Source organism: Dromiciops gliroides, chromosome 3, assembly GCF_019393635.1.
Source record: "Dromiciops gliroides isolate mDroGli1 chromosome 3, mDroGli1.pri, whole genome shotgun sequence".
NCBI classification, from domain to species: Eukaryota; Metazoa; Chordata; class Mammalia; order Microbiotheria; family Microbiotheriidae; genus Dromiciops; species Dromiciops gliroides.
Window position 1 is genome coordinate 192230567 of NC_057863.1, and position 144179 is coordinate 192374745.

A 144179-nucleotide genomic window follows, 5' to 3' on the forward strand; every position below is an offset into this window, starting at 1 on the left:
TCCTGTATATAATTTCCTTTGTATATATTTGTTCACAAGTTGTCTTCCCTATTAGATTGTAAGTTCCTTGATGGCAGAGACTGTCTTTGCCTCTTTTTGTAACCCCAGCACTTGGCACAGTGCCTAACACATAGTAGGCATTTAATAAGTAGTAAATAATTGACTATCTTTTATTACTGCACTAATTTTGATAACTATTCCCACCATCTCCTTCCCCTTCGCAAGTCAAGCACTATATTTCACCTCCATCTGTACTTTACTAAAATGCCCTTGCTTCTTTGAGTTATTCCTTAGTTTCAGCAAGAAAGCAAGATGTAATTCAGATTTTTTTAAAGTGAGAATGCTTTCATTCTTCTTTTAAAAATTTACATGTACACCTTTCAGAGTCTATTCCTCTTATTTAAGACTATTGATTTAGTTCTTTGTCTCTGTTCTCCGTCCTATGTTACCCTAGCTTTACTTTATGCCTGTGTAACAAAGGATGGTCAGCTGTGAACCAAACTCAGACAATGACAGTCTATCCTATTGTTCTCAGCCTCATCATACAGGTTTGTTTGTTTACTTCATTTGAAATGGCCACAAGGGATGTGGGTATTAGCCCACCTGCCATTGCAGGTCTAAACCTTCAACTTCATTTCCCAGTGCTGACATGAAAAGTCAAAATATGCAAATCCTACTGTAGATACTAGAAGAAGTCATGCTGGTTCCCACAATGCAGTGTGAGCAATTTTAAATATTCTTGTCAGGTTGCCTTTTACACAACGGATATATTGAGACATTTATAAGATGAGTCTAATGGAGCTGATGTGTGGGAATTAAAAACAGGAACATTTGCATGTGGAATTACCCTTAGCAAGCCCAAGAATATAAAGAAATAATTAATAACTCAGTCAGTCATCTATGGAGATCCTTAAAAGGAAGATCAGACAATTAAGTGAAAAAATAATTTTGTTTTCTGGTGGCTGTCCTGTTAAAAATGTGGAGCATAACCACAGGAGTATTTATGTGTTCCTTTTCAATATCTGTTTGGTTTGCATGTCTACTTGTCACTGGATAAAAACTATGAAAAAAACCTCAGAATTGGAAGTTGTGTGTGTGTGTGTGTGTGTGTGTGTGTTCAGTCATACTCACACATCCTACAATTCTCATGCTATATCTTTTCCAGATGTGATTATCTCAGACTAGCTCTCCCATTTGCAGTGGTTAAAAAGGTTTTTGGGATATAACATAGAAATTTGCCTTTTATGGCCCTTCTAGAATTGAAAATGGAAGGTGGTCCATGTGACATTGAGTATAGGTGAGTCACATGCTGAGCTTTGAAAAGAGAACACAGGTTGTGAATAGGAGATCTGAGGTCCCCTTTGAACCTAAGCAATATCCTGTGATGAAAACTTCCATATAAATTCAATGGTGCTTTGTTCACAGAAACAGCAGGTGTTGTTAAAAGGGTCTGTTCTCATGTCTAACACTGTTGCAGCACAATCCTGTTATTCCAACAAAGGGTATGTCCCAAACAAAAGTAATTAATTGTCTCAGATTTTCCAATGCTGTTGTGATTAACAGTGGCTTAAGATCATGAGATTTAATGGTTTAATCTGGTCAGGACAAGGGGTGTGTGTGTGTGTGTGTGTGTGTGTGTGTGTGTGTGTGTGTGTGTGTGTGTGTTTGTAACCCTTGGTATCTCTCTTTTCCAAAGAGAAACATACACTGGGGAATGAAGTCCTGCTGTCAGAAACAGAATCCTCAGGTTTGACAAGACCAGAGGTGAAGTGCAACAATGAATTCTAAAAGTACAATGATAATTTTCCCTCCTGGAGATGGAGGATACACCTAGTGGGAAGATATGACCATGGAGACTTAGAGGTCATATCTTTTTTAATTGAAGAGGTAAAGCAGCACAGAAGTTCATGTGTTGTATAATCTTAAAATTTGGTCAGGATCTAAAGGGATCTCTGTCAGTTACCAGGCTCACTGCTGATATTACAATAACCTCAGTGAATTGTTTCAGGTATGCCTGGGTTTAAGAGGAGATATTATAACTGTTTATTTTTGCTGAGACTGATGATGGTGTTTTCCTTCAACCCCTCCATTAACCTTTCCTTTCTCTCATCCCTTCACCCCCAGGGAAGACATATTTTGCTTCCAAAATTGTTCTTCCCTTTAGAATTTTGCTACACTTCATTCTCCACATTGCTCCTAACTCTTCCAAGTTTATTGATTCATTTGTTTCAAGGGGGAGATACAGAGAAGAGAAGTGGCTGGAAGAATATAAGAGAAAGATAAAAAGACAGTCTGTCTAAATGTCTAAGTGGAAGAAGTTATTCCTCTCCCTCTGAATAGGACATCAAAAGCCAAATGGAAGAAGATATTATTAATATCAATTTCCTCTTATTATTAAACTTCCCAAATAAGGCAAAATTGTAGTCTGGGTCTTCTCTCCTATATGCTAAGACTAACTATTATTGATCTGTAAAGAAACTATTGAATTATGCTATTCCCTTCATTGTTTCTGGAAATTAAATTAAATTACCAGGTTCACCTGGTAGAAGTAGTTGGATAAAGCTATACTCATATTTCAAAGCCCACCTAAAAGAAGTAGCTAGTTTCATTATAATCAACCAAAAAAAACCCCTTTCATTTTAATTTAATTTTTAATTTTTCTCAATTACATGTAAAGATATTTTTGAGTTCCAAATTTTTCTCCCCCCACAAGACCAGCAAGCAAATTGATACATCATACCTGTTAAACATATTTCCACATTAATCAGAACAAATGGGGAAAAAAGAAGACAGAGTAAACAAGAAGAATAACAAAAAAGAAACTAAAAAAGTGAAAATAATATGCCTCAATCTGCATTCAGACTCCATAGCTTTGCTGAATGTGGAGAACATTTTCCACCATAGGACTTTTAGCATTGTCTTGGATCATTGTATTGCTGAGAAGAGCTAAGTCTATCACAGTTGATCAATACACAATGTTGTTAATACTATGTACAGTGTTTTCCTGGTTCTGATCATCTCACTCAGCATCAGTTTATGCAAGTCTTTCCAGGTTTTTTTCTGAAATTCATCTGCTTATCATTTCATAATGCACAATAGTATTCTATTATATTCATATACCACAACTTGTTTAGACATTCCCTAATTGATGGGCATCCTCCCAGTTTCCAATCCTTTGCTACCACAAAAAAGAGCAGCTATAAATATTTTTGTACTTATGGGTCCTTTTCCCTTTTTTATAATCTCTTTGGGATATAGACCTAGCAGTGTTATTGTTGGGGTATGTGCAATTTTAAAGCCTTTTGAGCATGGTTCCAAATTGCTCTCCAGGATGGATGGATCAGTTCACAGCTCCATCAACAGTATTCCAATTTTCCCACATCTTCTCCCACATTTATCATTTTCCTTTTTTGTCATATTAGTCAATTGGATAGGTGTGAAGAGGTACCACATAGTAGTTTTAATTTACATTTCTCTAATCAGTAGTCATTGAGAACATTTTCAATATGGCTGTAGATAGTTTTAATTTCATCACCTGAAAACTTCCTGTTCATATCCTTTGACCATTTCTCAATTGGGGAATGGCATGTATTCTTAGATATTTGATTCAGTTCTCTATGTATCTTAGATATGAGGCCTTTATCAGAAACACAGTCTGTAAAACTTATTTCCCAGCTTTCTGAATTCCTTCTAATCATGTTTGCATTGGTTTTGTTTGTGAAATAAACTTTTTAAATTTAATGTAGTCAAAATGATCCACTCTGCATTTCATAATGCTCTGTATCTTATCTTTGGTCATAAATTATTCCTCTCTCCATGGTTCTGACAAGTAAACTATTCCTTCCTTTTCTAATTTGCCTATGGTATCACTCTTTATGTCTAGATCTTGTACCCATTTTTATTTTACTTTGAAAATGTATGGTATAAGATGTTTGTCTATGTCTAGTTTCTGTCACACAACCAAAAAACTTCCAAAACCTCAAAGTCATCTAATTTTATAGATGTATAGAAAAGTAATACTGTATACATACATGCATGTACACATACATACAAATTTATGCATATATACATGTCGGAGAGGCAGTATGGAATAGTGGAAAAAGAACAAGTCTCAGAATCATGAACTGTATTTGAAATACAGTTCTCACTTTATGCAATTGGACCATACCACAAATCACTACATAAACTTAATTTGCAGCTAGGTAGTGAAGTGGATAGAATTCTGGGCCTAAAGTGAACCCATCTTCATGGGTTCAAATACAGCCTCATATACTTAATAACTGTGTGACTCTGGGTAAATAACTAAAAAACTAACAAAGAATAAAATGAATAATGAACCTTAACTCAAGACTATTAAAAAGAAGAAAAAAAACAGAAAGAGAAAAATACTTATTGGCTTAAATAATGGCAACAAGAGCAATAAAGGGATTATCAAGAGATTTATTTGTTAAAGCATATCACTCCTGATATACTTTATATAATGATGAAAAGATAATTTAAAGAAAAAGAAGTGATAAGGAGGTCTAAAACAACATAGACTAATAAATCTCCTATAAGCTTCTCTCCCTCAAGATGAATCAATGTATTTTGTGTGATTTAATTGCAGACTAAGAAGATATACATGCCTATATACACCCTAAGGAATTCCATGGATGAACAATGAAGGGAAGTTAACTCCTGTAGTGCCTCAGAAAAAGAGAGACTATAGGAGAATTAGAGCAAAGGAAAAGGATTAGGAATTGGAATAGGATGGAAAGATAAATATCTAAAAACAGTATATGGAGGGGGACCCAGGGAAGAGTACTCCCATGAGGGAAGAAGGTGTCTTCTATAAAGACAAATGGGAATTAATTATACACACAAGTCTAATGAGTTGTTATGCAGGATGATCAATTCTTCTTAGAGATTGTTTTGCTTCCATGAACAACATTCTACTTCATGATAAGAGAAATTATAGAACGTGGTTCACCTAACATCCAGAAGGCTTAGAGGAAATAGACACAGAGGAGAAACTGAAAGGCAAATGGTCAAGGAAATGGTCATGAGGTCATCAGATCTATAGATATGTAATGGTTAAGTGGGGACACAGGGAAATTTCTAACATTGGCAATGTGTTTCTCTCCATTACTTCCCTCATGAAATAATACTTCTAAGAATGATGCACAACAGAAAAGAGTGACAAGGAAACAAGTTATACAAAGACATAATTTTAATTTCAAATAGTTGCCTAGAGAAGAGTACTGAAACTTGGAGTTCCAGAAGTTTTCATTTCACAGGAATCAAAAACAGAATAAAGAAGAATAAATACATAGACTATGAAGCAAAGAATAAAAGTTTATGATAGACAGAAAAATAAGGAAATTAGTTAAGTAAAATGATCTTTTTTTAAAAGAAAATGGTATAGAAAAAATTCTAACAAATAAGATTTGGAAAGGAGGATATATGGGGAGATTTTGAATTAATCAATTAATTGAGATATGACTAGCAAAGGGGGTAAAAGATGGAAAGAATTAGGTAAGTAGATAAATTAAACAAGAAAAATATCAAATCAAATTCCAGTACCAGGGGAAAGGCTGACAAATGGGATAGAGATATTGAAGATGGAGTGAAGAAAGTCTTTTGTAATTGGGCTATTTTAATGTAAATTTTAAAAAAACTAGTTGTCAGAATGAAGTACTGAAATAAAAGAAGAGAAGAAAATTCTAAAATAGAGAAAAAGACTAGCAACAAAAATGAATAGCATAAATATAATGACAACAAATTAAATTTGAATTTGTTATACATTTTCATTAAACAAGTGACAGGTTGAAAAAGAAAACAAAATCCTAAAATATATTCCTCTAAAAAGTACATATAATGAGCATAGATAGAATGAAAAATAAGAGGTTAAAGAAAAATATGATCATGCTATAAAAGTTAAATTTATACATTTGAGACAAATATGGTCCAACTTTAATCCAAGAATCATTTTAATCATAATAAAATATAAAAATGCACAGGTATCTTATTAACTGCAGAAAAATCATTTTAGAAGTAAAACATTTCTGTTTTTTAAAAACCCTATAAATATAATTTAAAAGTATCATTCTATCTAAAACGAAAGGGTTGGACCTCAAGGAACTCTGCATAGGTCCTTTATTTAAAGTAGGGGTCCTTGGCAGCCACAGCATTATGTGGTTGAAAGACTTCATCATGCCTTCATACTGGATACCCTCCCTCTTCTCTCTTTTTATGTGTTGTCTTCTCCTTTGATTGGGAGCTTCTTGAGGGCAGGAATTGTTTTCTGCCTTTCTTTGTATACCCAGCACTTAGCACAGTGTTGGGTACAAAGTATGCACTTAATAAATGGTTATTGACTAACTGATTGAAAAGTAAACATCATTTATAATAGGACCACATCACATAATTAATTTTCTTAATAAAGATAAAAATAAATCATTTTCCAACTATTACAATTCAAAAAAAGCTAGCAATAGCCACAAAAGGAGGAAAAAATGAGGACATAATGATAGTGAAGAAAAAAAACACCTACTTCTGATGAAAGAAGAAAATCCTATGGAATCAGCAAAGAAACTATTTGGTAAAATTAATAGTATCAGTAAAATTGTATACTAAAAAATATACCCATAAAAATCAACAGCAGTTCTACATAACAATAACAAACTGCAAAAGGCAATAATGGAAAATGAAATCACTGTTGGAACTACAAAAAGCCTAAAGATATATGAGGATTGATCTCCCAAAGTACACTCAGTTCTTATATTGCATCAATGTCTCTTAAAAAAAATTACAATTTAAGAGTTGAAGGAACATTCAATATTATATTTCTCAAGCTAGATGAATTAATAAATACACATTTAAAAAGACATAGAATGGCAAAGAAAATAATGAAAAGGATAATAATGAATAGGGAATAGCATATGCAGATGTCAAATTATAATATGAAGTAGTAATTATCTAAACAATTTATTTAATATTAGTGAACAATAGAAAGTTGATCACTAGAAATGAATAAGGGAGGATCAAATGATGGGACTCAATAGTTCAATGTTTTATGAACCCCAAAACATAAATTACTTGGGATAGAATTTCTTCTTTGGTAAGTTCATCTAGGAAAATATGAAATGTCTCTGGCAGAAATTATGCACAGACCAATTAATTCCACCATATTCCAAAATGAATTCAAAATGGAAATGTAACCTGTGCATTAACTATAATCTCAATAAATAAAGGAAGAAAGAAGGGAAGCAGATCATATACCTTTTCCAACTATGGATAGAAAATGAATTATTTTTATGATAATAAACATTTTTTTTTAGTGAGGCAATTGGGATTAAGTGACTTGCCCAGGGTCACACAGCTAGTAAGTGTCAAGTGTCCGAGGCCAGATTTGAACTCAAGTACTCCTGACTCCAGGGCCAGTGCTCTATCCACTGTACCACCTAGCTGCCCCAGTAATAAACATTTTTAATTAAAGTTTTGAGTTCAAAATTTTATCCCTCTTTCACTCCCTCCTCTCCTCCTTCCTCAAGGGAAGTAATCAAATATAGATTATACATGTGCAATTATGAAAAACATTATTATATTAGTCATTTTGTGCAAGAAAACTTGAATAACAAAAAAATCAAAGAATGTGAAGCATAGCATGCTTCAGTCTGTGTTCAATCAATATCAGTTCTGTCTTTGGAGGTGGATAGTCTGTTTCATCATTGGTCCTTTGGGATTGTGTTGGATCATTGCATTGCTGAGAATAGTTAAGTCATTCACAGTTCTTCAAAAAATATTGCTGTTACTGTGCACAATATTCTCCTGGTTGAGCTCACTTCATTATATATCAGTTTATACAAATCTTTCCAGGCCTTTCTAAAATCATCCTACTTGTCATTTCTTGTAGCACAATAACATTCTATCACTATCATGTATGACATCTTGTTAAGACATTCCCCAATTGATGAGCATTCCTTTGATTTCCAGTTCTTAGCCACTACAAAAATAACTGCTATAAATATTTTTTTGTACAAATGGGTTTTTTTTCTCTTTTTGGGGATGTTTTTGGGATATAAACCTAGCAGTGGTATTGCTGGGTCAAAGGGTGTGCACAGTTCTATATCCCCTTTGGCATAGTTCCAAATTGCTCTCCTGGAATGGTTGGATCTTTTCACAACTCAACCAACAGTGGTTTAGCATTCCAGCATTCCCACATCCTTTCCAATATGAAATATTTTCCTTTTTTGTTATATTTGCCAATCTTATAGGTGTGAGGTGATACTTCAGAGTTGTTTTGATTTGCATTTCTCTGATCAATAGTGACCTAGAGAATTTTTTGTATGATTATGGATACCTTTTATTTTGTCTGAAAAAAAATGATGAGCAGGATACTATCAGAAAGACCTGGGGGGACCTACATGAGCTGATGCAAAGTGAAATCTACTGCATACAAAACAACAGTATTATCGTGAGATGATCTGCTGTGAATTACTTGGTTATTTTCAACAATGCAATGATCCAAGAAAATTCCAAAGGTCTTATGAAAAATTCAATCCATCTACAGAAAGAGAACTGATGGTATTTGAATACAGAATGAAACATAATTCTTCTTTGTTAGTTACTTCATAGGAAACAAAAAAATAATATGATGAACAGTATGCTATCAGAAAAACCTGGAAAGACCGACATGAACTGAAGTAGAGTGAAGTGTACTATATACGAAATAACAGCAATAGTGTAAGATGATCTTCTGTGGGGGACTTGGTTATTTTCAGCAATGCAATGATCCAATAAAACTCTGAAGGACTTATGAAAATTTCAATCCATCTACAGAGAAAGAATTGATGGTATCTGAAAACGGATTGAAGCATAATTTTTTTTTGATAGCTTCTTAATATGAAGTTTTGATTTTGTCTGTTTTCTTTCACAACCTGGCTAATGTGGAGATGTTTTGAATGACTAATCATGTATAACCTATATTGAATTGCTTGAATTCTTGGGGTGGGGGTGGGGATGGAGGGAGGAGGAGAAGTTGGAACACAAAGTTTAAAAAATTAATGTCAAAATTTGTTTTTATATATAATTTGGAAAATAAAATTCCAAATAAAAAAGAAAAATGCTTTTATGGTTAAAAAAAAGAATTACACCATTTATGGCTAAAAAAAGAATTATACCCTCTCACACACAAATCCATTTAGAATAAAATACTCTTTTATTTATGTGCTAGAGACAGGAGACCAAAAGAGAAGTCAAGGACTTCTCTCCAGGGGAGATGGTTCAGAGACAATTCTCTGAAATACCTAACAGGAAAAAGGCAAAAGCTCTTATAGATGGTAGATGAGGTGATCACCTGAGCCCTTATTGGGGGTGGGTTGGGAGAAGTGGGTGAAGGGTGGTTGTTTTGATTTCTTGAGTTATCTCTGTCCCCTGGTGCTGACCACACAGCAGCCTAATTTTTCAAGGTGTGTCTGTCCTGCAGTGTAGCTTCTCAAGAAAACTTATCCCAGACCCATGTCCTTTAGCTGGACAGTTTAAATTTTAAGAGTCCCACATTCCTTGATATGCCCCAACCCCATAACCCTTCTATACAAATGAATTTAATTCATCTAAGAAAAAAGTGGTCAATTAAAAGAATCGTTTATTATGAAATATCTCTGATAATTCCCACTATGGGAAGAGAAAAGGGGAAGCATACAGGGAAAAAATCTAGATGATGTAAAAGTTAAGTAGCACCTAGAGTCAAAAGGCCTAGCTAGATTCAAATCTCACATCTGCTATAAAGTATCAACTTGACCCTGGAAAATTCATTTAATCACTCTCACCCCCTAGTAGGACAAGAGCTAATCTTCCCCATAAAGATAGTTTTCTTCCTTACTAAAAGTTACCTATACCAAAGGAAAGTGAGGGAGAGAAGGAAGAGAGGTTTTGTTTGTTTGTTTGTTTTTTAATATATGAGAAAGCAAAAGTTTAAGAAGGCTAAAGTAACTACTTCAAAGTAACACAGCTAATTTACACAAGTAGGATCATATCTACTTCTCCACTTCATTTTGTGTTCTCACTACATCTCCAATAAAGCACCTACATCTGTCCAGTCTACAACATATTCACAGACCAAAAATATAGAGGAACAAACAAAAGAAAATATTCTGTACGTGAACAGAATATTTCCTCAGCATGTGATTAGCATAATAACATGGAAATATGTAAATTTAGAATTTCCACAAAAGTTTCCCTTCCTAATTCTTTTTCGCATACAAAAAAAATTGACTTTTTTCATTTAAAATCTTTATTAAAAAAAAAACCAGCTTGGAATGCTGAAGTTTATTTTATTCCTTAAAATTCTTAAAAGTATAAAGAAATTAAGCTCTTTACTTAAGAAAACTGTTTCTATAACATCAAAAAGATAAACTCACAAAAGGGAAAAAATAACCATGGAAGACAGATTGTCATAGCAACCAGATACGAACAAATTTGGCATAGAAAGTAACCTGATTATTTCTCCCTTTTTAAAAATCAAAATTATATATCATCAAGTTCAGTAACAGAACAATTGGAAATAGAGTAAGATGGTTCCTGTTGAATTTAAAATAAATTGCATTCACTTTAAAGTACCTTAACACTTTCACTGCCAAACACAACTACAAATTACTTAGTCAAAATATATTTTGTTTGTTTTTCTGCAAGAATTTTTGACACTATTCTCCAGGGTTCTGCTGAAATTTTATTCCAGGATACTAAAATTTATAGGTCATCAAAAAAAAAAGTTTCACTCCTTCAGTCATGTCAAATTCACTATAATAATAAATCCTCCCTATAACTCAAATGAATTTGTATTAACTATTTATGGTATTATTTTCATATCATGAATTGATTTGAGAGGGGTTTTTGGTGCTATTTTGCTGAGTGCCAAAATTACTAGTTATGGATAGGGGACCTTCATTCCCTAAGTAATCAAGAAAGAACAAATATCTCCCAGATTCTCTACTTTCTCTTCATTCCTAGTAGTCAGTCAGTCCTAATTTGGTTATTACCACTATCTATATTGTTTTAGTAGTCATTTAATTGTCTTTTGTGTATTGATTCTCTTAGGTCTAATACAGTAAGAAGTATCTTTCTCCAGAAATTTTCTACTCAAAGACATAAACAGTGGAGGGAAAATGGGTTTGGGTACATGTCACCAGTATCTGAATGGGGGTATCCTTCTTCCCCAAGCTTTTTCCCTATTTCAACCTCCATTTTCATGCCTCATTTCATGACCTTCTATGGACCACCCCAGTGCCATTCCCCTCTAGTATTCCATTGTTCAGGCAAGAGTCTTTCTGACTTCTCTCCCAATGTGATTTCATTCATTGTCAGAATGTTCTCTGCCCTAGTCCAACCTGCAACATTTTCTGTCCTAGGTAAAAATATTCCTCATCATAAATCTTTCTATTCAAATCAGTTGCCTTATAAAACATTGCAGATGTCATAATTGTTAAAATAGCAATTTACCAAAATGTAGTTAACTGTTGCTGTTTGCTTCCTATGTTTGTAAAGGAAAGGAAATGTCAAAACCCTCTGAAAGTTGCTGTTTCGGATTTTAACCCCTTGGTAACAAGAACCAAGTTCCCCATTGCATTAGCACCTAACTGTCAAGGGGTTAAAGTAACCAGCACAATGATTGTAACCAGAACTTTTGATTGTAGCATTTGGCAGAACTGAAAGGAAAGGAAGGAGTACTACATGTTGAAGGGCCTGCGGGTAACAGAAGCAGATACTGGGGAGAAGATGAAATGTCATATGAAGTCTTCAAAGTCTTGAGAATATCCTCCATCACAGCCACCATTGTTTGCAAGATCATCTTTCATTGTAGCCTTTAATCCCCCTCCAGGAAGCACACCTTTCTTCTTTTTTGGTGTTGCTTTGCTTTCTTGTTTATGTTTTTCACTGCATAGTACTGTCAATGAATTGGTAATCTTTCAAGTCATCAATTTCTAATGAAATACTAATGCTTCAAAGAAGATGCAATCATATAGAGATTTGTCATACTGTGTAATTTCATCTTTTAGTAACTTGTCAAATTCTGTGACGTCATCTTTTGAAGCGGGATTCATGGCATCTATACCACAGATTGACTTATTAACACCAAAGGTTTCTTTTGCTAATTCAAGGTCGACCTCTTCCTGTAATTTCTTTAGCAATAATTGTTCTTGTGGAAGTTCCTTAGATTCTTCTGGCTCTTCCAACCTTTTCTTAATTTATTACTGTCTTTTTTTTTCTATTGCCATTCTTTCTCCTTGATTTTCTTCTTTTCTGAAACTTTCGTTTCTGGTTTTACCTCTGTCTCCTATTTTTTGTTTCTCTTTATTATCTTTATGCCAGTTTTCTTTGACGTCTTCATCCTCATCTTTGCCCTCCTAGCTGTCTCCGTCAGCCGCACCCCCCTCCACCTTCTGCATCCACAATTCCACTGAGAACGTGTCCATGTCTCGGGAATCCAAACCCCACCCCATCCCCTGTCCTCCCCTGCCCCCGCCCCTCAGCCTCCACCACCTCAGGCCTGTGTGTGTGAGTGCGAAAGGGAGAGAAGGGAGGAGAGCTAGAGAGGGCAATGAAGTCAGTCTAGTCTTTTTTTGGGGGGGGGGGCAATGAGGGTTAAGTGACTTATTCAGGGTCATACAGCTAGTAAGTGTCAAATGTCTGAAGCCGGATTTAAACTCAGGTCCTCCTGAATCTAGGGCCGGTGCTTTATCCACTGTGCCACCTAGCTGCCCCCTAAGCCAGTCTAGTCTTAAAAAATCCTAAGGTGACTTTTTCAAGAATCTTATTTAAGAAAACTCAGTCTATCCCCAAAAGCAAATGTGTCCCATACTGGTTAAGACTGCTTACCATTTCCAGGACAGAAGTCTCCTATTTTTATATCACTATGATATTATAAAGTTTTATTCATCCATCCTGCCTTTACTCAATAAAGAATAACTCCAAAGGTCACGACCTCATTGTCAATTTAATATGATTCCCTCAGTGCTTACTATAGTGTTCTTCACCCTGGGAGTTCTACTTGAATGACTAATTTAAATAAAGAAGGGAAATTTCAAAGTGGAACAACTGTTGTAATCATTTTCTCACTGTCAGATGTTTGTTGCTGGTAGGAGATCACAAGAGAGTCATTAACATGGGACCCTGGGCTCATTTCTACATGGTCATGTATCTAACCAGGAGGAAAGTGTTACATGTGTTTCACACCAAAATTCTCTGAAATTCTAAGTTTCTATAGTCTTCAGTTTCTTTCATTTTTTTCTAATCTAACCCCATGCTTGGGTCAGGCTTTTTATCTTATAAAAATGACATTTTTATACCACTCAGAGAGTTCATTAGTATGATATTCTCTAGATCATGATGAATCTTTTCCTTTCTTCTGCAGAGATTTCATAGGGAGACAGTGGGGTACAGCTGAAAGTATTGGGTAAAATGCCATTTCCCCCAGAAGTTAAAAAGCTAGACAATTTGAAAATGAATATCAATTAATTAAAATAAAAATTTTTAAATAAGTTCTCACAATGGCAGGATTCTTAGCCACCGTCCTAGGAGTATTGGATCCTGTCGTCAAACTACTGAGGCTAAGTTGGAAGAAATTCAGGATTCATCCTAGCTAAGCCAAACCTAAAAACCCTCTAAAGCATACCTGATAAGCCAGCCCACTTGAGACCTCTAGTAGTGAGGAACTTCCTGAGGCATACCATTCTACTTTTGGAGAGCTATAATTATGTAAAAGTACTTTCAAAGCATCTCAGAAAAATTGACCCTCTCCCTAATTTCTCCTGATTTCTTCCTAAAGCCAAGCAGAATACCTTTAACCTCTCCTGTACATTTAATGTGTATGCTCTGATCTCATTCTCTCAGGGAAGGCCATCTACTTTCCCTTTCAGCATGCCAGTCCTGCTACTGGATGTGAACCCTGTAGACTCCCTGTTCCATTTAACACTTAACACTGAGTAGCTTTTTACAAAGTGATATTTACTTCAAAAAATAAAGAGTAACATTTTCCTTCAGTACCTGCAGGGCAGAAGTAGAAGAGATTGAGGAATGCTCATACTGGTAGGAGCAGGGAAAAACAAACAGAAAAGACAGGTAACTAGGAGGAGAAATTGGCAAAATAGTGGTAAATACAGCAATATGTATGAGGACCTAAAAAAAAAAAAAACTCAGTTCTTCCAATAAAAGATTGTTGGTACCTCTGGAGAGACAAATTTTATTAGAGTAATGAGGTCTGAGACCATATTACAAAGGATTCATGAGTGAGAAAATTAAGTGCAGGTAAATAGTGTAGACAACTTTTCCTAGAAGTTTTGTTTGTGGGTTTTTTGTTTGTTTTCTTTTGGTGAGGCTATTGGGGTTAAGTGACTTGCCCGGGGTCAAACAGCTAGTAAGTAAGTGTCAAGTGTCTGTGGCAGGATTTGAACTTAGGTCCTCCTGAATCCAGGGCCTGTGCTCTATCCACTGTGCTACCTAGATACCCCCTAGAAGTTTTAATTAGAAAAAGAAGAAAGATATACGATATTCGTTTAAGGACCTGGTGGGGTGTAGTGAAGGTTTTCTTAAACATGGAGGAGATGATCAATTTTATAGTTTTTAGGGAAAGAATTTGGACAGAAATATAGAGAGAGATTGAAGATTAGTAAAATAGAGGGGAGGACTGAAGAGGCAATCTGCTGGATAAAAGAATCAAAGGCACTGACATGGAGAAAAGGCAACTCATTTTAAGAGACTACAGGAATGAGAGAATGGAGGATGATGACAAGGAACTTGGAGAAGAAAAGAGAGGGAGGAAGTTCATCATGAATGGTTTAATAGTTTTTGTTTTTATTTGCTGTTCTTTTTTTAATAAGAGGTGAATTCCTCAGATAAGAAAGGGGAATATGTGGAGGCTAAGATGAAAAGTCACAATTTGAAAGAGCTTCTGTGGGGAACAGGATAGGGAATCATTTAGGGAGGAATAAAGGACCTAGTTGACATTAGTTGATATAACTTCATAATATACTCACTAACTCAGTTGTCTTAACTACCTCTAGCTCCATCTGCAGAATATGAATGGGAGCAGAGGAAGATTGTAGAATTTTTTCAACAGAAGAACAAAACACAAAGGATTAACTGAGTGACTACCAAGTCACAGTTAAGTTGATGCAGGGGGCAGATAGTGGCACAGTCCATAAAGCACCAGTCCTGGATTCAGTGGGACCTGAGTTCAATCTGGACTCAGGCACTTGACGTAAGTCACTTACCCTCATTGCCCTGAAAAAAAAAATCAAACAAACAAACACAGAAAAGAATTTGATGCAGGGGAGGTAGTATGAGAAAAAAGTACAAGTGCTAGAGTGGATAGCCAGGTAGCAATGTCATGAGGAAACAACAGGTATATGGAAAGAATATGCTAGGAAGCAGTTCAGAATTTAGGAAAGCTTGCCCATTATGGAAGGGATATATGGAAGGCATCGTCAAAGGGGTTTAAGTGGGATATGGAATTTCAGAGGCTGGGGGATGACTGAATAGGAGGGGACAGGTGGAGGCATTTTAATTCTAGGCAGTGAATAATTAGCTAATTCAGGGATGGGGAGAGTTATAGGGAGAAGTTTGCTATCCATAGAAGTGGTAGAAGTATTAGATATTTCTCAGTGAGACTTAAATCTCTCTGATTCATTTTCTCCCCCATCCAGGACTCATGTTTAGCAAAATAAGATGAACAATTAACTTTTATTCAGACCAGAAAAAGTAAATCCACAGAAAATAATTACAGCTCAAATAATCATTCACTTATTTCTTTCCCCATTTTACCAAAGTAATTTGATTCCCAAGCCCATGAAAGACTCAGAACCACAAAAGGAAAACTTTTATTTTAACAAAATAATTTTAGCAAAAAAATAACAAAATAAAAATTTTCTTCTAGTAGTGTTATATTTGCATCCATTTTTGTCCCCCACAGACTCTTCATATCCTTCTTCTATGCACTCCCCATTCTAATTAGGGAGTACACCTGTGTTTCTTAGACACCTAAAAAAATTGACCTCTTGCTCTCATCCAATCCACAACCATGATATATATATATTGTCTTCTCTGGTTACATACACAAATAGGAAAAGAGGAAATTCTATGCTACCTGCTATTCTGTGTTCTCACTCAGATTATCTGCAGGCCCTGCCCATTATATTAGGTATTGGCACAAATCATACAATATCCATTAATTTACACATGTGGGGAGGAAAAAGAACAAGTACTGGACAGCTAGGTGGCACAGTGGATAAAGCACCGGCCTGAATTCAGGAGGACCTGAGTTCAAGTCTGACCCTTGACACTTACTAGCATGTGACCCTGGGCAAGTCACTTAACCCCCATTGCCCTTAAAAAAAAAAAGAACAAGTATTTATTAAGTATCATGTGCCAGACACTGTCCCTAAATGTTTTTACAAATATCAAATCTGATATACATACCAACCCTATGAGGCAGGTGCTGTTATGATTTCACTTTACAGTTGAGGGAATGAATCAAAGAAAGGTTAAATGATTTGCTCAGGTCACGCAGCTAGTAAATATTTCAATATGGATTTGAACTGAGGACTTCCAGACCTTAGGTCCAGTATTCTATACACTGGGCAGGTAGGTAGTGCAGTGGAGAGAGCACTGGGCCTTGAGCAAGGAACATCTTTAGTTAAAATCTAACCTCAGACACTAGTAGATGTGTGACCCCAGGTGAGTCAATTATATCTGTTTGCCTCAGTTTCCTCATCTGTAAATTTGCTAAAGAAGGAAATGGCAAAGCAATCCGTGGTTTTTTGGCCAAAAAAAGAAAAAAAAACAAACAAAAAAAGACAAAACAAAACAAAGGTCACAAAAAGTTTTACATAACTGGAAAATGACTGAATAATCAGTACATCCTCACATTCTAGAAAGAATCAATTTGTAAGGAAGCATTATTTTGAATTATATTTCTTTGAAATTTGTATTACTTGAAGGAATAATGAGGTTTTCTTATATAAATAGTAAATTTATGCTAGATCAAGTATTTTTCTTATTTTTTCACAATTAAAAGATTTGATTATAAACACAATTATTCCTTTAGAAACTCCACTGAGATTTATATTCCTCTCCTGGAATGCTCTCTACAAGTTGCAATGAAGCAGAATGTTTAGATATGCATTTCAAACAGAAAAATAGCATAATTTGGTCCTCATAAAGCATGTTATGCCTTATTTCATTTAAAAAATTTAAGACAGCAAGTTACCCTATGACCAGGAAATCACAAAATAAATGACTACTTAATCAAACCTGAGTTATTGAAATATTTCTTTGTACTGTTTTGCATGAGGGTTCAAATATGAATGTAAGAAATGAAAGCAGTTAGTGATAATTTACTGCAGTCTTTGAAGTGAAGGGAAAGAAATATAGAGAAAGAGAGGGGGAGATGGAAGGAGGAAAGGAAGGTAGGAAAAAGGAAGGAAGGAAGAAAGGGAAAGAAACAAACAAAGAAATGAAGAGAGAAAGTTAAAGAGAGGAAAAGAGAAATAAAGACAGAGGGAGAGGGGCAGCTAGGTAGTGCACCGGCCCTGAATTCAGGAAGGCCTGAGTTCAAATCCAGCCTCAGACACTTGACACTAGCTATGTGACCTTGGGCAAGTCACTTAACTCCTATTGCCCTACCAAAAAAAAAGACAGAGGGAGGGAAAGTAGGAATGATGGAGACAAAAAACAAAAGAGAAAGTGAAAGAAAAAAGGGAGAAATAGGAGAGAGGAAAGGGAGAGGAAAGAAAAAGAGAGAGAAGGAAAAATAAAGAGAAAAAATGAAAGGGAAAGAAGAAAAGAGAGATGAATAAAAGAGATGAGAGGGAGGTAAGAGAATAGAGAGAGAGAGAAGGAGAGGAAAGGGAGAAGAAAGGTAGAAGAGGAGAGGAAGGGAGAAGAGAGGAGGCATTTGTTTCTTCTCACACTTCCCACTCTTACTCACTTCTATCACAGTGCCAGAGCTGTTGTTTGTCCTTCCTTCTTTAAGAAGACCGTGACAGATATCAAGACTTGCAATAAAAAGGATTTAAGTGAGGGAAGGATGTGCAAGGCCACCAACCTCACTATCTCCTCCAGAACCATCTAGGTCTAGTGGCAAGATAGATAGATAGATAGATAGATAGATAGATAGATAGATAGATAGATAGATAGATAGATAGATAGATGGATGGATGGATGGATGGATGGATGGATGGATGGATGGATAGATATAGATATAGATATAGATATAGATATAGATATAGATATAGATATAGATATAGATATAGATATAGATATAGATATAGATATAGATATAGATATAGACATAGACATAGACATAGACATAGACATAGACATAGACATAGACATAGACATAGACATAGACATAGACATAGATATAGATATAGATATAGATATAGATATAGATATAGATATAGATATAGATATAGATATAGATATAGATCAGGATGGCTACAGATGACCCTGGATGTCCAAGGTAATTGGTGTTAATGACTTACCCAGGGTCACACAGCTATGTGTGATGCAGATAGGTGAGATTTAAACTCAGGTCCTTCTGAGTCCAGAGCCAGTGCTTTATTCACTGTGCCACCTAGCTGCCCCTATAATGGCAGAGAAAGGTGAAATAGGAATAAAGAATGCCCTGAAATTTAGTGAATTTTACCAGGCCAGCCTTGCAAATATGACACACACAAAAAAGTTTTTATTTAATGGACCAAAAATAACTTTGCACAGGCTGTTTTCTGTAATTTTCAACATGATTATAAACACTCTCAGGCTTTTCTAAAAAGATATACATTTTCACTGAATATGTTCTCTTGGAGCAAGAACAACATTAGCTTGGGAATGCATTAGTAGGGATCAGAACACCTGATCATAAAAAAAAAGTTTCAATTGGGTGAATTATTATTTTAAGTGAGTAACATTTATATTTCTTTTTGTTTTGTTTGTTTACTTGTAGAAGCAGTGTTCAAGTCCTACAAGCATCAATATTGTCTATAAGCAAGAGATTAAACCTCTCAGCATCATGGACAACTCTTAAAAATTATAAATTGAAAAGGGAATACCAACATGCATTAGTAGAGGCAGTTATCTTACTCAGAATTTCCCATAAGCATCTAGTCCTTCTCCTTGGGATTTCATTGTTATAAGCAACTCCTGAGGAGGAAATCTTCCTCTGCCAAAGCAGATCCACAGGTGTACTTCAGCTTATTCTCTTGGAATGTTTCTTTCACTTCATAAGGTTAAATGCGTTGAAAGCAGGAATTTCTGGAGGGAACTCCAAGGCAGTTAGAAATTCTTAATGAAGTGTTTATCACATCAATTGGTGATTCATTAAGAAGGCCACAAACCTCAAGAGAATCAAATTGGGCAATGAGAGAAATAATGCTTCAGTCTATATTCAGACCCACCCAGTTCTTTTTCTGAAGATGGATTGCATTTTTCCTAAGTCCCTCAGAGTTGTATTGGATCTTTGCATTGCTGAAAACAGCTAAGTCATCTTACAGTGTTGCTGTTATTTAGTATACAGTATATTTCACTTTACATCAGCTCATGTCTTTTCAAATTTTTCTGATAGCATCCTGCTCATCATTTCTTTTCTTTTCTTTTCTTTTTTTTGTCATCATCATCCAACAGATATTTATTTTATTTTTTCCAGTTACATGTAACGGTAGTTTTCAACATTCATTTTAATAAGATTTAAATTTCCAAATTTTTCTCACTCTGTCCCTTTCCTCCCCACATCCACAAGACATCAACCAGTTTATATATGTACAATCACAAGTGCTCTTATTATCACTTCTTTCTATGGGGGTGGATAGTATGCCTTAGTCCCTGGGATTGTCTTGGATCATTGTATTGCTGAAAGTACTTAAGTCATTCACAATGCTCATCAAACAATACTGCTGTCACTATGCACAATGCTCCCAGTTATGCTTACTTCACTAATACATCAGTTCATGAGTCTTTCCAGGTTTTTCTGGAATCATCCTGTTTGTGATTTCCTATAGCACAATACCATTCCACCACAATCATATACCACAGCTTCTTCAGTCATTCCTCAATTGATGGACATTCACTTGATTCCCAATTCTTAGCCACCACAAAGAATTACTATAAATATTTTTTGTACAATTTCCCCCCTTTTCTCTTTTTCAAGATTTCTATTGTTCATTGTTTCTCTCCATTATATTCCCTTCCCCATGTTAGTGACTCTATTATCTATCTTCTTTCACCCTATCCTTCTTCAAAAGGGATTTGCTACTGTCTGGTCCCCCCACCCCCTGAATTTGCACTCCCTTCTTTTGCCTCTCTCTCTTTATCCCCTTACCCTCCTATTTCCTATTTCCCTGCAGGGAATATATATATAAGGAACTGCTTCTATCAAAAGAGGATAAAAAATCCTGAGAGAGGCATGAACTGTTGGTACTTGCTCTTGGCTCTTTGGCTTGTCGATCTTCTGAACTCTCTTGGGTCTCCTTGAGACCATGTACTGTCTCTCTAAGAGAAGAGAAGATAGATAGACATGTGGTCAATATATATATTATAATATAATATAATAAAAATAATAATATGCTTACCCCCCCCATAAAAAGAAAGGTTATGCTCAGTTTTGCTGGATACATGATTCTTGGTTGTAATCCCAATTCCTTTGCCCTCTGGAATATCATATTCCTTGCCCTCCAGTCCTTTAATATAGAAGCTGCTAGATCTTGAGCTATCCTGAGTGGGGCTCCACAGTGCTTGAATTCTTTCTTTTGGGCAGCCTGCAATGTTTTCTCCTTGACATGAGAGCTATGGAATTTGGCTATAATATTCCTGGGAATTTTCCTTTGGGGATCTCTTTCAGGAGGTGATTGGTGGATTCTTTCAATTTCTATTTTACCTTCTGCTTCTAGAAATTCAGGGCAATTTTCCCTGACAATTTCTTGGAATATGATGTCTAAGCTCTTTCCTTGATCATGGTTTGCAGGTAGACCAATAATTTTCAAATTATCTTTCCTGGATCTATTTTCCAGGTCAGCAGTTTTTCCAAGAAGATGTTTCACATTGCCCTCTATTTTTTTAAAATTCATTTGGATTTGCTTTATTGTGCCTTGGTTTCTCATAAAGTCACTAGCTTCCATTTGTTCAATCTTAATTCTTAGGCAATTAGTTTCATCAAAGAGCTTTTATACCTCCTTTTCCATTTGGCCAATTTGGATTTTCAAGTTATTGACTTTTTTCTCATGTCTTTCCTGCATTACCTTCGTTTCTCTTTCCATTTTTTCCTCTACTTCTCTAAGTTTATCTTCAAAGTCCTTTTTGAGCACCTCTATGGCCTGAGACCAATTCATATTTTTCTTGGAAGCTTTAGGCCCTGACATTGACATCTTCCTCTGAGGGTGCACCTTGATCTTCCTTATCACTAATGAAACTTTCTATGGTCCTCAACTTTCTCTGTCTGCTGATCTCACCTTTCTTTTACTTGACTTTTAGCTCCTTAAATTGTGGCACTGTTTCCAGGATGCACTATCCCAAGCTTCAGAAGGTCCCAGGTGGTATGATTTAAGAAGAAGCAGGTTCTTCACTCACCTTGCCTGTTCCCTGGTCCATAGATGATGCCAGACCAACTTGCTAATCAACCAACTTTGTGTATTGTGGTTGTTAGCTCTGAGGAACCTGTGTCCCTCCCCAACCTGGGCCACTGCTACTCAAGCCTACCTCCTGGTTCCCAGCAAGGGTGGAAAAAACCCCAAGTTCTGCCTCAGCACCAGCCGAGACCCCTGTAATCTCCCCCCAACCCCCACCAAGGGCTAAACTCTCTCACCAGACGTGAGCTTAGTTCCAGATGACACTGGCACTGCAGCTGATTCTGAGGCTCTGGGGGGTCTCTTTCTCTTCTGAGGTTTTTCTGGGACTGGATCTGTGTCAGCGTGACTGTGAGGCTTGGGCTCCACTCCTGTCTCAACACAGCAACTCCCTCCATCCTACCTTCCAAACTGTCCTCTGTAGGAGATGATTTCAGCACATTCTTCTGTGGGTTTTGTTGATTCGGTATTGTCCTATGGCATTTATTTGCCTACTATCATTTCATAAAGCACAAAAGTGTTCCATCATAATCTCATCCCCACAAATTGTTCAGCTATTCTCCAATTGATGAGCATCTCCTCTATTTCAAATTCAACTTTATATTTTATCTCTTTTTGTATAGTGACCTAATATTGGTTAGATTGCATGGTTTTACAGCCCTTTGGCCATAGTTACAATTGCTCTACAGAATGTTTGAATCAATTTACAACTTCACCAAGATTGCATTAATGTCTTATTTCCTAAATATTCCTACATTTGTCATTTCCCTCTGCTAACCTAACTTCCTATCAAATAGGCATAAGGCAGTACACAGAATTGTTTTGATCTCCATCTTTCCAATCAATAATGAGTTAGAGCATTTTTTCATAAGGTATAGGTAGCTTTGATAATTTGATTATTTTTTAAAATTCACTCAATTCTCTTTCTGTTTGAGAAATGAGGCCTGTCACACAAACTTGCTTCAATTTTTTTTCACATTTTACTATTGCTCACTGTATTTCTCTTCATTTTATTCCCTCCCTGTGACAATATTCTTTTTTCTATTTTGTTTCACCCATCCCTCCTCAAAAGTATTTCCTTTGATTGCCTCCTCCCCCAATCTGTCCTCCTTCAATACCCCCCATCCTTTCCCCTCTTGTATTCTTGCAGGGTAAGGATAGATTACTATAGCCAATTAAGTGTGTATGTAATTCCCCACCTTGAGCCAATTCTGATGAGAGTAAGGGTCACTCACTCCCCTGCACCTCCCCCATCTTTCCCTCCATTCCACAGGCTTTTTCTTGCTTCTTTTATGTGAGAAACTTTAAAACATTCCAAATGAATGAAAAAATAGAGAGCAATGTGAAATATCTCCTTGGAAAAACAGCTGACCTGAAAAATAGATCCAGGAGACATAATTTGAAAATTATTAGACTACCTGAAAACCATGATAAAAAAAAAGAGCTTTGACATCATTTTCCAAGACATTATCAGGGAAAATTTCCCTGACAGAAGGTAAAATAAAAATTAAAAGAATCCACCAATCACCTCCCAGGAATATTATAGCCAAATCCCAGAGCTCCCAGGTCATGGAGAAAATATTGCAAGCAGCCAGAAAGAAACAATTCAAGTACCATGGAGCCACAGTCAGAATAACAAAAGATCTGGCAGCTTCTATATTAAAGGATCAGTGAACATGGAATATGATATTCTGGAGAGGAAAGGAATTGGGATTACAATCAAAAATGACCTACCAATCAAAACTGAAAGGAAGAGTGTGGGGGAACAGGACTTCAATGAAAAATAGGACTTTCAGGCATTTGTGAAGAAAAGAACTGAACTGAACAGAAAATTATAGTCTCATTTGATCCTCATTTCTCCATCTTTTCTAGAAATAGTCATGAAAGATTTGGCTAGTTGGATGGTTTACTAATTCCCTTGGTCTATATGTCTAATAAGAAAGAAAGAAATGTAGAGTTTATCAAGTCTAACATCAAATAAGGCCATGTGTCATTGATTCCAGCTTCAATGTTCTATGAAAATGAGACAAAATTGCAGTTCTTGTTCTCATTACTTTATTTCTTAGTCAGTAACATATTAAATATCAAATTATTATAAAACTATATTCCCTTTAAAGAAAAATAATATTCAAAGTAGAATTTGTACCTAAATAAATTATAATGCATATATGTTATGCATCCACATGTGTATATATATATGCACACAAATACATACATACATTGTGTTGTTAACTGAAGGCAGAAAGCCAAATAAGATGGTCTTTTAAGATAGGTACTAAATTTTTAGTATTCTAAATGTATATAAAATTTTAGTTATAAACCAGGAGAAAAAATGTATTTCTAAGAAGATGGAATTGTTATACATTAATTTGAAATTTTTAGGAAATATGTCATATGTATAATGAATTAACTGCAATTAGTTTGTTGTATTTTCCAGGAACCAATCAGAAGAGCTAAAATCCTGACAGAAAAATACTTACACCCTAAAGGAACAACTTCATTGGTGACAGTTAAGAAATCTAATTAATTGTGAAATTCATCTTAATCTACTGGTCAAGACAACCAAAAGCCATTAAAATATTGATTGAACTCCTTCTGAAAATAGATGTTAATTAACAGTCTTTAACAAGGGAAGTGTCTTACATAGCTTTATGGAAATCATATAAATATATGTAATTATAATTCAAAAGACAAATTTTCTTTATGTATTAACTACATTCTTTTAACCCTTTTTTCTTCACCATTTCCTATACAATTTGTTCATTCCCTTCTTACTCATACAATTCCACATTTCTAGAATGAACCCATGCTAGATGTGTGAAACTGGATAAATCATTTTATATTAGTGTCACACCTTTCTCATCTATGAAATAGAAATAATAATATCTCCCCTAAAAATAACTCTTCCAGACCTCTTGTAACCAAAGCACTTGATAAACTTTAACATATATATTTGGGATACAATATAATTAGGAACAATTGTAATTATTCCCTGTTGATATTTATCATTTCCTTTAACTTAAGACCCACCTCATTCAGTATTTTTCCATCTCCAATATTCCCCTATCCAATACAACCTATATATCAATAATAGATACTCTTGCTATTGAAGAAGTCTAAAAGCTCAATGAATATCAATTGTACAGACTAGTTGGACCCTAGTAAAAATATTTTAAAATCATGAAAATTTGTCTCATAATGTGCTCCAAGTGCTCTACCTAATTGGATTGTTATTCATTCTCCAAACAGATTCCTTTCTTCTATATTTGGTCTCCTTCTCACATCCTTCATATCCAGAGTATCATACCTCATACCTTGTATCTGCCTTCCATTGCTAGGAAAGGAGAAACTATGGAAAACATGGTAAGGAGTTTTAATGCACTGAGGGAATGTGATGAGGGAATCTAAGACTATCTGGAGAGAAAGTATGGGCAGAGGAAAGAAAAGACTTGTTTTACCTACTTGAATCCTTTCCTCCTAAGCTGATAAATAATCAAAGGATCATAAAATCATATAGTTAGAGTTGGAGGCTCTACTGAGATCATCTATCTCAACTCTTTCCATTACAACTTGAAGAAACTGAGATGAGAAAAGCTAAGTGATTTGCCAAAATCCAAACCTAGGATCTTTCACTTCAAATGCAATGCTCTTACTATGGAAGGAATTATGGGCAAAAAACATCTATCATCTTTATTTACATGAGAGGTATCCTGATCAGAAAAGCATAGAGGAAGGAAGAACTGTTTTAAAGTCTTACTACAGTAAGACTTGCTTTAATACTCCTGGCAAGTTACCAAACTTCTCTAAGGAAGCCAAGAAAACTCTTTAAGTCAATCAGTCAGTCAATTACCAAGTCAGACATTTACCAAGAATTTACTATGTGCCAGGTACTCTGCTAATACAAAGAAAGACAAAACGTGGTATCTTGGAGCCCTTAAGGATCTCACACTTGAAGGGGCCAAATTTTAATTGGGGAATGTTAGCTTGGCAGCTCGCTCAATATTGGGGCAAGGAAGGAAAACAACAGTCTCCCTCAAAAACAGAACAGGGTTTATTAACAAGAATGAACTTAAAAAAACAAGCAAGATCAATAGAATTAAGGGAAAGGGAAAAAACGGGGGAAGGGAAATGATATAACCTGCATAACCCCACCACCCAGGGATCAGCTGAGAACACACAGCTGCATCCTGTTGCTTTCCAGCTTCAAGCTAGAATGGTGAAACTCCTCCCTTCTCCTTCCCAGCAGACCCCAGCCTGACAACACACAGACCCAAGCCAATTAGCTGGTAGCCCTGACTGACAGTCACATGACTGCCCTCACTGGGATTCAAGTCATTATAATTTTGCCAGGCTCATGGTGATGGCTACAACCAGTGGGTGGAGCACAGTGACATTGTAGAGGTGTGGCAACTGAGGATGCCTGAGCCCCAGGCCAAGTTTCTCTAAATTCTATTCTAGATGGGTCATTTAATTAATGGACCCCACAATTAATTCTTTACATTACCCCCCCTTTGTTTCATCAAGAAACATGGGGTGTTTCCTTGATGGAACAATAAATAATAAACAATAAACAATAAATTTTTTAAAATAACAGAATATCATAACCTATGCTCACAAACAATATACTAATAAAAATATAGGAAAGGGAAAATACATATTACAGATGATGTATATAGTAACAGAAGGAAAAACAAAAACCAAAAATGTTCATTTAGAGTCCTTGAAACCTTTTCTTTGTTGAGTGTTAAGATGCCATCAGAGGGACTGGATTCTGGTCCAGATTCTGGATTCTGGTCATCTCTGGATACTTTTACTTCTTTAGTATAGCATTTTCAATGATCAAATTAAACAGCAAGAGTTCTTCAAAATATAACTCACATAGAACAAATTTAAACTGATACATACAGCATATTACATTCCCCCCCTTTGGAGGATACTTATACCCATATATAATACAGAGTTGAGGCATTTATGACATCAATAACACTTTTTACTGCCATATGTCTGGATCAAGGCCAAATTTGGTAATGTGTCCATGATGACACTTGAAAATGTTATTAGAAGGTTACCATAACACATGGTGTGGTTCTGTAGACATCCAATAATTGTGCGAGGCCTCAGGTGGATGGATTCTGACCATGCCACCAGACTGAGTGAAAAAGCCAAGTTAAGTTAAACCAGGTTCATGTGTTATGGCTAATATGACACCAGACCATTTTTGGAGTGATCATAAGCAAACTATGGATTTCCTGAATGTATTTTGCTGTCCTCTTAGCCTCCATCAGGGTATCTTACGTGTACTTGTCTCTCCTAGTGTTGTACATATCTTCCTTCCAGGGCCTGCATTGTGGAGTTGAACCATCTCCATCAAGTTCATTGTAAGAGCAATTAGTCTCTGAAATGATAAGTTTCCATAAATCATAAATCTCATATTAATTTCGCCAAAGATAATATGATGGTAAAAATGCATGCTACACTGCATAACTTAGGATATACTTGAAAAAATATATATATATATATAATATATATTAGACAAGTGACATCAGCCCTGTGGGTTGATGTGTATTAAATATAGACCTTAACTGTGAAATTACTGACTTCAGATTCTGATCAAACCTAAGTATACGTTCCTTCATGCACTCAGATCCTTTGGACTGAAAGGGCTATATGTTTTACTCTGTACTCCTCTGAGTATGGTCTGTAACATCCTTCAGGGGGAACAGTTTTCTGTTGATCTGATCTCTAAAGGCTGTTCTAAATCTGTTTCTGAACTCAGGTCATCTCCAGTAGAGAGAGCTGTTCTGGCATCCCCTCTGAACACGTGGTCTACTTATGTCATATCTGTTCCTCTCTTTACAGCTTTTTTGGGGAAAATGCCACATTACAATCAATGACAAAATGAGAACTAAAAATTATAGCCATTTGAGCTATGATTATACTAGTATAGTAAAGTTCAAATTTAGTTGTAATGCTTCCAGTAATATACATTGGGAAATATAAACTATCCCATACCAATGTTCAAAGATTTTTTTACTGTGTTTGGAAGGAGGAAATCAGTAATGCTATGAATAAGTATTGAGCAAGCTAATAGCTTAAATTGGGACAATATGCTGTCCCAAAATATACCAATTAGAATATACAAGGGGGGAGCCAAATAGTCTATCATGGTGCTGTTTAAAATGGACCAGCTTTTCTCTGATCAGCAAGATAAATGCTAAGGTTTTTTTAAGAGCAAGGGAGATTGACTAAGTGAGGCAGTGGGGGAGAGGTAAGAAGGTCCCCAGTTTTGTTGGCTCATGGCCAAATAAGGGGGGGGTAAAGAAATTCATTATGTTAATCAACTCCTGGCTGGCTCATCACACTCTAATCATATTCTAAAGGGGGAGTAGGTATAAAAATAATTATGTTCAAAAAAGTTCTGCATTATGCACATACTATATGTGTTTACACATAAATAAAATATACATAAGTGTATAATTAAATGGGGTGTAGTCTCAGGGGCAAGACCCTAGCTGTGTGTATTCTGGGAGAGGAACAGATAAGTATGCGCAAAAAGCCTCTTGAAGAAGACAATATTTGCTCTGACTTCTGAATGAATACATGGAAAGTGAGTTAACAGGGTTAAAGTGAGGATGAAGACCAATCTTGGCTTCAGAAATTCAGAAATAGTCTATGAAAAGGCTTCAAGACCAGAGATGGAGTGTAAGGAACAGCAAGAATGTTAATATCTCTGGAACATGGCATGTGTAACAAGACCAGAAAAGCAGGAAGAGACAAGGTTGTGAAGGGCATGACAATCAAAACAGAGAATTTTATATTAAATCTGGCAGGTAGTAAGGAGTCGATTAATTGAGTCAGAGCAGGGGCATTAAATGGTTACACGTGAAATTCAGAAAAAAAATAAATTTGGCCACTGAGTAGAAATTTGACTGAAGTGAGAAAGAACTTAAGGCAAGGAGAATGACCAAAAAGGCTGTTGCTATAATCTAAGCATAATGTGACAAGCACCTGTACTAGGCTGATAGGGCAGCTGGGTGGCTCAGTGGATAGAAGAACAGGCCTGAAGTCAGGAAGACGCCGCTTCCTGAATTCAAATCATCTTCAAATCCTTACTATCTATGTGACACTGGGCAAGACACATTACCCTGTTTGCCTCAGTTTCCTCATCTGTAAGATGAACTGAAGAAGGAATTGGCAAACCACACTAATAGCTCTGCCAAGAAAACCCCAAAGGGTGTCACTAAGAATTAGACATGACTGAAATGACTGAGTGACAACAACCAGGCTGGCATCTGTATGAGTGAAGAGGTGGCATATATGACAAATTTTGTAAAAGTAGAAAACTTGACAACATATAGTATATGTGTGATATGTGCAAGGGAGGAGATTACGGCTATGAGTCTAGGTAACTGGGACAGTTGATGGTATCATTGTCCAGAGAATTTATGGGGATAATTTGGTCTATTTTTTTATCTGTAGATTTTGACAGAGGATATCCAGTTCAAGATGTCTAGTAAAAAGATGTTGATGAGAAACTAGAATTTAGGAGAAAGATTGGGGCTGAATAAATAAATCTTTGAATCATCTTCATAGAGATACTTTCTAGACTCATGGGAACTGAAGAAATCATAGAATGAGAGAGTATAAATTAAAAAGAAAAGAGGACAGAAAAAAGAACCTTCAAGGAAAATCTAAGGGGGACAGCTGGTGGTGCAGTGGATAAAGCACTGGCTCTGGATTCAGGAGGACTGGAGTTCAAATCCGGCCTCAGACACCTGACACTTACTAGCTGTGTGACCCTAAGTAAGTCAATTAATCTTCATTGCCCCACAAAAAAAGGAAGAACTAGGTAAAAAGACTGAACAGTCAAATAGCTAGGAAGAGAACCAAGAGAGAGCAGAAAGCAATCTCATGAAAATTTAGAGAGAAGAGATTATCCAGAACTGGTTGGATAGCAGTGTCAAAGGCTACTCAAGGAAGCTCAAGAAGCATGAAATTCAAGAAGAGGCCAGTAGATCTGGCAATTAAAAGATCATTAAAAGATCACTGGTGGGGCAGCTAGGTGGCGAAGTGGATAGAGCACCGGCCCTGGAGTCAGGAGTACCTGAGTTCAAATCCGGCCTCAGACACTTAACAGTGACTAGCTGTGTGACCCTGGGCAAGTCACTTAACCCCAATTGCCTCACCAAAAAAAAAAAAAAAAAAAAAAAAGATCACTGGTAACTTTGAAGAGAACAGTTTCAAGCTACAGAGTTGCTGACCTGTGGATATACTTTTCCACCACTGTAGGAAGCCCTATAATGAAACAATTAAAATTAAAATTTTATTCCACTTCTTGAATATTTGTTGAATATAATGTCTCTCCAGGTGTTCTATTTAATGAAACTTTATTATGTAAAATATGCAGATCAATTATATCCGAATATTTGACTATAATTTCATGACACAGAAGACCCAAAAACTACTGTTGAATGATTCAATTTAATTAAAATTTAGGCAGCCCTTACATTAGCAGCTTTCTTCAAACCACCAAGAATTTCAGAACTAAACAACAAAATGGGCAACAGAAAAGACATTAATTCACTTGGCAGCTAGATGGTGCAATGAAAAATGTTGGCTCAGAGTCAGCAAGAATTGATTTGAATCCTGCCTCAGACACTAGCTGTGTGACATTGAACAAGTCACTTAAACTCTCTCAGCTCCTCCATCTGTAAAACGTAGGTATCAATTATCCCATAGGCATCTTCTTTGCATTAATGAGATAGCATACATAAAGCACTTTGAAAACCTTAAAGTTTTATAGAAATACTGGAATTATTATCAATTGCTACAGTAGAGCCATGATAAAGGAGCTAGGTGGTGCAACAGAAAGCACTTAAAGCCTAGAGTAAGGAAGACCTGAGTTCAAATCCAACCTCAGACACTTACAAGCTATGTGACCCTGGGCAAGTCACCTTAAACTTGTTTGCTCAGTTTCCTCAACTGTAAAATGATCTGGAGAAGGACAAATCATTTCAGTAATCTTTGCCAAGACAATGCAAATATGTCATGAAGAGTCAGACACGAATGAAATGACTGAACAATATAAGTGCCATGACACAGGCCATAATTACTTCTTGGGTTAGCAGCCATACAGGAAAAAATTCAAGAAAAGAACCCTGCCTAGGTCAGGCTTTTCATTCAGAATGTAAGGAATGTTAGCACTTCCCATTTATGACATGGTTTCCAATACACAAATCACAGGCTTTCAGTTCATGGATGAGTAAACATTTGAGTGGTAATGTATTTTCGATTTGGGCTTTATATTTCTGCATCACTTTTGATGGTCTCTGCTTTATTGTTCTTGATACACTAATATATATCCTTCTTTTAGAGGAAATAAACTATTTTATGGAGTCTGAATGACTTATTAGAAGAAGAAAATTCCAAAGTTAAATGTCCTTCAACAAACATATAATCAGGTATATATTATTAGTATGCATATAGATGCATTATGTATTATGAATTGTGTACTTATGTATTGTGTAGTGCACACAAACACCTATGTGTGTGCATGTGTTGTGCATTAAAATATTATATTAGACCAACATGGTTTTATGTTTTTCTTCAACTAATAGACATCTACTCAGTCCCTTTTTTTTTTTTTGCTAATACAAAGAAGGTGTTATAAATAATTTGTTAAAAAATGGTACTTTCTTTTTTTCCCCTAATCCTTTTGGGGTATATGACTATCAGTCAAATTCCTGCATTAAATAGCATGGTCTTTTAGTCATTTCATTCACTAATCTAAATTACATGAACTTAGAATGATTGGACCTATGCATAGATCCTCCAATAATATTTAGTATCTGAGATTTTCCATAATCTCACAAATGCCTCTTTCTTTTATCTCTTTACCAATTTGTTGGGTGTCACATAAAACTCAGAGTTTTCTAGAATAATATTTATCTTATAAAATAGTAGTTTTATATAAAATTGACTTCTTTGTGTGGGATATTGTGAAAAAATAGACATTAAGTCATTGTTCAACAACTTTGTGTTATTAAACAAATAAGGAATACCATATGGACAGGTTCAAACAAGGTTGTTCAAGCAGCTAGATTGTCACATATCTGAAACAAGAGACTTTTTTGTTCAACTGTTTATAATAAACTTTTTTGGAAAATTTTTCGCCAAAACAAGTTCATCCTCTTAAACAACATCCGGTTAAAATGGGCTTATGAAAGGTAAAAATCAAAGCACATATATTCTTAAATTTATTCTAGCAATAATCTAGAACAAAAGTGATACTGAACAATGACCACAAAATCCCTGAACAAACATCAGTATGCTACTTCTTTTATCCAAGAACTGCACAAAAAGACAACTTGAATCTGCAGGAAAAAGGCAGTAAAAGCTCAGACTTCCTGACACAATTACTCAAAAAAAAAAAAACCCAAACACAGCCAGACAACTCCTGGAGCAGCAGAACCCACAAAAAGATGGCTGAGATTATTTTCCAGCCAAAGACACCTTGGAAGTTCAGCAGAAAGGGGAGCCAGGCTGGGAGTGGAGTCCAGCCCCGCAATCATGCCAACACAGGTGCAAGCCTAGGCAGACTGCACCAGAGAAAATTACTACCGAGCCTTTGAATCAGCTACAGTGCCAGAGTTTTCTGCAACATAAGATCAAGGTCTGATGAGAGGGCCTAAACAAGGCTGGCCGGGTGGGGGGGGGCGAGTCTACAGGGGTGTAGGCAGGAGCTAAGGAAAATTTGGTATGTCCTACCCCGCCTGGGAAAGACCAGGAAGAAACCTTGAAATGGTGGCTCAGATTTGGGGAGGGTGCATGCTCTTCAGAACTAGCAAACACACAGCACATAAAGTTTTGCTGGCAGGTTTATTGGCAAGTTGCCCTGGGGTTATCGATCAACCAAAGTAAGGGCCAAGCAAGTGAAGAAACTGCACTTCATTAGATCATAACACCTGGGACCCCCTGAAGTTTGGGACAGTATATCCTGGAAGCAGGACCCCATGCTAAGAAGGATTTAAAAGTCTAGTGAAAGACTGGCATGATGAGCAGTCAGAGAAAGTTGCTAACCATAGAAAGCTTCTTTAGTGACAAGGAAGATCAAGGTGACCCCTCAGAGTAGGATAGCAACATCGGGGCCCCTATATCTAAAGCTTCCAAGAAAAATACAAATTTGTCTCAGGCCATAGAGGCACTCCAAAAGGACTTTGAAGATAAAATTAGAGAAGTAGAGGAAAAAATGGAAAGATAAATTAGGGTGATGCTGGAAAGACATGAGAAAAAAGTCAACAGCTTAAAAACCCAAATGGAAAAGGAGATACAAAAGCTCTCTGATGAAAATAATTACCTAAGAATTAGGACTGAACAAATGGAAGTTAGTGACTTTATGAGAAACCAAGACTCAGTAAAGCAAGTCAAAATGAAGAAAAAATAGAGGGTAATGTGAAATATCTTCTTGGAAAAACTCCTTACCTGGAAAATAGATCCAGGAGAGATAATGTGAAAATTATTGGACTACCTAAAATCCATGATCAAGGAAAGAGCTTAGACACTATCTTCCAAGAAATAGTCAGGGAAAATTTCCCTGATATTCTAGAAGCAGAAGATAAAATAGAAATTGAAAGAATCCACCAATCACCTCCTGAAAGAGGTCCCAAAAGGAACCCTTCCAGGAATATTATAGCCAAATTCCAGAGCTTCCAGGTCAAGGAGAAAATATTGCAAGCACCCAGAAAGAAGCAATTCAAGTACTGTGGAACTATGGTAAGGATAGCACAGAATCTAGCAACTTCTACATTAAAGTATTATAGGGCATGGAATATGATATTCTGGAGGGCAAAAAAATTGGATTTACAACCAAAAATCACCAATGGAGCAAAAATGTGTATAATCTTTCAGGGGAAAAAATGGAACCTCAATGAAAGAGAGGACTTTCAGGTACTCATAAATGAAAAGACCTAAACTGAATAGAAAATTTGACTTTCAAATGCAAGACCCTAGAGAAGCATAAAAGGTAAAACAACAAAGAAATTATGGTAGGTGTTAAAGGTTAAACTGCTATACCTTCCTACATGGGAATATGACATGTCTAAATCATAAGAGCCTTCTGAATATTAAGGCAGATTATAGAAATAAGTTTAGACATAGGGCACAGGTGGGAATTGATTATGAAGGAATGATACCTGGTAAAGCCATGTATTTTTTGTTTCTTTTTTGGGGGGGGGGGAGGAGGGTAGTGGAGGCAGTCTGGGTTGATGAGTGTCTTGCATACAAGACCGAATTTAGGCTTGGGGACTCGTGGATCCAGAGTGGGTGCTTTGTTCGCTGTGTCCACCTAGCTGCCCCCATGCTTACAGCTTTGGGGGTAAAATTTAAAGGGGTAGAATACACTGGGGGCGGGTATAGAGGAATGGCAGAATAGGGTGAAATCTCACATTAAATAAACAGGAAGGGGAGTATTGGGTTGGGGGAGACATGGGGAAGGTGTGGGGAAATGAGGAAGCCTTATACACATTGAAATTAGCTCAAATATCTTAATCTCATCAGAGTTGGCTCAAGTAGGGAGTAACATACACACCCAATTGAATGGAGTAATCTATCTAACCTGCAAGAAAATAGGAGGGGAAGGGAATAAGGAGGGAAAGGTAAAAGAAGGGATAGCAGAGTGGAGGAGGGGGAAGTTAGAAGCAAAACACTTCTGAGGAGGAATAGGGTAAAAGAAGATAGAAAATAGAGTAAATAAGGAAAGGTAATAGAATGGAGGGAAAGAGTTATGATGATTAATTATAATGGCAAAATTATGGCACTTACTTTGTTGGGCTATTGTAAGAAAATTATTTTCAAGTTTAAGGTACTATATAAAAGTTATGATGAACAGGTTGCAATCAGAAAAATCTGGAAAGACCTACATGACATGAAGCAGAGCTGAAATGTACTGTATCCAAAATAACAGCATAGTGTAAGAATGATCTGCTGTGAAGGGTGTGGGTATTTTCAGAATGCAATGCTCCAATATAACTTGAAGGACTTATGAAAATTGTAATCCACTACAGAGAAAGAACTGATAAATTTTTGATAATTGCTTCACTGAAGTTTTGTTTTTGTCTGTTTTCTTTTACAATCTGGCTAATGTGGATATGTTTTGCATGGCTACTCATGTATAACTTATATCTGGATTGATAGAGGTCTTGGGGTGGGGTTGAGAGGGAGTGAGGAAGAGCAGTTGGAATGTAAATTTTTTTAAATTGTGGAAAAAGTTTTACAAGTAATTTGGAAATTAAAATTCTAAACGGAAAACAAGTATCATTCCATAGCAAATGTATAGTCAACAAAAATGAACAATAAGTGCATATGTTGGGTACCCAACCATCTGAGAATACATTCAATAACAGACGAAGAATAAAAAAGGAAACCAAACCCAATCTGTGTTTCCACTTCATTAGATTGGCAACAATGACAAAAAAAATTTAAAATTAAAATTACAATCATTAAAGGAGAATTGGAAGAACGGGAGCAATATTATATGTTTGGTTGAGCTATGAATTAGTCCAACAATTCTGAGAAGCAATTTGAATCTATAAACAAAAAGTCAATAAACTGTGCATACACTTTGATTCATCTATGTCATTATTGGTCATAATGTAAGAGAGATAAAAGAGAACAGACATATGTGCAAATATATTTATAATAGCACTTTTTATTGTAGCAAAAAATAGATACATAAGGATAACAATGACTTGAGAAATGTCAGAATAAATTGTGGTAAAGGAACATAATGGATTATTGCACTGTAATAAAATATTAGGAAATATCCCCACAGTATTAGAGGCATTAAATGCCTCTGCATATATACACTCTGTTTAGAAGTATTTCCTGTGTGTGTGCCCTGGCTATATGGGACAGATTGTGTAAAACTGCTAAACAATATACTAGATTAGACCCATTAGATTCTAGAGATGCACATTTTAATTCTAATCATTTTGTTCACCAATCCTTGCCAGAAATACAGAAATATTCTGAAAGGCAGTGTCCAGGTTGGAATGCCATGAGTACTGACAGAATTAAATAAATAGCAACATATATGTATGAAGGCAATGAGAGGGAAGAAAGGAACAGACAGAGCATTTTAACTCCATTGCAGGAATCCACAAGGCAGCGAGGTCAGGCAGTTGAGAATCACTATCAACCCCCTTGATTTTGCTATTACTGCAATAGATGGAGACACATGATGTAAGACTATAGGATTTGGAAAAGGGAACTTAGATGATGACTGGTGAATTTAGTACCCCCATCAGGGGGCAGAATCAAAACAGTTATAGATCCTTTCAGAGAGATACAGAGGACTGATGTTGTAGAGGAGGAGAAAGGACAGTGCAATCTGAAGACTTTAGCTTTCCAGACCTTGAGATCTTTAGCCCTCTTGTGCCAGTCCCTTCACCACCCCAGAATAATGAACCTCATGTAACCTTTAGGGTTGGGGACACTTATTATGATTATTTATTAAATACAAGAGCCTCAAGATCAGTCCTAGTGAGCAAACCTGACCCATTACATCTACTGGATCTCTATATGTAATTGGGGTCTCAGGGAAAACTCAAACAGTTGCAAAATTAACTCCTCTCATGATATCTATGGGCCCATTAATAGTAGAATATTCATTTCTATTTATGCCCAAGTCTCCTGCAAATCTCATAGGTTGTTACTTTGTAAACTTAGAGCAACCATATCTTATTCTCCAGATAGTGGTATTTCCCTGGATTTGCCAGAGAACACTGCCCACTTGCTGCCAATTTTGATCTCAGACACTCAGGAAACAGTGAAGAATATATTTGAAAACCTTTGTGATATTCCTGAGTCCCTGTGGGCTTCTTCCTCTTCTGATGTAGGTCTCCTTAAATATGCCATGCCTGTAATGATTAAGACCAAAGGTGGCCCACAATCATACATCCCACAACATGCTTTATCTAAGGAAGCCATTGAGGGAAATGCACCTATAATTGAGGTTTTGAAAAACCAAGGTATTATTGTCCCATGCCATCATTCCCCATGTAAAATTCCAACTGTGCCAGTTAAGAAGCCTAAGCCTGATCCAGAGGGCCAACCTGTTTATCGTTTTTCACAAGATCTGTGAGCAATTAAGTATGTTCTACCTAGACATTGTAAGGTGCTAAAATTCTACCTATTCTGTCTAAAATATCTAATGAGTGGTCTCAAAAAAATTATAAGCTTTAGCAAGAGTTTAGACTTTTAAGGATTTATTAAAGAGAATAAGAATGTGGTGAAGAGAGAGAGAAAGGCCTAGATTCATCTATCTATCTCAGGGAGCTACAGTTCTCCTGCTCCACTCTCCATGAGAGTCCTGGCCAAAGAGAGCCAGCTTCGCCCCTTCTTCCTCCCACAAGCAAACATAGCTTCCTGATGCCAAAGAAAAGCCACATGGCTTGCACTCAGGGGCCTTCTCCTCATGGCGGAGCTTTCTTACATTAGCTCTCCAGCAGGTGGCATCATTCCTATCGTTACAACATCTGATAGTGCCCAATCCTGCTACTATCATTTCCTCAATCCCATGTGAGGCAACATGCTTCACAGTGGTAGATCTCTTTTCTGCTTTCTTTTCAATACCAGTACACCAATACTCTCAATATTTGGACAAATACAAAGTGGATTTGGAGCAGATTCCCACAGGCGTTTGTTGACAGTCCTGTGCTATGCTCTCAAATTTTACAGCAGGATTTAGCCTCCATTACTTTTTAAGGTTCCTCCTTAGTTCAGTATGTAGGTGATTTATTCCTGGCTGCACCCAATGCTGAGATTTGCCAGGAAGACAGCTGCCATGTTTTTTCTCGAACTGCACCAGAGTCCACATGGTTTCCAAGTCAAAGATACAATGGTGCCTACCTCAGGTGGAATATTTGGGTTTTGCTTTTGCTGCTGGCACATGATCCATCTCTTCTAAGAGTGTCTGGACTATTCAACAACTTTATTCTCCCAGTAGCAGCTGGGTATTGCAAAAATGGATACCCTCTTTTGGTGAAATTACTAAGCCTCATATATCTAACCAAAAATTCTGTCCCAGAACTGTTACAACTGGATTCCCAGAATCTTTCAGCTATATCAGAATTAAAACGTGCTTTGTTATCAGCACCTGCACTAGGACTCCTAGAATACAGTAAGTCTTTTACTATTTTTGTACATGAACAGAGAGGAGTAGCTTCTGGGGTCCTGACTCAAAAAATAGGACCTGTCCTGAGTCCAATAGCCTATTATTCTACTCAACTTGACTCTGTAGCTACTGGAGCTCCACCCTGCCTATGGGATATGACTGCCACTGCCCTCCTGGTTGATGAAGTCTCTGATCTGGTCTTAGGTAACCATCTACTTGTACAATGCCTTCATGAATTTGAAGCTCTTTTACTGTGTCACAGGACAGGCTTTTTCAGATCAAAGACTCACTGTGTATTCCTAACCCTGTTAGGAAATGAGAGAATCACCTTAAATCATTGTACAGTCCTTAACCCAGCAACACTGCTTCCTGACTTGCCATTCTCAGGAGAGCCTTTGCATGACTGTATCTCCCTAGTTGACATGGCTGAGAAACCTTGTGATGATCTTTTTGACACACCTATAGAGAACCCTGATTTTATTTTCTATACTGATGGATACTCTTTTATACATAAGAGAACTTGCTATACAGGTGCTGCTGTAGTTTCTGATTATGATACTGTCTGGGCAGCATCTCTGCCCTCCCATCTTAGTGCACAGGCTGCTGAACTTGTGGCTCTCAAACAAGCCTGTCACCTAGCCAGAGGAAAAAGTGCTACTGTTTACACTGATTACAGATATGCATTTAGTGTCTGCCATGCTGTAGGAATGTTATGGCTGCAGAGAGGATTTTTAGCCTCTGCTGGCAAAGTCATTGCTAATGGAGAATTTATTAAGGATCTTCTATCTGCCTTGAAGCTTCCCTCTGCTCTAGCCATTGATAATTGTCCTACCCACACAAGGAAGAATGACCCTCTCTCAAAAGGGAACACATGAGCTGAGGTTGTTGCTAAGCTTGCTGCTTTGGAAGCCCCTGAACATGTATTTAACCTCTCATCTTCTGATGATGTCCCCATTTCTCTTACTTATGATAAGTCTAAAGTAGAGAAGTGTAAAAAGAAATTCAAGGCTAAAGAGGTCATTGGGGTCTGGGTGACTTCGGATGGAAAGCTGCTTCTCCCCTGGAGTTTCTACCACCAGCTATGCCTTTCTATTCATAGGAATGGCCACTTTGGCACACAAGTAATTGTGGACTCAGTTAAAGGGGCTTGGATTGCCCCTGGAGTTACTACTGTAGTCTCTAGGGTGTGTGCTTCTTTCCCCCACTGTCAGAATTATAATCAACATGCCTTCCAGGCTAAAGTTTATGGAGGGTGTCCTTTAGGACATATGCATTTTGAACATTTACAAATTGATTATATTACAATGCATAAGGTGGGACATTATAAGTTTTGTCTTGTTATTGTTGATCAGCTTACTTGGTGGGTGGAGGCATTCCCAACCCATGAGGCACTGCTGCATTTGTTGCCAAAACCCTCCTTAAAGAGATTGTTCCTTGCTTTGGTCCACCCACCCACATTGATTCTGACAAAGGCACACATTGCATTGCTTCTGTTCTATCCCAAATCTACTATTTCCTGGGAGTAACTCCACAGTTCCATACACCCTATCACCCACAAAGCTCAGGTCAGGTGGAACATATGAATAAAGAGCTTAAGAGCATGATTGGCAAATTGTGTGCTGAAACTCATTTGAAGTGGCCTGATGCTCTACCCTTGGCACTGTTCTATCTGTGCAGCAGGCCAAGAGCAGAACTCCATATATCACCTTTTGAGATGCTTTTTGGCCACCCCCTATACAATCAAAACCTTTTTCCCAGTATATACATCATTGGGGTATATACATCTGTTGCTTCCTATATACAGGAGTTACAAGCCAGGCTACATGAACTCCACAAGGCAGAAGCAGCAATACACGCTGGCCCCTTGGACTTCTCCTTACATGATTTGAAACCAGGAAACAGTGTATATATCAAAAATTTTCAGCAGACTAGTAGGACCCAGTCATCTTGGAAAGGTCCTTTCCAGGTATTGCTGACAACTACAAGTGCCATAAAAATTGGAGAGAAGGACCATTAAATCCATTGCTCCCACATAAAACTAGTACCAATACTTGATGAGTAATGCATTCATGGAAATTATGTAATAATGAATAATAATATCAGTCATTTACATTCATCATCTACTATATGTGATTATGATTTTATGGTTGTACCTGAGATCAAATCTGGCCTCAGACACTTGATACTTACTAGCCGTGTGACACTGGGCAAGTCACTTAACCCTCATTGCCATGTCAAAATAAAATTGCAAAAGCTTTTCATATTCATGTAATCAAATTTACTATTGCCATAAACAGGGACATATTTCACAGAAATGAAGAATTAGACAGCAAGATAATAATGAGATTTGGTGATTTTACATATTGAAATAAAAAATGTTCTAGATTCACTCAGAGAAATAATGTCAGTTCAACTATTACCTAAGAGTTTCTTTTTTATGCTATTGCATCTACATTTTGAAATTAATAGTACGGGTTTATTTTCAAAGAGATTTTCATTATTTTAAGAATGTGTTTTAACTGGTATTAAAATATGTTCTGATTTTTCACAAAGGTAATTGTTTACTTAGCTTAAAAACAAACAAACAAAAGCTATTATTTGGAATTACTGTATATTGTATATTATATTCTGATTCAAAGAAAATTCACATTTTTGCTATCATCATTATCCTTAGTTGTTAAATCCATATAAGACTTGGATTATGGGAATTTACCATTTGAGACATAAATTTCCTTTATTCTGAGTTATCAGATCTTGAGCAGCCAAGGTGCCAGCCATCTATGAGAGGAATACATAAAAGAGCAGGCACTGAACTATCACAGGATGGGTGACATGCATGGAGTCCAGGTACTACACTGACTTGGGAAAGGCTGTTGGCAAGAGCTGAGGTTGGATTCTCTTGGTTTAATTACCAGCCCCCCCCCCCCACACACACACACATAGCACTAGGCTATGCCATCTCATTCTATACCTGACTTCAATTTCCCCTCCTATATGCCTGAAGCCTGACTCAGTTTCCCCTCAACATACTGCATTGGATTTCTGCAGAGCCACAATGTTTGGCAATGCTCATTTCTTTTCCTTCTCTGTCCTTTTATGGTAACCCCATAATTAACTCAGATGTCACAATGGATACAATGTTGAATTTAGCCTTGGCATCTGTGACCAGTTATATTAGATTCTTTACTTTCTCATAATGGTATGAGGATAATTAGGCAGATGATGCAAAAAGTGATGAAACAAAGATAAAATTCTTTTCTTAATGTCACAATTGTCTTAGCCCTGTATTAAAGGGTATACCAGCATAACGTATGGACTTTCTTGCAAGTAACTTAAAAAGACATCCACTTTTGTTAGAAGTTATTATAACTGAAATTAATCAAGGCAGCTAGGTGGCTCAGTGGATAAAGCATTGGCCCTGGATTCAGGAGGACCTGAGTTGAAATATGGCTTCAGACATTTAACAATTACTAGCTATGTGACCCTGGGCAAGTCACTTAACCCTCATTGCCTTGCAAAAAAAAAGAAAGAAAGAAAGAAAGAAAGAAAGAAAGAAAGAAAGAAAGAAAGAAAGAAAGAAAGAAAGAAAATTAATCTGTCAACTTTTATATTACATCTTCTCAATTCATTCTCCACAGGGCGGTTTACAGTAATATTAAGTTAAAAAAAGTTTCAATTCTTTTTATTATATCTCTAAGATTCTGAATTTCCTTAGACATATGTTTTGGAGAATTCTCACTGTTTGATTTGGTTATTAGCAAAGCTATTTAAAGTTGTGTTAAGATCAATTCTGTAGGTAACTTTCCATCTGATTATCAGCATCCACACCTGAAAGGCTTTAACTCTACAACTACACAAAGATGACATCCCAAAAATCATCTAAGAAAAGACTTCTAAAGACTTAAATGGAAATTTTCCTGTTTTTCTTTTCCTATTGCATATTTGTAATATTCACCTCCTAAAGGGGACTGACCGCTTTAGTTTCTTTCATTTGTAATATCCACATACTAAAGGGAACTGCCCCCTTTAGTTTTTGCCAATGTGTTCCTCAATTTCTTTTCTCTCCTTTCATTCCATTTACATTTTTAGTCATAAGTATCTGTAATGTTATTGCTTCACTTAAGGAAACTATGTTTCTTAATGAAGCACGGGGGCATCTGTAAGAAAATAATGGTATTTGCAAACCCCCAAAGGCCCTAGATTGATTGGATTGACTGATACTGACTGACCTTGCTGATTAATGTACTTGAAGTTAATTCACTTAAAGTTAATTCATTTGGAACCACACTCTGAAGAGGGTGTGCTCTCAGAGATTGTGAACTCAGCATGGAACCATCCTCAAGTCCAGTGAACCAATATATTTGGGTGATGCTAGCCAATTAGCAAGAAGCAGGGTGGAAGGACCACCTCTCCTTGGGATAGAGAGGAAGCTTGCTCTCTCAGTTCATGGCTTGAACAGGCTCATGGAGGACTTGGGAGAAGCAGGCCAGGCTGAACTCTTAACTCTCCTCTAGAGTAGATAAGCTTTTTCTTTGCTTTCTGTTGCAGGTGTTCTCTTTTTCACTAATAAATTCTTAATTCCCAAAATTGGTGCTAAAGCTTCTAATTTACAAGTAAACCCTAGCTAGTTTCCTCTACACTTGAGATAGGAATAAGGTGACCATACATTAGATTTTGAACATCACAATAGATACATAGATAGATGGATGGATGGATGGATACATAGATTAGTATGGATTCAAATAAATCAATAGAGAATAAAGTGAACAAACCAAGAGAACAATGTATACAATGACAACATTATAAAGACAAACAAATTTGAAAGACTTAAGAATTCTGATGCCCTCCACCATGGATTCTTTGATCCTGCCCCAGGGAGTTAGATGGTCTCTCATCTCTACTGTTGGTTAGAGTCCCCACCAATTATGTTTTACAGGACTAAACACTCCAGTTCCATTTAACCATTTAATAATCATATTAATGTTTAAAAGGGAATATATACTTCAAAAGTATATCCAAAACATGCAAACATGCTCCCACCAATTATGCTGTAATCCCATCTATGCAAACTCAGTATTTATTGAGGAGAGGGGAAGTTATTTTCACAGTTTATCTCAGTCTTTATATAACATTAGTCCCACCAAGTACCAAAGCCAAAGTCAAGATGATTATAAAGATTCTTTTTCCCTTATATATGGAAATGTTCATTTTTATATTTTTCCAAATTTGGAAATATAAAAATCTAAAATTATCTTTAAAATACTCAGATTGGAAATGTCAGCTCTTCAGAACCCTGAGTCCAACAAACCTCTAAGCTTTGTTAAGGGTTAAAATTCTAGCTAAACTGTCTAAAATATCTAATGAGTGGTCGCCAATAAATTATAAGCTTTAGCAAGAGTTAGATTTTTAAGCATTTATTAAGGAGAATAAGAATTTGGTAAAGAGAGAGAGAAAGGCCTAGATTCCTATCTATTAAAGGGAGAGCACATTTCTAGATCCCCTCTCCACCAGAGTCCAAAGGAAAGAGCCCCAGAGTCAGCGCCAGTCTCTTCCTTCCTCCTCCCACTAGTCTGCGTCACTTCCTCCCCGCCAAAGAAAAGACTCCTGGTCTTGCCCTCAAAGACCTTCGCTTCATGGGCAGAACTCTTCTACAGTAAGTATCCAGCAGGTGGCATCATTCCAATTGTTACAGTCCCCCCTGTTGTTCCTCAAGAAACAAAATGTTTCCTTGACGGAACAGTAAAAACAATATAATAACTATTGCTAACTAATAATATGTGAACAACAATATAGAAAAGGAAGAGAGGAAAGTTTTGTCCAGAGGGGCGATTTTTTGTCCTCATGAACCGACGCTTTGACATTAGTCTTGCAAAGGGAGGGCCTCTGCAGAGAATACATGTTACAGATGGTGTATATTATAACAGAAAGAGAAAAAAAACAACAAAAACAACAAATCAAAACTGTTCATTTAAAGTCTCTGAAAGTCTTTTCTCAGATGTCCTCTAGGTGTAGTCGTGGAATGGAAGTCTTTTCAGGGGTTGATGTGTGGATGCTGGTAATCAGCCAGGAAAATTTCCTACAAAATTGAGCTTAACACAACTTTAAAATAGCTTTGTCAATAATCAAATCAAACAATGAAAGTTCTCAAAAACATGTCTAAGGGAATTCAGAATCTTAGTTGTTACACATGAAACATATAATAAAACAAAAATTGAACCATTCTTTAAAATTATAATATTACTATAGTCCTCCCTTATGGAGGGTATTTGAGAAGACAATTGCTGCGATATTAATTTTTAAAAATAATTTTTATCTTTGTTTCATCACTTTTTGCATCGTCTGCCTAATTATCCTCATGCCATTATGAGAAATTAGAAAATCTAATATAATTGGTAACAGGTGTCAAGGCCAAATTCAACACTGTTATTTATCATGACACCTGAGATAATTATGGGGGTTACCATAAAAGAACAGAGAAATGATGGGATATGAGCATTCCCACACTTGAGCAATATGTACTGCCCATACAGTATGCCAGGCTTAAAATAGGTGGATGGAATATATGTCCATGCCACCGAACATATTGGAAGAAACTGAGTCAGACTTAATCAGATGCATGGGATTGAGATGTTCATGGCATCAGGCATATAGGAGGGAGCATAGAAGCCAGGTGTAGGAGTGAGATGGGTGGGATGAATACTTCCAGCCATCTGTACAATATTGTGGGGAAAAATAAAATAAAATATTAAACCAAGAGAATCCAACCTCAACATTTGTCAAAAGCCGTTCCCTCGGCCATACCTTGACTTCATGCATGTCTCCCCTCATGTGACAGTTCAGTGTCTGCTCTTGCATGTATTCCTCTTGTGACTGGATGGCATCTTGGCCAACTGGCATCTGATAACTCAGAATAAAGGCAATTAATGTCTTAAATGATAAGTTCCCATAATCCAAGTCTCATATGGATTTAAAAATTGAGGATAATAAATGATTGCAAAAAATGTGAATACATCTTGACTCAGAACACAATATATAATTATGCAACAATTTCAAATAATACCCCTTTTGTTTTACTTAGTATACAATTACTTTTGTGAAAAATCAGAACATATTTAAATACAAGTCAAAGCATAACAGAATCTCAAAGAAAACTTTTTTTTTGAAAAAAGAAAACTTTTACAAATGTTCCCCTCTTTTTTTTTTTTGAATATGCTTATTAAAAATAATACTTCTTTACACTTGCCATGGCAACCAATTTGCCAGGGAAATGCTTTAAAGAGTTTGATCAAATAATCAGTTGAGAGAAAAAAAAATAACAAAAACAAACAACTCAGAATATGGGAGCACAATACTCCTAGAATTAACATTGTATAATAAAATCAAAACCATCTTGCAATGTTTCAAAATTAGATAGACAAATGAATAGAAGAAAATACACATGGAACAATAAAAGACAATTAAATTCAAACTAAGGAAATCCAAATGAATATGAACTTAATATTAATAAGAGTACTATAAAATATAAACTTGATCACATGACTATAAAGCTTTTACAAATATTCTCCTTGTTTTAGAAACTAAGTATAAGACACAATCTCAAAAGCATGAAAATCTCTATGAAAATAAACCCATACCATTAATTTCAAAATGTATATATAATAGCACAGAAATCCTATGTAACCTCTGAACTGATACTATTACTCTGAGTGAATTCAGAACACTTTTGATTCCGATATCTAAAATCCCCAATACTCATATCAATACCTTGCTGCTTACTTCTACATTTCTGTAAAATATATACCCTTCCATGGCAAAAGAAGCAGAGTCTTGAACTATGTTGATTGTCATTCTTATTCAGCTTAAGTTTTTCTTCTTTAACCCCTCTATATTGTCTGTCAGTCTTTTCACCATACAAATGCTTTATAAGATTACTAATTAAAGACAAAAGCAGGTTAGCAAAATTATGAACAAAACGAGCATATCTGGAATTTAAAGAGTTTTCTAAGATTGTCTCAAAAGCAAAGCCAGGCTGGGGAAGGGCTGAGCCTGAAGCTGCAAATGCAGGTAGAAAAAGTTGAGCATGCGCATCAGATCTCTGGACTTCCCAGGCAGGGGAAGCTATGGGCTTGGCCATAGGAGGAGTAGAGGGTGGGGTCTGGAGAGGAGGGGAGGGACCAGGGCAATTTGAATCAGACTTGATTTTGAACTCAGGCCTGGATTCCTCTTCCCCCACTTGGCCTCCAGGCCCTAGGGGATTAAAAGCTTCTAGAGGGTGGGTCTTTGCCTCCAGGCATGCAAAATTAAAGCAACAATTAGTGTTAGAACTGGGAAAAACTGTAGGAATCTCTTCAGGTTTCTCTGAAAAAGCATGGTTGGGAGAGGGGGAGATATTTCCTTGTGTGAGTAAGTTGCTGGCTCTTTTAACAAAAATAAAAAGAAAAATAGAAAATCCACAAAAACAAAGCATTAACATGATCTTATCTCCCATTTGTCTGGTTAAACAGACTAAAATAAAAAATAGGGTAATTAGGGAGTTTAAAAGGTCCATTTGAAAAAATTTAAAGGGAAACACAGCCAGTAAACCAGTACTTAGCAGTTAAAGGGAGAGGGAGGGGAAATTTCTTACCCAACCAGAAGATCAGAAGAAGACTGAGGGTTAGCTTTCCTCTTCGTGGTCAGCCATCTGTTAAGGGTTAAAATTCTAGCTAAACTGTCTAAAATATCTAATGAGTGGTCGCCAATAAATTATAAGCTTTAGCAAGAGTTAGATTTTTAAGCATTTATTAAGGAGAATAAGAATTTGGTAAAGAGAGAGAGAAAGGCCTAGATTCCTATCTATTAAAGGGAGAGCACATTTCTAGCTCCCCTCTCCACCAGAGTCCAAAGGAAAGAGCCCCAGAGTCAGCGCCAGTCTCTTCCTTCCTCCTCCCACTAGTCTGCGTCACTTCCTCCCCGCCAAAGAAAAGACTCCTGGTCTTGCCCTCAAAGACCTTCGCTTCATGGGCAGAACTCTTCTACAGTAAGTATCCAGCAGGTGGCATCATTCCAATTGTTACAGCTTCTATGGTAGAACCAATTTTAACAGATTGTTATAAAGTATATCTGAGATCATATGGTTTCTCCCTTCCAGTGTATTACTAAGAACTTAATTGAAGAGACAAGATCTTGATTGTCTTAGGGTTGAATCAATTGAAGTTAGTATGAACTCCCACCTAATCTAGGTCCTTTGCCTCTAAGGCCTCATCTAGACCATCCAATCAATAGAGTTATGGATATCAATGCTATCAGGAATTCATAACCCTTTCAGATTTCTGCCTTTAAAACTGTAGTAATATGAAGGAGAATTCAGGTACCTCCAGCTCAATAGAATGGATCAGTCAACTCCTATTTGACCTGATTCAAAATAACCAGAAGAAAAGTAGCTATAAGTGTCCACAAAAAAGATTAATTCCCATGAATTTACAATATTCATTCCCAATAATCTTCCATAGCATCAACTCCACAGAGTCTTGAAATTTTATGCCTCAAGAAATCAATACCAATTGTTCAAGACTATTCCCTAGACCAACCATATGCCAAGGAAATTCTCCTAGACTCCTTGAGGGGAAAACTATACCTGCCTATATATATATATATATATATTATATATATATATATATATATATTATATATATTTATATATATATACATCATCCTGGTTTCAAATGTGGCTCAACACTCAATAGCCATGTGACCCTGGGAAAAGTCACTTAACTTTGCCTCAGTTTCCTCATCTGTAAAATTATCTGTAGAGGGGGGCGGCTAGGTGGCACAGTGATAAAGCACCAGCCATTGATTCAGAAGTAGCTGAATCAAATCTGGCCTCAGACACTTGACACTTACCTAGCTATGTGACCCTGGAAAAATCAATTAACCCTCATTGCCCTGCCAAAAAAAAGAAAAAAGAAAAAGAAAAAAGCTGGAGAAAGAAATGTCATCCACTCCAATATTTTTGCCAAGAAAACCCAAAAGGGAGTCCACATAGAGTCAGATACAACTAAAGAACAAGAACACATGTCTAAATAGTTACAGATATATTATTTGACCACAAAAAATAATAGGAAAGCCACTGAATTTGGCCAAATAAAAGTTACACTAACAATTATTAGAAGCCTCAGATGTGCAGTAAATCATATGAAGTGAAATGCTCATTATATCCAAAGTAAGGATTTCATTCCACACTTTAATTCTGCCAGAGGAGAATGCTATTAACTTTATTTTTAAAATTGTATCCTTGATTTCAAAATTCCAGAAGTAACTATAATCTCACTTTAAGAATTAAAAGCAGTTTGTGTAAGCAGAAAACTTGGTTGTAAACACCCACAATTCAATATACAAACAATTTCCATGTAAATTAAGTATTGAAAAAGGGGGTGGGAAATGAATTAGCAGCATGAATGCCTTGTGTAGAGGACAGTTATGGGGAAACAACCTTATTACAACTTCATGTTGCCAGGAAGGTGGGGGTCAAGCAGAGATGCTTATTGACTTGAGGCAGATTAGCACAGAAGGACTGTTCTGCTTGTTTGCAAAAGAAACAGAGAACCACTGGGAAATCCAGAGCTGCTGATGTTAAGTAGCTACTGGGAAAATGAGGAGAGCAATAAGAAAGAAGTCTGACACATCAAAATGATCTTTTGTTCTGACCTTTGACTCTATAGATCTCACCAAACTCCCATGCTCAGCTTTGATTCTCTTTATTCTGTTAGCTATTTATATAGGATAAATTCCCCTTTCTCCCAATTTCATGCTGGAGGGAGAGAAATCCCAAAGCAAAATCTTCCTTATGGTTCATTACCCTAATTTGTTCTGGAAGAGTTGCCTTCTATCTTGAAAACTGGTGTTTGCCACGGTCTATGTTATAACAGTGAAAAGTAAATTGTAGTTTAGTACAAACAATGTACAAACAACAGTGCATATTATATTTGTAGGGAGCAGTTAGGTGATGTAGTGGATACAAGCACTAGACCTGGATTCAGAAGAACCTGAGTTCAAATGTGGCTTCAGACACTTGACACTTTTTAGCAGTATGATCCTGGGCAAGTCACTTCATCCCAATTGCCCAATAAAAAATAAAAATGCTTGTGATGCATTTTTTTCTTAAATGAGGAGACTGGGTATACAGAAAGAGAAAAGCATTAAATGTATTATAGGAGCATCATGTATTGTCTTGTTTAATTTGTTTCTTCTTTGTGTCTCCTCCCACCTTTCCATTACCACTCAGAAATAAGATGTTTTTATTTATGGTATTAGAAGGAAGTCAAATATCATGGAAATGAAATTAAATGTAAGTGAAGTCAAGCTAACCAGTGCCACCAAATACTATTTACAATGCCAATTCTCTAAATTATTCTTTTAGGCAGGGAGATACATAAGAATCTAGGGAAAACCACATGTGAACAGGATCATAGCTTTATAATAGTCCAACTGTCACTCTGCTGCTCTCTGCTCTCCATTTTAAATAAAGAAATCTGGCTGAGCATTGATTATCCTAAATCTATAACAAGAACATTTTTGTCATTTTTATTTTGTTTGTGAAAAAGGAAAGGAGTCCTTTAAGAGTGAGACATATTGGAAAGCATTCACCTACTGACATACAAATGGGAAATTAAAACATTGACACAAATTGCAATGTGTCATTATCTGGTCCATTTCTTTAAAGAAAGAGAAGAAAAAGGGGCTATTAATCATCCAGTGTACATATCCCAATAGACTCATTTCAATTCTTTTTTTTTATTAGTCTATTATATCCAGTCATTTATAAATCAAGATTTTGAAGAGCTAGTGTGGCCATTTTTGACCTTTTGGATGCCTGAAGTGAAATGAAGGTTGTTTCTCTTATTGGACAACTCAGCAGCTTTTTCCAGTATCCACTGTCTTTCTATTGCTGTTTCTCTCGACTCTGGATGCTAAAAGTCCTCTTTCACTTCTTTATTCAATCTTGATTCAGTCTTTTCATTCATGTGTCAAATAATTTAATCCAGTTCCATCTGAAACTTGACTTGGAAGATACACATCTCGGGTCTTTCTTTCTGTAATTATCTCCATCACTGATCAAAATAGCATTTGGATTAGGTGATCTACTCCAGGACTATAGCACATTACAGACAGAACTGAAAGTTTCTTTATATACATGTATCTTTCTCTCCTTCAGTAGTACATGATGTTTAGTTCACCTGTCAAAGTATTTCTTTTATCACATACAAGCTGTCTATTTTTTATGTTTAAGATTTCATCATTGAGTTGCCTTTTTATTGATGCAAAGAAATATTATATGCAATTTCCATCTCATTAACTATTCTGAAAAAAAAATCAGACATCAGAATAATGTTGGCTGTTAAACCACATACAACTCAGTTGCTGTCTGGGCCTTTGTTTAATTGTCTTTTGACCCTCTTTGACATTTCAGCTTCTATCCTGTATATGGTCTTCCTCTCTCCCATACTTTCCTTTTTCTTAAGGGGATAGTGAGCCAGTGATATTGTGTTTCAAATTAACTGTTATAAAAAGGAGCTATTCTCAAACAAAATTACAATTTAGAACCCAAGTACTGTGAAAATGAATTTTCTGTACATTTTCTCTCAAATCTATTCTTCTGTAGGTCTACATGGCTACTTGCATTGTGGTTGGGGCAATAGTCATTCAATAAAAATGTCTTATTATGGGATAGTTATATTGTACTTATTTTCAATAATTATTTCATGTGCTTATATTACTAAACTTCAGAAATGCATCTGGCTCATCATTTTGCATAACTGCAAGCATTTGTATTTTTTTCATCTTTCTTCCTTTTTTATTCAGACATTACATGGCATCAATTTATCCCAGAATAGATGGTATTGTTAGCAGAGTGCCTGGGCCACCCAGACTGGAACTATGCAATCTTCTTTAAAAAAAAATGGGGACTTTTTGGTCTTTGACACAATTCTTTCCAGATGTGTTTCTCCTAATCATACAGTGTAGTGTGCCCTTAGAAAAATCCTTAAATATAAGCCAAAATTATAGGGTTCTTAAAGTACAATCCTATGAACCTGGTTGAAAAAGATCATATGATTCATTATATAAGGGTTTTTTTTATTTAGTGTTTATTTTTATTAAGAATTAGACAAAAATTAAAAAACATGAATATTTCCAAATTCAAAGAACAAGAAAAGAGGGTTTGCATATAACAGGGCTTTTTAAATTTTTTCCACTCACTACCCTTTTTTGGCTGAGAATTTTTTTTCATGACCCCAAGTATTTAGCTATACATAATATACATAATAATAGGTATACATAATCTTTTACTGTTGCAAAGTTTTTCATGACCCCCACATTCAGTTATACAACCCCATATAGGGTCATGACCCACAGTTTAAGAAGCTAGGGTATATAAGACCACTTACTCTGTATTCTAATAGTGTTAGCTTTTTAACTTTTTTAGTCGATTCAACTCATGAATTAATTCCAAGGCTGTCTTGCTTCTCTGTATCTCCTACAGAATTTTCTTCTTTCTCTCTTCTATGCAAACTGTTTCAGTGGTGCTCTTTGAATCTTTTGTATCTTTTGGGGTACACCATTCTCACTATTCCCCTTCTTCCTCAAAAACTTCTTACCAAAACAAGTAGAGGAACAAATAAAAAAAATCTCCCTTTTAAGTGAATAAGTTTAGTTAAACAAAACAAATACGCATAATCAATATTTCTGAAATGTATGAGTCTTCTGCACTTCTAACCTCATCACCTCTCGATCAAGAGGTAATAAGTTTGCTTTACCTTTAGGCTTCTGGAGTCATAGATTGGTCCTTGCAAGGAGAAGAATTCTTATATTTCACAAAATTATTTTTTCCTTACAGTTTGTGGTCATTGTATGCATTATACTTCTGGTTCTTCTTACTTCATTTTCATCGTGTCATAAAAGTCTTCAAAGGTTTCTCTTAAAACTATCTTATTTATTATATCTTACAGCCATTGTAGGTAAACAAAATATTTTATTAACTATTTGTCAATTGATGGTTATCTCCTTAGTTTATATTTTCTATCCTCTAATTTGTTTATGGAATGGCCCCTTATATCTAATCATGCAATATGCAATTATGTCATCTGGTAAATTCTACCAGACTGCTTTCAAAAATTCTCATCAATTTTCATTTGATAGGGGACGCTTACTATGAAATTTGTGAGTTATGTATTAATTGAACATTGTACTACTATGCAGCTGGTAATTGTATATCTAATCCATGTTGGTTGAAATCCCAATTGGACATAGATCAGAAGATCTTCCTAACCTGGATTATTATAAGAGGTCTCATATTTATTTCTGTGACATTTTTAATTTCCTTAACTTCACTTCCTATTCAAGTAAGCATTTCAAATGTCCACATTAAATATCCTTTGTCTGGAAAATGGAAATTGAGAAAAACACTACTTTGCACGTCTCAACTTTTTCATAATAGATATTATGAAAATGTAAGTAAATCATGTGCTTCTACCATTATTTATCTGAGAAGCAAATACATATCACTTACTTATCTAGAGAGTGCTGTCTTTTTTTCACAATTTTTCCGTTTTTATAAAGTAAAATAAATGTTTATTGCACTATCCACAAGGTTTTTAGATCTATAAAATACTTAAGATGAGCCATATCACATGGCCTCGACTTGGCCAATACTTCATTTCTTAGCTCCCAAAGTAAAGTCTTTGTTCCTTTTTATTTAAATAGATATAACAGGGAGACTGAACAATGAAGGCCCAGCCCTGGAAGCATTTGCAGGGGTCTCTACCTAATAATAGTCCTTATGAAAGGTTTTGTTTTGTTTTTGTGTGAGCCTGCCTCTAACACAATAATTCTTTCCCATGAAAGCAAAGCCTTTTAAGTTGTTGAACTGTAACTGATTGTTACAAAAGGCTGAGAGGAACTCAACCTCTTTTTCCTTATTGTTGTCTATGAAATGAGAGTGGGACAGCTAGGTGGCACATTGGATAAAGCACAAGCCCTGGATTCAGGAGGAGCTGAGTTCAAATCTAGCCTCAGACACTTGACACTTACTAACTGTGTGACCCTGGGCAAGTCGCTTCACCCTCATTCCCCTGTCAAAAAAAAGGAGAGGATGAGTTTTTGAACTCCAAAGATTCAGCAAACTGCTACTTCATAGGGAATAGAATTGTCTGCATGTGTCTAAGCAAGGGTGCAATTGTTCAAATGGTTATACCTCATCTACAAGAAAATTCAGTGGTAGGAAGAATAAAAGTTTGTGGGGTATCAATTTAAGTTTGAGCATACCTCAGGAACTGCAATATACAGGGGACAGTGTGCTTCTGTACTTTTGTTCTTGTTCTATCTTTTCAGTAAATAACCTTTTGTTAAAAAGCTAGGTAATAGTAATTGGTTAGTCAATTCTGGGGAGAAATCAACTGGCTAAATTGAGAATGGGGCTTTAATTATTAGAATCAATGATATTAAGGAGATACTGACAACAGGACATATAATATTGGACACAACACATCAGAAAGGAGACCTTGCTTTGGTAGCATTAGAAAGAATACCCTAATCCATCAAGGGTATCCTAGAACTGTGAGAGATATAGCCAAACCTCTATTGGGGGGACTTTCTGGACTTCAGTCATTGGCAAAGATATTGGAATATTTTGCTATTTTCCTTCTCCAACTCATTTTTACAATGAGAAGACTGAGGTAAAAAAGGTTTAAGTGACTTGCCCAGAGTCACACTGGTATTGAGGGCAGATTTGAATTCATGAAAATGAGTCTTCTGATTCCAACCCCAGTGTTCTTCCCCAATGTTTCACCTCACTACCCTAGGATATTCTACTTTCATTCCTCTCCTGGTTTATTCCTATCTTTATGGGCTTAGACCTGTGCCTCTTCTATTACTTGTTCATCCTGGAACTTTCCTCAGCACCCAGTGCCTTCTCTTGTCATCAATCTGGCACAGTCTTTCATGATCTTACATCAGGACTATGACATTAGCATGCAGGTTGGTCTTCCTGCCACAGGCCTCTGATCCATTCAGCATCAAAGAGGATTTCCCTAAAGCACAAGGCTAATCATGTTGTATCCCCCACTCCATGCTTAGTAATAAACCAATGGCTATGTATCACCTCCAGGATCGAATATAAAATCTGTTGTTTGGATTTTTAAAGTTCTTCATAACTCTTCTTTCACATTTCCAATGGTACATTGGCCTCATTGCTATTTCTTGAAAATGAATATTCCATGTTCTTATCCTAAGAATTTTCAGTCACTGTCAACCTATGCCCAGAATTTTTTCCTCATCTCTGTCTGCAGGCTTCCATGGATCCTTAAAGTCCCAACTAAAATCTATCTTTTTTCCAGGAGCCCATTTCTTATCTCCTTTTATTCTTTGCATTTTAATCTATCTATCTTTTTGTACATAACTGTTTATTTGTTATCTCCTCCATTAATTAGATTGTGAGCTCCCTGAGAGCAGGGACTATCTATAGACTTTATTAGCTTAGCAAATTAGGTGCTTAATAAATGACTGATTGATGGATTAATCTTGCCCTGGAATAATCTACCACTCTATGGAATATATCTTCAAAGATCCACTGACTTTTCCTACTGGGTGAGTTCCTCCTAGAGACTCCACTGTGTAGAGAAAAACCAGCCCTATATACCTTTATTGCTCTCCAGCTCATTCCTAACTTTTCAGACTTCAAAAACCCAGCCTCCTCTACTGACGGCTCATCCTGGAACTTCCCTCAATACTTGGGAACTCCTTGCCCTGGAACAACTTACCATCTCTGTGACCTATTAAAATTGAAGTTGACAATAGCTATGTTCAATGGAGAAAAAAAATTAGAGACATACGTCTCTGGGGAGGTTGGTATCCTACTAAGCACTTTACTGCTCTTGTTCACTCTACCATTACAAAGAGGTCCCCATGCAGTCATTGCATATTTTCATTTTTTCCCTTTAAAACCCAAGTTTATGTTTCAATTATACCCTAAAAGCTTGTGCAAGTGTTTTAGTCTCTAGACACAAAATTGCAAAAAAACCAAGAGTAGAATCTTAACAAATAGAATTACTAAGAAAATAATTTTCTATGGGTAGGAATGGTGATTGACAATAAATGAGCATTATAGCAGCCCCTTTTTGTGGTGGCTACGAATTTTGAATCAAAGGACTACCCATTAATTGTGGAATGGTGAAACAAACTGTGGAATATGGTTGTAAAGGAATATTATTGTGCTTTAAGAATGACAATTAGGATGATTTCCAAACGACCCAGAAAGACTTATATGAACTAATGATAGTGAAGTGAGCAGAACCAGGACAATGTTTGTGCCACAATGATAGCAATATTGTTGGGTGAAGAACTATTATGACAACTGTTTCTCAGCAATACAAGGATCCAAGACACTCCCAAGGGACTAATGTTGAAGCATACGATCCACCTCTAGAAGAAAGAACTGATATTGATGGAATACAGAATGAAGCCTACTATTTTATACTTTCTTTCATTTTTTCTTTTATCCAAGTTTCCTTATACAAAATTACTAATATGGCAATGTTGTACATAATTGCACATTATAACCTATAAATGATTGCTTACTACCTCTGAGACTGGTTTAGGAAGAAAGGGAGGGACAGAATTTCAAACTTAAACCTTAAAAATGTTTATTTAAAAAAGTAAGTGAGAAAATAAAGGCGTTATATGGGGAAATGTCTGGACACATCAAAGCTTCCTATCACATCATTTTATATCAGCTTCAGTATTAAATGTCAGTTCACCTTTGTTATACTCCCATATTCAGAGAAGGATTGTTTCAAGCTGGTGCATCCTTCACCATCTCCATTCATCCACCAACCACGAAGGAAAGAGTGTAGGATCTAATGGTGAAACCTTGTCAATTTCAGCAACTTCAGACCACAGTAACTAAAGTCCCAGTAACCTCTTCCTTGGATTTCAGAGAGCTGCCAAGGTACAGAGGATTATAGCAGTATAATACAATGCTCTCACACCACTATTTGGCATAATGGAAGATAAAATGCAAGTTAAAAAAGTTTTAGTTTTAAGAATTGTATTTGCTGAACAGTACTTATTGTATTGTAGATTTCATGTGTTATGAAAGGTGAATATTGTTTGAAATCAATGCTTCAGGTTTTATTCTTGAGATGTTTGCACAAAAGGTCACAGAATTCTGGGCACTTATTAGTGAGAAAAAATGTTTTCCAAGTTAACAGTTTTATCTTGTGTACTACATTTTATGGGTTATTTCATGGTTACTGTGTTAGGGAGAGACCATGTAATCAGAATTAATGTTTCATTATAAAGAATTGTATGCAGAAAATGTATTTTCAGTAGTGTCTAGTAAAATATTATAGTTTTTGAAAGTCACAAGAACCTATCCGCCTATTCCATATGCTTCAATATTTGAGTGATGCTTTTTAAAATTTTCTTGTTGTTTTCTAGAATATTACCCCATAAAAGTTGGGGATCAACTGAGATTAAAGCTTTTGATTTGTGGGGAGAAACAGAATGCATATAAATATATTTATGATACATTGATGTGAATAAGAGTGTAAAAATCATTGAAAGAAGTGGGTAAAAATCAGAAAAGGCTTTATGTAGAAGTTAACTTCACTTAAGTTGAACTTTAAAGGAAGAGTTCTGAAATAAGAATAAATATTTTCCTGGCATGGTGGATGGCTTGTCCTTATGCATGTAAGAAAGAGAATGTGCAGTTTGAGCAATAGCTAGTAGGTCAGCTAGATCATACATTACATGAACAAATGAAATGAAATTAAAATAATGAATAAATTAATGAATACAAAAGTGTTTATTAAGTTTCTACTGTGTGACAAGAACTGTGTAAAACATTGGAAATACAAATACAAAAAGTAAATCAGTACTTGCACTCAAAGGGCTTACATTCTAATAGGAAAGTCAATATGTGTATATATGTGCATAGATAGATAGATAAATGGATGGACGTGGTAGAAAGGAACAAGCCTTTTTGTTTTGGGAGCTTTTTGTTTTGTTTTGGTTTTTTTAGTTTAGTTTAGTTTAGTTTTGTTTTGCTTTGCTTTGCTTTGTTTTTATTGAGAAGCCATAGGGATAATGAGTGGAGCCATAGGGTATTTAACTCACAGATCCTATCCAGGAATGGTACTGTTGATCTGATTACTAGATGTCATAAATTAGGGTGTGAAAGTGTATAAAAGAAAGAATGAAAAAGCATCTTCAAGTGCTTACTTCATGCCAACCACTGTGCCAAGTGCCAAGAAGACAGTTTATGCTCTCAACAATCTCAAATACCAATGATGAAATGAGGTAACCCAGTGCTATTTCTGTGGTGGCAAAGAATTGGAAATTGAGGGGATGCTCCTCAATTAAGAAATGGCTGAAGAAATTGTGGGATATGAATATAATAGAATACTACTGTGTTATAAGAATTGACGAGTGGGTAGATTCCAGAAAAACCTGAAAAGACATGCTAGTGATGGTGAGAACCAAGATAACATTGTACACAGTAAAAGCAAAAGAAACATTATGTGATGATCAACTATGATAGACAGCTCATCTCAACAATAAAATGATTCATGACAGTTTCAAAAGTCTCATGATAGATAATGCTATCCACACAGACTAATTATGAAGACCTCTCACCATTTACAATTACAAAGTCTCAGGCTGAGAGAGAGAACCTGATTACAGATAAGAAATCATGGCATGCAGATGGCTAGATAGTGGTCAATATGAATCAAGTTATTTTTTGAGAACTAGAAGAGTAGTACAGAATAAGCTTGGAAGATAGGGAGAAGCAAGATCTATGGAGATCAAACTTTAGATGTTCCTATTTCATTCTTTTTTTTTCTTTTTTTTTTGTGAGGGCAATGGGGGTTAAGTGACTTGCCCAGGGTCACACAGCTAGTAAGTGTCAAGTGTCTGAGGCCGGATTTGAACTCAGGTACTCCTGAATCCAGGGCTGGTGCTTTATTCACTGCACCACCTAGCCGCCCCCCCCATTTCATTCTAAAACAATGGAAGATTACCATAATCAAATTAGGAGAGCAGGGAATAGTTTACCTATCAGATCTATGCAGAAGGGAATCATTTATGACCAAACAGGATATAGAGAATTTTGCATTATGAAATGCAAAATGGATCATTTTGAGTACATAAACTAAAAAGGGTTTATACAAACAAAACCAATGCAACCAAGATTAGAAGGAAAACAGAAATCTGAGAAACATGATTGCACATATATAACCTATATCAGATTGCTTCCCATCTTGGGAGCAGGAAAGGAGAGGGAAAATTCTGGAACTCAAAAATTTTATAAAAATGAATGTTGAAAACTATCTTAACACAACATTAGAAAAAATAAAATACTATTTACAAAGAAAAAAAGTTAAATAAAAGAATGGAGATATCCCAAAGGCATGAAAGTGACATAGGTTGTACTTTAGGGAAATTATTTTGGTAGCTATATAGGGGGTAGATAGGAGCAGTGAGAGACTAGAAGTAGGGAGACTAATTAAAGAGGACTTAAAGAGGTAGGTATGAATAAAAGGAGGAGTCCTGTGCTCCTGTGGTATGGAGACAGATTCAACAAGACTTCTTAATTTATTTAATATTAGAGGAGGGAAGAAAGTGAACCACATGAAAGGATAAATGTTTAACAACAGATTCAGTATGAATTTTCTCCCATTGTATACATAATGTACTTTATGTTTAATCTGCATCATTAGTATTTCTCCCACCACTTTTTTAAGTCTAGACAATAAAAAAAGGCAATAAAGTCTCCATTTTTAGTGTTTGTTTATTTCTGAGGTGCAAATGGAAATTTAGCAATCAGCTGTCCAGAGCTAGTTTGAGATAGCTCCAGAACATTGATGTGATTGAAGTCTAAAACTCTCTCTGTCTCTGTCTCTGTCTCTGTCTCTATCTCTGTCTCTGTGTGTGTGTGTGTGTGTGTATTTCTATACACTTGCATATCTTGATTACAAAATAAAGTCATGTAAATTATGAGATTTTGAACATTATGGGCTCAAAGACTAATATTATTTCCATAATTATAGATACCATCTTAGCAAATTAGCATTTCAATACACAAAGAACACAAAAGACAAATAAGAAACTAAACTTAGGTTTTATAGGGGTATAACCTAGAAGTATATAGCCATATTCAATAGCATAATAAGGAGGGAAAGACATTTCTGCTTATCTGTGTCCCTTTTGAGATTCCTGTGCAGTTTTATTTTATATTCCTAATATCTTATTAGTACTCTTTTCTTATTTTTCTCCCCCCCCCATAACTTTGACTTTCCACAATTTCTGTCCCTTTCCAAATAGAAGTGCTCTGCTATAACAAATATAGTCAGGTAAAAAAAATCAACACATTGGCAATTACTGTAAATGTGCATTTCTCCAAAGGTCTATCACATTGCCCTACCTCAAAAGAAAGGAGAGCTGTGATGGGTTGGGAAGTGTCATAATGAAGAGCAGGTTTTATTTTTTAAAGGATGGGAGGTGTATGAACATGATTATAGGTTGCAAGAAAGAGCTACTAAATAGAGGTAGAATTAATATGAGAGGAAAGAAAGAGATTGATCAAAGAAACAAACTCTTAGAGACAACAGGAAACGGTGGGATCAAAATACCACTGGACTTTGAGAAAATAGTATTCAATTGGAATTTCAAAATTCTCCAAATATACTTAACTATATTTTGTGTTTAAGATCTACAAAGGCATGGAATGTTTCTGTATTCTTCATTCTTTATTATTATTATTTTTTTTTTTTTGGTGAGGCAGTTGGGGTTAAGTTACTTTTCCTAATACTGTATATCACCTTTTAAAACAGTGAGTTCAACTAGACCCAAAAAAATTCTACTTTATCTTTATCCAGAATTTTAAGCAAAATTTTGTTTATGTCTTATTTTTACATCATTTCCAGCAAGGCGGGGGAGAAGTGGTTGTTTATGAAAAAGGGACAGAGGACATGAAATGATATATTATTTAAATCTGATTATCTAAGTAACACTGATCTAACTATGTTTTTTATATTAAAAGGTTCTCAAATTACTTTTTCAATCTTTATCTAGCAGCAAGAGCACTATAAAGATTTGTAAGGCATAGCTTGACCTCCCATCTTGACAATTATCAGCTACTTCACCACTAGCAGGTCATTTACACACTCTGTGCCTTAGGCTTGTTTTTTGCAAGTTTTATAAAATATAAATGTTATTTATAAAATAGTATATGCTACCTTTTTCTAGAGTTCCTGTGGGAATCAAATGTAATATCTAAAATGACTTTTGAAAACCTTAAAGCATTTCTGAATTTCTGTTAATTATTGGTCAATATAGCTCTAGCAATCTTTTTTTTATTTTTAAAAATTTTTTAAAATTTTAATTTAGGGTAAAAATAATGGGTTTGATCGCTTGCAACGCTATGAGTATTTGGGTTTATTTGTTTTGAAGTTACCATTTTTTATTTATTTATAAAGGTCCTAAGTACATTTTAGTCATTTAGTCATTGGTCATTTTATCCATTTATTTTTTAGGTACTTGATTTAGGTTTAGGATTAGGTAGTTACTAATCATTCATTCTAATATGCTAAAGCCTAATATCCTAATGTAGAGAGAACTCAAACTTTACCAAATAGCCATAGTGATTTTTGTTTCTACTGAATTGTTCAAATAACTTATGATAATAATTTAATTAAGGACTAAATTACCATTTTAAATCTTTTGCTATATTTCTGGGCACATTTACACTAACATCTTTGATATCTTAACTTCTATAAACATTTTTCCCCTAAGACACCAGAGACTGTATGCCTTAAAATTTACATTGTAGAAATGTATTGCATAAAAAAGACTAAAAAATACTGTTAACCTCTTTAAATTGTCAGCTGAATTCGACACACTATACTTATTCTGTTCCCATTTGCTACCAAGGAAAAGTGCAAAGTCAACATCTTACGAAAGGCACCATAAGATGCATGTAAAATGAGACCACATTTCCTCAGGTCTATCTTCCATTTGGTAAGTGCGTTAAGTTGCTCCTTCTCACTTAACATGGTTTGAAATGTACAAATAGAATTGAGAGCAGTGAAAATGCCATTCATTTGTGCTTTTCTGCAGGAAAAAAAGAAATCAAAACAGATTATGCTGTCTCCTTTAGAAAGCAGAGACTTGATTAATTAAACAATTACTTTCTCTCAAGGAATACAAAACAATAAGTGTAGAAACAATGTCAACATGAGCTCATGGAAGCAGAAAGTAATCAATAAGAAATGACCAAATTTATCATCAGAGATAGAGCTAACAGAGTCCTTAAAGGTCATCTAGTCTAACCTCGTTATTCAGATGATGAGCTTAAATCTAGAGAAACTAAATGACTTGCCTCATATCACATATGTAATACAGAGTTAATGTGAAATTTGAACCCTGATTCTCTGACTCCAGATCAAGAAGCTTAACACACACACACACACACACACACCCACACACACTACTGCCAGTTTTGCCCATGGATTGAAGGCTTTAAATCTTTTCCCTTCTTTTCATGTGAATGCCATACCTAACAAATGATCAATGATGTTTGATATTTTTTAATGGCAGAACTCTATGACAGAGTATTTTGAGTCAAAAGTCTTGCCATTGCCCTTCAAAGTATATTCAATATATAATTACCTTCTCCAACATTATCAAATATAAGACCGGGGCCTGACTGATATACAACAATGAAACCAGAAAATTCCACATCATTTATGTTTCGGCTCACTGTCCACTGCACTGGAAGTGACATGGCCTCAAAACTATGTCAACACATTCTAAAATGATGGGGAATTGGTAAATAACTGTGTCTGCACAGCATCAATTTAGAGAGAATATTTTGTAATTTTCCATATAACTTATGCTATGTAAACAGTAAGGTATCATAATTGAGAATGAAAACTTAATTCTAGAATTTTATTTAATTAAATAATCCAGATCACTAATTGCCCCTCTACTTATAGAGGTTGTCATGGCACAATTAATGTCTTATTCACTATTGAATGCATGTCATTTTTTACTTGTAGAATGTCATCTAAATAGGTGATAACCTTGAAGGATAGGAAGAAAAGTTTGCTGACTCAATATGTCTGAAATTCCATTAGTATAGCAGAATAGTTAACCAGGCACTGCTAGACTGAGGTCACAAGATTGGCATCCCTTCCACAATCTTTGTCCATTAACTGCCTGTATTCATTACTGTAATGTTGTCTGTCTCCTTAATAGGATAATTATTCTTTTCAGTACTTCAATACTAAAGTGTTGAGTACCCTCACCCTAGATTCCTGAAGTAACAATTCTTTTTGGTTCCTACTCTAAGGAATTCTCCCCAACAGGAGCATGAGAAGAGGGAGGTACCCACAGTACAAGCATGAATCAGGCAAGAAAAACCAATTCTAATCCTACATAGAAAGGGAAGGCTGGTAGTTTCTCTCTCTATGGGTAGCCTGCCACTGCCTCTGCTGATTTTGCTATTACCACCACCAACAGCATTGTTTAGGTGCCTATGATGAGGAAATGAAACCAGCTGCCTTTTCAGACACAAGGCCCAGTAGCTAAGGAAAGTAGGCATAAATAGGAGGTAGTCCCATTCTAGACAAAGGCTTTTCTAAGAGGGCATCCTGGCTTTTGAGGGGGAAGAGAACCACTATCTCTCTTCCACAAATCAAAGAATGCTTTTATATCTTCTGGCCAGTAGGAAGAATAGAACTAAGGGGTTGAGATTACCTTTTTAGTATAAACACAGAATTTTGATGCAACAGCCTGAAATTGTATTTCATGAAAGACAGGAAACAGAAAATAACACCCATTTTGAAATGAAGAGGGGGAAAGATCCTTTCCTCACATATCTCTGAGGAGGTGCCATGTTAGCAATTATTAATTTATGTTAAGCATAGCCATCCCTTTCTATTCCTCCTCTTTCAAAATGCAAACACTCCTTAGTATAACTGAGTTTATGAGATCACTTTACTTAGTTCCAGGAATGTTATTGTTTCTGGGTAATTTGATCAGCCTTACCTATGGTTAGGATGGCTAAAAATAGTTTTGTTGATAATGCCATAGGCTGGCCATTTCTGAAAGGCAGACTGATGTAGTGGGTAAAGAGATGGCCTTGGATTTTAAAAACAAAAAGGCCAGAGCAGCAGCCATGATGAGATCATTTGCAAATTACAAAGTGATTCAGTTTCAAGTTGTATCTATATTGGCCATACATGTCCCCACTATGTCCATGCTCAGCCAGCACCCAAACTCAACCTCTGGTACCTTTCTGAGGCAGAAAAGGACTACTTCAACTACAATCTTAACACTAAAAATGGACACATCCTTGTGGATTATTCCAAGAACTTCATCACAGAATGTGTGATGAAGATGCTTATTGAGCTAGCAAAGTCTCGAAGGTGTAGAAGAAGCTTGGATCAGGCTGTGCTCCATGTGACACTACAAAATTGCTCCAACACACCCATGCTAGTGGACAGCAAAGAGGTGGTGCCAGAGGTGAAAAAAAGTGCTGGAGAAAATTAAGGCATTCTGCCTTCATTTGGATGACTGGATAGGCTACATAGGGAAGATGATTACAGATGTGAACAACATTGGCATTGGAGGTTCTGACTTGGGTCCTCAGATGGTGGCAGAAGCTTTGAAACCCTACTCCAAAGAAGGTTCTTCTGTCAATGTTAGCATTGATAGTATCCACACTGCCAAGACCCTTGCTGAACTCAACCTGGAAACTCCCCTGTTCATCATTGCCTCAAAGACATTCACCACCCAGGAGACCATCTCCAATGCAGAGACAGCCAAGGAGTGGCTCCTTCAGGCAGCAAAGGATCCTTCAGCTGGGGCAAAGCAAATTGTGGCCTTGTCTATTAATCATCAAAAGTTCAAGAGTTTGGTATTGACTCTCAAAATATGTTTGAATTCTGGGACTGGGTTGGTGGATGTTATTCATTTTGGTCAGCTATTGGTCTCTCCATTGGCCTGCATGTTGGTTTTTGGTAACTTTGAACAACTGTTGTTGAGGGCTCACTGGATGGACAATCACTTTGTCACCACCACACTGAAGAAGAATACCCCCTATGTTGCTTGCCAAGCTAGGCATCTGATATATTAGTTATTTTGGATGTGAGACTCAGGCCCTGCTGCTATATGACCAATATGACCTATGATTGCTTTGCTGTCTACTTCCAGCAGGGTGACATGGAGTCTAATGAGAAGTATATCACCAAGTAAGGAGCCAGAGTTACTACAATACAGTCCTCAATGTGTGGGGAGAGACAGGTACCAATGTATAGCATGCTTTCTATCACCTTATTCACCAGGGTACCCGGATGATTCCTTGTGACTTTCTTATTCCTGGTCAGACACAGAATTCAATCCAGAGTGGCCTTCATCACAAGATTCTTCTAGCAAACTTCTTAGCTCAGACTGAGGCACTGATGAAGGGGAAGAGAGCAGAGGAGGCACACAAGGAATTGGAGGCTGAGGGCAAAAGTGGTGATGCCCTGAAGAAGCTGACACCTCATAAGATCTTTGAGGGAAATTGTCCTACTAATTCCATTGTCTTCACAAAGCTCACTCAATTCATTCTTGCAGCCTTAATTGTGATGCATGAGCACATGATCTTTGTTTAGGGTGTTGTCTGAGATATCAACAGTTATGATCAGTATGGAGCAGAAGTAAGAAAGCAATTGACTGAGAAAATTGAGCCTGAATTGGATTCTGATAAACCTGTGAACTCTCATGATGCCTCCACCAATGGGCTGATCAGCTTTATCAAACAGCACCAGGCCTAAGTCATGAAGTAGATACCTATGCCCCCTATGACCCAGTCTGTTGTATTGCGACCTGATCTGCGTTTCCACACTTTTCAGGGCTAATCTAAAAAAATAAAGATATCTGGCAAGAAGAGGGGCAGGGTTGAGAGAGAGAGAGAGAAGGAGGAGGAGGAGGAGGAGAAGGAGGAGGAGGAGGAGAAGGAGGAGGAGGAGGAGGAGGAGGAGGAGGAGGAGAAGGAGGAGGAGGAGGAGAAGGAGGAGGAGGAGGAGGAGGAGGAGGAGGAGGAGGAGAAGAAGAAGAAGAAGAAGAAGAAGAAGAAGAAGAAGAAGAAGAAGAAGAAGAAGAAGAAGAAGAAGAAGAAGAAGAAGAAGAAGAAGAAGAAGAAGAGACAAACAGACAGACATGGTTTAGGAGCCTGGAAGACTTGGGTTCATGTTCTATCTCTAACATGTACCTGTTCTGTGACCTTAAGCAAGTCATTTAACCTCTCAATGGTCAAGGAAACAATGGAAGATTAGAAGTTGAAGATAAGGTACCAATCTTCATTTTGAAAGTTCCTTAGCCTTGATGAAGTTATTAATTTGATTTTTTTTTATTTTAGTGAGGCAATTGGGGTTAAGTGACTTGCCCAGAGTCACACAGCTAGTGAGTGTTAAGTGTCTGAGGCTATTAATTTGATTTTTAAGAAAACCACTGTTAGACTCTATTTTAATTTCTATGTCTATATACATATTTATAACATTACATTATTACATCTACTAGTATTTATTTTATTTATTCTTATACTTTTATAGCTCTCTTTGAATAGCATCAATACCTATTCAAGTGAAAAGTAGGAGACATCAAACAGTGTGCTGAGCTTGGAGACAGAAAGACCTGAGTTTGAATCTAGCCTCTGACATTTCCTAGCAGTATAACCATGGGTAAATCATAGGTACAATCATGAGTAAATCATGGGTAAATGTAGAGTGTGATGGTTAATATTTAACAAATAGATTTCCACGGGGGGAAAAAGATGTACTCATGACACACTTTTAAATTTAATCTGTATTATTAATATTTTTCTATCACTTCCTTAAGTCTAGACAGTAGAAAAAGCAATAAAGAGAGCCCTGATTTGTAGTGTTTCTGATGTGGAAATATTCATACTGAAGAAACTTTAACAATCAGCTTTTGAGAACTGGTTTGAGTTGGTTTCAGCACACTCCCACCTTTGTATGACTTAAATTTTTATATCAAATCATAGATAACTGTAATGGGATTGTTGGACTTATGCCCAAACTAATTTTTTCATGGAATTCTTTGTTTCAGAATTGTTTTGGAGTCATCTTCTTCTGGATTTGTGCCTTGATAATAATTTTTAATGGTGGGGTTATTTTTGTTTGTTTATTCATTCTTCTAGATTTATTTCCTTACTTTGATCTTTGTATCATGGTCAAGATCTGCACATCTAGTGAAAATGTTTGGATCATGCTTAGTCTTATTTTGTGTTCTCTCAGATCTTTTTCCTGTTTTGACTATTAGGTTATTCAAGAAAATAAGGTATAGTTAAGGCTTGGGAGCTAAAAGCTTTTAGTCCCCTGAAAGTGATTTGATTGCTGCCCTCCTGTGTTGAGCTTTGCAAGTTCCTGAACTGGCTTTAGAGCTGAGCAATACAACTATGAGCTTGTTTTTTTTTGAACTCCAATAAACTGCTCCTAGATTCAGCCACCATCAGGAAGTTAGTAGGCTCACAAGTTCAGTGACAGAACCAGGGTGACCCTGTTGGTCTGAGCTTCCTGCACTGGTTATTTTTTGTGGGTTTCAGATTGGGCTGGAGGCTAGATCCAAACGGTGTAAGAGCCACACAGCTGCTGCTCTCTTTCATTCCCACTTTTTTGTCCAGTACACAGCCTCAGTTCATAACAATTCCTTGCTACTCCTAAGCACAGGTTCCCAACTCCTTCCACACTAGATTTGTCACTTAGCTCTAGGGTATATGTTATTATTGGCAATTGTTCTTGTTCTCTTCACAGCTTCAGACTGCTTTCCTGGATCAAATATCTCTGCCTTATTGCACAGCTTCAGGCCCTCTTCTTACAACCAAGTTCAGTGTAGAGTCGAAAAAACCCTATAGTTCCCATTGCTCACTAGATACCATCCTCAGTATCCATAGACCTCTCTTTCTGACTCCCCACACAGACCTGGGCTGGAAAACAAATCATTGATCTTTTCTTGGATTTTCTGATCAGGACATGGTCTGGTGCATTTTCTCGATCTTTGTGGAGCAGTTTTGAGAAGGAGCTGTGGTGTACCATTTCCTCCTACTTCACCATCTTAAATGGTCACCTGTTTGAGTTGGTAGAAATTATTTCAATTGTCAGGAAATCATCAATCCTTCCCATATCGTCCACATTGATGTGTTATTTTAATACACAGTAACCTACTACTTTCTCTTAGGTTAAGACAGAAGAAATTCCTTTGATATAATATACAAAGATATTGCATACAAATAGCCCAGAAAAGGAGATAGTCTGAGGTAAGATAAAACAAATTAATTCTACTAATAAGTATTCAAAATAATTTAAAATAAATTAAATATTTTTGTCCAAGATGTGAAATTTGGAACATAGTGATAAAATGATGAAAATGTTTAATATTTTCATATTAAAATACTTCATTTTTAAAGACCTGCTTTACAGGGAATCTATTATCATTAAGTTATTAATCTTTATACCATTCATGGAGAAAAACTACCTTTAAAGTATGGCTTGATTTCACACCTGAGCAAGCTGAGGCTCAAGGTCACCCAGTAATTTTATAGCAAAATGGCTAATGAAATCAAGTTGTAATAGGCATCAGAAACTCCAAAAAGTAACATTTCTGGGTAATCCCATTTTAAAAAATTTTTTACCTATTGATTTTTCTCTCCTCTGCATATTTTTACCCAAACTGCTATGAAGGAAACACTATCAATATCCTCTACCTTAAAGCCTTGGAGAATTGCCTGGATCATTTGGAGGTCAAATGGTTTGCCCAGGGTTATAAAGCTAGGTTCAGAATGTCAAAAGCAAAATTTGAAACCAGGTTATCCTGGCATGGAGTCTAGCTATGTTTTTCTCCAGTATTCTTAAATTCCAATAATCAGTGGAAGATAACACCCATAGGACCAAGTCCAAACTCCTTAAGCCTTTATGCCCAATCTGGTCACTGACTAACCCTAACCTACCTTTCCCGCTTTATCCACTTGGCTACAACTAGATTAATTTATTATTTTCTCCCCATACACTTAGCATTTTATCAAATCCACACACAGGTGTTCTAATATCCCAGTCTGACTTTCTCCTTTTTGCTGACTTCTTAAATCCTAACCTCATTCAAAGTCAAACTCAGAGTATTGCCTCACTCACTTTTTTTGACCATCACTCAATAGCCAACCTACAGTGATTTCCCCCTTCTATGTTCATCTGTAACACATATTTGTTATGCTGAATGAATGGAGGGAAGTTGTCTTTTAATAGAACAGAAAATTTTCAAGAACAAAAGACCATAGCTGAGTAGGAACACTGAAATGTAAATACCAGATTCAAGAGAAATCTAGAAAATATATTTGTGAAATTAGAAGAAAGTAGAAACTTTATTTGAGAAACTTGTGAACCAGAACTAACTAATAGAATCTCTTCAGAATCTTAATGTCCTTAAAGTGTATTTAGAGAATTATTTAAGGATTAATTCTACTCTGAGTTTTAAGGAGAGGAAAGAAAAAGGAATTTACAAAGTATGCACTAATGTAAAAGGAGGGAGGAAAGGGTGAAACTTAGTCTTTCTCCTAATTGAAGTTCATTAAGAAAAAGTGTACAAACATAAAAGAGGACATGGGAGAAGTGCACATGAGATGAAACTCCCAGAAAATACAAATGGTTTGGCATAGAATTGCATCAAATTAGGGAACAGCTAGGTGGTGCAGTGGATAAAGCACTGGCTCTGGATTCAGGAGGACCTGAGTTCAAATGCAGCCTCAGACTCTTGACACTTACTAGCTGTGTGACCCTGGGCAAATCACTTAACCCTCTTTGCCCCTGTACTCCCCCAAAAAAAGAAAGGAAAGAAAGAAGGAAGGAAGAAAAAAGAAAGAGAAAGAAAGAAAGAAGGAAGGAAAGAAATGTATCAAATTCAATGAGGAAACAAGGGAGGATGGGTATAGAGGATAATAATACCAGGAACAGTTGCAAGCAAATTTCTCATAAGGAAATGCTATTTATAACCTCTACCTTAAAGCCATAGAGAGTTGCCTGGAACATTTGGAGGTCAAATGGTTTGCCCAGGGTTACAAAGCTAGGTTCAGAATGTCAAAGGCAAAATTTGAAACCAGGTTATCCTGGCATGGATATAACAGCAAGTTATATCCAAAAGATAAAACCACTTCACCTTTTAAAGGATGGTAATAATTCATTTCTGAAGTATTATACAAACCTATATAAGAAGGCTTTATACTAAAAAAATGAAAAAGGAAGAAAATAGTTTTTGTATATTCACCAAAATAAATAAAATAAAGAGTAGCCACAAAGAAGGAGGGAAAAAAAAATAGCAGTTGAGACAACTTTCCAATATACCAACTTCAAAAGAGGAACTGGTACACAAGGAATCAAATAACTATATATAAATATCCAAAGTCTGAGTAATTTTTTTGAGGGGCAATTGGGGTTAAGTGACTTGCCCAGGGTCACACAGCTAGTAAGTGTTAAGTGTCTGAGGCCGGATTTGAACTCAGGTACTCCTGAATCCAGGGCCGGTGCTCTATCCACTGCGCCATCTAGCTGCCCCAGTCTGAGTAATTTTTAAGAGGAGCTGGATAGTCTAATACAAGAAGGCACATTTGACCTCATATTTATCACTGACATGGTGCAATGCAACCTGTGACTGGAGTATGACTCTGAAGTTATACATATACCTTATTCAAAATTAACATAATGGATGGAAGTTTTGTTTTATAAAAATTTGTTAGAAGGCCTAATGCAAGTAACCTCTTAGAAAGTTTGATTTGTGGACAAATTGAGTTATTCATAAGTCATTGAACAATAGAATAATGTAAGCAAGGATTTGCAAAGAGGATACAGTGGTTCTTTGCTTCTCTAGACATCTTGCATTTCTTCTCCATATGTAAATCTGTTTAGTGAGGAAGACAAAATATGGTGACTCAAGTGATCTACAGAAATCCACTGAACTAGAGTGGCCCCAACTCCATATGAGTGGGACATGTTATGCTCTTAAGTGAAAAAGAAGCTGTTGTTAGAGAAAGAGGGATCAATCTTCTAAAACAGCTTTATCTCCCTTAAGGAAAATTAATCCCAGTTGCAAGAGGGGAGGATGAGGTATGGATTTAACCCATGTTGTAGGGAAACATGAGTTAGATTAGGCCCTGAGGATTTTCTGGGGCACCTTACACCATTTAAATGCTTTTAGGAAATTACTGGGGCTCTCTGTGTCCTTGGCATAGGCCAAGAGGGCTAAGAGGGGAAAAGGGAAAACTTTTTTTAAAAAAGGATTACGACAATTTGCAATGGATTTCCACTGCCCCACCCCCCGCCGAAGTTACCAAAATGAGAGGGGAAGAAAGAAAAGAAAAATGTAGAAAGAACAAAAGCCAAAGCCTTTAGGTTCTAGCCTCTCTTCTGTTGGGAGGGATCAAGTTTCAAGTTTCTGCAGTTTGGTTGATACCAAATCTCTGTGGTTAATGGTAGGTCTCGAAATGTAGTGATGACAATGAACTACAGCAGCACCAGGATCATCAGAGCCAGAGGACAGTAATGTTACCTTCCATACAGTCACAGATTTCTCCTGATGTGAAGTAGTAGTAATAAGACTAAGTCGCTCCTGTACACAATACAGATAATCCTGCCACAATCAAATTTCTTTCATGCATTATTTGCAGTCAGTGGCTAAGAGGTTATAAGTCTCTTGTATACAACCTATCTTTGGATCTAGGATGATATCAAGGCTTTCTCTTTATCACCACCACCCAGTGTTCCCTGGCCCAACCACCAAAACCTCCTCTTCCTTAAGAACCTCATTATAGCAATAATGTGAAATATTTTCCCCCTTAGAGGCCTGTGTGGAGAGATTTTTACCTCCTTCCACATGAGTTGAAGACTATTCCTTGCCTCTATCTCATAATTACATCTCTAACTCATAATTACAGCCAAGTTCCCCTTTCTTCCAAGCAAATATACATCAACCATTATTGCAACAGTTTCTAACTCTCCTATTCTATTAGAAAACAAGGATCTTCCTAATAATACAAGACTTTTGGTTCTCTTAATCCTTTCAGGGAAGAAGTTGTTGAAACTATCCCAGAGGAAAGGAAGCCTGGTACTTGAAGGAGACCTGAGCTGTTTTCAAAATGTGTGGAGCCCTGTGAAGAGACAAGGGCATTGAGGCCAAGACAACTCTGTTCTGAGAAAGGAAAAAAGTAGGGTCAGACAGAAGTATGATGACTCTGTTTAGCTCTCTGTAGGTAACACAGGACTTTTTAAAGGAGAATTGTCATAATAAATTACTCTTGATTTCTTTCATCTCCATCATTATAAAAGAAATATCTCTCCCCACCCCAGAACCTGATATTATATAGTGTTAACTACATGAGATTATTCAGAATAATTTTAAGGGTTTCCCTTTGGCCCTTCCTATTACTATAGGGGCTGCTGAAAGACACTTCCTAGATACTGAGCCTATTCTGTGTAGGCCCTTCTAAAATTTCAGACTTGAACAGGGGCATGAAAGTGAGGCTGAAGGGCATTCAATGCTCTGATAATGAATTTTCCTGTACAGTTTTAATGACATCCCCATTGGGCTAGTATAATTTCTTTCTTACAAATCTCAAATTTGAGAAAACACACCCAAAGCTTTCTGCCTACCTAGCAGAACATTGACTGACAGTCCTTCCTATTCCCAGGGTTCCTATTCACACTAATACAAAAGTAAAAAACGTAAAAAAAAAAAGGGGTGGAAATGTAAGCTACTTGCATGAGGATATATTCAAACTATTGTGCTATAAGAAATGATGTACAGACAAATTTCAGAGAAACCTGGAAGGACTTACATGAACTGATGCTGAGCGAGATGAGCAGAACCAGAAGATTGTACACAGTATCAACAACATTATGTGTTGATCAACTGTGATAGACTTGATTCTTCTCAGTAATACAATGGTCCAAGAGAAAGGAAAGGTCTCATAATGGAAAATGCTCACCAAATCCAGAAAAAAAAGAACTGTGGAAACTAGATGCAGATTGAACTATACTATTTCTATTGTTTTTGTTGTTGTTGTTTTTCATTTTGAGGTTTTTCTGTTTTGCTCTGATTCTTCTTTCACAGCATGACCAAGGCAGAAATATGCTTAATGTGATTGTACATATATAACCTATATCAGATTACTTGTCTTGGGGACAGGGGAGCAAGGGAAGTAAGGGAGAAAAATTTGAAACTAGAAATCTTATAAAAACAAATACTTTTGGGGGCAGCTAGGTGGCGCAGTGGATAGAGCACCGGCCCTGGATTCAGGAGGACCTGAGTTCAAATCCGGCCTCAGACACTTAACAATTACTAGCTGTGTGACCCTAGGCAAGTCACTTAACCCCAATTGCCTCACCAAAAAAAAAAAAAAAAAAAAAACAAACAAAAAAAAAAACAAATACTTTTATGGAAAAAGTTATATCCAAAAGATAAAACCAAAAGCACTATGGTTGAAAAGTTTGGGGGATTTTAATGGCCTACACATTCAATATGATATTATCAACATGTTGTTGGAGCAAAATGTCATCTTGGACAGCATTAAAAGGGAAAGAAATGAAATAAACATTTGTTAAGCACCTGCTATGGGCCAGGTACTGTGCTAAGTCTTTTATAAATATTATCTGACTTGATCTTCATAGCCGCTCTGTCAGATAGATGCTATTATTATCTCCATCTTACTGTTGAAGAAACTGAAGCAGACAGAAGTTAAATGACTTGCCCAAGGTCACATAGCTGACATCTGAGGCTATATTTGAACTATTCTTCTAGATGCCAAGTGAAGAACTCTATCCATTGTCCTACCTAGGTGCTTGATGGCTTAGAGAAGTAAGAATGTGGAGATCCCCATATCCTCAACCCTGGTCAGACCACATGTGGGGTATTTGGTTCAGTGCTAGGTGCTGCAATTTGAGGTACCACATTGATAAACTGTGGAATATTCAGAGGAGGACCATCAGAATAGTGAAGGACCTTAAATCCCTGTTATGAATGGAAGGAAATGAAAATGTTTAGCCTGAAAAGATTCAACAGGGATAGGATAGTTTAAGTACTTGAAGCTATTGTAAAAGAGTTTTGGTTTGATTTTGGTTTGGTTTGGTTTGGTTTGGTTTGGTTTGGTTTGGTTTGGTTTGGTTTGTCTCCAAAGGGTAGAACCTAGAGAAGTGAGGTGAAGTTGCAAAGAGGAAAATTTAGGTTTTATGTCAAGTGTGGACATGAGATCTATAATGACTATATTTCATGCTAGAACTTTCTTTCTTCACAGGGGAGAAAGACAATGGAGTTTCACAACAACCATCCAATTAGAAGGATTTCTGAAGGTCATAATTGCTTAACACACCAGTGATCCTTTTGTGAAGTAAACTCTAGACAAACTTGGAAATGCCTGCAGAGGCCAGACCAGACTTAATGGCTCAACATGGCCTTCAGCAGCAGATCCAGATTCGGGACATTCCAAAATCCTTACTTTAAGGGAGATGTCTTCTCCCTTAAACCTCTCACCTCCCACCCCCCCAGCAATGTTTCTATAGATTATATTATCTTACCCTTTTCTCTCCCCTTTAAGCAGATAAGAATTTTTTCTACCTCTCTGCTCCCTGGTAGGCTCTTTACTTCCCTATAAGTCTTTTCTCAAACAATAAATGCATTTAATTGGTATATTGGACTCTTTCATTTCAGGCCCATTTCAGGGGGGGTCACTTGTTAACACAATAACTGTACAAAATCTAGTACAAACTAGATTTGTACAAATGAGTCTTGAGAGGTGGTGGCTTTTTTTGAGCAGAGATGTTAAAGCAGAGGCTGGATGGACACCTATTTGATATATTGCATATGGTTTGGATTAGGTGGCTAGTGATCCCTTTCAAATCTAATTTGTGTGTGTGTGTGTGTGTGTGTGTGTGTTTTTCTGTGGTCCTCATCCTGCATCCTCACATACTTCCTCCTCTCTGAACCTAGTCTCTCAACTTCCATTCCAACAACCTGCTTCCATAGAGGAAGGCTGACTACCTTTCCAATCACAATTATAAGGGTAATCCCTAAGGAACTGAGGTTCCAAATATTCTAATGTTTTCATATTCTAATATTCTCACTAAAAATGCAATAAAAATCAACCAACCAATGCCAAATGTCTATCACTAAAGGATATTTAATGAGAAGGTAAAGCAAGAACAATATTAAAAATGTACACACACACACACACACACACACACACACACACAAACACTCCAACCAGGAGATACTCTCCCCTCTTGCATATATACAAGGACCTTATAGTAGGCTCAAAATTACACTACAAATGTAGTTGGGCGCATGGTTAAAGAACACAAGGGGTTGGGGCAGCTAGGTGGCACAGTGGATAGAGCACCTGCCCTGAATTCAGGAGGACTTGAGTTGTGTGACCCTGAGCAAGTCACTTAACCCCAATTGCCTCACAAAAAAAAATGTTAAAAAAAAAAGAACACAAGGGGTTGAGGGATACCTCTAATCTTTTGACCCAGTGAGTTCTTTGTTGCCTTTGTGAAGCCCTCATGAAATTCTATTTCATGGTATCTCTCTCCTGGGCTCTGAGGACCAGTGCCTTGCTAGAATGCATAGCAAACATTTTTCTTCATCAGGTCTCTCAAATTACCACCTTCCTTGGATGATTGTCCTTCCACCTCTGTCTAAAGGAGTTTCCTTTGTTGTAGGCCACTGTGAGCACCTTCAGTGGATGTAGCTGTTGTCTTCTGCCTCTGCTACTATCTCTAGTTGCAGACCTCTGAGGGAGAACTTCTAATGGCCCTTCTAACTTTTCAGAGTTCAAAATATCATAACTTGTTCAATTTCATCTCTGGATAGAAATTCATTAAAGATTGGGAAAAAATAAATACAAAATAAATGGAATAAATATGTTCACAGACATGAGTGGTTGGTTGGGTTATCTCCGTGTTTTAGTCAGCAATGGAAAGAGTGCCAGGGCTAGAGACAGAAAGACTCATCTTTCTGAGTTCAAATCTGACTTCAGATGCTAAGTAGCTGTGTGACCCTGGGCAAGTCACTTAACCCTGTTTGTCTCAGTTTCCTCATCTGCAAAGTGAGTTGGAGAAGCTAAAAGGCAAATCACTCTTGCATCTTTGCCAAGAAAACCCTAAGTAGAGTCCAACATGACTGAAAAACAACTGAACAACAAATGCAGGTCTGGAAGATCACAGTAGTTCTTTCCCAGTTCACTACCAGGAAGGAAAAGGTACAAAAAAAAGAGGGGAAATGAAAGGGTAGTATTTATTTTGTATGCAAACTTAGTTCTAGTTCAGTGTCTCTGTGGCCAACCAGAAGATTTTCTATCACCACACAGTGCCACTTTCCCATTCACTCCTGGCTGGAAGTAGGTTTACCAAGGTTCACACAAGGTTGGATCAGAAGTATGCTGGGAAATATCTGTACATGTAATATATATCCCCAATTAAATTTGGCCTCTACACCACATACATAACACACATATATCACCTACATGGAACTAAATCCAAGCATGCTAGAAGAACTGTAAACTCTAATTCAGTACTTCATTTGCACATCTGTTCTTTGTTTTTGACCCTCTACTCTACCACTAACTTTGGTCCTCTTCCATCCTCACCTTGTCTTTCTAATTCTCTTGGAATCTCCCCTAAAAACTCAAACAAATCATCTAGAAACCAAATGGAGGCAGAAAGGAAAAACATTTTTAACCCCACCATTTTCTTTTTCTTCCATGCAACAGCTGCATGAAAACTGAAATAGAGACAATCATCTATATAATTCATTAATTCATGCCCCCCACTCCCTAAAAACATTTGCTTCAATTATCTGGATTCAATTCAAGAAACATTTAATTATAGATATTTTATGGGTAAGTATTGTTAGCCTCAACAGTCAACATAATTACTTTAGGTCTTCATTTCATTTTGCATATATGAGTTCAATTTTAATGATATAGATTTTCCAATGTTTGTTTATGTCATCATTTTATGTGTCCATTGCATTTAAATTGTCAGAACTCCCAATTGTCTTATTGAATGGGACCTTTGTTTAGCTGATTTCAAATTTTGTATAGCATCTGGCACTTTATTATATTCACAATGCTGCCTAATAAATACTATTCTAATTGGAAACTTAGAGGAAAAGATTAGTTCCATTGGGAGGTACCAGGTGATGCAAGAGTTAAAATTGTATTTGGAACAGAGAAGGAAAAATTAGGATCATTATACCAGGCTACGAGTAAACAAAGAAAAAAAGACAGCTATACTTACTTATTGTAATTGCAAATGTATTTTTTTTTTAGTTTCTACAGCTTCTATTTTGCTAAAACTGCCTTAATCTGTCTTCCTGCTGTGACCTATTTCCAGTAATGCATATTCAGTACAAAGAGTAGATCAAATCATATCAGAACTGGAGTTACCCTTCCTTGTGCAGAAATATATACTTTTATGTAGCATTAAAATCAATTCTTTTATGCTAATTGTGTGATTCCATGATGAATTGGCAGTATTTCCCCTTATAATTCAATTGCACAAACAGTTTTGTAAGATTTTTAATATTTTGTCCTTAAAACACACCTAAAAATAAAATTACATTAATAACTCATTTAAGGAAATTTAAATTTTTGGTTGGGTTCACATTTATTTACAAGGTTGATTATTGTGATTTAACTGAACTGCCAATTTAGTTGAATAAATCAAAAGAAAAGCATTCAACCTTCTTAAAAATAAATGATTTGTTGTTTTGTAATTCTGTGGGCAGGTGCTAGCCCAAATTTAACTAAGTACCATTAAAGATATTTCTTGAACCTCATACTTTGGAGAATTTGTTGAGACTGGGGATCTAGAAAAGTGGTCTTCCAACATTTTGATTATGCACTCGATAAGTAAAAAAAAGATTGAATATACCCCCCCCACAATGAATATAGTTGCTTATTTATAAATTACACATTATATGTACATTAAATATATAACATAAATTGTATGTACTCATGATACTAATTATATATAAAGAAGTCCTATAAAAAATAAAATTTAAAAGTATGAAATGAAGATAAAATATAATCACATTAGAGAAACATTAGTGTTTATTGAGTAGGAAAGTGATAAGGTTATCTATGCGCTTTAGAAAGATCCCTTTGAGAGTTAGATATAAGATGGAAAGGAGAGACTTGAGGCAGAAAGGCCATTCAGGAGTCTATTGGCATTTTCCTGATGAGAGGTGATGAATCTTTGAACTACAAGGATGACTGTGAATATAAAAAAGATATGAGAGCTATGTAAAGTTAGAAATAACAAAATTTGAAAACAAATTTGAAATGTGGGGTGAGGGAGATTGAAGAATCAAAGATGAAACCAAGGTTTCTTCCATCCTCACCTTGTCTTTCTAATTCTCTTGGAATCTCCCCTAAAAACTCAAACAAATCATCTAGAAACCAAATGGAGGCAGAAAGGAAAAACATTTTTAACCCCACCATTTTCTTTTGTGGATTCTTTTTTTTAAAAATTATTTATTTATTTTGTGAGGCAATTGGGGTTAAGTGACTTGCCCAAGGTCACACAGCTAGTGTTAAGTGTCCGAGGTCAGATTTGAACTCAGGTACTCCTGAATCCAGGGCTGGTGATTTTAATGCTACATAAAAGTATATATTTCTGCACAAGGAAGGGTAACTCCAGTTCTGATATGATTTGATCTACTCTTTGTACTGAATATGCATTACTGGAAAGTAGTACCTTGAAAACATAGTGAAATGTATAAAAGGAATGAATTTGAGGGATTGAGCCTATGAGACATTCATTCTATACATGCTCACCACCTAAAAGCTATAAAATTTACTATGTTGCATACAAAGTGAAAAAGAGAAAGGGAGGAATCTTTGCTGAGTGGTTACTGTCTCAGAGAATGCAACATTCCCTTTAAAGAATACTTTCCACAGATACACTGGAAAACAGAGGGATGGTATGCTGGGACATTTTTCTTGAGGTACTTGCTTAGCTCCTACCCTGAAAGGGCAACTTCTAACTCAGAAATGGGAAGATGGAAGCTTTCACAGCATAGGCAGGTGCAGTGGGAGACTGTTAAGTAGGATGGAGACAAGGTCCACAGAAGATTTTTGCAGGGAGGATGAGATGTAAACTCTATTTCCACCTTCTGATTGCACTTGTTAGGATTGAGTTGGCTCTGCAGGAGAATGAGGCTGGTAACTTTTCCGAGCCCTCCCTCACTTAAATCCAATTTACTACAAGTCATGACATCACCTCCCAATTTCATGGTATGAAGGAAGGACACACAACAAAATGGAAATAGGTTTTTCATGATTGTATTTATAGCATCAAATTGCTTACTACCTCAGAAATGGGTGGGGAAGGGTAGGTGCAAGACAATTTGCAACTCGATATATATGTCTTAATGCATGATAAAATAAAATGATCTAAGCAAACCCCAAAGGACTGATGATGAACAATAATATTCACCTCCAAAGAAAGAACTGATATTGATTGAACTGCTTAAGCATGCTATTTTTCATCTTCTTTCATTTTTTTCTTTTATTCAAATTTTCTTATACAAATGACTAATATTTTTACATAAATGCCCATGTATAACCCATATTTGATTGCTTACCACCTGAGGGACAGAAAGGGGAAGGAAGGAAAGAGAGATAAAATTTGGAACTTAAAAACATAATTTAAAAACTTTATTATTAAAAATGAATGCTGGGGGGCAGCTAGATGGCACAGTGGATAGAGCACCGGCCCTGGAGTCAGGAGTACCTGAGTTCAAATCCAGCCTCAGACACTTAATACTTACTAGCTGTGTGACCCTGGGCAAGTCACTTAACCCCAATTGCCTCACTAAAAAAAAAAATGAATGCTGGGGGCAGCTAGGTGGCTCATTGGATAAAGCAGTGGTCCTGGATTCAGGAGGACCTGAGGTCAAATCCGGCCTCAGTCACTTGACACTTACTAGCTGTGTGACCCTGGGCAAGTCACAACCCCCATTGCCCCATAAAAAAAAAAATTAATGCTGAGGTGGAGCCAAGATGGCAAAGTAGAGGCTATGACTCCCACAAGCTCCAGATAAGCCCATCCACTCACTCCAAAATAATGCAGTAAAACAACAACAACAAAAAACCCAACAAAAAACAGAGATGCCTAATGTACATAAGAATAGAGTGAGGCTATTTTTCAGCAAAAGAGGACAATTGTGAACACCTACTGATCAGGCTGAACAGCTCAGCTCACAGTCTGGACCCAGCCAGGAACAGACAGTGCTTTCAGCGCCCGTCAGTATTCAGTGCCAGCAGCTTCTGAGGCTCGAATCACAGACTGATGAGGGGGTTCAGTGATAGGCCAGGGTGAAGTGGAGGCAGCCTCTGCTAGAGTTGGGGCAAAGTGCCCTGGTTCTGAACAAATGGGCTGAATTGAGTGGTGGTGGCACAGGCATGCCAAACTTCTGACCATAGAGAATCAGAGTTCAATCAGATTTCTGTTTCCAGGTCAAAGAGAAAGCACCTGTGATTACTCATAAGCCAGGTAGGCCAGGAAGAAGCCCAATCACCCCCTGGGCCATGCTGTAGCTCAAATGGTATGTCCTGGAAGCAGCACAACACTTTAAGAAGGAGTTAAAAGCCAAGAAATAGCCAGCTAAGATGAGCAAGCAGAGAAAGCAGCAGACCAATGAAAACTTTTTTGGGGGGAAAAGTAGACCACAATACACCCTCAGAAGAAGAAAATAACATGGTCAAAGCTCCAACATTCAAAGCTTCCAAGAAAGATATGATTTGGTCTCAGGCCATGGAAGCATTCAAAAGGGACTTTGAAGAGAAAGTAGGAGAGATAGAAGGTAAATTTAGAGAGATGGATGAAAGAATAGAAAGAGAAATGAGAGCAATGAAGGAAAGTCATGAGAAAAGAGTCAACAGTTTGAAAAGCCAAATGAGAAAAGAAATAGAAAAGCTCTCTCAAGAAAATAATTGCCTAAGAATTAGGATTGAACAAATGGAAGCTACTGACCTTATGAGAAATCAAAACACAGTAAAGCAAATCTAACTGAATAAAAAAATAGAAGGCAATATGAAATATCTCCTTGGAAAAACAGCTGACCTGGAAAACAGATCCAGGAAAGATGAGTTGAAAACCATGACCAAAATAAAAGCTTAGAAACTGTCCTCCAAGAGATTGTTAGGTAAAATTGCCCTGATATTCTGGAAGCAGAAGGCAAAATACAAATTGAAAGAATCCACCAATCAGGAGCAGCTAGATGGCGCAGTGGATAGAGCACCAGCCCTGGATTCAGGAGTACCTGAGTTCAAATCTGACCTCGGACACTTAACACTTACTAGCTGTGTGACCTTGGGCAAGTCACTTAACCCCAATTGCCTCACAAAATAAATAAATAATTTAAAAAAAAAAAGAATCCACCAATCAGCCCCTGAAAGAGATCCCAAAAGGAAAACCTCCAGGAATATAATAGGAAAATTGCAGAGCTCCAAGTTCAAGGAGAAAATATTGCAAGCAGCTAGAAAAAAGGAATTCAAATGCTGTGGAGCTCCAGTAAGGCTAAAACAGGATCTAGCAGCATCTACATTAAAGGACCGGAGGGCATGGAATATGGCATTCCAGGGGGCAAAGGAACTGGGACTACAGCCAAGAATCATGTACCCAGCAAAACTAATTATACTCTTTCAGAGGAAAAAGTGGGACTTCAATGAAAAAAGGACTTTCAGGCATTTGTGATGAAAAGACCTGAACTGAATAGAAAATTTGACTTTCAAATACAAGACCCTGGAGAAGCATAAAAAGGTAAACGGGGAAAAGACTTCATGAGGGATATTAGAAGATCAAACTGTTTACATTCCTACATGGGAAGATAATACTTCAAACTCATAAGAACTTTCTCAGTAAGGAAATCACAGAAGACAGAGGTCTGAATTGAATATGAAGGGATGATATCTGTAAAGCATTTATGGTTTGTTCTTTGTGGGGCAGACAGGATGGGGTATCTTATGTCTGGGGCTGGATTTCATCTTGGGAACTCCTGGGTCCAGGACTGGTGCTTTGTCCACTGTGCCACCTAGCTAATCCATGATGACATCTTTAAAGTAGGGTTAAGGTGTAGAAGGAATAGACTGTGGGAATTGGAAGGGGAGACATAGTCTAGGGAGAGGTAATTCACATGAAAGAAACAAGAAAAAAGCTTATAGAGGGGTGGGGAAGAGGGGGAAGGAGTGGGGGAGTGAGTGAACTCTAATATCATCAGAATTGGCTCAAAGGGGAAGCTAGATGGCACAGTGGATAAAGCACCAGCCCTAGATTCGGAAGGACCTGAATTCAAATCCGGCCTCAGACTCTTGACACTTACTAGCTGTGTGACCCTGGGCAAGTCACTTAACCCTCATTGACCAGCAAAAACAAAAACAAAAACAAACAAAACAAACAAAAAAGAATTGAGTCAAAGAGGGAAAAACTTACATACTCAAGTATGTATATTAATATATTTTTGCCATGAGTAGGGGAGGGAAATTAAGGAGGGAGGGGGAGAAGAGGGGAAGGATTGAAGGACAGATTGGAGGATAGAGCAGTAAAAAGCAAAACACTTTTGAGGAAGGTGAAGATGTTTTGTATTACTGCACAAGTATAATATATTGAATTGCTTGATTTCATAGGGAGGGTTGAGGAGGGAGGGAGGGAAGAAAAATTTAGAACACAAAATTAGCTCAAAGACCTTAATCACATCAGAGTGGGCTCAAGGAGGGAATAAAATTCACACTCAATTGGGAGGAGTAATCTATTTAACCCTATAGGAAAGTAGGAGGGCAAGAAGATAAGGAGGGAAGGGTGAAAAAAGGGAGTTCAGAGTGGGGAAGGGGACAGTCATAAGTAAAACACTTTTGAGGAGGAATAGGCTAAAAGAAGATAGAAAATAGAGTAGGTGGTGCAGTGGATAGAGCACTGGCCCTGGATTCAAAAGGAACTGAGTTCAAATCCGGCCTCCGACCCTTGACACTTAATAGCTGTGTGACCCTGGGCAAGTCACTTAACCCCAATTGCCTCATCAAAAAAAAAAAGAAAGAAAGAAAGAAAGAAAGAAAGAAAAAGAAAATAGAGTAAATATCATAGGAAGGGAATAGGATGGAGGGAAATAGTTATGATGATTTATTATAATGGCAAAACGTATGGTACCTACTTTGCTGGGCTAATATGAAGAAAATTCTTTATCAAGTTTAAGGTACTGGTTATGATGAACAGGATACTATCAGAAAAACCTGTAAAGACCTACATGACCTGAAGCCAAGTGAAATGTACTGTATACAGAATAACAGCAATAGTGTAAGATGATCTGCTGGGAAGCATGTGGTTATTTTCAGCAAGGCAGTGATCCAATAAAATCCTGAAGAACTTATGAAAATTGCAATCCAACTACAGAAAAAGAATGGATAGTATCTGAAAACAGATGGAAAAATTTTTTTTTGTTTTTGACAATTCCTTATTCTGGAGTTTTATTTTTTGACTATTTCCTCTCACAACCTAAGTAATGTGGGAATGTTTTCCCTGACTACTCATGTATAACTTATTTTGAATTTCTTGAGTGCTTGTGGGTGGGGGTGGGAAGGAAGGGAAGAAGAGAAGTTGGAATACAAATTTTTTTAAAATTGATGTAAAAATTTGTTTTTATATATATTTTTGAAAAATTAAATTCTATTCAGTGAAAAAAATGAATGCTAAAATGTTTTACATGTAATTGGGAAAAATTACATATTATTAAAAACATCAAAAGGCCAGTACCACTTTCCATAGTAGGATTTGGCCAAGTGACTATGTTATCAAAAGCTACTAATAATTGAACACTTGAAGGTAGTCCTCATGCTAAAATGTCATCTACTACTATTGCTGTGGCCACTTGATATCCATCTGCCAGAATGCCCTGGGTGCCCTGTACTCTCTTATTCATAATAGTACTGTTTTTTCCATGATGGGAATGACAGGTACCAGTAGTCCATTGATTGAGTTATTGAACTAAAATAGAGTTACATTCCTTTGATTTTATTTTGAAGTTTTTGATATAATTGACAACCCAATCCCCATTTTTGGATGTCCATAATATAATTTTCTCCTAGTTTTTCTCCTATCTTCCCTACAACTCCTTCTCAGTCTCCTTCTTTGCTCACTAAAAGTGGGTATTATATCCTAGTCCCCCCTTTCTTCCTATACACTCTCTTTTGATTTCATCACCCCTTCAATTATCTCTATGAAAATAGTTCAAAATCCAGCTTTAACATTTCTTCTGAAGTGCAGTGCTGAATGTTTTTGCCTTGATATTCCAGATCTTTAACTATCTTTAAAGCAGAATTTATTACATTACCCCTTAAACATGCCCTTCTTTAAATCTTTCATGTTGCAGTTGAGAAATCACCATCACCCTTCCAGTTACCCAAGTTCATAAACTTAAAGTTAACCTTTATGTACTTGAGCACCCTAAATCTTTTCTTCAAATAGCTACCAAAATCACCTTCTTTAGATAAAAATCAGTCTTTGTCTCTTCTTCCCTGTCCCACAAATGTGTGCCTTAAAGATAATCTCAAAACCATATAATTATAGATTTTGAAGACACTTAAAGCAATTGAACCTATACCTAAAATAAATCCACATTATAACATACTTGAGAATTGGCATCTACCAATTCATATCTAGTTTCATTGGCCACCTACTCATCATCTCACAAAGCTATCCAAATACTAACCCTAATGAAAATTCCACTTATGTGTAAATGTAATTGTTTTTCTTGTTCAGTTGTTTCAGTCAAGTCCAACTCTTCTAAGTCCATTTGGTGCTTAATTGGCAAAAATACTGGAGGGGTTTGCCAGTTCCTTCTCTAGCTCATTTTTCAGTTGAACTGAGGAAAATAGAATTAAGTGATTTGCCCAGAATGACAGCCAGTAAGTGTCTGAAGGCTGATTTGAACTCAGGAAAATGAGTCTTCCTGATTCCAAGCCCAATGCTTTATCCATTGCACCACTTAGCTGCCCCCCATGTCTCTAATTACTAGAAACTTTACCCTGTAATCCCACCTCACTTTCCCGGTTTACAACTTCTTCCCATTTCTCTTGAAGCCAAACAGTTCAAGTCCATCTCTTCACATAACCCTTCGAAACCTGAACATAGCTGTCATGCTTTTTATCCTTTAAAATATACATCCCCAATTTTTCATACTGATTCTCATATGTCATGGGGATATATGGGGTGTTAAGGGAAGAATAGCACATCTGCTGTAAAGGCTTGCCAAGGTCTTCTCAGGGACCACCTCTGGTGTCCACCTCCCACCCAACTCCACCTGTGGCTCTAAGAAGCTATAGAAAGCACATCACCCAGTCTTTCTGTTCAATAATTTTTAGTGATATCTGACTTCATGACCTAATTTTGCATTTTCTTGGCAAAGTTACAGTAGTGGCTTGCTATTTCCTTCTTTAAATCCTGGTGAGGAAATGAGGCAAACAGGGCTAAGTGACTTGCCCAGGGTCACACAGTTAGTATCTAAGGTCATACTCAGGTCCTCCATTCTCTATGGCCAGCAACTATCCACTTATAGTTGGCCACCTAGAAGCCACACCCCCTGCTGAGCCACACCTCTACAGATGGTCCAAACCAGGTAAAGGGTAACCAATAGGCCTCATGCCCAACAGTGAGTTAGGGTGATGTCTAACCCAAGCACAAAAATACTTCCCCCCAGGAAGAAAGCTCAAATGAGAAAAAAATTGTTTCAATCGTCATGATGGCAGCTGAAGCAGGTGCTATGAAGTGATTTCATCTTGGTGAGACATCAAAGACACCAAGATCATCCACTGCATTCCTGGCCATTGCCTGTCTTGATTATTGTCTTGCCATTTGGCTTTTATGACCCTGGCAGAGAGAGTAAGGCTGATGACTCTGTTCAACTCTGCCTCACTTAAATACAATTCATGCACAAGTCAAGATATCACTATGTATTGTCATTGCTCCTCTTTGAAAACAAAGAACAAACAACAATATATGGCATGCCTTAAGGTTCTTCAACATCCTGATAGCCCTCCTCTGGACTTGTTCTAATTTTTCAAAGTCCTTATACTCTGGTATCCATAACTGAGCACACTGTCAGATATAATCTGACCATTAGCCCTAAACAGTATTCAGCTAGGATAAGCATTCAGACAACAACAATTTACTTTTACTAAGATCAGGAAATTTATTGTTCAGTACTTTTTGAATCATGTCTGACTCTTCATGAATCCGTTTGGGGTTTCCTTGACAAAGATATGGAAGTGGTTTGCCATTTCCTTTTATAGCTAATTTTATAGATGAGGAAACTGAGGCAAACATTATAAAGTGACTTCTCCGGGGTCACATAGCTAGTAAATATCTGAGTGAATTCAAGGAAGATATATTTCCTGACTCCAGGCCTGGCACTCTCTACAATGTGCTAGTTGTTCCTAAGATCAGTAAATACATGAACATTAATGTTCAAGGACACATGATGAAAATCACATGTGATGGCAATTAGACTTATTTTCCAATGTCCCACATTTCTAAATCTGAATTCAATTCTAATTCAATTTCTAATTCTGAAAAGGTAAGTCCTTAGCCCTATGGCAACAGCCCAGGTCAATGGGGAGGTTCTCATCATGTCAAAATAAAAAAAGTAATGACACCCCCCTCCAGACTGTTTTTATTCCTCAAATGCTGAATACCACATCAATCCAGGGATCATTTGAACAGTTGTCAAAAGCACAGCCTGTGAGGCTTGGGATTAATTGAACCTTTGGACTTTCCCTCTTCCTCTATTATACATCCTTTGTGTGTTACATCATTAAATTTCCTCTGTGATGCCACCTTAGGGGTACTTTCTACCCTGATTCTATGTAAAGAAATGGGATTGTTGGTATACTTTTAGCAGGTCCTGTTCAGACCTCTCTATGCCAAAACAGAGCAAAGAAACTGCCACAATGCTTATTCTTGGAAGCTATGGCTTTCTTAATTAATGTAGCCCCAAATCATATTGCTATCTTGGCTGTCATTGCTAAAAGTCCACTAAAACTCCAGGGTTTTTTATATAAAAACTACTTGGCACTCTCATTTTGACTTGTCAAGCTGATTTTTTAAACCCAAGTTTAAACATTAGATTTAGCCCCAATAAATTTTGTCCAACTTGATTAAGCCCAATGTTTGAGCCTATTTTTTAGATATTGACTCTGTCATCCAGTGGGTTAACAGTTTCTCTCAGCTTTCTGTGATCTGCAAATCTTCCAAGTCTTGATGATGCATTTTTCCAAGTCATTGATAAAATGTTAGAATGCAAAAGGCCAAACACAAACCCCTAGGACACTACTGGAGTAGACATTGAATCATAAACAAACAAACAAATAGAGCATGAGTCTATTATAGCCATTCAACCAATTTCAAATAGCTATAATTATATTATCAATTATTCCAACTTTATCTTTTCCACAAGAATAATCTGAGATACTTTAGCAAAAGCTTTGTTCAAACCTAAACTATCTACAGCATTCTTTTCATTGTCCAGTTTAATAATCTTTACTTATAAAAAAAAGAAAATAAGGTTGTCTAGTAGGACCAGATCTTGATGAAGTCATATTGGCTCTTTTTAGTTGTTTTTGTTTTGCCACCACCTACTTTGCTTGTTCTTGACTCTACAACTACCACACCACTACCATCACCATCATGGGAAATTCATCTTCATGAGGACTGCTTCAATTTCAGTACTCATCCTTCATCAGTACCCTCAGTTGCTTCTGGAACTGTGATTGATTGGAGGGCTGGAGAGCAGAGCTACAAACTCATTTCCCTTATAGAGAGCATCACAATCAAAACATCATGACCCCACACCAGGTACCTCTCCACCCTCTCAGCTTCCATTTCTGTATTATCTTCTACCATGAGATTTTAAGCTCCTTGAGAGCAGCAGCCATCTTTCTGTTTTTAAATTTGTATCCCCATCATTTAGTATACTGCTTGGTACACAGTAGGCATTTAATACATGTTTATCTTATTCTACTTTATCTTTGTAATCTTTACTTGCTGGCCTAGACTAGAACATTCACAGTACCTCTCCCATTTTCCCTATTCTTTCCAATATCACTGATACTGGTTCAGCAATCATACCTACCACTTTTTTCATTACTTAAGAACATTACCTGGGCTTAATGGCTTAAATACAGCAAGAACAGCTAAGTACTATCCTACCTCCTTTTGATTTATGATAGAATCAATTTTCTTTTTATCCCCTTTGTTCAGTCCTTTACAATGTATAAGTCATTCTTCTTGGTAGAAAAGAGAAGCCAAGAAATAATTGATCATAACTTCCTCACATGATAATCCCACACAGTGGACCTATTTAACTAATTAAACTAAAACCAATATTTATTTTTTATCTCTAGTTTCCTTTGCCAGTCCTGACTCATTCTAAGCTTTAGCACTACTGACTTTTAATAGAACCATGCAGTGTTCTAATTTTCATCCACCATTACCTACTTTTGCTTCTATTTTCTGTTCATAGATTTTCTCACACTTTTTATTTCTTTTAAATAAGACATCTCCGTCTATAACTGTGTTCTAGTTAATAGGTTTAATTTTTCCCATGAGTTCAAATGTATTTCTACGTGTTAAACCGTTTAAGTTTCCTTTACTGTTCCCTAGACTTGAGGCTTTTTGAGGCCAGGAAAATTTGTCTCATATAAAATTCTTATTATTTTGAGTGGCATTCTTTCACTGTAACTCTGTGCTATCTAGCTTAAAACCCTCTTGACTAGATTTTTAAAACACCAGGAAAATACATACATAATAGTGTTTTTATGTGTACTCTATACTTCTCTGGAAGTCTACCTTCTCAATAATGCTGTAAGGGCCAAATTTAGTATGGGAAGAGTTAATTGGTTGGCTCATATTGGGGTATGAAAAGAAATTAACAGCCTCTTTCAAAAACACAAAACAGGTTTTATTAATGCAACAAATTTAAAACACAAGTGAGATTAACAGAGCTAGGAACAATGTATAAATCTCTGGGGTAAAAAGGCCCCAAGGACCCTGAATCTGCTTCCAGCCCAGCCAGCTCCAAAGAGCTAGCTTTGCCTCAAAAAACACAAACGCCACCACCCAAAATCTGTAGCTCTAAGGAGAATTAGCTTTGTAGTCTCTTCTCTTTTTATTCGAAGGTCAAAAACCAGCAGCTCCTCTAATTGTTCCTACCTTCCTTCCTCCTTTCTCTCAGAACAACTCTTCTCAGACCAACTCCCCTCTCCCTCTTCCTCTAACTGCCTCTGTCTCTAACTGTCTCTAACTGTCTCTCCCAAAGGAAGGGGTGGTTCTTAGAAATGCTGAGTCTCCAACTGGCTCAGCACACCCACATGGGCTGTCCCCATTACAATCTGGCCAGGCCCATGCGGGCATGGGGGAGCTACCAGGGAAGGCTTAGTTACTTAGTTTCAATAAATGTTCCCTGTGATCAGAGTTCCTCTTATTTGTTCAATTATCTCCCAAAGTACACATCCATCTTCTCTTAGGCTTTTCAAGTTTACTTTTTTTTTACTCTAACCATAATGAAGCAAAGATATGGTTATGGACACCCCAAATCACAATTAATTCCTTACAATGCAATCCAGAAATCTAAATCAAATTTTTACACAGAATATTCTTCCTCAGCTGTTCATTTTCCAAAGTAGTTCCCTCCCACTCCTAGCATCCCTTATCTTTAACAAATGAGCAAAGTACAAGCACATTCCTATGGTTTTCAGGTTCTTCACCCAGCCTTCATAATCTTTAGCAATATTTTTTAGGTTTCTTTTGTCCATAATATTTTTGCCTGTATGAATCAATGGAAATGCTAATAGTTATTTGTTTTAATAAGTATTATCTAATTTAACAAGTCATATCTTAGATGTTTATTCTGGAAAGACAATAGATCTCTCTATTGTTCTTCTTAGGTTGACAAATATCTTCCTAACTCTGAGCTGAATCACCAGTCACCACTACTTTTCTCTCCTTTCCCTGACTCTTCCCCAGTGATCTCTTCAATTATTTACATTTCAGTACAAATCACAGCATTATAACCTTGAAGTTGCAATTGACTTTCTAGTTCAAACCTTTTATTTCACAGTTGTAAAAACTAGGGCCCAGAGAATGAAAATGACTTGACTAAGACTCACTTGGTAATTTAGTGACAGGACTAGAAGTATTGTCTCCAGCAGATAAACCATCATCATCATTATTATTATTATTTACACCAAATAATAGTGATTCAATTGAATGAGATATTTTCTTCTTAATGTTCAGCTCAACTGAGGACACTGAAGCAATAAAAGTTTTGATTATTTAAAAGGAGGTAATTTGAAAATACAAGTCATGCTTTTAAAATATAATCATGTGAAGCCTAGGTTTCTAGACTTGAGGTCTGCCTATCCTGAACCTTGCTGTCTATACAGTAATAGAATCAATCTAAATTAAAGTGGTTATTTATTGTTCAAGTGATGACAAGATTTTACCTGACATTGAAAAGGGTAGTAGATTTAGATATCAATTGAATTATCTCTGAATTTAGCTCTTAATGATAGAGAAAAATGCACAATATCCAAATATCTCAAGAATTAATCAATAAAAGGTAAAAAAAAGTTTCACCTAGACTAATAGGATATGAATGAAAGTAATCCCATTTTCTAGTAAGAAATTAATGCATAAATACTTTATGTCTTTATGTTTTTATATGTGGCATTACTATCAGTTATTAGAGAAAGTAAATAGCCACTAAAGGACGCCACAGAAATAGTTCTGTATCAGATCCCAAAGAAAAACAGGTGGTTGTAGGAGGGGAACAGAAAGAAAACTTTTATTGATTCATTCATCTCTAGATTCTAGGGAGAAATAAGGGAAGTAGAAGACTGATTTACTGATTATTGTTAGTTCATTAAGCAAAACATGATGCAATTAATATGCCAGTAGAGTAGTTCTCTTCCATTATATAGGGACCAGAACAAGGGATTTTTCTACCCTAGAAAAGGTTCAAAAACTGATTTCTGCATATTTTCATATGTGTATGGCCCCAATCACAAAAGAAATCTTTCCATGCCATGGAAAGTATAATTTTCTGAAATTAAAATATGTATGTGAAATGTGGCCCAATATTCCAAATTATGGACTTACATGGATAATTTCCAATTCTGGGGATTACAGAAAACAATTTGACTTATTATACCCCAAAAAGGGTCCCCCAAATCCTATAAAAGAACTCAGGGTGCTCAAATGTGAATTTTAAGTGCAGTGCAACACAGAGAAAGGTCTTCAGTGTCTCACAGTCATAATACCACCCTATGATAAGGATTTCTCCTCAGACACTTACTAGTTGTGTGACCATGGGTGAGTTAAGTGTCACAATTAACCTCTGTCTCAATATCCTCAATTGTAAGCTCATTAAATTAATTAGAGAAATTCCTTGATCAATCGTAATCAATCATGCCACATCAACTATGTAATACATCCTAGGCACCAGCCTAGGATTCAGGAGGACCTGAGTTCAAATTTGGCCTCAGACACTTGACACTCACTAGCAGTGTGATCCTCATTGCCTTGGGGAAAAAAAAAGGTTTTAAAACATTTAGTGTGAACTTCAACTGTCTAAGATGTTATTTCCATTCATCATGGTCTTTCTTCCTATTCTCATGGAGCAGTGTGTATGTCTGTATTTGTGTTTGTGTGAGTGTGTGTGTGTGTGTGTGTGTGTGTGTGTGTGTGTGTTGAGGGGGGAGGAAACCTAGCTGTTACAATAGAATAAGGTATACTTATTAGGTAGAGGTAGGTATAAGAACCCTGAGTACATGAAAAATGGGGTAAGAGGAATAAAATGCTGAAACCAAACTTGGCCTCCTTTTTACCCTTTTATTTTTTATTTAGTTTTTAGAAATTATTTTTTATCCTTTTGACCCTTTCCATATTACTTTTATTTGCCATTTCTGATGTTTGATTATATAAATGCAGCCAACATAATCTTCATAAGAATTTTTATTGATTGCTATTTTATTATTTTTGCTATGTACAGGCATAATATTCCAGAAGGGAATATTCTGTCTAGCACTACATAAATATATTGTACAAATAAAGAAATATATCTGGTCTTCTGAATTTGGGGTATCTATCTTCCAGTGTAAGAGGAAATTAGTAAACAATGGCAATGTATACTGTACTCGAATGACTAAAAATCCTAGTGGACTTTTGAGTTCTAACAATTTAATCTTTTCAGAGCATTTCTACTTGCATTGCACCTATCAGTAATTCATTAGCATCTTGATATTTCAAGGCTTTATCAGACATATTATCTCTTTGATTGTTAATCGAGAGAAGGCCCATAAAGAATACCTTGAGAAAGAAGAATGTCATCCGAGATTTTATATTAAAAGAAAAACATCATTTTCCAGGAAATCACTTCTCAGGTAAAATCATTTAGGAAGAGCAGCTCATTTTTTTCTAAATTGTAGTAGTTCTTCTTCCTCATTGTCCTTCTTAAAACTAATGAGATAAACAGTTCTGCAAGTCAGATCATTTTTTAAATGTATCACCTAATTTATCAATGGAAAGTTGGATCTAAGAATAGCTGCAAAAGGAAGTTGTCATGATTTAAATGGTGCCAAAATGCAGAAGACAGTGTGTCTACCATCAACTTCACAATTATTTTTTAATATTTCCCATTGTTTCTATAGTCTTGTTTGTCTTTCTTCCCAATGTGTTCTAAATGTTTCCGTTTCTACTGTGAAATGTTCTTCCAACTAAAGGAATGCATTCTTTCTCTTACAAGGAACACTCCCTTCACTACCATTTCTGCTATTTCTTATTCTTTCATTTTTTTTCCTATTGATATCATTAATGCTCCTTTATCCACTTCCACGTCCAGTCCAAAATCCTGTTTAATAATGAAGCAGAGTGATACAAAGGAAAAGCAATGAACCAGCAGTCAGTCAGTAACCACACAAAAGTCACCCACAATAATTTATTAAGCACCTACTGTGTGACAGACACTAATAAACACTGGGGATGCAAAGGCAATAATCTGTATAAATATGTACAAATAAGATGTAAAGGGTAAATTATAGATAGTCCCAGAGAGAAGGCTCTAAAATTAAAGAATTCCAGAGAAGGCTTGTTGAAGAATTTGGGATTTTAGCTGAGACTAAGTTCATTTTTTCACTGACCACAACTAAATTAGATTGCAGAGGCCCTATTTGTGTTTAATTTCATTCTTGCCCCCTTTATATTTAGAAACACACAGACATTTAGAAATGAATATTTATTTTAAGTTAAATGTTACCCCCTTGCTGTGAATTGTTCCAACCATTCTAGAAATCATTACAATTTTCACACTCACCTGCACCCCATCCCCTCCCCCCACCACAGGCACAATGGTGACTAAATGACCATAAACTTCAATTTAGGATTTCACTACTGGTAATATCACAATCAGGTCATACAAAAAGAAAACTTCCATATCTGTTACAATATTCATTGAGCATTTTTAATGGTAGCCAAGAACTGGAAATAAAATAGTTGCCCATCAATTAGACTAATGGTTAAACAAATTTTGATAGCTGGATATATTAATAATTTTACTGAATTGTAACAAATTGAAAATATGTATATTTAATAAAACATAGGAAGATATATATACTGATGCAAGGTTAAGAAATCAACATAAATATAATTATTACAATAATATAAAAGGAAAGAAAAATAAAATAAAACTGAATGCTCTATAATTATAATTATCAAGCTTGGATCCAGGAGAGAGTGGAAAGTACTTTTTCCCTTTCTTTATAGAGGTAGGAGATTATCAATGTGGAATATTTAACATAAATTCAGATGTGCCCTTTGTTTGAGGGACATAGTACAGTAAGAAAGAGCACTATATTTAGAGTCTAGTTTCAAAGGTCCAGTCTACTTAGTACCTATTTAATCTTTGACAAATCACTTAATCTCTCTGAGACTCAATTTCCTCATACATTAAATGGGTAATTGGACTAAATGGTCTTTGAGATCCCCTCAAGTTTTAAATCTATGATTCTATGAGCCTAAGTGTTGTGTGTTTTTCTTATTATTCTATTGAAATCATGGGTATGTGAAAGGTAAGCTGGATAGATGAGAGAGATATGTAAGAGAAGGAATTAGAACAAATGTCATCAATTTAAATAAATGTAATTTCATTAAGTATAGCAACTAGGTTTTTATTGGGGAGGGATAGTCTTTGCATTTCTAATGCCCAGGAGAATATTTTGCACATGGTAGGTATTAAATAGATGCTTCCTGAATAGAATTGAAAGTTGCATTTTCAAATCAACTCAAATTTTTCATTAGATTTTACATTGCATCCAAAAACATATCCATGAGCTAAAAGACAGATTCATGGGTGGGCTCAAAAAAATCCACCTGCCGACCCTTTTTCAATGAAATGCAAACTTTATAAGAACCCTTTCTGCACAATTGTTTGCTACTTCCTGTCAGTGATGCAAGTAGACAGTCCCAACTATTCTGAATACAAACCATCAAGAAAACAACATTGTCTACCTTCCTTTTTCAAGCACAATATGAGATACAAAAGAAAGGAAAAAATGATATTTGAAGAGTGACAGGAATAGGAGGAAAAAATGGGATGAATATATTACCCAAAGGTGCACACATGATAAATAAGACAAAGGGAAAATATAGCCAAATGGAGCTTTTTTTACCATATTTCAAACATTATTATTATTTAAATTTTATTAATTTTGACATATTTAAATTATATTTTTGGTATTAGTTATTATCTTTTTGTTATTTGTACTGATACTTTTTACTTTTATATCACATTCATTTTTCAATATATCCTTCCTCTCTTCTCCCAGAGTCATCCCTTATAGCAAACAAAAAATATGTAGGGAGGAACAGTTCTGCAAAACAAACACATTGAAAACACATATTGACTTTATTCTCAGTGTTCAAACCTATAATGCCCCAATCCTGCAAAGAAGAGGGAGGAAATGCCTTCTCATGTCTCTTCTTGAGGGTCAAGCTTGGTCCATATATTTTCACAACATTCAGTTTCAATTACTCTGTTTTTGCCATTCTTTCCATTCCCATTGTAGTCATTATTTATAACATTTTCCTGGATTTGCTTTTTCCACTTTACATAAATTCATAATTTTTTCCATTTCTCTGTAATCATCATTTCTTCAATTGCAGTAATGTGCCATTGCATTCCTGTGAAACAATTTATTTAGCAATTCAACAACCAATGGACATCCACTTTGTATCCAGTCCTTTGATACTACTGAAAATGCTGCTGTAAATATTTTAGTGTATATGCTCTTATTTTTGTTATGGGCCCATAGCACCTCAGAAGTTCTCTAGGGCACATCAAAGAACCTTCTCCTTGAGAAACTAAACCAGAGGACAGACATGCCTAGAGAGATAAGTGGAACCAGATCCAACTGAGCTGGCTCCTTGACCCCCACCCTTCATTCTAGTCTCCCTCAACCCTGGGGCAATAAGATTAGGTGTGGCTGCCTCCTTTGTGTTCTGAGATGGCTTGAGAAATCTGCAGCCACCCCTCACCCAATTCCCCCAGCCACCACCAGTGGGGGATGGTCCTCCCTCACTAAAGGAACTTTCCAGTCACATGGTCAACCCCATCAGTCCTCCATAAAAGTACCTGCCAGTCTCCTGCTCGAGGAGATTGGTATCTCAGAGACATTTTCTCTGTGCCATGTCTTTCTCCCCATGAGAAGTCCAAGGACTTCTTTCATGGTTTCCCTTCCCTTCCCTTTCACTTCCTCGGCAGAAATAAACTAACATCTTATTCTAATTGCTTTTGTGTGCAAGAGGGTGTAATTCTTTAAAGAGGAATTCCTAAGGACCCCAAACCCCCACCCCTTACCCCATTTTCCCCATGACATTTTTATCATTGACTTCCCTAGGATATATACATATGTGAGCTGTGAGATCTTTAAATTAAAGGATATGGGCATGCCAGTCACTTTTCTACTATACTTTCAAATTGATTTTCAGAATTATTTCTTCCATCATAATTGTGGTTAATTGGACATTTTGTCTGGAGTCATTCATCTCTGAGGTAAATTAAGAAATGCCACCAGGAATCATCTGCACTATTATATGCCATCTTATTTCAGACAGAGTGCAGCTTTGCATATATGAGGTTATCTTTTTCTGATTTCTTGAGAACAGAAAACTTCCCCCACATCCTGCTCTCACTTTTAGGATTATTTCCAAGTTTCAAGATTATTGAACAAAGATAGATAACATGCAGAAGGCGAGAAACTATAAATACACTTTAAATTTGTTTGTTTCTTTTTCCCCTAGGTTGCGTCAGATTTGTATCATATCTTAGGAGAAGGGAAGAAAATAAAAGAATGAGTAAGGAAAAGACTTGAGGTCTATAAGTTGAAAATATTTTGTCACAGTAACACATTGTGAATGAATATTACATTTCAGTTTGGGTACATGCTTAAACAATATGTATTTAACAAATGACATGTTCATTTTCTCACTCTCTGTATGTGATCAACTAGAATGAACCTCCTCCCCCAGGAATTAAAACAGCAAAATGCCAAGCCTCAAGACAAATCTACTTTAGTGGCAAACCCAATTAAAGTTGAAAACTTCCAATATTTCACTGACATCATTTATGTTGTAATTAACACATTTTACAGGTAAAGTACATTGTTTTGAGATGAAGGCTTTCATCTTTTGTGATTAAATCTATGAAACAAAATAATAAAACCATAATTATGGGAATTTTCCAGCCACAAGTTTTCACAGGAGCCTGCTCTACACTACACCTGAGCAACAACAGAAAGCAATTAAATTCAGACAAGTATAGATTGCGAATTATGAAAACTGTCTGATGTTTCTCTCTTTAGTGTATATTTTAACAATATTTGCAATTTGGCAGGCTATTTACATGATAGCGTTATTATAAAACCTATAAAACATATATTTTCAGCAGATGGTGAAACTATCCACACCAGTTTATATGATGAGAGATAGAGGACTAACACATAAATATTATGTCGACACCTGCAAGCCTGCACATTTATATACAATAGCACACCAGTTGGGAGCATGCTAGTCCTCTAAACTAACTGACAAACATCTTTTTTTCTAGGTCTCAAATGTACTAGAATCTAACACTATAAAAATACCCTATGGATATTCAGTATCTATTTTGTCAAGTCCAAATTTAGCAGTATCATTTTAATAGGTTTTTTCCCCCCAAAGCTTCCATATTCTCACCAATTCTGCTTCAATAAAAGAGATTTATCTTAAAATGGATGTTTTCTTTTTGTAACACCTCTTTTAAACTGAACAAGGATGAAGTGACATGGAAAGCAATATTCTATCTTGCTAGTCATAATGTAAAAATGAAAAAAAGTCCATACTATTTTAGAATGATTTGATCAGTTGTATTTATGAGCCCAGATAAAACTGCTGAGAATCTTACATCAAGTTGACAGAGCCCAGTGAAAGCAAGTTTGTGGTGAATGATGATAATTTGTACTGAAAGAAATTAGTGCCTATTTTGTTAGGAATTACCTTTCTGTTCACCTTTCTCTAGACTAATGGATCCAGCCATTTTATAGCTCTATCTCCTGAGATATAGAAGTAATTTCTTTGTTTTAAGAAAGGGAAATGTGGAGAAGGGAAAAGAATGTTACAAGGAAAATAGTTATCTTGATCGTTTTTCATAATTTTTTAAGGTACAAGAAAAATAGCAAAAAATGAAGAGGATATAATTTTATTTTAAATATTGATGCAAGGGTTTCACTTTTTATCTACCTGACAGGCTCTTATGAATATCTAGCTATAAGCCTGAAATAGTACAGGTGATGTGGTAAAATTATTTGTGATAAAGTTATTAGTGGTTGTTTTAGCTGAATTCATTTGGGAGGGGCTATACCTGGCCCACCTGAGGTTACACATGCTACTGAGGTCATAAGGAGAACCTCTCCATAGGCAGTTTTTGAAGGACCTCCCCTTTGGGGGAGGAAAGATTGAACACTCCCTGAGGGATGAGGAGGCTTCTTCCTGAACACTTGCTCTCTTCCCAAATGGGGGCTCTCAGGGACTTCTGCCCTTGCTGTGGTGGCACGAGCTATTGCTCTCTCAGGCCTTACATTACAGGCTTTGGTGAGTTAATTATGGAAAACCCTACATTCCTTTGAACTAGCTTAATTTGAAATGGTCTGGGGATTGCATAGGTTAAGTTTAGAGTTGAGTATCTGTATTTCTATTTTCTTATTTCCTTATCTTTGATTTTTATTAGTTTTACCTTTGTTGTTTAATTCCCAAGTAATAAAATCTGATCCCTTTGTGAATTAAATCTTAAAGGCTCCTTTCTTATTGGTCTGGGAGAAATATCTAAAAAGGGTAGTTCAGAGGGGAGGGTGAACCTAAAAGGTCCCTCATATTTCCGGGACCCCAATATTAAGGTGAGTCACCCAAATAAAGCTCCGTATATCAAATTTTGGCCCTCACAATTTTGGCAAGCCTAAACCAGGAGTTTATGAACCCACCCCGATCTTGGCCACCAGCCAGCTAATCTGGTGGACTTTCTCTTAACCCTCCCCCACTGACTTTCCCTCATTTGACTAATCTCCCTTGCTTTAAGCCTCTAAAAGCCTTGCTTTAAAGAGAAAAACGAGTCCAGTTTAAAGGGCAACATGATTGAATATTTTGCTTTCCCCTTGTGTATTCTCATTGGAATGTATTGGGACAGCATAATTTTCCAACTTAAAAAAAGAAAAAGGGAGAGAGAGAGAGAGAGAGAGAGAGAGAGAGAGAGAGAGAGAGAGAGAGAGAGAGAAACATTCATGTGCTTATGCCTATGTAAAGAGTTAGGTTGGAGGAATGGAGTCAGAACCTTCTCCTCCTTCCAATTCTCAGATCAATCTTACATGATTCTAATGAAGGTACTCCATGGGTAGTAATCAGATCTTCCAGCCCCACAGGAATAAGAAGAGTCTTCATCTCATAATGTATGTCATACATGGCTAGAAGCAGGCTTTAAATCTTTCCTTTTTAGACTGGCACCAGGAAGGACAGTAATATGACATTAAGGTTAGTAATTTATTAGTATTTTTACAGAATGTTATTGTGTACTCCACTCCCCAAAGTCCATTACTATGGGACTCTCCTCATTGGTGGAGATCAATAAATACCCTGTGCCTGTGTGAGGGGAGGGCTGGAATTGATCAGTAGGAGAAAACAGAGATTTGTCTCCTTAGGTCTTTCTGGCTTTTAGTTTCAAGAGAAGATGGTCCATTCCAACCTTTCTTCAAGTCCCTGAGGAGAAAAAAGACTCTAGGAAGAAGCTGACATTGCAGGAGCCGGAAATCTCTATTATAACCCTATCTACAGCTTACTATTCTAGAGACTGGGTAATTTCCTCTTTAGATGAGATATAGGATTCTTTTCTGGATGAGCTGACACCCACTTCTCCTTCCATAATATGTATTGTCTGGTATTTATTAACACACATATGCATGTATGTATGTACTTATGGATACATATATACACACATACAATATTTACAGATGTGCACATTTGTTTAAATACTTCCTCTGATTTCTGTTGGATAAATGGATTTCTTGGCTATTTGTTATGTATGCTCATTTTTTTTTTGAGGCAATTGGAGTTAAGTGATTTGCCCAGGGCCACATAGCTACTAAGTGTCTGAGGTCAAATTTGAACTTAGGTTGTCCTGTCTCCAGAGTCAGTACTCTATATTGTGTCACCTAGCTGTTCCTTTTGTCACCTAGATACTTCCTTTTGGAATTAATATTTGTTGGAAAAAGAGTCAAGTTAATCTTGGGACCCTCTTTTCCTGATATAGAATCAGGAATTTAGTTTGAACCTGAAGATTCTATGTCCTAGGCTGACAATATTTTTGTTTGTTTTGTGAGGCAGTTGGGGTTAAGTGACTTGCCTAGGGTCACATAGCCAGATTTGAACTCAGGTCCTCCTGAATCCAGGGCCAGTGCTCTATCCATTGTGCCACCTAGCTGCCCCAAGGCTAACAATATTTTAAAAAGCAATTAGATATAATTCTAGCCTGTGTCTCCTCATTGTAGAGAGTACAATGGCCAGCTTCTGGCCCAACCTCCTGCTTCCCCTCATGACAGAAATTATATTCTTTCTTGGAGAAAGATGAGGGGAAGTAATACTAGAGATTCCTATACTTGCTTTCCAGAGAGCCATACATGACATCCAATGTTTTATTAGTCCTCAGCAAGTACAGGGTACTTGATAGCTATTTTATAAAAACAAATGATGTCTTTAGCCACAATATATATGTGTACAGGTCTATAAAGATTTTAGATAAAAGAGATGTCATTTTCAGTAAAAATCTGTATTTAATAGTTTCTCTCAAACTCTTTATTCCTGAAACCCAGCTATTTCTCTTCTTCAATGTGAACTTTGGAGAGAAAATAATTTCATAAAGCTTCCTATTTATTCTTTCTTTACCTCCTTCTTCTTTACTCTCTCTGAAGCTATAATTTGTTCAAAGATCTTTTCACAGATCCTGTAGCCTTCATGCTGATCTACCTTGAAGTCAATAACAAGATGAGATGTGAACTTCCAGATGAGTTTTATTGACTCAGTTTATAACGTTGAACCCAAAGGTAGGCTTTAAGGAAGAGTAATAAAAAACTTCCATTTTTTCATAAAACATAAATAGAATATACCAGTTCCTTTTGCCATTAGTCTTATCCTACACAACATTTCAAAACCTAGGGTTTTTGATGCTAATGTTTCACTCTTTTGAATGTCCATTCTATATGATTTATGATGCATCATAGTAAAATTATGGCTTAATATTTTATAAAGATTATTCACTTTATGACAATGTGGCTCCAAACTTCTAGACAAATAGCAATAAATTTGTTTTTATTATAAATAAATAAGTTTCTTTTTCTGCTACAGTTTTCTGCAAATTTGCCATCTGAAATCATGTCTACACAAAGACCAAAGGAATATTCTATCAAATTGTAAACTTTTACATATTGCAAGTAGAGTTTTGTTATACAAACTAGATTTCTGCAAAGAAATATCAATAAAATTTTTCTAATTGATGTTTTCTGTAGTAATAAAGATTTCTTGTGTAATCATTTTTTCAGGTCACAGAATAGATATTCTGAAAAAATATTCTGCATTAAAAGTTGTTATTTTTAATATCTCAGAAAACAAAATATGTTAGTAGTGCTACATTCAAATACATAGGCATTTTACATGTGTGTTGGGCAGGGGGGATTGCATTTGGTACCAGGAGACCCTGACTTTGGTTCCTAGTTATGCCACTCACTACAGAAATGTTAGTTAGTCATTATTTGTATCATTCAGAATCTCTGATACCTAACTGTAAAAATACACTATTCTTGCTTTCATTCAACAAGAGTATTTAAATTACTATTGTGTAGTAAGGTCTGCATACCAGATGTTGGGGCATACAGATGTAGGAGGAGAAAAAAATAGAAAAACTTTGCCCCAAGGGAATTTACATTTTATTGAGGGAATCTACAGGAAAACATGATTCATTGGTTATTGTCCTTTTTTCTCAAAGAGGATCAAAATTACTTCATTATGTTGGAGTCAAGGTACTGTCTCTGACACAAGCTGATCTCAGATAAGATCTGAGGCTGAGTAAGATATCAGAATGTTCTACCCACAGGTCAGGCACAAATAGTCCACATGAACAATAGGAAACAAGATGTCTCTAAATTTGTGTATCTCACTTTTTTTTTTACCTACTGCAATTCAGCTTCACTCATAAAGCACAAAATCTTTTTTGACATGGGCATGCCATGATGAGCAGTCCTTTGCCAGTGTCTTCTTTGTCATGGAACTAGTTCCAAATTTCTCCAAAGAGACCATGAAGGTGCCCTTGTATCACTTCTTCTCACTTTCATGTGAGCATTTGCCTTGTGTGAGTTCTTCTTTAAAATAGTCTTTTAGGTAAACATATTTTTAACATTCAGACAATATCCCCAAACATATTGGAGTTATGCTCTCTGTAGTAGAGTGTGAATACTTGGCAATTTAGCTTAAGAAAGGATCTCAGTGTCTGGTACCTTATCTTTTCAAATGATCCCATAATCTGCCTAAGATAATTCAAATGGAAGGGATTCAGTTTCCTGGCATCACACTGGTATACTAGGTGACAGGTTTTCTGAGGCATAAAACAAAGAGGTCAGCACAAGGGCTCTGTAGACATTCAGTTTTGTAGGCAGTCTAATACCTCTTCTCTCCCACCTTTCCTTCAGAGGCCCCCAAACAGTGAACTGGCTCTGGCAATGAATGTGTCAACCTCATTATCTATTTGTACAGCCCTGGAAAATACACTGCCAAGGTAAATGAAATTCACCACATTCACAGTGAACCTGTACCTTGTACATCTTGTCAAAACTAGAATCAGCACCAGGAGCTTTGCCACATGAGAGGAATTTAATGGCAGTTAAACCTCTTTTTCAGTTGGAAGAAAGGAATTGACTTCAACATGAGGTATATGGTCAATAGCTTCAGGATTGACTGATGATGGTTTGTGAAGTAGCTGACTATGGAAGTGTTCATCCCATCTCTCCAGGATCATTCTCTTCTCAATATTGCTCCATGAGCACTGAATAGTTGGGATGAACCATACGTCTTTGGCCCATAAATAGCCTACGGGGCATCATAAAAGTACTGTGGATTATTACTATCAGCGTAAAACTGAATTTAATCTGCCTTCTTACTGATTCAAGAAGGCTGGATCTCTCTAAGATTTCCGTACACTTTTTTTTTTTTGCAGGGCAGTTGGGGTTAAGTGACTTGCCCAGGGTCACACAGCTAGTAAGTGTTAAGTGTCTGAGGCCGGATTTGAACTCAGGTACTCCTGAATCCAGGGCCAGTGCTCTATCCACTGAGCCGTCTAGCTGCCAGCAATATTGTGTGTTTTTTTTTAATTGTTGGTTTTTGTGGGGCAATGAGGGTTAAGTGACTTGCCCAGGGTCACACAGCTAGTGAATGTCAAGTGTCTGAGGCCAGATTTGAACTCAGGTTCTCCTGAATCCTGGACCAGTGCTTTATCCACTGCACTACCTAGCTGCCCCCTACACTTTATTTTTGATGGAGTTAAATACTACCTTCTTAGAAATGGATGAACTATCCTGCTGGTATCCTATGGAGTTCTCATTTTTCATTGAGCAGATTCATAATTTCCCAATCATTTTCATCAAACAAATAGAAATGTTTTCAAGTGTTCTGGACCAGATAAATAAAAATGATGCTATACACCAAATCTCTAAAAGCTCCCCAGTTCTTTTCTTCTCTGTTGCCAACTGTGTGTTGTCTTAGCTTTCCTTCTAAGTTATTAAGGAATTGTCCCTGCTCAGAGATATTCACTAATCTATTGACATTAAGTCTTGTAGTAGTTGTCTTGCCTTGGACCATTGATTTTGTTCAATACAAATATTAGGTTGGAGAGGATAAGTCTATTTGGCTCCCCCCTTGTATATTCTAATTGGTGTATTTTGGGACAGCATATTGTCCTGATTTAAACTGTTGGCCTGCTCAATACTTATTCATAGCATTTCTGGTTTCCTCCTCACAAACACAGTAAAAAATCTTTGGAGCAGTGGTATGGGAGAGTTTATCTTTCCCACCGAGCACATATACAATATTACTGGAAGCATTACAACTAAATTAGAACTTTACAATTACCATATCATTATAACTCAAATGGCTATTAAATTTTATTCTTGTTATTATCATTATTGCAATGTGGTACTTTTTCCAAAAAAATTGTACATTGCTGCCACACAGGGTTAAGTGATCCTGTTTCAACGGGGAATGCATGAGTGATTCAGCAGCTAAGCTCACTGCTTTAAGAAGACCCTGGAAAAGTTTTTAACCTTCACTTTCTGAGGATGTTTCTCTCCACTAACTTATGATGATCTGAAGAGTTAAGGTGGGAAAAGAGGATTTCAAGGCTAAACAGATCAATGGAGTCTGGATTTATGGAGTTCTGGATTTATGGAGTCTGGATTTCTTCGGAGGGAAGACCACTTCTCCCCTGGAAATTCTATCGACAGGCATGCCTCTGTATTCACAAGAAAGGCCATTTTGGCACACAAGGCATTGTGGACTCAGTTAGAAGGACCTGGTTAACACTAGGTATAACATAGCATCTCGAATCCACTCGGGCTGCTCCACATGTCAGTCTTACAATCAACATACTTTCCATGCTAAAGCTTATGGAGGGCGCCCTTTGGCATATACACCTTTTGAACATCTACAAATTGACTTTATTTCTATGCCCAAAGCAGGACAATATAAATTTTGCCTTGTTATTGTTTGCCAGCTCACTCAATGGGTGGAGGCTTTTCTTGCCCCACAAGCAACTGCTGGCTTTGTGGCCAAAGCTCTCCTTAAAGAAATTGTTCCTCGCTTTGGGCCACCAGCATACATTGATAGAGGTACACATTTTACATTTTACATTTTACAGATTCAATTCTCCCCCAGATTTATTCTTTCTTGGGAGTAACTCCTAGATTCCATACTCCTTACCACACTCAAAGCTCATGCCAAGTTGAACATATGAATAAAGAACTTAAGAGCATAATTGGCAATTAGGTACTGAAACCCACATTAAATGGCCTGATGTTTTACCTCTGGCATTATTCGATCTGTGCAGTAGACCAAGAGGTGAACTCCACATATCTCCTTATGAGATGCTTTTTGGTCACCCTCCTATCCAAGCTAAAACTTTTTCCCCAGTCTATATATCACTGGTGGGAGGTGATATTTTTGTTGCTTCCTATATACAGGAACTACAAACTAGGCTATGTGAACTCCATGAAGCAGGAGTTGCTGTACAAGCTGATCCTTTATACTTTTCCTTGCATGATTTAAGTCCTGGAGACAATGCATATATTAAGAATTTTCAGAAAACTAGTGGGACCCAGCCTGCTTGGGAGGGACCTTTTCAGGTATTACTGACAACTCCTACTGCTATTAAAATTGGAGAAAAAGAATCTTGGATTCATTGTTCCCACGTGAAGCCCACACCATTTGTGGGCAAAGTAATTTCAGATAAAATTCAACCAGCTGCTAAAGAGCAAAGAAACTCAACAGAGCACAGGGGTAATAGACAGTTCCAATTTGCAAGCATTATCACTCAATTGCAATCTTGGGACTACAAAACTCCGTAAGGTATCAGGAGATGGAAATTGTCTTTTCAGAGCCCTCAGAGACCAGTTTAGAAGGTCATTCCAAAAACCATCTCAAAACACAGACAAGAAACTGCTAATTATATGCTCAGTCATAAAGAAGACTTTGGGTCTTTTATAGAAACATATATTCCCTTTGAAGAATATGTTGCTGATTTGAAAAAAGCTGGTAATTGTGCTGGGAAAGATGCCATTGTAACCTTTGCCAAACATAACCAACTGAATGTAATCATTCACCAGTTGAATGAACCTCTATGGCAAATTTGTGGCACAGACAAAATCAATGCTAAAGAACTCCATATTTCCTACCATAACGGTCATTATGACATTAGAAGAATCAATGATGTTTCAGAAACCCCTGCCACTTTGGCATGCAGAGAATTGGGGAACCAGTTTAAAAAATGTGGTGTACCCCAAATTCTATCATTATAAGCTTTTACCTTAAACAAGCTTTTCCTCCTACAGGTGAAGAACTTCTCCACCAAGAGCACATGGCTCTGTCTTCTAGAAAGGGTTATTGAACCTTATTGCTTGATTTATAAGGCAATTAATGAACATATTGAGTCTCACTGATGTTTTATTTCCTTTTGATAAATTGTTTATTATTTCAAGTATCTGTTATTGTCATTGTACTAGATAGAGAATTCATGGACAAGATGATGTGGTTTACTTGCTTAATGAAGATTCTGTATTAATGTTTAATAATATCAGCCATTTAAATTCATTTATCATTTGTATGTCATTGTGACTATATATACTCTGGGTGTGGTTTGGGATTATATATATATATATATATATATATATATATATATATATATATATATATATATATATATATATATATATTTCAAGTATATCCTAAATTATGCAGTGTAGCATGCATTTTTACCATCAAATTGTTTTTGGTGAAATTAATATGAGATTTATGATTTATGGAAACTTACCGTTTCAGAGACTAATTGCTCTTACAATGAGCTTAATGGAGATGGTTCAACTCCACGTTGCAGGCCCTGGAGAGAATATATGTACAACAGGAGGAGAGATAGGTACATGTAAGATACCCTGATAAAGGCTGAGAGAACAGCCAAATACATTTAGGAAGTCCATAGTTTGCTTATGAGAGCAGCTATGTAGAGCACAATTGCTGGACATAGTCCAGTTTCTTCCTCTCTCACTCCAAAAATGTTCTAGTGTCATGTTAGCCATAATGCACCTGGTTTAACTTAACTTGGCTTCTTCACTCAATCTGGAGGCATGATCAGAATCTATCCACCTGAGGCCTAGCACAATTATTAGACGTCTATGTACTATGAGATGTGGTATGGTAACCTTTCCATAACATTTTCAGGTGTCATCATGGACACATAACTAAATTTGGCCTTGATGTAGACATATAGTGGTAAAAAGTGTTAGTAATGTCATAACTGTCTCAATTTTGTATTGCGTATGGATATAAGTATCCTCCAAAGGGGGGACTCCAATATGCTGTGTATATATCAAGTTTAAACTTATTGTGTATATTTTGAAGAACTTTCATTGTTTAACTTGAACATTTTTGGACAATGCTATGCTAAAGAGTAATGAAAATCCAGCATTTCCAGAGACAACCAGGATCCAGAGACAGCCAGAATCCTGACCCAAGTCCAGTTCCCCTGATGACATCTCAACTCTCCTTCAAAGAAAAGATTTTAAGTACTTTGGACATTTTTGTTTTTCCTTCTGTTACTATATACATAATCTGTAATATGTATTTTCCTTTTCCTATATTGTTATTAGTATATCATTTGTTAGCATTGGTTATGATATTCTGTTATTTTCTTAAATTTATTTATTGTTTATTTTTTATCATTTATTGTTCCACCAAGGAAACACCCCGTGTTTCTTGATGAAACAAAGAGGGGAATGTAAAGAATTAATTATTAATTAATTAATTAATTATTAAATTATTAAAGAATTAATTGTTATTTGAGGTTTTTGTGCCTCGGCGCGCACTGGCCTGGGGCTCTGAAAGCCGCACGGTGCTCCACCCACTGGTTGTAGCCATTTCCAGGGCTCTGCCACCTCACATAATCACCACTCGCTGATGCCTACATGGGCCTGGCAAAATTATAATGATTAGAAGCCTAATGACGTCAGTCATGTGACTGTCAGAGCAGCCATACCATTGGCTGGGGCTGTGTGGGGTGTTTCTAGGTTTGGGGGGAAGAGAATGGGCATTCTAGGTGGAAGCTGGAAAGAGACAGGTGTTCTGCTGTGTATTTTCAGCTGATTCCTGGGCAGTGGTATTTTTTCAGGTATTATAATTTCCCTTTCCCCATTTTATTTCCTTTCCCTTGATCCTACTGATCCTGTTTGTGGTTTTTTTTAAGTTCATTCTTGTTAAAATAAATCATGTTCTGTTGTGAGGGACACTGCCGGTCTCCTTCCTTGCCCCAATATTGTGGCGAGCCACTTAGCTAGCACTCCCCAATTAAAAGTTGGTCCCCACAATTTGTTTTCCAGGTCACTTGTCTTTGTAATGAGTTATTTCACATTTTCATCTCTTTTTTCATTCTTTTGTTTCTGCTTGACTGATTCCTGGTGTCTCATCGAGTCATTATCTTCCAACTGTCCAATTTTAATTTTTAAGGCATTGTTTTCTTCAGTGAGATTATGCACTTTTTTTTTCCATTTGGTGTAATGAATTTTTAAGGAATTGTTTTCCTCAGTCAATCTTTGTGCTTCCCTTTTCAAGCTACTGATTCTTTTTTCACAATTTTCTTGTGTTGCTTTCATTTCTCTCCTATTTCTCTCAATTGGTTTTTAAAATCCTTGTTGAGATCTTCCAAGAAGGCTTTTTGTTCTTGAGACCAATTCATCTTCCCTCTTTAGGTGTTACACGTAGGCAATCTGAAAGTATTGTCCTCATCTGAGTTTGTGTTTGCCTCCTTCCCTGTTGATACAGAAGCTCTCAATGGTGAGAGCTCTTTTTTGTTTCTTACTTCATACTGCAGCTTTTTTTTTTAAGTTGAGATCTACTCTGGGGGCACCAGGGTCCTGTTTCCAAGCTTCTTGTGTTGGATTATAGGGGCTGTGTCACTGGCTCTTTCTACACTGAGGTCTCTATGGCTTTTGGAATTCTCACCACACTTGGCTTGCTGGCTGTGTGCTGGGATCTGTAGGCCTGGTCTCACCCTCCAGCTGGCAACCTGCCCTCTTGGTTGGTGCAGGTGGGGTTTTGCCACTGTCCAGCCTGTGCCACCAGCCTGTGTGAACCAGGATCCAGGGGCCTCAGTTGCTTTGCTGTGGCCCACAGCTTCCTGCTGACTTGCCCTGATTCTCTCAGGCTGCTTGCGCTGTGCCTCCCTTTTGCCGAGTGAGATTGACCTCTCCTGAAGTCTTCTAAATTATCTCTGGTTGGAATACTGTGTCTCTCTGTCTCTTTGCAGGTTCTGTAGTTTCAGAATCTGTCCAGAGGCTTGATATAATGTTCTTTTTGAGGCAACAGAAGGAGAGATCAAGCAACTCAATGCCTTCTCTCTGCCATCTTGGCTCTGCCCCCCCCCCCACGCATCCCTAGAATTCTATTGCATTTAGGTTAATGGAAGACAGTTATAGTGATGAGGTCATGAGATGCACAAGTCTTCAGGATAAGTGACCATTGCTTTTGATATTCTGACTGCATTTCTCTAAATGACCTTCAACTATGTCTGGTAGTCGATGCCTACTCTGGCATTAAAATCACCCAGAATTACAAACTCATCCTCTTTCAGCACATATATGATGAAGTTCTCTAGGTCTTTAGAAATTTTTTATTTGATCTCATCAGGTTTTGTCATAGTGAGAACATATGCCCAGATAGTGGTATGGTACGTTCCTGCAAGTAGCAATAGCATTGTCATTATCCTGTCATTCACTCATTTTTCGTATGCCTGTACAAGCTTGTTGACTAGATTAGATCTGATTGCAAAACCTATGCCAGCTTCATGGCACTCCCCTTCACTGTGGCCACTCTAGAAAATGGTCTTCATTTCCAGCTTTGTTTCATTCAGGGCTGCTATTTAGATGATTTCTGCTACCTGCTGAGTTCCCTGGAAACAAGAGCTGTTCATCTTTCAGGTCTACTGGACTTAGTGTCTTCCATAAGCATGTACACATTCTATATGCCGATGTGAATGGAATCATCTTTACAAAACATTTTGTACATTTTTGTATGTTTCAAACACAGGGTGGAATCCCTGCCTGCCATGGTAAACAGTTCAGGGTTGGGTAAAATTATACAATATTTATGGCACCCTTTCTAGCCAGGTGAGCACTGTGGTCCTTTTTAAAAGCTGCTCAGACTCCCGGGGTGGGGGGGGGGTGCCAAATCCCACTGTTGCTTCAGTTCAATGAGAAGATGACACTATGGCTTGGACCACTTGTGTGTGGAGTTGTGACTACAGCTCCTAGTGTATCTACACCTCTTGCCTGTCACCACAGGACTTTGAATTAGATAAAAATGATAAAATGATATGGGTGATGTCTTTTGATTCATGCATAAATTGGATTTAAGTGAGGTAGAGTTGCATGAAGTCATTACCCTCAATCTCTCTTGCAGAGTTAACCAAGTTCTATGGCAAGACAAACTCAAGATTATTGGTGATGGGTTGTGATATGTGATATAGTGGATGACCTTGGCATCTTTGATGTCTAATTAAACTCTAAGCACTCTATAGCACCTGCTTCAGTTGCCTTCATGGCTGTTGAAACAAATTTCTCTCATCTGCTCATTTTGACAGGAGAAATCTTCACATGCTTGAGGTAGACACCCTCCTAACTAACTGTTGTGTTTGAGACTCCTTGGTTACCTTCAACCTGCTTTAGCCCATCTACCAAAATGGTTTACTAAGGTGTGGCCACTGTGCATGCTACAGCTTTTTAGAATCACAGGTGAGAGTTGAATAAATCATGTAGAAACCAAAGGTAGAAAGCAACCCTGAAAAGGGCTTGGTAGCCCTTGGACCAAAGGTCTTCACTGAACACACTCTACACCCAATATCTTTCATTCAACTAGCATTTATTAAGGGTCTACTATGTTCCAGACACCGTCCTGGAAATGTGGGGTGATGTTTGTATAGAGGAATGAGAAACACTTCTTGCCCTCAAAAATCATATTCTACTTGATAAACTGCTAATGTGTTTTTTTTCTTGAAAAAGGCCATGATCAGACCAGTGCTTTAGTAATATTCACTGTTAGTAAAGGGAATTAGTAGTTTAGTAGAGCAGTATTCATTTTAGTAGCCAATATAGCAGTGAATTATGGCTTTTGAATCAGGAAGACATGGGTTCAAATTTTTGTTCTTACTAAGTAGGGTAACTATATTATCAAGAACAACCTACCAAGTCAGAAATGGGTTGGGATCTACAATCTGTAAGTTTATTTCCCAGACTGAATCACAGATCTTTTGAATATTCACATTATGCATGATACATTACCTAATACCACAAGTTTGTTATGAAGATCAAATGAGCTAGTGTATATAAAGCATATATTATGAGCCTTCACTGTGTATAACCTTCATTGCATTAGCATTCTACACCTCTTTTGTTGTACTTACAGCTTACCTTTTGTTATATTTAATTTCTATACATTTTAATTTCCCTCCTAGATGGTATCAGGCTGGAAATTACTTTTTCTTATTTTTTTACTAAAAAGAAATATTATCAAATGAGCGTTTTGACTCATTTTGATATCCTGCCCTTCATTCTCCCAACTGCTAAATTACCCCCTATATCTGAAATATTTTCTTTTCCAATGTTCATATCCAGTTTTGAGGAAAATATTTTACAGGTTACTATTACATGTGTCTCTTAACTGAGTTGATTCTGATGACATTACCTGGAGATGAAAAAGAATAAATGAGAATTTAAGAAATTCCCAAACCCAAAAATAATTGGCAAGAAATATCAAAATAATAACTTTCATTAAAGAAGACTTGTTTTTATTAAAGTGCCACAAAATTATAATTTTTAAAATAACTTATTCATCAAAATGAAATGGCAAAGCATCATAAACAGCCTGCATTGTTTCTTGCCTACACTTTTTTTCTATTACATACTTATTGTAACACCATGCCAAGGGGCAGCTATGTGGCACAATGGATAAAACACCAGCCTTGGATTCAGGAGGACCTGAGTTCAAATCCGGCATCAGACACTTGACACTTACTAGCTATGTGACCCTGGACAAGTCACTTAACTCTCAATGCCCCACCAAAAAAAAAAAAAAAGAAAAGAAAGAGAAACACCATGCCAGTGATTTGTAAACTGGAAATATATTCACAAATTGATCTTTCTTGTCAAATGCTATCATACCAACCATTTTTAAATAGCATAATAATAATGATAGCTAGCATCTACATTGCACTTTAAGGTTTGCAAAGCATTTTGTAATTATATCATTTTACCCTCACAGTAAAGTAGATGCTGTCCTTATCCCTATTTTGTAAATGAGGAAACAGAGACAGAGGTTAATTCTCTTGCCAAGGGTTACACAGATAATAGATGCCTGAGAGTAGATTTGAACTCGGGTCTTCTCGACCATAGATACAACAATCTATCACTTCAATCCTGGAGCTGCATATGAAAAAAGAAGAAAAAGAAAACACATTGACTTGTAGGATAGTAAAAATAAGAAAACTAGAGTTTATCTGAGATCAGTGGCTGACTTACAATGTTTTTCCTTTACTTTGACCCATTTTCTTTGACTTATATATTGATTACTTTACCCTAGGTTTGAAATAATAGTAAGTCTTTCATTTACTGGGATGTTACAGATACAAAATATGTTGTAGGACCTTCCAGTATGTACATGACTCCCCAGAAATAAACTGGGCACTTTGAAATTGCATCAACTCCTTCAGTAAGAAATACTAAGGTACCATCTAGCAAATTATTAATTTAATACAGTTATTGATATCCTCATTTATACTATAATAGTACATTAATATCAGAGGACGCAAAAAAATGAAATGCAGCTAGACTATCATTTTATAATTTCTTAGAATTATTTATTGTTATAAATATCTTGCAGTTATAAATTATATTAAAAACCAATTGCATTGAGTAGGTGAAGATCAAGTGCCAATCTACGAATATATCACCAATGACCAAGATGAGTATCTAGCAGCAAGATCAAAGTTCAGTGTGTGTTTATTAAATTCCAGTTGCTTTGCTATAAGTGACAAAAATCAAACTAATTTATGTCAATTACCAGTCTTTTCTCATATGAATTGGAATGAATTCATATGTTAAAAATATACATAATTCATCTTTCCTCAATTTAAAAACAGCCCCTCCAATAAAATTCCTCCAAAGCATGTGATCTTAAGTTAAAATATTATATATCATGTTACTTGCACTACCATCCCATATATACATAATTGCAATACTAAATGTTTGTTATAATTGTACTGTAGGAAACACAAATAGATATCAAAAATGTAACTGAGATACTGCTGCAGGAAAATTGTACATTTTGGAAAATACAAAAATAAGACAAGCTTTGCTACTATAGCCCACACATCTGAACTGACAGCACAATAAGCATCATTTTCAGCCTTCTTTTGAAAGGCAGTTGTTAGCTGCTCCATTCCTCTTGTTCTTGTTGTAGGTGCTTTGTTTTTGAAGAGGACCAGTGACATAAAGAGGTAATGTCTTCACTTGTGCATAAATAGAATTTAAGTGATGTAGAGCTTGACAAAGTCGTCAGCCTCACTTTCTCCCCCCTAGACTAGTCTAGTTACAAGACAAAAATTGAGACCACTGGAGATGGCCCAAGTTGCAATGGATGATGTTGCCATCCTTGGTATCTGACAAAACTCTATGGCATCTATTTTATCTGCCTTCATGGTTATTGGTATGAATTGCTCTTATCCACACTTTCTGACTGAGGGAACATCTTTACATATTTACATGTCTTCATAGGGTAGACATCCCCCTAATTCACCCATGGGTTTGAGGCCTGTCAGTTACCCTCTACCTGGTTTAGCCCGTCTGGCAGATGGTTTTACTAGGATGTAATGACTACACAGACTTGAGCTTCTTAGACCCACAGGTCAAAGTTAGGTGAATCAGATAGACACCAAAAATGAATAAGCAGCCTGAAAATGGTTCAGCAAGCCCTCTCACCAGAAGTGTGAGTCTTCCCTGAACACTCCATATTCTACAGCTGCTCTATTATATGAATCTAAATGCTTAATTACATTCCATATAGTCATGGGCTAGTATCCAGAAGTACTGACAAGATGGGGTGGGATCCCTCTGTATTGAAGAACTGCCTCAAAGTACTATGATATCCATCAATAAAGCTATTTGTAGAGGCAGAATGCTGTTATGGGATGAAGAGGAGAACATTTTTCTATGATCTCTTAAGTTCCTTCTAGCACCTGGAATCTTCCATATACTCATCTTAGATTAAGAACTGGAAGAGATTTTAGAGGTAATTGAGTTCAGTCTGAATTTTAATCCTCTTTTGGTTCTACTCCTGATTCTCCAGACATTCCATCTCCTCCCCAACAGTGCTCTCACCCTGGAAGATGTCTTCCCGGCATCCTTCTTACCCTGGGATATGCCTCTACTTCTCCTCTGATTAGTGAATTAGTCTATTTGAGAAAATGCTCAAGCCAACCATACACATGCACCTCAGCTCAGTTCTTGACTCTCTGAAATTTTCTACCTTCTCCTCCTCCTCCTCCTGCTGTTGCTGCTGCTATGATGGTTAAAAATCTAACTGCAATGTCTAAAAATCTAATGTGTAGTTGCCTTAAATTAGAAACTCAGAGCACCAGTCTTTGGGCATTAAGTATTTATTAAAGCATATTAGGGGTTAGCAAAGAAAACACATGGAGAAAGAAAGATCTGTCTACTTTGTCTGCTCTGCTGCCAGCAGCTAGTTCCCGAATGAAAGGGTTCATCCTCTGTTCTAGTGGAAGTTCCCTGTGGGACCAGAAGAGGGGCGGTCCCCACACACAGCGCCAAGCTAATTGGCCGGTCCATTGATTGGCATGACTTGTAGGTGGTCTATGAATAGATGTAACTTCCAGATGCCAGGCAGTTTCCAGACTCTAGTCACATGCTTTCTCCTCAGGGCAGAGCTCCCCTGGTTCTCACAATGTCTTTCTCAGTAGAGTGGTGGTGCTCTGATTCTCACACTGTCCCCTGTGCTCCATGAAGAAACATTCTTTCCTTATATGAAGCAATAACATTACAGATACTTATGACTAACAAAGTAAAGGGAATGAAAGAGAAATTGAGCAATGCATTAACAAAGACTAAGGGGGGGGCACTCCCCTTTTAGCAGGGGGACATTTCAAGCAGAGAAAAACTAAAGGGGGCACTCCCCTTTAGTAAGTGGACATTAAAAACAGTGTATACAGTGGGGAAAAGGAAAACAGGAAAATGTCCATTTAAGTCTTTGGAAGTCTTTTCTCAGATGATTCTTGGGATTTCCTCTGGATGTAGTTGTGGAATGGAAGTCTTTCAGGTGTTTCAGATACTGATAATCAGCTGGGAAATTTTCCTACAAAATTGAGCTTAACATAACTTTAAATAGCTTTGCCAATAACCGAATCAAACAAAGAGTTCTCAAAAACATGTTTGAGGAAATTCAGAATATTTTAGAGATTTTACAATTATTGTCCAGTAAATAAAATTGAAACATTCTCTAAAACTTAATATACTACACTCCCCCCTGTAGAGAATAAATTGAAAAGACAATGATATCAATTTAGAAAATAATTTTTATCTTTGTTTCATCACTTTTTGTATCATCTGCTAATTATCCTCATGCCATTATGAGAAATTAAAAGATTTATACAATTGGTATCAGATATCAACACCAAATCCAACATTGTATTCATCATGACACCTGAGATAATTATGGGGGTTACCATAAAAGAGCAGAGAAATAAGTGAATCATGCTTAATCAGATGCATAGGGATTGAGATGTCCATGATATCGGGCATATAGGAGGGGGAATTGAAGTCAGGTGTCAAATGAGATGTTTAAACCAAGAAAATCCAACCTGAGTCTTGCCAATACCATTGTCTCGGCCTTTCCCAAGGCAGTGCAATACCTGGACTTCGTTCATGTCTCCCCTTTTGTGACAGTTCAACTCCAACTGTGATGGTTAAAAAGCTAATGTGTGGTCGCCTTAAATTAGAAACTCATAGCACCAATCTTTGGGCATTAGGTATTTATTAAAGTATATTAGGGGTTAGTAAAGAGAGCATGTGGATAAAGAAAGAGATCTATCTACTCTGCCTGCCTAAGTAGTCACCAGCCAGTTCACTAAGGAAAGGGTTCATCCTCTGTGTGTTCCAGTGAAAGTTCCCTTTGGGACCAGAAGAGGGGAGGTCCCCACACACAGCTCCAAGCTAAAATTGGCTGGGGCATTGATTTACATGACTTACAGGCAGTCTATGAATAGATATAACTTCCAGACACCAGGCAGTTTCCAGACATGCTTTCTCCTCTGGGCAGAGCTGCCCTGGTTCTCACAATGTCTTCCTCAGCAGGGTGGTGGCCCTCTGATTCTCACACTCCTCTCCCTGCTTTTTAGCTCCCTTTTAAATGATTATGTTTCCCATTGTAATGCAAATACTTTGAGGGCAGGGACTGCTGCTCTTGTCTTCCCAGCACTTTGCATAAATGCTCTCTCTCTCTCTCTCTCTCTCTCCACATATACATATATGTGTGTGTGTGTATGTGTGTGTGTGTGTATATATATATATATATATATATATATATATATATATATATATATACAAACACACATATATATATATACACACACACATATATATATATATATGAACATGATATGTGTAAGTATATGGAGATCTATCTCTAACTATAGAAATAGATATTTATACATGTTCTCTATTGATATATTCATCTATCTTTGTCTCTATCCCTATAGAAATATCTCTATATGTAGAGACACAAATAGATGAATAGATCAATAGATTATTATAGGTAATAAGATATTATATGTGGTATTAGTATATTGTCTACTATTTTATATATATATATATATATTATATGCTCAATATATGACTATCTATCTTTGTTTCTAGATAAATTCTTTAGAGACAGAGAAAAACATCAATCTATGAATAAATAGGAAACTGAGACAAAGGTTAAATGATATTCTAACATAGCTAGTAAGAATCTGAAGCAGAATTTAAATTCGGATCTTCCTAACTCCAACATTTGTAGTAGTTGATAAAATTTTATTCACAAAACCATACTTATGTAGCAAATTGGCACAGCAGAGAGAGCTCTGGGCCTGGAGTCAGGAAGACTCTAGGTTCAAATTGAACCTTAGTAGCTGTTTGATTCTTTACAAGTCATTTAACTTCTGTCTGTCTAGATTCCTCAAGTATAAAATGGGAATAATAATAGTGCCTACATTGCAAGGTTATTATAAGGGCCAAATAAGATAATATTTATAAAAGCGCATAGTGCAGTACCTGGTATGTGTTAAGCACTATATAAATGCTTATTCCTTTCTCCTTCTCCCATGTTCTCCTTTGTTCATCTACATGTGAAAGAAAAAAAAAAACCATTTGCCATAGTCCAGCCTCCAAATATAACCCCAAAAGCAATCATGGGGGTAACAGACAAAGGGGAAACCCTTGTTGCATAACCTCTGGGATAAATTTGATTCCTTTTAATTCAGCCTTCGTATACATTTATTCATTCATTCATTCATTTATGTATTTATGTATTTATTTTGGTGTACTCATGACCATTTCACCAGCAACAAATGGACAGGGGATAACATGTCTCAAGATGATAGAAACAATTGATTCTCAGGCAATTTACTGATGCAGGAGATAAAGAGAGTTACATCCTTACATAAAATTATAAGATCACAGATTTAGAGCTGGAAAGTACCCAAGAGGTAATCTAGTCCCACTAATATTATAGATTAAAGTAAAGAATATTTACATTAAGTGACTCACCTAAAAATCACATTGGAAGTTAAGGGACAGAGGCAGGATATGAACTGAGGTCCTCTGACTTAAAATTCTCTGATCTTTCCAGTATGCTGTATTGTAACCACCTGAGCCTAAAAAGTAGTTCCTAATTATGGGAAGAATGTTTTCCTATGAGTTAAAAAAAGATAAATGTTTAATGTTCTTTTATTTGCGGAAAGGTGATACTGAGGGAATCAAATTGTTTGGAACCAGCTGAAGGATGAATGTGGAGTTTAAATTTTCCCAGCACATGGTAATGACTATTTTATCTCCCTTTATCCTCTATCTTAGCACTGTGTGAACATTCAAAGCATATAACTGAAACCCCCGTGGAAAGTATTAGGGTTTGTGAATCTAAGTTGGGGGAGAACAGAAGTGAAAATGGTAATCAGAGAAGGGTAATGTTACCTGAACAGTATGGTAATCATCAAAAATTACTGTTAGAAACTGGTGCCTGTGGATTTCAGACCTTATTCTACCTACTGTGGAGGTCATTTAACCATCTTCCTTTTCTTAGCATTTAGAATAAATTGGGAACAATGAAAGGCCAAAACCTTCTCTCTATTCATTTCTAAAGCATTATTCTAAAGATAGGATTCTTCCTGATGTTAACATAGCATGAAATATCTTTGCATATGGAGCAGCACAGATTCTAAAACTGTTATCATTAAACTTTAATCCATTATTACATCATATAAAGAATAATCTACAAGGTGGTATTCCTCTCAAAAGAAAACATTAACTCACTTTAAATGGTCTTTTCTCTTAAAGTGATAGAAATAATCCCTTGCACATTCCTGAAATGTAATTTTTAAATGTTAAAATTGTCAAAGATTTTATGTAAAGTGACAGAATCAAACTAGTTTTAGGGAGTTTTATGTATCATGACTATGAGGAAGAAAGACTGATAAATTTCAGATTGCATTTATCTTTAAATGCATGTACTATTTTTCTAGGAGCAAATGAAAGGTTATATTAGTAATATAGGAGTTAACTTCTATTACAATCCACATAAAACTAAAAAAGTAGGTGGTAAAAGGCAAAATGAATCATGTATATGCACTAGCCAATAATAGTCATTTTTATCTAGTACTGAGGCATTTTTGGCTAAGATGAGTAAATAGTGAATGTGCTATTAAAAATCTGGAATCAAAGCCGACTTATAGCTTCTTATAGCAATAATAATACCTGGGGCAAGTAGCATAAAAAGTGTTTTGGGCAAGTAGCACAAAATACATCCTCAAATCTACTTTTTAAGTCAAATTCAACTGAGTAGTATGGAAAAGGACCCAAGGTCAAGACCTGCTATCTTAAAAAACAAGGTCATATGAGACACTCTTCCCATCACCCGACATGAGGGATGATCTCATAAATATCTCAAAGTCACTGCTCTAAGGAAACATAGTAGTTTCCTTTTTAAACTCATCATTCTTTCTAATGCAAACTGTTGGACTCGGTTATCTTTATATGCTAAAGGAATAAAATTTCTCTCAGTAGCCTCTAAATTTCAGTACCTTGGGGAAAATCTCTAGTCTGTCTTGGTTATGGCTCTATATGGAATTTAATTAGAGTTTGTGACCCTAAGCCTTTCTTTTATTCAAAAATTCTCATATTGCAACAATTTTCACAAAATTAAAGTTATCCAAAAATAAGTTGACCATGTGGTTAAGGTATATTCTCTCTTAATGGAAACTGAAATATTTGTTCTAGAATCAAAGCAAAACAAAACAAACCAATAGAAAGAAAAATGTACAAGCACAAACATTTACTGCATCACAAAGTGTATCCTAATTCCGAGGGGAAAATTACTCTGCAATTTATTTGACTTCTATACCTCTGTGATTTTATATTGTGTCCACCCATTTCATGAGATAATCATGGATTCGTAGACAGTTTGAACTCTGAGGGAACTCAGATATCATTTAATTCAGTAACTCATTTACAAGTGCAAAAAGGGGGAAATGATTGGGGTGAAATGCCTCTAGCCTGTGATGTCTGGCATAAGGATTTGTTTAACATGATTATAATTAAATCACATAATCCTTGCCATAAATTTCAGGATAATTTTGCCATTAATTAAAATCAAGTATAGAAAACATTTGCAGAGGGAATTCAAGAGTAGTGTTAATGAATCCTTGAACATTGGTGATGTCTTTGTAGAGTGAGTGGACATGAGGAGGGATTGTTCTTTCCACTGATAGTCTCCCAAAATTGAGTATATGATTAACATTCTCTGTAGTACAGGTTCTTAATGGAGATTATAAAACTAAGCTAAAGAATAGGGTCATCTGCTTAATGATTTTAAAGGCTTTGAAAATATCAACTATTGAGACAGCTGGGTGGTGCAGTGGATAAGGCACCGGCCCTGGATTCAGGAGGACCTGAGTTCAAATCCAGCCTCAGACACTTGACACTTACTAGCTGTGTGACCCTGGGCAAGTCACTTAAACCCCATTTCCCCACAAAAGAAAAAGAAAAAAGAAAAAGAAAAAAGAAAATATCAACCCTTGTATCTGTGATAACATTTTCTTAAGCATATTCCATCCTAATTGTAAGGGTCATCAGGGTTCATATATCATGCTAATATTGCTTTTTTAAAGTGCCGCATAATTGTCTTTAAAAATGAATGGGTCAGGAATCATATTGTTTTTACTTGTTATTTACATATTGTAAATTTGACATAAGAAAAATGATTCTGATGTTGTAGTAGAACACTATTTTCAATGTCAAAAAGTCTTCATAGGGCCTAGTAACAAGAGCTACTGTGTACACTATAGTCCTGAGTACTGTTCACTAATGAGAGACAAAGATAAGAATGTAGCAGCTTCTCACATTTGCTAGAAGTGCCAGAGGGAAAAAGATAAACTCTGATCCATATGTAATGGGAATACACTCAAAGATATCTTTCTGAGAATGATTTCTGCCAAAATTAACTTAAAATACCATTCTACTCTGGGGATGGCCTCCAAGAATCTAGATGTTTCAACACATTTTTGTATGGGGCTATTATTTTTTGAGGAGCATTTAAACAATTCTAACCTGAAGTAAATGCTTATATTAAAAAATATAATATGTGATGCCTGAACTGATCTTCTTATCTAGATCAAAGAAATTAATTACCTCAAATGGGAGAAGGAAAACATACTAAATTGTACAACTCATGCATAAATATGAAACAAATAACAGTCATAAATGATTACCAAAGATACTCATTAGGAAAAAAAAGACAGGTTAATCACAGGAACTACTTCTGTTATTGTGGCTAATTGTACACAAGTTGTCATTCCAATATTTGTTATAATTCTATCCACAAATCTTTTTCATCTCCACCTTCCAGCCACCCCATCACAGTGCATAGAGCACTGGCCCTGGAGTCAAGAGGACATGAGTTCAAATCTGGCCTCACACACTTGACTAGCTTTGTGAACCTGGGTGAGTCATTTAACCCTGAGTGCTTCAAACATCTGGGACAATCTCCAGACATTCTGATTCTGCCATTGGACCCAGATGATTCTGGAGGAGTGAGCTCATTCCCTTAGTTAAATCCAATTCACTGAAAGTCATGACATCACCTCCTTATGTCATAATCCTTTTTGATAATTAAAGAGAAAACAACAACAATCAGCCACACCATAAACATCATATCTTAATTAAAAAAAAAATATATGTGGAGGGTGGTTAGGTGGTGCAATGGATAAAGCACCAGCCCTGGATTCAGGAAGACCTAAATTCAAAACAGGCCTCAGACACTTGACACTTATTAGCTGTGTGACCCTGGGCAAGTCACTTAACCTTCATTGCCCCACGAAAAAAGGATAGATGATAGATAGATAGATAGATAGATAGATAGATAGATAGATAGATAGATAGATAGATGGATGGATGGATGATAGATAGATATACTGTTGTACCTGGATGAGAGTGAAACACAGTCCAGAACAGGCCATACCAGTACAAACCCAGCCCCAGCAAACCTCCAGGTCTTAGGAGCCACTGAATTAACAGTGGCAAGCAACTACTTCTGGAACTCTCAGCCCATATAAAGTAAAGGGGTCGAACAATTGGTCAGAAGGAGATTAAAGGGGTCTCTTTGTTAGCACTGAGGCAGGACTCTGTTGATTTGCCCATACTCAGATTCAGGTCCACAGTCTTGGGTGTCCAGTCCCAGGACAAAGAGGAGCACTACCATACAAGAGCATAAGGCCCCCAGTGGAGAAAGGACCCTCCTCACAGTTCCTGGGCAGAAAAGAATGCTTGTGGTAGCTCACAAACCAAATTACAGGCCAGGAGAGTACAAACACACCTCTCTTTGGGTCATACCATCTTGAAAGTACTGAGAACTTCCAAGTCTCTGGAAGAGTCTTTGAAAATGGATGCGCAAGGGGCAGTCAGGTGGTGCAGTAGATAGAGCACCAGCCCTAGAGTCAGAAGGACCTGGGTTCAAATCCAGCCTCAGACACTTAATACTTACTAGCTGTGTGACCCTGGGCAAGTCACTTAAGCCCAATTGCCTCACCAAAAAAAAAAAAAGAAAGAAAAAAAAAGGAAAAAAGAAAAGAAAATGGATACACTGAGCACCTGAACTTTGGGACTGTGTGAAACCAGAACTGTACTTGAAAAGTCAAGAAATAGGTTGGGAAAATGAACAAACAACAGAAAAATTCTGACATTTGAAAGTTACTAGGGCAACAAGGAAGATTAGAACACATACTCAGAAGCAGATAACAAAGTCAAAGCTCCTACATCCAAAGCCATATATATATATATATATATATATATATATATATATATATATATATATATATATATATATATATATATATATACACACACACACACACACAAATATATATGTATATGAATTAGTCTGAGGCCATAGAAAAGCTCAAAAATAATTTTGAAATTCAAGTAAAAGAATTAGAGGAAAAATTGTAAAGAGAAATGAAAGTGATAAAAGAAAATAATGAAAAAAAAGTCAACAGTTTAGTAAAGGAGGCAACCAAAAGGAGGAGAAGAAGAAAATAATAACACCTTAAAAACAGACTAGGCCAAATGGTAAGAGAAGAACAAAAAGCCAATCAGGAGAAGACTGCCTTGAAAGCAGAATTAGCCAAATGGAAAAAGAGGCACAAAGATTCATTGAAGAAGAAACAACATTTCTTAAAAAGTAGAATTGTCCAGATGGAAAAGAGGTACAAGAGCTCACTGAAGAAAATCATTCCTTAAAAATTAAAAATGAGCAAATGGAGATCATGGCTTTATGATAAATCAGGAAATAATCAGACAAAACCAAAAGAATAAAAAAAGAAGAGAATGTGAAATATCTCATTGGAAAAACAACTAACCTGGATGATAAATTCAGGAGAGATAATTTTTAAATGATTCAAATAATGGAAAGCCATGATCAATAAAAAGTCTAGGCATCATCTGTCAATAAACTATCAAGGAAAACTTCCCTGATATTCTAGAACCAGAAGGTAAAATGGAAAGTGAGAAAATCCACCAATCGCTTTCTGAAAAGATCCCAAAATGAAACCAAATTTTATATATATATATATATATATATACAATTATTATTATTATTATTATCATAGCCAAATTCCAGGGCTCTGAGGTCAAGGAGAAGATACTGCAAGTAGTCAAAAGAAACAATTCAAGAATCATAAAAGCAGCCAGGATTACACAAGATTTAGCAGTTTCTACATTAAAGGATTTAAGATCTTGGAATATGACAGTCTCAAGGGTAAAGAAACTAGGATTACAGCCAAGAATCCCCTAGCAAGCAAACTGAATATAATCCTTCAGGGGGTAAATGGACATTCAATGAATATAGGACTTTCAAGCATTCTTGATAAAATACTGGAGCTGAATAGAAAAATTGACTTTTGAAAACAAAACTTAATAGAAACATAAAAAGGGAAACAGGAAAGGGAAATCAGGGTACTTAATAAGGTTAAACTGTTTACATGCCTACAGGGGAAGATGATAATTGCAACTTATAAAAACTTACTCAATATTAGGGCATTATAAGGAGCATATATAGACAAAGGGGACAGGTGTGAGTTGAATATGAAAGGATAATATATAAAATTGAATTAAATTAAGGAGTGAGACCAGAATGCACTGGGAGAAGGGGAAAGTGAGATGGAATGGGGTAAATTATCTCACAAGAAAGGCAAGAAAAAGCTTTGACAGTGCAGAGGAGGGTAGAACAGGTAAGCGGGACTAAGTGAACCTTACTCTCATCAGAATTGGCTCAAAGAGGGAATAACATACACATTCAGTTGGGTATAGAATCTATCTTATCTTACAGGAAACCATTTTTATACTTGTATCTCCCTCAATCAATTACTGTGTTCAAAGAGTCTATATTTTAGATCTGCAAGTGGAGGTAAGAGAACATTGTGCACGAATGTATAAATAAAGACTTTTGATACTTCTTCAACACTGAGTCCCAGAAAATTTTAACTGAACAATTGCAAATTGAATTTCCATTCAAGCTCTATCACCCCCTCCTTGACTTAACTCAGTAGGGACTAATCTTTATCTAACCTTGCCTGTCAGTGTTCTGCATTTGGGAAAAACTTAATAAATGTGTATTAAATTAATCTAAAAGCATGATGGTGGAAGCACAGCAAAATGCCAGCTATTTCTATGCAGTGAACTTTGTAAATGCAAAGCAAGTTTGTTAATTTTTTTTAGCTCTTTGATATCAAAGAAACTTTTGAAGTTGGGCTAGTTGTACCAAATCTGAAGTTTTACTATGATAAGTAGCGGTCATCAAAACTATTTGGTACTGGCTAAGAAATAGAGTGGTGGATCAATGGAAGAGGTTAGGCACAGGAGACACAGTCGTACTTTACTAATGTACTTTTTGATAAACATAAACACTCCAGCTTCTAGGATAGGAACTCAGCATTTGACAAAAGCTGCTAGGAAAACTTGAAGATAGTATGGCAGAAACTAGGCATAGACCAACATCTTATGTCTTATACCAAAATAAGGTAAAAATAGGTCCATGGTTTAGGCATAAAAGGTGATACCATAGGAAAAATTAGTAGAGGAAGGAATAGTTAACCTCTCAGATTTATGGAAAGGAAAGCAGTTTATGACCACACAAGAGATAGAGAATATTATGAAATGTAAAATGGATGATTTTGATTACATGAAATTAAAAAGGTTGTAAGGGGTTAAAATTCTAGCTATACCATCTAAAATCCAATAAATTATAAGCTTTAGCAAGAGTATTTAAATGTTTAAGTATTTATTAAAGAGCATTAAGATCAGAGAGAAAGGTAAAATCTAACTATTTCTAAGATAACCCTATCATCCGGACCCATCATGACGAGGTCAAGAACCAAAAAGAGACAGAACCCCTTTACCTGTGTCTGCTTCATATCCTCCTCCCAGAAATGGGAGGCTCCTCAAGTTGATTTGCTGGTAGCCTTGATAGTACCCACCATCAAACATCATTTCCTGATGCTAAGGACCTTGACCACATGGCTTGCCCTCAGAGGCCTTCTCCTCATGGCAGAGTTTTCTACAGTAAGTCTCCAGCAGGTGGCATCATTCTAATCATTACAAGGTGTTGTACAAACAGAAGCAATGCATCCAAAATTATAAGGGAGACAGAAAGCTGGGAAACAATTTTTATAGCCAGTATTTCTGATAAACGTCTCGTTTCTGAAATATATTAGGAACTAAATCAAATTTATAAGAATCTAAGTCATTGCCCAATGGAGAAATGATCATAGGATATGAACAGGCAATTTTCTGATGAAGAAATCAAAACTATCTCTTGACATATGAAAAAATACTCTAAATCACTAGTGATTAGAAAAATGCACATTAAAACAACTCTGAGGTACCACCTGACACCTATCAGATTGGCTAATATGACAAAAAGGGAAAATAATCAATGTTAGAGAAGCTGTGGAAAAATTGGAACACTAATGCATTGTTGGTGGAGCTGTGAACTGATCCAACCATTCTGGAGAGCAATTTGGAATTATGCCCAAAGGGCTATAAAGCTGTGCATACCCTTTGACACAGCAATACCACTTTTGGGTCTTTTTTCCCAAAGAGATCATGGAAAAGGGAAAAGGAACATGTACAAAAATATTTATAGCTGCTCTTTTTGTTTTTGCAAGGAACTGGAAATTGAGGGGATTCCCATCAGTTGTGGAATGGCTGAAAAAGTTGTAGTGTATGAATGTAATGGAATATTTTGTGCTGTAAGAAATGATGAGCAGGTGGATTTCAGAGAAATCTGGAAGGAATTACATGAACTGATGCTAAGTGAGATGAGCAGAACCAGGAGAACATTGTACACACTATCAACAACATTGTGTGTTGATCAACTGTGATAGACTTTACTCTTCTCAGAAATACAATGGTCCAAGAAAGCTCCAAAGGACTCATGATGGAAAATGCTCTCCAAATCCAGAAAAGAAAAAAAAACACTATGGAATCTAGATGCAGCTTGAACCATACTATTTCTTTTTCTTTCCTTTTTTTGTTTTTTCTTTGTTGAGGTTTGGCCATTTTGCTCTAATTCTTCTTTCACAACATGACTCATGCAGAAATATGTTTAATGTGATTGTGCATGTATAACCTTTATCAGATTGCTTGCTGTCTTTGGGAGAGGGGAGGGAGGGAAAAAATTTGGAACTAGAAATCTTATAAAACCAGTTGTTGAAAACTATCTGTCCATACCCAGCCAGGAACAGACCTGGGAGACTTCAGCACCTGGGAGGCTTCAGCACCAGCAGCTTCTTCTGAGGCTCGGCTCCTGGACCAATGAGGGGATTTTGGTGGTTGGCCAGGGTGAAGTAGCTACAGTCTCTGCTGGAGTTGGGGTGAAGTGCCCTGGTTCTGAACCAGTGAGCCAAATCGAGTGTTGGCACCCCAGTGGGGATGGGGCACAGGCACACCAAGCTTCCGACCATAGAGAATCAGATTTCAATCAGACATCTGCTTCTGGGTTGAGATGAGTAGGCAAAAAAGGCAGCAGCATACAATGGACAGCTTCTTTGGAGGAGGGCTAAACCCTTAGAAGAAGTTAATAACAAAGTCGAAGCTCCAACATCCAAAGGTTCCAAGAAAAATATGAATTGGTCTCAGACCATTGAAGCCCTCAAAGGGGACTTTGAAGATAAAATAAGAGAGATAGAAGGAAGAATTAGAGATGGAAGAAAGGATGGAAAGAGAAATTAGAGCAATGCAGGAGAGTCATGAGAAAAATGTCAACAGCTTTAAAAGCTAAATAGGAAAGGATATACAAAAGCTCTCTGAAGAAATTAATTATTTAAGAATTAGGACTGAACAAATAGAAGATAATGGCTTTATAAGAAATCAAGACAAAATAAATCAAATGCAAATGAATGGAAAAAATAGAAGGCAATGTGAAATATCTCCTTGGAAAATCAGGTCACCTGGAAAGTAGATCCAGGAGAGATAATTTGAAAATCATTGAACTACCTGAAAGCCATGATCAAAAAAGGAGCTTAGACATCATCTTCAAAGAGATTGTCAGGGAAAATAGCCCTGGTATTTTAGAAGCAGAAGGTAAAATAGAAATTGAAAGAATCTACCGATCACCTCCTGAAAGTGATTCCAAAATGAAAACTTCCAGGAATATTATAGCCAAATTCCAGAGATCCCAGTTCAATGAGAATATATTGCAAGCAGCTAGAAATAAAGGAATTCAAACACTGGAGCTACATTTAGGATAAAACAAGTTCTAGCTGCATCTACATTAAAGTACCAGAGGGCATGGAATATGATATTCCAGAGCGCAAAGGAAGTGGGACTACAGCCAAAAATCACCTACCCAGCAAAACAGAGTATAATTTTTCAGAGGAAATATGGGGCTTCAATGAAAAAGAGGACAGTCAGGCATTCATGGTGAAAAGAACTGAACTAAATAGAAAATTTTACTTTCAAAGACAAGACACTAGAGAAGCATGCAAAGGTAAATAGTAAAAATAAATCTTGAGGGATATTAATAGATTAAACTGTATACATTCCTACATGGGAAGATAATATTTCTAACTCATAAGATTGAGGAAAAGTAGTTCACATAAAAGAAACAAGAAAAAGCTTATGGAGTAGAGGGGAAGATGGGAAGGAGTGGGGGAGAATTGGCTCAAATAATGAATAACATACACATTCAAAAGGGTATAATAATATTTCTTGTCCTGTGAGAAAGTAGGAGGGGAAGGGGATGGGGGACAGAGGCAATGGAAGGTAGGGCAGATTTGGGGAGGGAGCAGAAAAAGCAAAACACTTTCATGGAGGGATAGGATGAAGGAAGATAGAAAAAGGAGTAAATATCAAGGAGAGGGAATAAGATGGAGGGTAATACAGTTAATAGTAACTGTGAAAGAAATGATAAGCAGCATCTTATCAGAAAGACATATGAAAAATGCAAACCATCAATAGGGATACAACTGATGGTATCTGAATACAAATTGAAGTATAATTTTATTTGTTAGCTCCTCTTTCTAAAGGTATTTTGTCTATTTTTTTCACAACCTGAATAATGAGAAGATGTTTTGCATAAATACACATATATGATTTATATTGGATTGCTGTATTTCTTAAGGAGGGATAAGGAGGGAAGGAAGAAGAAAATTTTGAACACAAAGTTTTAAAAATTCAATGTGAAAAGTAATGATGGGCAAGAGGAGTTCAGGGAAACCTGAAGGACATACATGAACTGATGCTGACTGAGAGGAACAGAACCAGGAGAACATTGTACACAGTAACAGCAACAATGTGTGATGAACAATAATAGACTTGGCTCTTTTTAGCAATACAATGGTCCAAAACAATTTCAAAGAACTTCATGATAGAAAATGTTCTCAACATCCAGAAAAAAGAACTGTGAATTATGAATGTAGATTGAACCATAGTGTTTCTACTTTTGTGATCTTTATTTTTTCTTTCTTTTCTGAGATTTTTCTCTTATGCTTTAATTCTTCTTTCACAATATTACTAATGCAGAGATGTGTTTGATGTGATTATACATGTATATCCTATATTGGATTGCTTTCTGGCTTGGAGAGGGGGGAGGGTAGGGAGGGTGGGAGAAAGGTTTGGAACTGGAAATCCTGTGAAGGCAGATGTTGAAGGCTGTCCTTGTATGTAACTAGAAAATAATAAAATACTGAACAAAAATCAATCAATTAATTAATTAAAGGATGCAATGTATGGGGAAAAAATAAAGTACTATGTACATGTAGTTTACTATTAAAAATAAAAAAGAGAGATGAGCAGGATGCTATTAGAAAAATCTGGAATTGGGCAGCTAGATGGTGCAGTGGATAAAGCACCAGCCCTGGATTCAGGAGGAACTGAGTTCAAATCCAGCCTCAGACTCTTGACACTTACTAGCTGTGTGACCCTGGTCAACTAGGTATGTCACTTAGCCCTCATTGCCCTGCAAAAAATAAATAGATAGATAGATAAATAGATAAATCTGGAAAGACTTACATTAGCTGATATAAAGTGCAATGTCTTTGTATAAAATAGCAGCAATATTGTAAGATGATGTGCTACAAATGACAGCTATTTTTAGCAATGCAGTGATCCAAAACAACTCTAAAGGATAAGTCCATCTACAGAGAAAGAACTGATGGTATCCGAATACAGATGGTAGTATATTTTGTTGTCCCTGTTGTTAGTTTGTTCCTTTTTCTAAAGATTTTTGTCTGCTATGTTTTGCACGACTACACATGTATGACTTATATTGAATTCCTTGAGTTCTTAAGGTGTAAGGAGGAAGGAAGATAATTTAGAACACAAACTTTTAAAAATCCATATTACAATTTGATTTTACATGTAAGGTGGAGAAAAATTCTAAATAAATAATAAAAAAAAAATTTTAAAGAATAAAGGAGCTTGAGGCAGCTGAGTGACATAGTGGATAACACACTGGCCCTGGATTCAAGGGAACCTGAGTTCAAATCTGGCCTTAGACACTTGACATTTACTACCTGCGTTACCCTGGGCAAGTCACTTGACCCTCATTGCCCACAAAAAAAAAAAAGAAGAAGAAGAAAGGAACTTGAGAACTTGAGATGTAGCCCAAAACAACTGCAAACTTGAGCTGAACCAGAAATGGGGGGAGGAAAGAGAACCAAAAATATGCAAAAAGAGAAGCATTTAGGGCCTTCACATAGAGGGGAAAATAGACATGAACAGATTATTGGTTTTTCAACCTTAAATAAGAGAAATAACAAGAAATGAAAATAAATATAAGTAACCCAAAAAATCACAAGTAATCCCAAGAAGAGAAAAACACTTTTGGGGTTAAAAGCAAAATAATACCAATAAAATAACATAAACATTAAGAAATTTTACAAGTAAAACAAAATTTCTAATCCTAAAGGTGAAGTTAAAAGAATAATTTAAAAAATAACACTCTCAATGAAACAATAACCAGTCATGTCTTTAAAGGTTCTAGGGATGCATCATGCAATCCTACCTCCTTATAAAGTTGTGGACAAAGATTAAAAAAAAAAGAAACTCATTTTTAGGCTTGACCATTATTTGGATTTAAATTTCTTGACCATGCTTATTTATAAAAAGGTTTTTATTCCTGTTTTTAAGGGGAATTTTCTTGATGAGGAGAGAGAAAGAGCAGGGGAAGGAGAGAGAGGAAGAGAAAAAGAATTAATGAGTTCACAATAGTGATGTCAAAAAAGAGGGCTATTGAATCATTTAAAAATACACAGAAGGAAGTTCAGAAGGAAGGACAGAAAAGCAAGACACGAATTTACTTTATACTTTCTTAAAAAGCAAATTCCAAAAGGATGACAATTTTAAAATAAGAAATAGTTTTACATTTTCTTTTATTTTATAATTCTTTCATTTTTGTTCTAGCATTTTTTGCTGTTTCATGGAGTCATTTACTATTAGTTGCATAAGACTTTGTGCCTCTTGTATTAAACTATATATTCACCTTCCCATTATTTCCTTTAAGCCTCTCATTTTTATTTCCTGATTTAGAAAGTTAGGGTCAGATTTTATGCAATTCTGGAGGAAATGGTGTGGATTTGATATTTATTTGTATTATCCAGAATGTCTATAATTATTGGTGTGTTTAAGTACTTCAGGAGTGATTGACCTTAATATCATCTGAGGCACTGGAAAAAGTGTAACCAATATTAGAGTGATGTACCCCAGATGATTGCAGAGGCAGTCTGTATCAGGACTTTTACCCAGGATTGATCTTATCTGGGTAATGTGATCATTTCTCTCCAGGATCCAAGAGTCCTTGGCTAGACTTGGTCAGGGAAAAAGTCTTCCTGTTAGAGAGTTTCAGGTTCTAGGCTGCTCCCAGGGCTGAATGTTTCTGTGTGCTATATTCATTGGCCAGATTTGGTTTTTGTTTGTTTGGTTGGCTTTACTCCCTTCCTTGGTACTTGTGTTTTCTGAATGTTTTTTTGTCCAAAAATGGACCAGCAAAATGAACTTACTATAGTTTTTTCCTGGAATTTCTTGACCATTTCTTATTTTGCAGATTTTTTTGTATTCTTGTTGGAATAGTTATGGGAAAGCTGGTCCATTCTCCACCCCCAACCAACCCCCCGCCCCGACTGCCCAATTACTCTGCCTTCTTAAGAGAGGTCTCTCCCCAGTTTTATGATGAAATTAAACATCAGGATCTGACCAATGACCAGATCTGTAATCTAGGTTAGACTTGTATTCTGGCACTATAGTCAGGGGATATTTTGTAGATCATAATTACATTGTACTAATAACAGAACATTATTCATCACCTAGATCTGTTTAGTATATATAAAATGAGTATTGACCCTCTTCATATATCACTACTCTCACTGATGTAGGGAATACCCAGTCAGAAAATTCTATCAGCAATAATTCTGCAAATTAAGATCTTAGAGTTACCAGGGTAATAAAAGTTTAGTGATTTTTCCATGGTTTTACAGTAAATATGTCACAGGCAGGACTTTAAAGCAGGCCTCCTTTAATCTGAGATTGGCAATATACTCTGAATGCTATGCTACTTCAAAAAAAAGAATATAAAATACGCTTGACAACACTAATATAGGTGCTTATGAATGCAGTATGAATATTTGCGTGAATAAATTATTTTAAGAAAAAAACTATTGGAAGTTCTTCATTCATTGACAGAAATATTAGATTATATTTCCTAAAACTATGCTTCACTACAGCAGTTTTCATTTTAACAAAAGATCTAGATATAAAAATGATAAGCAAAAAGTCTTCATCTTAAAAAAATTCATTGTACATGACTTACAGTATCACAGACCACAAGAATTAGAACAAACCTTAGAGATCATCCTAGTCCATCTCCCTTGTTTTATAGACTAAAGTTTAGAAATCTGAAGTGATATGCCCAAAGTTACTTAGATGATTACTGATAAAATCAATACTTTGTTCTCCTCTATGCTAGTCCAGCATTTGTTTTTCCATTACTCAATGCTGCTTCAGCCAATCAATATTTATTGAATTTTGAAATTTATGGCAAGATCTTTAAGGAGACTTTTTGAAATTAAGGGTGACTTGAGTTTACGATGAAACAATAATCCTATAATATTCTGGTCTTTACATTATCATTGAGACTTCCCCTCAAGGTAAATGTGAATAGAATTATAGAATTTCAATTCAATTCAAAAAGTCTTTTCTAAAGATATTAAAAGTCATGTAGGGGGGTGGCTAGGTGGTGCAGTGGATAAAGCACCGGCCCTGGATTCAGGAGTTCCTGAGTTCAAATCCGGCCTCAAACACTTGACACTTACTAGCCGTGTGACCCTGGGAAAGTCACTTAACCCCATTGCCCCGTTTAAAAAAAAAAAAAAAGTCATGTAGGGGGCAACCAGGTGGTGCACTGGCCCTGGATTCAGGAGGACCTGAGTTCAAATCTGGCCTCAGACACTTGACACTTACTAGCTGTGTGACCCTGGGCAAGTCACTAAACCCCAATTGCCTTACCCCCCAAAAAAAGTCATGTAGTCCAACCTCTAATATAATTACTATTGTAATTAGTAATCAATCACCTTAACATCCTGAAAAATGGTGATCTAGACCCTGATAGAAAACCTTCATGATGAGGCACATGCTACCTTTCACACATTCTGTTTTGCTTTTAGACACCTCCATTTTTAAAATAAAAAACTTATTTCCCTCTGTATTTAAACAAAACTTGCCTACAATAATTTCTTCTGGTTCTGTCCTAAAGATCCAAAAAGAAAAAAACTAACTCTTCTCCATATAATAGAATTTTAAATGCACAAAGACAATTATCTTTTGTCTTTTCTTCTCCAAATATATTGACCTCTAGTTCCTTCAAGAAAACCTCATAAAGCAAGGTTTTGAATCTCTTCACTTCTTCAGAATAATTTTCATGGATTTTTTTTTTTGTAATTTCTATCATATAATGGTTAGATAGTTCTTTTTCCCCTCAGGATATTTTTTTACTCTTCTGATAGAAATTCATAAGGAAATAGTTATTCCCTCACTAGAGATTTACTTCTTTATTCTCAGCAGGGTTCTTTTTCTGTAGATGAAAAATTTGTTTATTATACTTTTATCTCTTCATTGCTTGCTAGCCCCTGGCAACATTTATAAGAATGAGAGAAACAGCAAGTCCCTCATTTTGTGGCTTATGATCTGAAAGAGACAACATTAATAGGAGATATCATCTAGTATACACATGAACACACACACACACACACACACACTATTATATATATACCTTGAAAAGAATCTATCCAGGGTTTCATGATTCTGAAATAAATTCACTATCAGATAACACAAATTGTTTCTGCGATTTGTAGGTAGAAGAGAGGTACCACCAGTTAAGATGGCTCTGTTATACTGAAACTGAGATTTCCTAAAAGATCAATTCAGATACAAAGGATCACCAGATGAAATAATATCCAATAAGACTATAGGGAATTACTATTAAACTCAGTGACCATTAAATTCAGTCTAGTTCTATACAAGAACAGAATAAGATGCCTTTGTCATCCCTGAGGAAGGAATACCAGCCTGTTATCCAGGTGGTAGTACATGAAGCCAACACTAAATGTCTCAGTTTTAGTGTGAAGAAGGTAACCATGACTGCGCTTAGCTTGCATAGGTCAGAGCATAGGAAAAAGTGAGATAGTAGATGCATACTTCTCTCTTCCAGCCAAAAAAGGCCTAAAATCAACACTTTTCTTGGAATCATGGCAAGAGACAGGGACAGTTCTCAATAGATAACTTCTTGAAATGAGGTGGCTTATGGTGGTGGTCCCATTCTAGGTATTCTAAGACCACTATCATCACCATAATCAATTTAAAGTCTTTCAGGTCCATTTTAGAAGATAGAACAAATTCTCAATTGATGACTGAACATGGAGTAGGAGAACAGAGATATGAGCAAGTTAAGCTCCTATATTTGACCACTGAAAAATGAATAAAAAAGCTAAGAATTATAGTAAAGAATAGGGCCTGGTCCCAGGTACCACTTCCAGATTTTCCGCAGTGGTTGTAGAATTCAGACTGGAGAGGGTCAGATCCTAAACCTGATAGAACATTTCAAAGAATTAAACCTAGAGAGAGAAATAAACAAAATAAAACTTGGAATATAATGAAAAAATACTATAGGCCAAGAGAAGTCCAAGAGATTCTTAATAAGGAAAAGTAGGACTTTCAAAGGAAAAATAACTTGGTCACAAGGACTCCAAAAGAAGAAAAGAGAAATGAAACAAGAGATAAAGAAGACCAGCTCTGTGGAGGAAAAATATCATACAAACATATAGGAACCCATGATAAATAGAATATAACAATAATTTGAAACAAGAAATAGAACAAAGTCAAAAGACTGAAAAATTAGGAAAGAATGTAGGGAATATAATATCAAAAACCATTGACCTAAGGAAAAAAGTAAGACTCCCTGAAAACCATAGCTAAACAAAAAACCTGGAGACTGTATTTTAAGTAATTATCAAAGAAAATTCCACAGATCTGCTAGAAAGTATAAACAAAGGAAAGAATCTATTAATTACCTCCAGAAAGAAACTCCAAATTGAAAATACTTGAAAAGATAATAGTCAAAATACAGTTTCCAGGTCAAAGAAAAATTTCTTCAACAAATCAAAAACTTTGGGATTGGAGAGGGTGGATCAAGTATGGATTAAAGAAAGACTGAGTTATACAAAACTGAGAGATTTAGGAAAGACCTTGGCTCTATGAACATTGCGGAGAGGAGAATCCAGTCTAAGGTAAGATCCCTAGAAAAGGTTAGCTCTTTAACGAATTTCTATATCTGATGCCTATCACAAACACTATAATTTGTTATTTCATTACCCAGATGCCCCCAGCAAATTGAATTTTACCTAGACACTAAAAGTGCAGGGATTAAGTAGAAATAGATATAAATGTAAATTTAGAGAGAGTGGCAACCTCTGTCTAGGTGATAGGAATTTTTACAAAAGGAAATCAGAGTGATTATTATTGAACTCAAAACTTTTCATCTACAATAAAACTTCTGAAACTTAATAGGAGAAAAGACTTCCGGGACAGAACCAAGATGGCAGAGGAAAGGCAGTGAGCTCTCTAAATCATGAAACAATCGGTCCAAAAAACATCCAAATAATGTCATAGGACAATGCCTGGAGCAGCAAAACCCACAGAAGAATGTGCTGAAATCATCTTCTAACCAAGAATGGCTTGGAAGGACAGAAGGAGGGAGCTGCTGTGCTGAGAAAGAAGTAGAGCCCAACCCCACAATCACTCTGACACAGATCCAGCCCCAGGAAGGCTTCACCAAAGAAGGAGACCCCCAGAACCTCTGAATCAGCTGATGCACCCGTGTCATCTGGAACTAAGCTCACAGTCGGGTGAGAGCATTGAGCCTTTGACAGGGTTAAACTACAGGGGGCTATGCTGGTGCTGAGGTAGAACTTGGGTTTTTTCACCCCTGCTGGGAACCAGGAGGTAGGCTTGAGTAGCGGTGGCCCAGGTCAGGGAGAGGCACAGGCTTATCAGAGTTGACAACCACAATACACAAAGCTGGTTGATTAGCAAGTTGGTCTGGGGTCATCTATGGACCAGGGAACAGGCCAGGCAAGTGAAGAACCTGATCCTCCTTAAATCATACCACCTGGGACTTCTTAAGCTTGGGATACTGCAGCCTGGAAACAGTGCCCCACTTTAAGGAGCTAAAAGTCAAGTAAAAGAAAGGCAAGATGAGCAGACAGAAAAAAGGTGAGGACCATAGAAAGTTTCTTCAGTAACAAGGAAGACTGAGGTGCACCCTCAGAGGAAGATGTCAACATCAGGGCCCCTATATCTAAAGCTTCCAAGAAAAATATGAATTGGTCTCAGGCCATAGAGGTGCTCAAAAAGGACTTTGAAGATAAAGTTAGAGAGGTAGAGGAAAAACTGGAAAGAGAAATGAGGGGGATGCAGGAAAGACATGAGAAAAAAGTCAACAGCTTGAAAAGCCAAATGGAAAAGCTCTCTGATGAAAATAATTGCCTAAAAATTAGGATTGAACAAATGGAAGCTAGTGACTTTATGAGATACCAAGACACAATAAAGCAAATCCAAATGAATAAAAAAATAGAGGCCAATGTGAAATATCTTCTGGGAAAAACTGCTGACCTGGAAAGTAGGTCCAGGAGAGATAATTTGAAAATTATTGATCTACCTGAAAACCATGATCAAGGAAAGAGCTTAGACATCATCTTCCAAGCTATTCTCAGGGAAAATTGCCCTGATATTCCAGAAGCAGAAGATAAAATAGAAATTGAAAGAATCCACCAATCACCTCAAGAAAGAGATCCCAAAAGGAAAACTCCTAGGAATATTATAGCCAAATTCCACAGCTCTCAGGTTAAGGAGAAAATATTTCAAGCTGCTAAAAAGAAAGAATTCAAGTACTATGGAGCCCCAGTCAGGATAACACAAGATCTAGCAGCTTCTACATTAAAGGACTGGAGGGCATGGAATGTAATATTCCAGAGGGCAAAGGAATTGGGATTACAACCAAGAATCATGTATTCAGTAAAACTGTTCAAAATCTTTCAGAAGAAAAAATGGGACTTTAATGAAAAAGAGAACTTTCAGGTATTTGTGATGAAGATACCTGTACTGAATGGCAAATTTGGCTTTCAAATACAAGACCCTAGAGAACCATAAAACATTGGAGTTGGGGGACATACCTGGGGTCATACAGGGGGTGACTGTCTTGTATCTGAGGATGGGTTTTGGAATTTGGCTGGGACCCCCCTGGGTCCAGGGTGGATGCTTTGTCCACTGTGTCACCTAGCTGCCCCATGATGACATCTTTAGTGTTAAATTGAGGGGTGAGGGGAATGCACTGGGGGAGGGGTAAGGGCAGAGGTGAAATCCTACATGAAAGAAACAGGAAAAGGCTTATGGAGTGGGGGAAGAGATGGGGGAGAAGAAGGGCAGTAAATGAATTTTACACTCATCAGAAAAGGTTCAAAGATCTTAAACTCATCAGAGTTGCCTCAAGAAGGGATTAACACACACACCCAACTGGGTGGAGTAATCTATTTAATCTGGGCAGTGAATGAGCCTAACACTCATAAGAATTGGCTCAAAGACCTCAATCTCATCAGCATTGGTTTGAGGAAGCAATCAACACTCAATTGGGTGGAGTAATTTCTCTAACCCTGCAGGAAAATAGATGGGGAAGGGGATAAAGAGAGAGGGGCAAAAGAAGGAAGGGCAGATTGGGGGAGGAGACAGACAGAAGCAAATCCCTTTTGAAGAGGGATAGGATGAAAGAAGATGGATAATATAATAAATAGAATAGAATGGAAGGGAAACAGTTAACAATAGGAATCATGAAAAAGAGAAAATGTGGGGGGGAATTGTACAAAAAATATGTATAGCAACTCTTTGTGGTGGCTAAGAATTGAGAATCAAGGGAATGTCCATCAATTGAGGAATGACTGAAGAAGCTGTGGTATGTGATTGTGGTGGAATGGTCTTGTGCTATAGGAAATGACAAACAGGATGATCCCAGAAACACCTGGAAAGACTCATGATCTGATGTATAGTGAAGTGAGCAGAGCTGGGAGGAAATTGTGCATAGTGACAGCAGTATTGTTAAATGAGCAATTGTGAATGACTTAACTACTCTCAGCAAAGCAATCATCAAAGCCAACCCCAAGGGACTATTGTCCTCTCCTATATACACCTCTTTTTTCTAGGCTTTCATGACACTGTTATCTCCTACTTCTCCTACCTGACAAATTTGTCTCATTCTCCTTTCCTGGGATATTCATCTAAGTAATACCCACTAACCAAGACTCTTGCATCCTTATATTCCCCTATAGCATTTCCTTTGGTTATCTCATCAATTCCCATGTGTTTAATCATAGTCTCTGTGAAGATAATTTCCAGATTTATATATGTAGCCCACATCTCTCACTTTGAGCTGCAATATTGTGTCACCAACTGCATTTTGGAAATCTATAACTGGATGTCCAAAAGGCAACTTATCTTTCACACAACCACCAAAATGTTTTCTCTAAGTCACTGTCAACTCCTTATTCAATACTCCAGTGTTTTCCTATTATATGAGTAAATTATTTTCAATAATAATAACAAATTATTACATTAAGTTTCAGAGTTTTTCTCTCCATTTTCTCATTCAAGGACCAGCCCTTTAGGCTGAATAACATTGCTGATTGATGAGATTGCCTAAATCCCCTGGGAACATGTTATTTTTTTTTCATAGTGGAAGTTTTATTGTTTTTCATGAAAACTGAGTAGATACCCCTCAATTGGGGATGATAGCACAGTTTGTCATGATGAATCTGGGTTATTCAGAGAAAGGAGGGGGAAAACTTATGTTGATAAATGCAGAGAAAAATTAACTAAAATTTTCACAATAATAAAAATGAAGATCACAGAACTCTGACAAAATGCAATAATCAAAATTGGTTGCAGATGATATTGGAAATATTTTGCCTTTCTCTACATAAACAAATAGTGGGTGATGAGGAAGGGGTGGGGTGGGAATGTTACCTATGTTTTTTAGCCTCAAAAATAATGTGTAGAATTTATTACATAGGTATTCTTGAAATGGTCATTTATTTTTATATTGAATCTTCTCTTACATTCTGCTGTGTATTGAAGTGTTTTTTTCTTTTCTCATTTTGTATTTGTTTAAAATGAACAGCAACAACAACAAAAAAGACAAGTGCGAGGAAAATTTGGGAAGGAAAGAATGCTAATAATGGGGTTGGGGGAAGCAGGGATCAGGGAAGACTTCAAGGAGGAAGTGGTGTCTGAGTTGAGACTTGAAGAAAGACAAGTATTCTGGGAGGTGGAGATAAGTTGGATACAGTGGGAGATGGAGTAGCATCAAATTTACTGAACAATTATTAGTCCACTTTTGGAATGCCAAGTTCATGAAAGAAAGCAGTATGAAACAAGGTTGCAAAGACAAGTGGAAGCTACATTGTAGATGGCCTTAAATATCAATCTAAAGACTATCCATTTTGTCCTGTGGGCAATAGAAGCTACTGAAAGTCTTTGACATCAGAGACTCAATTTCCTCATCTATAAAATGAGGTTAATAATATTGGCATTCCCTATCTCACTAGGCTTCTGTGAGGGAAAAAACCCAAAACTTCATTCATTACTTGTGATGATAAAGTCTAGAATTTCCAGCTTGTTTTCCTTTTGTTAATCTGTCTCAAAATAATGTAAAATCATTATTTACCAACTAACCACTGTTATAGCATTTATCTGGACTGCTTCCATTTCTGCTTTATTTTTATTTTTTTCTGTCCCCTCCCCCCATTCTGCCCTCCCTTCTTTCACCCTTCCCTCTTTATCCTTTTCCTCTCCTACTTTCCTGCTGGGTTAGATAGATTACTCCACCCACTTGGAGGTGTATTGTAAGGGGCTAAAATTCGAGCTAGTCTGTCTAAAATATCTAATGAGTGGTCGCCAATAAATTATAAGCTTTAGCAAGAGTTAGACTTTTAAGCATTTATTAAGGAGAATAAGAATTTGGTGAAAAGAAAGAGAAAGGCCTAGATTCATCTGTATATTAAAGGGAGAGCACGTTTCTAGCTCCCTTCTCCACCAGTGTCCTGACAAAAGAGAGTGAGAACGCCTGCCTTGCCCCTTCTTCCTCCCACAAGCAAACATCACTTCCTTATGCCAAAAAGCCAGATGTCTTGCCCTCAGATGCCTTCTCCTCATGGTGGAGCTTTGCTACAGTAAGTCTCCAGCAGGTGGTGTCATCCAACTCTGATGATATTAAGATCTTTGAGCTAATTCTGCTGTGTATAAGGCTCCTTCACTTCCCTACACCTCCCTCATTTCTCTCCCCACTCCATAAGCCCTTTGCTGCTTCTTTCATGTGAGAGTTCGCCCCATTCTGCCACTCCCCTATCCCCACCCCCAGTGTATTCCTCTCTTCCCTCAATTTTACCCAAAAGATGTCATCATGGGGCAGCTAGGTAACATAGTGGACAAAGCACCCACCCTGGATGCAGGAGGACCCAAGCCCAAAAGGTATGATGAACAGGATGTTATCGGAAAAACCTGGAAAGACCTACATGAACTGAAGCAGAGTGAAAGGTACTGTATACAAAATAACAGCAATAGTGTAAGATGATCTGCTGGGAAGCACGTGGTTATTTTCAGCAAAGCAGTAATCAAATATAGCTCTAAAGGACTTATGAAGATTGCATTCCATCTACAGAGAAAGAACTGATGGTGTCTAAAAACAGATGCTTATATGCTTATGTGCTTATATTTTTTGACAGTTCCTTAATGTGAAGTTTTGCTTTTCTCTGTTTTCTCTCACAACCTGGCTAATGTAGAGATGTTTTCCATGACTGCTCATGTATAGCTTAGATTGCCTTTCTTGAGTTCATGGAGGTGGGAGTGGGAAAGGAGGGAGATGGGGAGGTTGAAACACAAAGATTTTTTTAAATGATGTCAAAATTTGTTTTTACATGTAATTTGGAAAATAAAATTCTAAACAGAAAAAAACAAAAAACTGAGAACCAACTGAGAATCAGTGATTTTAAGTGAATTGTCCAGTCCTAGAAGTTGTAAGTAGCAAACATAGGATTCAAACACACAACCACTACCTTTAAGTTCAGTTTTCTTTCTGATTAGTATACTGCTAAAGTATTTTTGGTTTTCTGGTTTGGTTTTTTCAGGTAGTTGTAGACAGGAGAGGAAAGTAGAGGGTAGGACAAAACTAGAGATCTATGCTCCCAGTTCCAATAATTGTAAAGGGAGTGCAATGTTTCTCCTCTATACTTCAACACAGTACAAAGGGCTAGCACATTTACAATGTAGGTTTCCCAGTCCTTGTCAATGTGGGCTCTACAGTTAGAATTTTAGAGTATAAAAAAAAATGGGAAGGAATTTTGATTCATAGATTTGAGATATTACCTGCTCGAACCCCTTCTTTTTTTTTTCGGGGCAATGAGGGTTAAGTGACTTGCCCAGGGTCACACAGCTAGTAAATGTCAAGTGTCTGAGGCCAGATTTGAACTCAGGTCCTCCTGAATCCAAGGTCGGTGCTTTACCCACCTAGCTGCCCCTTCCCTTCCTTTTTATAAATTAAGATAAAGAGATCTAGAAAGAGTTTAGGTGGCTCTCCCTGGGTCACACAGTTAGTAAATAAGTGATCTCGGATTTGAACTCTGTACCTATTACTTCAAAATAATAACTTTTCATCCTGCCAACATAACTGGGTCTTGGTCAAAGAGAGTCTTTACAACAAAGTGATCATTTTACAAAATGTTTATTTTTCAGTTCACTGAAGAAATTGAGATTGGGGTGTACAGTAAATGATTTGCTTAAGGTCATGTAGGTAGATAATAGGAGAGCTAGCACTAAAATTCAGTTCTCTTGTCTTTCAGTGACTATAGTATTCTGAATATCAGAAATCCTGCTATTTTGCTCTATCTACAGGCATCAAAAATGGGCAACTATAGACAGTGAATGTGATAGGGTTTAGATGAAGTTAAAGGTCAGGTGAGATTGACTATCCTGCTCTTTCTTTTTCTTTCAAGAAAAAAAGTTGGAACGATACTAAATTTCTTTGCTTTCTGTTAGAACATTTCAATGTACTCAGGTTGTCAAATGGGAGAAATTGTTTTTAATGGAGCTCTCTGCTCAGACAGTACAGGCACACTTTTACAGGGTTTTATTCACTCATTCTAATCTTTCCAGTGAACAGCCTGCTACAGCATTATTCATGCATGTTGTATGAAGTTGGTAGTTCCATTTAGTGATTTACTGGCTAGGTTTCTTTTTTGTGGAAGGCAGAATAAAGTGACAGTAGTCTTTTTTTCCTCCAGATTTTCTTTGGCATAGCAAATATAGGATATTCAGCTAAAATAAATACCCATGAGAGTTATAAATACCATTAAGGGCTCAGATTCAAAAGGAATGCTGAAGTTCAGGCTTGAAGAGGGGAAAAAAGGAGATTTCATTGTTACAAATACTGAAGTTGGCAGATATAATTGTTTCCTCACATGCATTCTTTGCAATATCTGTAGGCTGTCAACTCAAGAGGGCAGAAGTTGGGGGAGGGGAAGGCAATTTTTTTTCCCCCAAACAAAAAAAAAATAGTCTAAGACCTAGTCACCAATGGCAGTATAGAGAATGGCTTTTCTAGATTAGACAGTTTTTCCCCTCCTCCTACATCGTCCTTTGGCAGAGCATGTTTTCAACTGTGTAATTATTCACTGGTTCCTCTTTTCATTTTGATGATTTCCCCCCTCCTAATCTTAAGTGAAACAAAATGATATTGTCTATTGCCATTAAAGCAGACAATGATAAATCCTCAAGCAGGTAAGAGATAACGTGACAAGATAGAGAAATTTTGTTGGTTTTGTTGGACTATGGGATCTTCATGAATATTTTAATCTGGCTGGCAGAATATTATAACAAGGAAGCCAAAACAGCTTAAAGACCCAGCCCATAACCTCTAATCTTGCAGAAATGAACTCTATGATTTTCCATTAAAATTAGAGGTTACCAAATTGTAACAGATGTCCTCAATAGACATGTCTTTATTAATGGGAAATGTTAGGTAAATGGAAATTGAGCCCTGAATTTTAGATTGTAGCTCATGAGACTAAAAAGCTCCTTGGTTGTATCTGGCATTTCAATTCTAAATTAGAGGAGCCTTTATAGAATTTGCATTAATTGATGTATCAGCATTTTTTAAACGTCATGGCAAGTATGGAATTGTGGAAAAAGCAATTGAAACTAGTTGCTCAAAGCACATAGTACTAGTCTATACAGTGTCTGACACCCTCTAATTCACAGGTCCATGTAATGCATCTTAATAACAAAAGAATTTTAATTAACTGCCAAGGGGATATGATGAGGGTGGAAATCTTCCAATAGACCTTTAATAAAAACAAGCTGGAGGATGCATAATGTGATACAAAAGAGCTTTATGACTGTGTGTTACTGCAGGTGTTTGAATGAAAACACAGGGATTAAGGCAATCTCTGTGTTTATGACAGCTAAACAAAATACTCAGCAACCATAGGCAAAGTGGTTTTATCAAAGCCTTTTAAGCTAGGATATCACATTGCTGTGAAACCATCCCTCTTTGACTCTAAATGTCTAATAAAATCTAAATACATTAATATTTTACAGTACATTTCCACGTGCCTCTAGCATTAAATTAGAGAATCTGGATTTCACAATTTAGTGCTGACTCCCCCCACCCCCAATTCTATTTAACAAACTGAATTCACAATTACTTGACAGTAGGATGAACTTAATCATTTCAATAATATCCCACTGTGCCTGTGGGCAAAGTGGGAAAAGGCTCTTAGGTATGTAGATTACATTCGTGCTAGCAACCTTCAGGAAGGGAAATGCCTTTTTCCATTGGTACATTATTCTTGTGGGATAGATAGATAGATAGAAAGAAAGATATAGATATATGCCTATATATACACACATATATATACATACATATATGTATATGGAGAAAAAGAAGACTGTGAAAGAAAGAATTTGAGGGTTCAAGTTATCTGTAGAAGTATAAGGTCTGCAAACTTTAATTACTAGTGGTATTTTCTCCTTTTTGTTGAGAATGGGAATTAAGATTTTTGGTTCAAGAATGTCCTGGTAGATTTTACCCTTTGATAATTAAGTTGAATTCTAAACTGTCTAATTCTTTGTCAACCATATTAATCTTATCTTAACCTCATCTTAATCTATCACATTAGAGTGGGAATACTGTATTTGGTATGAGACAATCTGGTATTAAGTCCTAGCTATACTATTTGCAAGCTATTTGACTGTGGAAAGTCACTTAATGACTTGGACCTTCCATTTCATCATCAATAAAATGAGGGTGAGTAGTGTAGATCAGAGGGCCTCTAAGGTCCCTTTCAGCTTTCTCTCTATAATCATATCATGATTTGATCTTTTAGAAGGACCAACATGACTTGGTGAATAGGCATGGGGTCAGGAAGATAGGGCTTCTAATCTCACATCTGATCTTTACTAACTGCTATAATGGGCAAACCACTTAACCTCTCTGTAGCTCTTTTTTCTCATCTATCAAATGAGGATTATGGTAGCTATAGTACCTACCATCCAGTAATATAGTGAGATTCAAATGATATAGTATACATACATATTTTTGGAGACTTCCAAGTAGTATGTCAGTTGTTATTTGTAAGACATTAAGGGAGTTTGGTTTATTTATTTGAGGTTTAGAAGGTCCCTTCCAGTTCTAAACCTTATAATCCCAAAATTCTGGTAATAATGTGAAAAGGAATACGCAGTAAAAGATAAGGAATCTGACATGTAGTTATTAGTACTTCACAACATTTAGTCAAAATGTAAAGGGAAATAGGTATTCCTGAATGAATGCCAGTAAATTTTTCCAGTAGAGACATGAAGCATGGTACAGCAAAACAGTAGTGCTTCATTGGTCTAATGATTCTGTTTGCTGGCAGGGGTTTGGCTTCTCAAGCTGATCTGGGAGAGAAACCTTTCTTTTTAGTTAGTTTTACTTATATAAGCCAGATTCTTTTCCAATTCCTTTCCTTAATTCCCCATGCCTATCTCTAATGACCACAATATGTTCTTTGTGTCAACATAACTCCGCTGGTCCTATTATTGGTTCCCCTTTGCCTAGAGGTCATTCTCCTGTCTATAGGTCAGTTTGTGCTGGTCTGTGGAAATTCCCCAGAGTTCATTTCCTCAAATGATCTGCTCAGTATCTGCCCTTTGTGTTCTTATAATGTTTTTTAAAATGTATTTGAAATGTTGATAATTGCTGAAAAGTACAATCTTCATTGAATAGGTGTTTTTACCATTATTTGATAGTGGTTGTCTTAAGAGATGTGTGGAAGGAGTTGCATGGTGGGTTTGCAAAGAGAAGAGGCAGCAGACCAATAATGGCAAGGGCAGCATTCATTTACACAATTAGACATAAAAGAGAATTTACATCCACAGGTTTATAATCCCTTTTTATCTCATATCTTTTGCTGCCTTACAGGAACAACTCAATTCTATTCCAATTTATGATTTGAAATGTTCAGTAGATAAAAAATTCTTTAGGGACCTAAATAAATAACCTATACCTATACAACAAATTCAGAATGTAAACAGGAGAGGTGCACAAGGAAGTATAATAAATGAACTATGAAAAATTCCTAGGAGGGAGAGTTAATTTTCTACTGAGGGAATCAGTGATGCCTCTTGGTGGTAAATAATATTTGATATGGGTCTTAAGGGATAATGAGATATCAATAAGTGGGAAAAGGATGGGGATTAGTACTCAGGAATAGTGATTATTTTGCCAAAGACATAGAGGAGGTAAAATGAGGAATATGTTTGCATAATAGGTGAAAATTCTTATTGGTTGGAACATCAATATTGAAAGGGAATCCTGAGTAAAGGTTCTAAAAATGATAATTTGCTATGAAGTTATTGCTAAGAATTTAAAAATAAATATTAAGAAATAATCACAAGCTTGGAAAATGCACTAAAC

The 144179-nt window shown here is 36.5% G+C and overlaps 2 pseudogenes; one reads left to right on the plus strand and one right to left on the minus strand.

Moving 5' to 3' along the window:
- Positions 1–11762: 11762 nt before the first annotated feature.
- Positions 11763–12479, minus strand: LOC122747316 (annotated as a pseudogene).
- A 15743-nt stretch (positions 12480–28222) lies between these two features.
- On the plus strand, positions 28223–64616 carry LOC122747317 (annotated as a pseudogene).
- The last annotated feature ends 79563 nt before the right edge of the window (positions 64617–144179 follow it).